Source organism: Ips typographus, linkage group LG5 (genome assembly GCF_016097725.1).
Source record: "Ips typographus isolate SLU linkage group LG5, UJ_Ityp_2.0, whole genome shotgun sequence".
Lineage (NCBI taxonomy): Eukaryota > Metazoa > Arthropoda > Insecta > Coleoptera > Curculionidae > Ips > Ips typographus.
The window spans coordinates 6,066,597-6,179,981 of NC_138426.1; the positions used below are offsets into that span (position 1 = coordinate 6,066,597).

Consider the following 113,385-nt stretch of genomic DNA (forward strand, 5'->3'; position numbering starts at 1 on the left):
CACTGTTTCGGAGTTTCTTTAGTGTTTTGGAAGTTGTTAGACTACGTTTTTTTACTACTACTAGTTAGTTATTGGAAGGTTAGTTTTAAAAATTATTGAAAGCTTTTAAACTGCTCTTTAAGTATACAGAAGCTTTTAGACGGTTTTAAAATATTTTGATGCTAAGCTGCTTCAGGAGCATTTGGAAGCTTCTAGATTCTATTTTAGAGCTTCTAAACCTTTGAAATCTTTTTAGACTGCTTCAAGAGCATTTATAAGATTTTTAGCATCAGCTTAAAAAGCGTATTGAAGGCCTTGGACTGCTTTGACAAAAATACAACTTGGATAACTTTATATGCTGTGATATAGTCAGGGGGTCATCGATTGAAAAGCTAATAATTTTGGTTTTTGGGAGTTGAAAATGTAGTAGTCAAACTTCACAGTTTAGCTGACGTTTTACAAAATTTATTTTTGTATCCTCAGCACCTACGGATTTAAAAACCAAGGTCAAGAGAAAGCATAGCAAAAGCAGCTTCGATTTACGCAAATGCTGCCCATGTTGACTTATCATTATGAGTGTATCACATAAAATTTTTGCCTGATGAGATATTATTTCATTTGGCCACTTTGTAGTTGCCGTCCAAGTTCTGCAAGACAAAACATTGTCTGCGATGTTTTCAAATGGCGCCTAACCATTTATTAGGAAAGGAAGTCATTAAAGTCGCTTTTGGCCAGACTAGAAACCTTATCTGCTTTGAATACCCAAACCAGGCGACATTTCGGTTTAGCAAAGTATACCAGAGTAAAATGGAGCAATAAAAGATATTTTTTTTTGCATGAAGCATTAATTTTTGATAGTTAAATTTACAAACTAAATATAATGGTTTTTAAAAACCACAAATTTATTTCAGACAAGTTACAAAGTGAGCTTCATAATATGGAACTGAACTCGAGCATTCTGTTTCTAACAATTTTATATTAAAATAGTTGCCGACTACACATTACATGACTTAAGTATAAACATTGGGTATTCCTAATTAAAGGGTTAGGTATCATGCAACTTGACTAAAACCCCTAATTTTTGGCTATCATTAAGGAAATGATAGTCAAAACCTTGTAAATAGACTTGATAACTTATTTGCAAGTTTCTGAGTCAATTTTTATTATTTAATGTCCGACAAGGTTATTGTTTCATCAATAATGACACCTATTAAGGTCAATTATCTAAGAAATAATGCCTAGGGCGTTATTTTTCATAATGCTCTCTCACTCTTTATTTAAAGTTAAATTCTTCTACAATTTTTTTAAAAAATTCCTACATGAAACATATCCAAAAAGTTTTTTCACCCAAACAAAATTACAAAAAGCATTTTTACATAGTTCATGAAAAGTTATGATATTAACTATTCATTTATGTAGTTTTTAGTTTAATATTGATTGTATAGATTTTCGAATGTAAACATTTTCATTCATTTTTTTATTTTTGGTTGCTATTTTGTCGAAAACGGGGCACGCTACATTATGTCATTTATTTATTAAATCTTTTTTATAATCAATAGAACTATCCAAGAATTCAAAATTATTGGTACCTCCGACGATAAAAGGGATCATCTGGAATTTTTACTTTCGTGCAGACACAATTAAATCGGTAACTCCGAGAGTTTGTGCTCCGGTTGTAAATCAAGATAACGGAAATTGAAGGGGTCCCGACCCACGGAGGTATAGGGAAGACAAGACAAGAAGTACGGTCCTTAAGGACATCGGTAAAGCAAAACATCTTATGAGAGATTTAATCCATTTTATGACAATTTTTAACCCAAATTAAAGAAAAACTAAGCTAGAGATTGATATTTTCTAAAAAGGATATGAAAGAAGGCACTTGCTAGAATGTGCGAAAGTCATATAATTTTAATAGTATGACAATTAAAAATTTTGTAAACATCTTAAAAAAATTATATAATTAGTATAATTTTGAAGCCACTATTTTTCCTACCTGCAAAACTTTTTTGGTGACAAAAATATCTTTCAAACAAGCCCTAAACCATGCTTGGAAGACGTCGAGCCTTCCAACCAAATTATATAAATAATTTGGCATGCCCAACATTTACATAATTTTATGGTGTCTTCCTTTTATTAAGTACATTAACTCAAATCGTGGAGATAGTTTACTACTATTGACAAAGCCTCTTCAAAGAATAAAAAATAGCCTTTAAAAAGAAGTAAAATAAACTTCAAAACGTCGGCAAATTTTTTTGTCCCTTATCCGATACACTTCGCTCCACTCAATTAAAAACAGTAGAGACGTACGACTTATCATTATTAAAATTATTATTAATTTAAAACTTTGTCATCAATCAGTAAAGCTTACTTACTGTAATATATGTGTTTAGTGCAGAATACATTCCTAGTCTGTCATAAAAATGACAGTCACGACAAGAGACAGTTCGGCTTGTCAGACTCATGAATTAATTAAAGTTTGTTTTTGTTAATAATTATATTGTTTATTTCCTTTGCCTAATAACATTACATGGCGCAGTCGATGTGGTTCTAGAAGTTCCTACCTTGTGGAAATAATTACATTGTTGTGGTTAAAGTTAAAAAAAAAAAAACAATTATGGATGTGAGGTTACCAGAGCCAGATTTTCCGGAAACGTGGCGGAGAATTTCCGTAGGTTTAAACAGAGCTTTGAAACCTATATGGTGGCTAGTGGAAAATGCGAAAAAGAAGATAAAATAAAAATAGCTCTTTTATTGAACCTGTTGGGTGAAGAAGGTTTGGAGGTTTTTAATATATTAAAACTAACTGAAGTACAAAAAAGCAATTATGATAATGTGTTAATTATCAGAACTGGAACAGTATTTAACACCAAAACTAATGTTAATAGTAATGTTGTGTATGAGCGTTTTTTATTTTATAAGAGAAAACAAGAAGAGGGAGAGTCGTTTGATCACTTCTTAACAGATTTAAAGAAATTATCTCAAAGTTGTGAGTTTGGAGCTGCCTCAAATGATTCTATGATTCGAGATCGAATTGTCCTCGGAATAAATAGTAAAGAGCTACAAGAAAAGCTTCTACATATGGAGGATTTAAACTTAAATAGAGCCATTAGAATCTGTAGGGCCAATGAATTGGCCAAAGTGCAGCTAAGAGAAGTTCAGGAACAATGTTCGGCCGAAGCAGTAAAGGTGGATCAACTGAATAAAGGAAGCAAAACAGGCTTTCAAAGAGCAAAGGTACCTGCAGCAGAGGGTGGATATCAAAGGGACAATAGAGGTGATGAGCTGTATCAATGTGGAAGAAAACACGGCCCCAGGCAATGTCAAGCATATGGGCGGAGATGTCAGAAGTGTGCACAGTATGGCCACTTTGCCAGGTTCTGTAAAAGTACTCGAGGCAATGTCAGGCTGGTGAAGGAAGTTCAGGAGCAGGAGCCGAATACTGACACTGAAGATGAGAAGGACCAGGCATTCTTGGTATGTACTATAAAGGTTAGTGAAGTTAAAAGTAACCATGAGTAGATGGAGAAATTAGTGTTAAATGGTGTTTGCCCAATTCAGTTTAAAATAGATACTGGGTCGCAGGTAAATATTATATCTATAAATTTGTAGTAGTAGTCCATGTTCTCTGAGTGGAGGTAAATGAATACAAAAGGGGGTGAGGAACACTCAGCCTTCTCCACAATAAACTTTATTGAACCTCAATTAAAGAGGGTACGCTTACTAGTTTCGAGTACATAAATACTCATCTTCAGGAGCTTAAGATGTAAAATTTGTGCCGGCTGTCTTTTTTAAAAAAGGGTGAGACAGCGATACCCAAGGTAAATTAAAGATAAAAGCATAGAAACATCGCTCGATGTGTCCAATAAAGGGTTAAATAAAACTTGTGATGGAGAAAAAGGGAAAAAGTTGACAAAATTCTAATACATACTAATACAAATGTTTCAAAATTTGTACAGGGTGTTCAATTACAAAAGGGGTGTTTTTAAAAGTACCAGTGGACCAAGCTTCTACTGGCTGGGATTACTCTGTATAATTATGTTTATATAATATTATATTGTTACGGTTTGGGCCTACTACGCTCTATACTTCTGAACGAGCACTCGATTCGGGATGGAATCGATGCGCCGCAATATCTGGCCGGGCGCGTGTTAAAGTAGGCCACCGTTAGATAGCGATACACCGAGAAGCATCTTCGATGTTCGACGCAAATCGCGAAGCGTTTCAGAGTGGTTCTAGAACGTGGTTTACCGAATATAAAAGAAGTGGTCTCGACGGTGGACGAGTAGTGGATTTGGGAACGCGAGTTTAAATAGTAGATGTTAAGTCGTGAAGCTAATTGGACTGCACTTCTTTTGGGGTTATGCACAACAAATAAAACCGAAGGACCATTTACCAATATTATTGGTTTATTGTGTAACTTAACAAATAACTTAGATTAGTTTACGGGTTAAAAAGTCGCGATAACAATTAATATTTTAATTAATTGACAAATAAACGTGCAAAAGTACGAGCAACAACAAAAAACGTGTACAAATTCGACTTCTTAACACACCGTTCTTCCGTCGCGATCTATCGCTGTCTCTCTCTTTCAGTTTCCGCGGCTATCACGTTGTTAATCGTCGCGGCAGGGTTGTCACGTTGAGCTTTATTTACTTAGAGACGTAACAGTAGAATAATTGTGGAATTGTAGTAGTGTTTTTGGGAGCCGAATTAATTATTGTACAGAGTGTTTTGAAGTGTAAATAAATTTATTTCTTGTTGAGTTAAATTGACTTTGTGTAAACCCACGGGAAAATCGTAACAATATTGTGGAATTTATATTTTTATTAGGAGGAAACATGACACGTGTGAAACGTCGTGAAAAATATAGAGCGTCCTTGAAGACCTGTAAAAAATACCGCTTTCCAAATTTCAGCGTGTTTTGTCATAATTCTGGGATCGTTGAAGCAATTTTGATAAAATTTGGTACAAGTACTTTCGAAATAGATACTCATTACTTGACGAAAGTAACTTTTGTCTAAACTGTCTAGTGACGAATAGTTACAAGAGACTTGGTTTTTTGTATTTTAAAAGGCTGTATTTGTCTTGTGATGAGTTATTATACAAACTGGCAACATGCATCTCAACTTATTTTTTGAAGTACAACGACTTCTTGCAGCACTATTATTAAAAAATAAAATATTACAATTTTTGGCAGCTCTAATGTCTCGCTTTTTTTTAAAACGGGTCTTAAAACGTAATAACTAGGTTATCTCGCAAAAAAAACTTCAAAACAAAATTTTTCAAAAGATATTTCTCCAAATTGAACAAGGAAATTAAAAAATTGTATTTTTTTAATAATATTCAGTGAGCGCAGAAAATAGAACGGACAAATAAAAACCATCTTCTTGAAACCAACTGAAATTTGGAGGACTGTATCTTTCTTAGGAAGCGCTTTTCAGGAAAATGACATAACGTCATGTCAACTTATTTTTTAAGGAACTGAACATAAAAAATAAATAAAATGACATGAGCAAAACAGTGGTTTTTATTGTTTATTATATGAGCAGAATTACTATTTTATGGAACTAAATTTAAATCTATGTTACATAGGGCAATTGCAAAATTATACATAAAAATCCCATGTTAGGAGAGCTGTTGCCAATAATGCAAATCCGTGGTCTTGACAATGATGGAGATGAACTTTGTAAATGACATTGCGTCAGTGTACCAAAACGCTTGCGACGTCATTCCACATGACCATCGATATGGTTGATAACGTCAGGAAGTCTGATTAAAATCTCCGTTTGGCACTTTTGGTAAGTTTCTGTAAAATTATAATTATAGGATTAGGATAAGGTTGCGTTACCAAATAGTTTCTCTGCATTTTGCAAAATTAACATTGTAACCCATTAAGTAAAAGTCAAAAACATAAAAAACTTACCTTGTAACCACATACTGGAAAACTGATTTTATCTCTAAGAAAACTGTCAAAATGATTCCACTCTTTTCTGTCTCTAGTGTTTTCCTCCTCATCACTTTCAAAATCTACAAGACAACATCATGAAAACAGTTTGGAAACACAAATTGACTCTCTTAACTTACCAAAATTTTCGGAAGTTCTTTTAAACTTCTCGAAAGATATCGACACTTTAGAGTCACCATTATACTTTTGTTGTGTTCTCATCAGCATCTTGTCATACTCTTTATCAAATTTCAGCTGCAGGATTGTGGCAACTAGGGCATCACTGTCCATGGTATCATTTGATATAGCCCTCAGCACCTCCTCAGGGATATCCTCAGATGTTAAGGTAGCATTGGAAGAAGTGTGAGCATCTGTGGTGATAATAGCAATAATGAAATGTTGTGCAACTCATTGGTCGTTGTAAAAATGGTTGTAATTGGGAGCTGAATTGCTCTCGCTACATAGTTTTTATGTATAATGTGAATGAACTTACCTGTTATAGAAATTTTCTGGCCCAACTTTCGATTTTCTCTTGCCTCTTTGGACATGATTTCGCTCAAATTTACAGCTTCTGGTTTTTTAACGTTGGCCCAACGACAAGCCATTTTAAACTTATGTGGATATAAAATGCCTTTTTAGAAAAATAACAAGTACTTAAAACAGAGCGTAAAGTTTCACTTCTGTTTGCTTCGACAGTTTCAACGGAAATGAATGAAATTAGATGGATGCTAGATGCTACGACTACGGCCGCTACGGGTCTAAAACCCAAGTGGGTGTGGCCTATTGTGCATTGGGTAGGGGTAGACTATCAAAGCCATTGGGTAAAATTTAGCGTCCGAATACGACGTTACGTAAATTAATTGACCTAAATAAGCCTCATTAAAATGTTATTGACGTATTCACATGCAGGAACTTGAGTCAAAGATCATTGGGCAGCCTAACCTAAGCCAATTTAATGCGGATAACTTTTTTGTAAATAGTTTTGACCATTAACAACTATTACATTAATACGATTTGGGTTACTCACTGGTTATGCTATCTGTTGCACGTGAACAATAACCTTTACAATAACCAGCAATAACTATAGTTTTAACTACCATGGATTGGTTATTCGCATTAAAATGGCTCTAAAGTTTACTATTAGGGTACGTCAATTATGATCAATGTTTATAGACTAGAATAGAATGTTTATAGGGTTTCATTTTTTCATGGCAATATGCATTGCAGATATTTATTTTCTGAAAAAAATGATGGATGACTGCATCTATCAAACAACATTAATGATTTCTCAAGACTCCGGGCAGTACTTATGTAAGTTAACTTAGTGAATAATTGTAGCAACAAACTAAATTTATTATTATGTAGTAGCTTTTTCTTTTTTGGGAGTTGGATCGGGTTTACGTAGAATCAATATACAACAGTATAGCCAACGTTTCGCATATTTGTTTTTGCATCTTCAGGGCACGCTGTTCTTATGATTCCGTGTCATTGTTTTTTATGCACGCATTTGGAGGCATTCACGGGGATATCACATTTAAATAAAACGTTTTAAAAGTTACATATAACATTTAAACCACACACAAATTAAAACGTTTAAAAACTAACTAAACTAACTTTAACACTTTGCGTTGTTGCCAGATCAGTGGGAAAGAACAGCAACTTTTGATTTTCAAATGGAACATCCTGTTTCTAATCTCATTTTTGAATTCCCCGCATAAAGGCTAGTAATTAATGAATACTCCCCTATACCTATCTTGCACCATTTCTTAGATATTTCATAAAAATAGTTAATTTGTCAGCAAAACGGTAGTCTAAACAGGAGAAGGAGGTGGGACCCTGTGGGAGGTGAGTGTCACAATCAGGAGGAGGTGGGACCCTAATCTATACAAAAAGTAACTGTGTCAGAAAAAATTTGAACAACTTGTCTATTGATAAACATTGTGAAATCACAGGTGTTGAAGTTATAAATGTAAATATTGTCATTGTATGCATCTATAGATCGCCAAGTGGCCAACTAGATCTTTTCTTCCAAACTTTGTTACAATCTTTTTACTTATTGCTAATAAAATTAAAACTTATCTCGGGCGTGGATAATTGAGCATGAGATAGCCCTGCTAAGCAACACTTTTGGGTTTTAAGGTAGTCGAAAACATACACTGAACTAGGTGAAATGTACAATCTATATTTACAAATTTACAGTTTACAAAGAATAAAAACAGTTAAGGCTGAAGGCTTAAAATTTACTCAGGAAATTACTCGAACACAGTTCTAGGGCTGTTGCTAACTCTTAACTTAAAACATACCGCCCTTACTGCCAGATTTACTGGAGCCGGGGACGAATCGGGATGCAGCGCTACAGCACGATCCTTTAGGCCAATGTTGTTGTTGTAGAATACCTAGGCAGAAATCAAGAACAGCAAACAGCATCCAAAACAATAAGCTAACTGACTTTGACTTGGTTAATCTGTTAAGTGGCAATAAGCCAGAATAAAGGTCCACTTCCAGTGGTTACTACAAGGGTTAACCGAGCCAAGGTCAATACTTAAAAAGTCAAAACAGTAACTATTACTCTAAATGCTATCAAGTTCAGTTCCAGTTGCTTTGTGAATCACAATAAAACTATAACCCACTAACCAGGCGAAATGCTCCCTCCAAAACAGTCACCACAGTCTTGGTGGTTTAGCACGTGGCTATCCGCTGGCCAGTCATCCAGCAGGAAAATAAAATGGTGCCTGAATCTTTGTTCCCTTCCAATCCACCAATCCACGAACTCTTAGCTCCCTGTAGCTACCGCGTGGTTCTGTCCACGGCAAATCAACCAAGTACCACTCCCTGCTTGTTTCCAACAAGATACCCTGCTCTGACTCCAGGAGACAGGCTTTGACTACAACCAGGAGGGGCCCTTCAGATAAATCTAACCTTACATACCCAGGTTAACACATGTCAAGAAAATTACCTTTTTATTTCTAAAAAAGGACGAAAAAGCAAAACGGCCCGCTTCCAACCACTGGAATACGGCCACCCTCAAATAAAACCAACATTAAAACCTGGGTTGCTTCTAGCAAATTAAGGCAACTTACCAAAATGGCGGAAATAACCTCACACACACGCGTGTCACAAAATCGAACACCAAATTCGTGGATCTCGCTCGATAGTCAGCGTAAAAAAGAACTGGCCAGATGACAAATTGGCCTTTTATAGACTTGCACAATTCTAGAATCTCAGCGAACAAACTTTTCAACTTGGTGATGCATCATTTTCCTTGAACTCTATTGACACTATTGACATAGACTGACCGGCACGACAAGAATGACAACCAACTGTCACGACCATGGAAGTATACAGATGTTAAAGACGATTCAGCCGATGTTAACTCTGAATGACGGACAAACAAGTTACGGGCAAGGTTAAAACTTACCGTAACACTTTAAGTTTTTCATATAAATTAAGCAATTGAAATTAATATGTTGTCATAATGAGTAGATAATTTAGTTTGATATAATTTAATAATTAGTAGTAAATATGCCTTACCTTGGAGATATGGTTTTAAAAAAAATGGATAAGCAGTTATAAATAACACCTTTTATTAACATCATACGATACAAAACAAATTGAACATCTATGGTGTAGTTATATGGCCGTTTCTGATCATCTAATATTAAATAGACATCCTTAGAATAGCTTTGTTAATTCAGCATTTATTTTCTTATTTATACAGCAGCGTTTGTACATTAAGATAACTCGCTTGGTTAACCTTCAATGTAATTTCGTTTGTTTTTATGAAATAAAAGATTTTTAAAAACAGAAGTTGCATTAATAAGAACAAAATTGGCGCAGTCGGTAGAATCCTTTCGGAGTGCGAATTCAAATTCAGATTTAGTGAAAAGTTCGGAGTTCGTGAAAGTTTGAAGTTCGTGAAGGTTACATCACTGGATTAAGTAGCACCCTCTGTGCCAACAGTTAAGGAAGGATTCTGAAGAACGGACCAACGCAACGCATCTTGTGACTCCTGGCAGACATCGCTTTCTGGTTCGCCACAACGAGAGAAGCCAGAAGTTACATATTAGCCGTACTTAGCGACGTACCGCTTGATACAGGACGAAATACTGGAAGACAAACTGTGAGTCAGTAATTTCCTATAGTTCCTATAGTTGGTGTACCTGTTAGTTAGGGATGAAAAGTAAATGAAGAAATTTACTCAAAAAGATAAAGTATTAGAGGATATATCGTATCCAAAACGGAAATTAATTTAGATAAGATTCATGAAGACTTAGAAAAAGCAAAACAACTAACTGTACATCATCTAACGAAATTCGATGTTGTTACCTCTAGCGTATCAATTACATTAATATTGTCACGTTGGGGGGTAGCTCAGAAGAAGGAAACCACAGGTGTACAGGTAATCCGCTTTTATTCAAGATAAAACTACAATGGTCTTACCCCCAGATTGCCAAGAAGGCGAGGATCATGATGTACGGTGTATCAGCAGGAATGGTTACTGAGGTTCGCGGAGGGCACACGCTTACCGGGGGTGAATAGAACCCTAGACTAGTGTCCCAGGGCATGCACCACGCCGAATAAGACGCTATAGTACTGCTAAAGGAAGATAAGCCGGTACGGCAACTAATGCTGCTCGCCCGTGCTATTTCCTTTAACAGGCTGATTCCCGGGTGCTTGCACTTGGTTACCACCTGCTCCACTAAAAGCTACACAGATGGTGAACACAGACTATCCCAGAGATCAGTGAGTGACCTCCCTCTGGGAGAGACCCCAGAGTTCGGTGATTAGTACGTGCTTTGAAGCTGTATTTATACCCACATCATGACCCCAATTCGCTGATCTTGTTTACATAAGTCTGTTATTGGGGGAGACCGAAGCAAATGCAGATACGTAACATAGTGTAATTACTATGTTACAATATTAATTATTATTTTTATCATTGTTGGTATTGTAATTTACTATTACTATAGAAATAATAAAGGCAATGTAAAAGTGGATATAAAACTAGAAACCTTCGAAAATCCACCTCAATTTTCTCAGCCTTAGTGAGGGAGGAGTTATATGGCCATTTCTGATGATCTAATATTAAATAGACATCCTTAGAATAGCTTTGTTAATTCAGCATTTATTTTCCTATTTATACAGCAGCGTTTGTGATGTAATTAGTCATTAAGATAACTCGCTTGGTTAACGTTCAATGTAATTTCGTTCGTTTTTATGAAATAAAAGTTTTTTAAAAACAGAAGTTGCATTAATAAGAACAAAATTGTGTGTTGAACGTACAACACAACAAAACAGAAGCATACAATAAAACTAGCAGTCACATAGGTCACTAATTTACCCACTCCGAAAAAATGTTACCCTTTTTTGTGGTTGTCGCTGTAACATGTTCGGTGAAGAACACAGGGTGGTTCAGTAGGTAAACAGTAGCATACGCTTTTTACTGAACCACCCTGCGCTGTAACATGTTCAAAATAATTTTAAAAACCCATATACTACTTCCAATCAAACGTGTTCTTTCGTGTCGAATAAAGTGAATAACCCTGTATTATAGTGTTATGTGTTTTTCACAAGAACGATGCTAAACTGTCTAAAAATTTCTCCTTTAAAAAACAACTGATTAGGAAACATGGAAGTATCAACATTGCATGATGACCCGTTTTAATTGGAACGCAAAGTATGTAAAATTCAAAACTGTTTTTATGATAGGTTAAACGTCGAAATACAAACACCTAAAATAAAAGTTAAAGTAAATATTGTCTGACCATACTGACTTTTTTGCTTTGTGCATTCTACCACTTGGGCATCAGATATGAACTTAATTTAGTTTATTTAGTGTCAACTGATAAAACACCTGATGTTTTTCGGACAAATATAGTGTTTAACGTGTTTATGTGTTGTATTATGTTAATTACAGTGTTGTTGGAGTTTACGTAACGTATGTGTGTATTGCTTGTTGCAAGGAGCGACATTTTAGACTTGGATTTTGCAAGGTAAATTAGTTAAGAGATTTAAGATACATTTTAAAATAAAACACATACTTTTATATTCCATCGACCGTATTTAACCGCTTTAGGGTACAAACATAGTAAAGCGACGAGCAAAGCAGAGAGCAAAGCGACGAAGTAGTTAATTACCTAACAAGTGTGGAAAGTGGTACTTTCCCGCACGAGACGCAGTTAAAGGCCGGGAAAGACGCTTTTCGCATGTGATAGGTACAACATTTTTCCTACCAGTATCATTTTTCATGAAATTGAACGAAAATGTATAGTAAAAATTACTAAAGTGAAAGACTCTGTTTGCAAAGATGATTAAAAGTGTAGTCTTAATTGAGAAATCATATAAACAGTTATGATTTTTTAATTTAAAATGTTTTTTTTTTTGAAAAATGAAATGAGTGTAAAAAAGTTACTTTTCCGCACTTATTTTTTCTTCACTTGAACATCTCATAAAGTTGGTGCAAATGGGTATTTTCGCTTTACACATATAAACTTCAAAATTGCAGGTTTAATATACATTTACTGTAAATTAATCTTGCAATGCGGAAAAGTAACTTTACTGCACTAGTGTGGAAAAGTACTCATTTGAGTGCGGAAAAGTGCACTTTACCGCATCCGAGTAGGAAATAGTATAGTGTAAAACAAGGGTGAAAAAGATGTCCCTATCGGACGACGGCGATATGGACAATTCGCCCGAGTTTTACAGGCTATTTTTTCTACGACTAATTGGAATTACTTACCAAATTTCACACAAATAAACTCTCAATGTTTGAAACGTTTCCGTGATTACATTATCACTTTTGACGCAGCCAAAGTTTGACCGGTGTCCCGGATTGTCACCGGGTGACAGCTGATTAACTTCGTCTTTTAGGTTGAATGGTTTTGATTCATTGTAAATTGCAAGTTTGTATCATTTGCTTTATCATATAATAAAGTAGATGTTTTTATTCTTTAATTGAACACTAACTGAAACTTGAACGGCTTTTTCATTGCCTCAAAACATAATCCAAAATGCTATGTTTTGATTCCAACTGTCAGTGAGGATGACAATCAGAAGAATTATTTTGTTTACGTTCAAGATTAGCTGTAATTGGTCTATTTCTTTACGCACGCTGAAGATTGTCTAGGATTCTGTATTCGTTCAACCATTGGCAATTGCCTACTTATCCGTTCTCTAAACTGTTAAAGAATGAACCAATATACTATATATATATACTTTTCTACTACTACCCTGTAGAAGTAGAAAAACAAACATACATTATTAAATTCACTGACACATAGTGAAGAGCAAAGCGGAGAGTCAGAATTGTGTTACTTTTTGTCGGTTTGCTCGTCGCTCCACTATGTTTGTACCCTTAGAAGCATATGGGTATACGGAAGTTTTTAGACTGTTTTGAAATCATTTGGAAGCTTCTAGACTGTGTCGAAAGACTTTCGACTGCTCTAGAAACCTTTTGAAGTTCCTGTAGTGTTTCGAATTATTTTTAATTTACTTTAGGAGCATTGAAGGTTCTGAACTGCCTTTAAAACTTTTGAAACCCTGTAGATGGTTCTAGAAACTATTGAAAACTTTTAAACTGCTCTAAAAGCATAAGGAAACTTTTAGGCTTTCTTGAAATATTTTAGAGCTTCTAGATTGTTCTAAAAACTTTTGGAACGCTTTCGACTGCTTTAGGAGCATTTTGGAGTTTCTGTAGTGTTTTGAAATCTTTTTAGACTACTTTAGGAGCATTTGCAAGGATCCTGGAGAGTTTAAAAATTATTCAAGGCTTTGGACTTCTTTTGAAGCATTTGAAAACTTATGGACGGTTCTAGAATCTTATAGAAGCTTTTAAACTGCTTTAGAAGCATACGGAAGCTTTTAGGCTGTCTTGAAAGGTTTTGAAAGCTTCTAGACTAGGTGAAGATTATTTGGAAGCCTTTAGAGTGTTCTAAAACGTTTTTTATAAAATCGTGAAAAAAAGTATACTTTTTACATAGTAGTTTTCCTAATCAATGCGAAAAGTTATGTTTTAAAGCTTATCCGAACTCCGCTTCGCATCGTTTGTCTAACTGCTTTCAAGTGCGGAAAAACTACTTTGCGCACGTGTGAGGAACAATATTTTTTCAACGAATAAAATAACTATAAATTTTGTTTTTTATTTTAAACTTTTATTGACAATTTTCCCGCACTTTCGCAAGGCATTTTAGGGTTTCTATAGTGTTTTGGAAAGTTTTTACGTTTTTTTAGACTACTTTAGGAGCATTTAGAAATTCTTTGGTCAGTTTAAATTTGTAAATTGTTACTACCCATTTTGCAAAAGATAATTGGTACCTATGTTATTTTCTCTCAGAAGCCTTCAATATTTCAATATAGCAAATGTCATTATTGCCACTTAACTTAGGGCCTAGAATGACCCACTGTGCGACGTTACAGAATCAATAAGATTAAGTTAAAACTCATCCGTTTTTTTGTCAAAGGAGTTATCTTACACATATAACCGCGTTTACAATTACCCGTATTTACATTTAATCTCACTTGACCCTAATATTAAGAAACTATTTATACTAATTTATTTAAAAAATTTACAAAGCTTTTTTGTCAAAAGTTAGTTAAACAATTAAAAAAATAGCCACAAATAAGCACAAAAAGAAGAAAAAACATGAAAAAAATCTGTCAAATGGCGTGTTTTTGCATAAATTGTTCACATTACATGTCAAAGGTTGATTGCTTTTATTATTTAAAAAAAACAAAATTTTTAGAAATTCGGACTCTAATTATCACCAATTTAATTTACTATCCGCCATAACCTGTGGAGTATATTGTCTATGTATTACCTATCTGTCACTGTCATTGTCAACCCCACTGCGGTTTGCGGTGTCGCGTTCCTATATTTGTCACATTGACAACTTCAAAATAGACACTAAACTGAGATAGAGTAGCCTGAAGCCAGGCATATAAAGGTTCTTTGAAGAAAAAATGACCGCAAGAGGGCCAGTCAGATTTTACTTGTGTCAATACTGTCATGTCATAAATCAAGATCAACCTGACTAATTTGTTTGTTCTAAATCCTAACCCTATTTCCTATTTCTAACCTGCGTTTCTAAGGAAAACAATTGTTTTGGTTGTTATTTTTTTCTGTTTTGTGAGTGTTTCCTTAATCGGTTATTTTAAAAACATGGGAAAAGCCACCGCCCTCTGTACAAGAAAGCCAAGAGGGTGCATGCCAAAAATTCCAATATGGCCGAAATATGGGATTGACAGTTTGCATTTGTTTGTATTGTGGAAATTGAGTTTTTGGATGATTAAATTAATTTTTAAAGTTTAAAGTCAAGACTTGGGATTACTTGCCAAAGTAATTTTTGTTTGCTATTATATGTTGTTGTTTATATGTTTGTTGTTCTAGTGAAAGTGTAGTTTGTGTTCATTTTATTGTGTTATCACTATTGTTATTGTTCCTTCATTGTTCTATAATTTGTTGTTGGTTTTTTAACTTCTATTGCCTCTACAATATGCCGTCACACTTGTTGTTTGCCAAATTGTAAAAGCAATTTGGAGAAAGGCCCAAAAGTGTCCTTTCCTTTCCAAAAGACCCTGCTCGAACCCAACAGTGGTTGAAAGCTTTGAACTGGAATGATTTTACTCCAACACAATACTCAGTGGTAAGTACAATATGCTTTCTCATTCAGTAAACTTATTGCCTCTTACATACATAAGTGAGTTACATTTTGAGGCCGCCTGCATTTTGAGAGCAACAAAGGTTTACTCTGAAGAAACGGGACAGCTTTTAGAAGTTTCATTGGCACATTTACATTTTAAAAGAAAGGTCTTGGTAATAATATAAAACCCATTTACCAGTTTTGCTTACCTAGATTCAAGGATTTCCAAATTTTCTTTGATTGAGCAGTTTTTACATTAGTTTGTTGTACTTTCCAAGAAAAAGGGTTCTAACCAAACTTGCTTTGGCTGGACTTTATTGGATATAAAAAGCTATATCTATACATATCTGGATCAGGAATGAAGCGTTCTTTGATTTTTCACTCACAACTTCTAATCAACTACACGAAAAATAAAAAAAAACATATTTTTTCGACGACTTACTTTGAAAGTACCTCATGTACGCTTCCATTTAGAAGCAGAAAGGGGTTATTTGCCGCGCGCGAGCAGAAAGAGAGATTTTCTGCTCTAGAGCGTTTTCGCTTTCTACTAACAATCTACTCACCAACTTTTTCGGCGTTTCCATAACAACGCTTGACATACCTGTTTGAAATATACACATTCCGTCAAAGTGATTTATCGGTAACAATGAGTTCGAGCGACGAAAATGATGTGAGTTGTCCTTCTAATCCACCCCACAGCAGTCGTCGAAAAAATATCGTCTATATTTCGAGCCAAAAGTACTTTTGCCGCTTTTACATGATTGCAGCGTTCGGCTTCGCCTCAAGCTGCAAATTTCATGTGCAAGCGGCAAATATATACTTTCCGCTCTTAATATAGAATATACTATTCTACTGCATCTCCATAGGTTTGTGTACAAAAAAAATCCGATAACGCCGCCATTAAAAGTAACATTCTAGGCTTTCTTGTAAAGAAGGCGGTGGAAAAGCTGGTTCTGTGATTCCTGGTTGGAAACCAGACAGTGGTGGTAGCCGCTTTACGTTTCCCAACCCTTCTAAAAACCCTCTCCACTTTGGTTTGTGCGCAAATTAAGGTATTTTCTCAATATTTATATAGCATACCTAATTTAGGTGTTACTAAGATTTTTTTAATTAAAACAAGAATGTTAATCAAGATGTCAATATTATGTTGCAGTATCCTCTGCTATCTTTATTTATTTTCTGTTATTTTACCAAATAAATTTATATCTATCATTAGTTGCTACATATGTGACAGAAAATGCAGTCAATGTCTCTGAAAGTATGATTTTGTAACTTTTATACGTCGATGCTATAGATCTGTGTTGATTTACCTTATATTTATTTAACGCTAAGATCGACATCGACGTAAGAAAGTCGCAAAATCATACCATAAATTTAACGTCATAAATTATAAAGAGAACCGTTTAAATTTCCCGCCACATTATAAATCCCTTACCAGCCAGTAGATGGCTCTTCAATCAATATGGGTGGTGCTGGAGCCATCTAGCGGCGATAAATTCTTTAAAGAACTGGCAAAACAGTGACACCGCTTAGTATTGCAGATTTAGTTCTATTTACGTTAGGTTTTCTATGATTTGTCAGGATTATAAACATTTCTTATGGAGTACAATCGAAGTAAAATGTGGCAATCAACTCACATATTAATGAGCGATTTATAATTCTGAGTTCTTTTTCGATTATTAATCGCTTTCATTAAAACACTCGTTAGTTAAATAACTATTTCAGTGCTTGAAGAAGCCAGAATTAAATTAATTTAATTAATAGAGGTATTTATTTTAAATAACTCACATAAATCAATCACACAGTATTTCAAAAATCACGTTTCTATTATCTCAGAAATTACGACATAATTTTTAATGGGTCCAACACGATAAAACTTTTTATTTACTAACTGACATACAACTGACAAAATTACTCCACACCACACCACACATTTTTCTACCTCAAAGGTCTCCCTTGCTGGCATAATCCAACAATTTTGAATTGACTTGTTCAGATATCGTTCGCGATGGATGTTATTTTGTTTGTTAAATTTAGAATTTGATTTTTTTGTGCCTGTACGGTTAATTTAATTGTAAAACTTTCTTAATAAATATCAATACTGTCGGTTTAGCCGTTTAGACGCAAAACTCCTCTAAAATCCCGAATATTTTAATCTCTCGCCGCACGGTAACAATGGCCGGTAATCATAGCAAAGAAATGTTATTTCATCTCTTTGCCAAACTTGTTAATTTAGCAATAATTTTGAACTATTACTCACATAAAGCAAATAAGATGAAACCGAAAAATGATAAAGATACTTTTGTAGACGCTAGTGCGGATAAATCTCCAAAATTCGTCGCACCATAACCTCAAATCAGTACCTCGTCTCAACACGAATTTGCGTTCCAGCTAAGATTTTCAAACAAACGTGGTTTCTAACATGAGTGTTGTTGATAAAAACCACCAAATAATCATCTTCAGGCCTCTAAGTAGAACTTGAACAAAATTGGAGTGTTGATAACTGAAAAATCATGGAACTCATATGAAATATGAATCACTCATGAATCATTGTTTTTTTCAATAAAGTGAGAAGTAGCTATAAGCCATAAACTAACTATTAAATCCAGCTAACTTCTTCACTTCTCTCTTCTCAGGTTTGTAAACAATAGAGTGGACTGTGGCCTGATTAGGAATGGACAAAATGTGCTTCTTTTTTAGTTATACTCACTCTTCTACATACCCAATGATTTTAAATAAAAACGATGTTTGCATTTATTGATTCACACAACTATTTCCTTAATTACTTTCTGATTGGATAAGTGATGTTTCAAATCAGGTATGTAAACAATAATGAGCTAACAGTATGAGGCTTTATTTGTAAGAGCAAAATAAACTCAAATTCAATTGGCAAATTCAAAGTGGCTCAACATTTAAATAATTCATGGCTACTTTTCATTTCAGCCACTTGAAACAGGTGACGAAAGAAACTTGGTTTAAGCAGGTAACCATTAAACACCTAGCTGAACATAACAGAGCACCTAGTGATTCGTTACACTTAGCTATAAGGCCATCTTCAAGTTTGGCTCAAAACATTCACTAATAATTAATTATAAGCTGTCTGCTTAGGGTACCCATTCTCACTACTGTTATAGGAAGATTTCTTGTAGGTAAAGAGAAAAGCAACAAAATCATCAATACTACCCGTTCACGAGCCACCATCATACCATGTGACCTCTTAAGAAACCTATCCTTGTAAATCTGAGTGGGCTTTCACACCTGAAAGCAGGAAGCATGCTACTTCTTTTAAAACCTGTATTAATTAATAGTCGGTTTCATACGGGAAAGCATCGCAAAAATGCGACGTAGCAACATGCGACGTGCTACTCGAATGTAAAGCAAGTTCTATAATTTGCGGCATCCCAATTGATTATTCCAATGTATATGATAGAGCATCACAGGCTTTAAAAGTGAGTACTGCTACCCTAAGCCGAATGAAAAAGGCTGGAATTCAAGCTGACGACTCCTATTTCACCAACATTTCTAAGAAAATGTCGGTCAGTAAAACCAAAATAACCGCTTTTATGAAAAACAAAGAAGCATTTTAACGCTTCTATTTTTATTTTGCGAAGATGGTGTGAAAACATTGGTTTTAAATGGAAAAAGACTAGTAACCGCCAATATTTGATGAAACTTCCAGACATCCAAATGAAGCGAATGAAATTTTTGAGGGAGTATACAAAAAACCAGGAAGCGTCGAATGGATTAACACCTGTTTTTTTGGATGAATCGTGGATTTATAGCAAAGGTTCCTTTCGATGTAGCTGGCAAAATGACACGATGTTTACAAGTTCTACTATACTCAAGGTAATTTAATAAAGTAAGATTCCACATCAATACAATGAACTTACTTCTACTACTATTTCAGGTGATCATTAAGTAATTCACGCAGGAAATGAAAATGGGTTCATTAATGGTGCGAGTTTGGTTTTTAAAAGCGGGTCGAAAAAAGCGACTAATGACAACATGAATCAAAAAAAGTTGAAAATTGGTTAAAAAATCAACTTATCCCAAATTTATCGGAAAAATCATTTATAATAATGGACAATAGTAGTTACCATTCTGGACTATTAGAAGAAATTTCTGAGAAATCTTGGACAAAACACAAAATTAATTATCTGGTTAAGGAAACAAAATTACGATTATGAAGAAAACGAGATGAAAGATGAAATTTGGACTTTAGTTTGTTCAAAATTGATTCCATAAAAAAAATTTTACCTGGATGAATATGTAAAATCTTTTACCCACAAAATTTTAAGATGACCACCATATCATTGCCAATACAATCCTATAGAGTTGGTCTGGTCCGAATGCAAGAAAAAATATGATAAACATATGATAAGTTTACAAAGGACAGCAGTAGAAGTATTGACAACTTGGGAAAGGATTTTAAAAGGAATACCAGCAGATTGGAACATTGGAAGAACTACATTCAACATGTCAACAAGCTAATAAACCATTCGTGGAACACCATAAAATACCGTTATGTTTCAGACATTGAACCAACTCATTATCACTGAAGCCAATAATGATCCAGATTCTCATTAAGTGACTCCGAGAATGAAGATAATCCCATTTAGCAACCCACTCATGTATCTTCTTAATTCTTTATTTTAGTAACAATAATTTGCCATATTTTAATAGACCAAATATTTCCGGTTACTAGTCTTTTTCTATTTAAAACCAGTGTTTTTACACCATGTTAGCAATGAGTTAATTGTTTTCGCAAATTTGCAATTATTACATATTCTTTTTTAGCATACATTGAATAGAGTTGATCTCTTATTTTGTCTTTCATAATTGCAGTTAATTTGGTTTTACTGAGCAACATTCCCGCCGTTTTAATTCAGCACTGGTAGGATTAATTACTTTCAAAGTTCTGATGTGCTGGAGTATTCAATCGGGATGCCACTTGATACATCTTGATCTACATTCTTTTTGTTCTCGAAAAAACACACATTTAGAATTAGTACTAGTTTGTAAATTTTGTGGTTTATTTTGTAATTTTACTAGTTTAGCACATTGAATTTTGCCGTTGTGTATTAAATAAGCATATGTATGCATATAGTAAATTTCTTTATCTACTCCTAGCATGGTAATCATCCATTACATAGCTCATTTTGAGTTACGTAATGAGCGATTTTACCGCACTAGTGCGATAATAATCGATTTTATCGCACTAGTGCGATAAAACAACTTTAAATGAAAATTTCTGCTGTAATTGTTTATTGAATTTAAACATAACTTTGATACATTTTTTCATATTTCTCCTTTGACTTGGCAGGCAACAAGCCAGATACCACGTTTGCGGCAGCTTCTTCAATATCTGACGGAAGTTCTTCAGACATGTTCATAACGAAATGCACTTTTAAAAATTTGTGACTGACACTGTTAAATTGTCGCTTAAGTGATATGTGGAAACAAATGGCCACCATAGCAACAACACCAAAACAGTACAGCGTAAATGACAAGATTTAAGGGTAACAAATAACTACCCGTAGCAAGCATATACGAGACGTTCCTAAATAGTTCACATTGCACAAAATATGAATTTTCTTCTTACTTTACGCTGCTTCTGATGGTCGTAGATAAAATGTTGTACATCACCCGTGGGGTATGGCAAATTAACGTACTCGTGTGATCACCACAACTCGGTCTACGACCTCGTCGTGGCAACACTCCCACTCGTGACTATAAAAATGCTCATACCCCATTAGTAATGTAAATAACTATTACATGTATGCATTCTTTTTCCTAAGATTAAGTTGGTAATGTTGGTATGTCAAATTACAATTTTAGCTTTATTGTGCAAAGCACAATAACACAGCACAAAATCAATGTACATTAATAATATATTATGTTATTAGGAGTAGAAGAGATCTTTAAGTGAGTGCAAGCACGCCTATTCGCTGAATGAATGATGATTAAACTGAAACTCCCATGATCATGTGATTTTCAAGGCACTTCATATCATCAGTCACTTCCGAACGCACTAATTTTTCAAAGCATTGGTAGGTTAAAATTTGTGATCTAATTCCAGACATGCGTGTGTTTTTTCACCTGCTTGACGTCATTCTCGATGGGTAAAATTTTGACTTTAGCTGTTGAGATACAATAAGGGTACAACAATAAGTAGCAACGGCCAGGTCGCTGCAACCAAATATCATTATTGGTCGCAGTCGGTAATACGTGTTGCTATAATGATATTTATGGTCGCAACGACCTGGCTGTTGCGACCTAGTCGCTCAGTGCGTTTACGCCCTAAACGTGTATTCTTTCTACGACATAGTAAGATATTCTATTTAGTATCATTTCTCAACAGATGCTTGGTCATAAATGAAGACGCGCTTTGGTGCTATGCTACTTTGGTAGGAAAGTAAATCGGAAAAATGCAGTTTACGACCTGCTTCCTGCTTCCAGGCAGCAAGTCGCAGGTCGCATGCTACTTAGGTGTGAAAGCTACTTTTTTGTTCCAAAAAATCCTTTTTATTTACATACAACATATGTACAACAAACTAAACCTTTATATTGTGTTGAACTTAAAACACACTGTAAACAAGAACAAAAAAAACACAACACAATAAAACTTAAGGGGATCGGTAAAGACTTTACGTTTTTCGATCGCAATGCCTGGCCTACGTGTAGAGTAGTTATTTTCCTAACAAGTGAGGAAAGCAATACTTTTCCGAACTTGTAGTTCCGCTCCGCTACGCGTTGGTCGGCGGCAGCAACGAATTTTTGTTCGACAACCCTAGTAACTAATGCTATTTTTTGATTCTGTTGCTTAATCTGGTGAGTTTTTGTTCTAATCAGTATCTCTCTAAATATTGCAGTTTTCGTTCCAATCTTACTTTCTTGAGAACTATCTAACGATGAAATTTTAAAAATTTTCAACAAATATAAAGTTTGGGTATTTTTTTGAAAATTTTGAATATACCATTATAAGTTAAAACTCAAAAAAATAAGATAAGAACACGTAAACCGTTTTGCTCTATCTTCAACCTGATACAGCCTTCCAAATAGTAAAAATACCAATCTTGGGAATATCTCGAAAACGACAACATTTAGAAAAAAAATTATTAGAACAAAAACTGTTAGTTGTGTTAGATTAACCAACAGAATCATGAAATAGCATCAGTTACTAGGGTTGTCGAACAAAAATCCGTTTAAGGCCAAAAATATGCAACTTTCTTCCCATTTAACCAAATCTGAAGGGGTACTATGTAACTTAATAGGGATAGAAATACAGATTTAAACAAGACAGACTTTTAGTAAAATATGCAAGTCAACGTGTGATAAAGAAAGAAATTACTTTTCTATTCCCTTACATAGTTCTACTGCTGTATCTCTAACCATTTTCAAGATTTCCATAGTAGCCCTCCTTATCCTACGTATACTCTAACTAATATTGTGCGTGCTCCGCTTTGTAAGTTAAATGTAACTAAAAAATCACCCGGTTTACTTAAAGTATACCTCTGTTTTTAATGAGCTATTTTTCCAAATCCGATCCGATCAAAATCTTCAGAGCTCAGCACAATAATCGCCTCTTTCTACTCCTACTAACATAATACTTATACTATTTTTATTCTGCTTTTTATTTCAGGAACAATTTGTAATTTCCACCAACACCAACAAACCTACAGGTATTCCTACGAACGGTGTTTCCGGCAACTTGACACTAAACTAGTAATTGCAATCCATGTCATTGAACACAATGAACGATGAACCAAAACCCGAATACAAGTGCGCAGAGGAGCACCAAAAAAGTCCTCAAAGAGAAATCGTCGTATCCCCTCAATTACCAGACGCCACTTGCAAGACGGATAGTCGTCAGACTGGAAGAAAATATTATTGCAAGTACTGTAATGAACATTTTCGTTCCCAATCTGACATCAACGATCATTTAAAAACTGCTATAGAATGTGAATACAGTTGCCATCGATGTGGAAAAGTTTTCTCACGTAAACTTTTTCTTATACATCATATTACAGGTGGGCATAATTCTTCTCAACATTGTAAATGCAGAATATGTAATACACTTTTTTTAACAAAAAGTAATTGCAATACGCAAGCCAGAACTCACATTGGTAAGGATCTATTGGAATGGATCTATTGTAACAAATGTTTCACGCAATTTGTTATAATTCAGACTGGTGCTGAAAAACCATTTAAATGCAAAATTTGTAGCAGAAGTTTTGCGAGAACATCTGTTTTAACTGAATGTATCAGATATCACACTGGAGAAAAACCATTTAGATGCAGATTTTGTAGTAAAAGTTTTGCAAGAAAAATTGCTTTAACTGAATGTATCAGGAGCCACACTGGAGAAAAACCATATAAATGTCCCGTGTGTGACAAAAGTTTCTCGGTAAGACCATCGCTACTTGAACATATCGCGAGTCACCACGAAGAAAAACCATATAAATGCAACTTTTGCAAAGAAGGTTTCCAGTCAAAATCTGATTTAAGTGGACATAAAAAAAGTCACACCGGTAAAAAACCACTTAAATGCAACTTTTGTGACAAGATTTTGGCGGGAAGACTTGCATTATCTGAACATAAAAGGAGTCACATCGGTGAAAAACCATATAAATGCAAAATTTGTTATAAAAGTTTCTTGCACAAATGTGATTTAACTAGACATATGAGGACTCACACCGGAGAAAAACCATATAAGTGCGACGTTTGTGACAAAAGTTTCTCGCAAAAATCTGGATTAAATAAACATATCAGTATTCACATCGGAGAAGAACCATATAAGTGCAACGGTTGTGACAAAAGTTTTCCAAATAAATACGTTTTAAATAAACATATTAAAAAGACTCACACCGGAAAAAAACCATATAAGTGCGAATTTTGTGACAAAAGTTTCTCGTACAAAAGAGTTTTAAAAGAACATATGAGGACTCACACTGGAGAAAAGCCATATAAGTGTGAAACATGTGACAAAAGTTTCTCGTATAAAAAAGTTTTAATTGAACATATCAGGACTCACACTGGAGAAAAGCCATATAAGTGCGAAACTTGTGACAAAAGTTTCTCGTACAAAAAAGTTTTAAATGCACATATCAGGACTCACACTGGAGAAAAACCATATAAGTGCGAAACTTGTGACAAAAGTTTCTCGTATAGAAAAGTTTTAAATGAACATATCAGGACTCACACTGGAGAAAAACCATATAAGTGTGAAAGTTGTGACCAAAGTTTCTCAAAAAGATATAGTTTAAATAGACATATCAGGATTCACACCCGAGAAAAACCATATAAATGCAAAGTTTGTTATAAAAGTTTCTTGAACAAATGTGATTTAACTAGTCATATGAGATCTCACACCGGAGAAAAACCATATAAGTGCGAAGTTTGTGACAAAAGTTTCTCGATAAAATCTAATTTAACTAGACATATCAGCACTCACACTGGAGAAAAACTATATAAGTGCGAAACTTGTGACAAAAGTTTTTCGCAAAAATCTCATTTAACTAGACATATGAGGACTCACACCAAAGAAAAACCATAAAATTGTAATGTTTGTGTGTGCAAAAGTTTTTCGAAAAGTTTAGTTTCAATTGAACATATCAGGACTCACACTGTTTGAAAGCAATTTAAATGCAGCAATTGTGACAATGTTTTGAGCCAAGTTTTATTTAAAAGGTTTTACACTAAAAATTATTTAAGCGGAAATACTGTGACGAAGCATCTGAGCAAAAATAAAGAACTTTGCTCAAATGCAGACTTATGTGTAAGTATGGTAATATCGAAAACGGTAAGAGATATAGAGATTGTATAAATATGGCAAAATTAAGCATTTTCGAATTTCACACACATTTGGAACTTTCTGGAGATATCTGAAAAAACAAAATTTTGAACTATTTAAAACGAAATTAGTAATTATTTTATCAGACTATGAAGGCTTTCACAGTCGGTCAAAAAAGAAAGTTATCCGGGCTTATAAGCCGTGGTCCAATGCAATTTCTACCTTACGAAGAAATTCAATTCACAATTCACACACCACGGTTTATAAGCCCGGATACCTTACATATTTCAGTAATTATTTTATTCTTTAATTTATTTGATAAAATTACTGAAAATTAACGACGCTTTACCATTACCACATTTTTTCTCTACAATGTGGTTTTATGACTGCAAAATTGCAATACATATGGTAAATCTATCATATCATCTGGTAAATCTTCGTAATCAGAAAATAAATTGACTTTGCAAGTGTAAAAATTTAATATGGCGCTTATAAGAAATATGAATGGTAACCAAAAACCGAAACATTTGATCTCAAATAATACCTATTGCCACGTTGTAGCGAAGAAATTCATCAATTCATATAACATGTTGTAGAAGCGGAAATGTGGCGATGGTAAAGCGTCATTTAGTATTAGTTATGCCATTAACAAATAAATCAACAAAAAATAAAAACTAATTTATAATATTTCGGTTTTGTTTTTGGAAGTATAATATTTCCAGAAGTAATAAGGATTTTGCGCAATTTTGCCATAATTTAACCACCTCCTACCCTCTTACCGTTTATGAGATCGGCACACTCATGCAAGAATTTGGGGCACCCTGTATAACTTACGTAAGCATGCCATGTTGGTAATAAAACTACTTACACTACTATAAAACCTAAAATTGACAGTTGTGAAAAAGGGATATGTTTATCCGAACTTTGTCATATAATACACGGTGTTACAAATTCGAGGCATTAGCATTGCCATTTCAGATACTATAATTTATATGGCGTTAGTTAAATGAAGGCAAAGTTGCGCATTTTATTGCTAAATAATTTGATAAAAAAAAATGAAAATTTTTAATTACATTCGGAGATATCCGATAAAAACCGAAATAGTCAAATTTCTATTTTATTTTTTTGCCACTTTATTATTAATTATTTTGGAAAAAAATGGCACCTTTTGGAGGCACTTTTTTATGCTCTTCAAGAAAATAGTTTTAGTTTTCAGCTCCGACGTTTTGTTTTTTAGATACCATCATCAACTTTAAATTTTTAAGGGCCAGGGCCAGGCCTCCCAAAACTAATGATGTGCCACACTACACTTTACTAGTGTACTTAGGAATTTTTTTTTAATATGCAGTTGGAATTTTTTTTTGTTGTCATAATGAGTAGATAATTTAGTTTTATATGATTTAATAATTTAATAACACTACACATAAAGTTTAAGTTCTTTCATCAAAACTCAACCTGGAATTCAAACATGTGAGTATCTAAAAAAATAATTAATTAACTAAACATATTTTTTTTCAAATGAATGAATACCATAAAGCAACTCTTTCTCTCTTTTTCGAAGGAGCTATGAGCCTGATTATTAAATTATATCAAACTAAATTTGCTTTAACTTTTTTTTTCTTTAAAAAACTTAAACTACGTAATACACTAAGTATATTTTTTTGACATCATTAGTTTCGGAATGTCTGTAGCTACTAAAAAACGAAAAAAAAAAGTTCTGGTTTGTATTGGAAAAAATTAAGTTAATGATTTAAAAAATGTTTGAAATTAAGTTGAGCTGAAAACTGAAACTATTTTCTTGAAGAGCATAAAAAAGTGTCTCCAGAAGGTGCCATTGATTTTCCAAAACAATCATTAATAAAGTGTCGGATTTTTGTCGGATATATCCCGATGTAATGAACATTTTTTGAATTTTTTTTTAACAAATTGTTTAGCAATAAAATGCGCAACATTGCCTCTATTTAACTAAAGCTCTATCAAATATAGTTTCTGAGATAGAAATTCGAGTGGGTGCCTTGAAAGTACTTTTTACACGAATACCATACAATCTCTTTCAACCAAAGGCATTTACGAAAATTATACCTACTAATTCCACCGTTTACCACAATCGGTGTAACTTTTAAGAATCTGGTTCATTACGGTGGAAAGAATTTTAGAACGCGATTGGTATTCCTGTTCCTGATATGTCTTTGACATCTGGCATCCAGATGTTTATTGTTGAAATGTTTTATAATATCCGCATACTCTCCCTCCATCTCGCAAACAGAACAATTCCAATATCCATTTTAATTAACAGGTCATCCTCATAAGCTAGCTAAACTGTGGAACAAACCGCCAAACCATCAACCATAAACTAATTTTTGAGGTTATGATTCTAAATTTTAAGGGAAAACTTGTCAAAAGTCACTTTTTTCTTAATTTACCGACGGAACTTCTCGATCCATAAATCATAAACCGGGTACATTTATTCGGTATATGGGTAAAATTTCAGAACGGCAATGGTAGTTACAAAAAACAATATTCGAACGCTATAGGTTAAACAGGGATCTACCGGTAGAATATTCGTAAATGCCTCAAATGTCTTTCATGTTTGTGAGATTAAAGACATTTTGCTAAAATAGGTTATTTGTCAAATGACAGTATTCGAGCTGGTTTAACAAATTTTTATCAGGTATTTCGTTTATTAGCTAGTTAAGGACTACCTTAGTTTAGTCATAAGTTTAGAAAAGATGCCCCTTTGTACATACGAGTACTTGTTTCATTTATTTTTATAAAATATATCCTAAATTACAGTAAGTATCGAGTTGATCAGCATTAGTGAATGGCTTGGTCTCTACAAGTGCGTTCGCTCCTCTCTCCTCCATTAAATTGTGCTGACAGGACGTAAACAGATCTTGGACAAACAAAAACTTGAAACTTGTATAATTTTATTAAGCTTGCACCCAGTAGAGTACTATAGAAATAATACTGTTTAATAATAGGATAAACCAAATGCCATTTATTTAATAAAGTGAATTATAATTCACTTCATAGTTTCAATGAGTAGACTTTCTGTTATACGGACATATTATACGGTCAAAGTAATTTGTTTCGTGTTAATAAAATGCGAGAGAAAAAGCTCATGTGAACCTGTGCTAATCTAGTGGCGGTATACATAGAGTAATCAAAAACATGGTGGTGTGGCATTGGTTATTTTTTAAATATGATAATAATACTAATAATAATAATGATAATAAATTGCCATAAAAATGATACCCAGATCACAAAGCAACGTCACAGGTTGGTATTTGAAACACTTAAAGTAAGAATAAAATGAGCACACAGATTGATGTACAAATGACGGTACATATTTTATGTTTCACCTATACGTTATAAATACATAATACCTTGAAAACGGTGTAGGTTATAGTGTTCATACCGCTCTGAAACCTTTTATTCTTTGATTCCATTAAAACTACGTATTTCCTATCTCCTAGGTTGCTCTTGACTTTTGAGGTAATAAACTTTCATTAGCTTTAGCTGCATTCTCTTTTATATTTCATAAAATTTCGTCCAACTTTTGCCATTTTGACAGACTGACATCACAGTCACATCATTCAGGTAAAATAAACAGTAAACAACATACCGGTAAAGGTATACCTTAATTTTCAATGCCAGGAACGGTAAATAATTGCTGAATTATGTTTTCAGATCTATGTTTACAACATATAATGAAATAAGGTCAACGTAGCCCAAAGGCGGGCATATGTCAAGATCTTACTACCTACCTACCGGCTAGTGTAGTATTCTTATAGCTTATAAATAGATTTCTTTACCTGGTTAAGGTTGGACATACTACTAGAATTGTGCAATTTTATGCATGTATAAAAGGGACTTTGTTCATAAAGCGAAAGTCTGTGTTTTGGCGTACTATAGTCTAATGTTCTGGTACCAGATCTACTGGAAGGTGCATAATCACTAAACACTGATCAATGCTGCTTCCGACAGCTATCTCTGGCATGCGTACCCAAAATTATTTTGACTACTCTCTTTTGGACAGAGAAGATTTTAGCGTAACTAGCACTATGTCCGAAAGGAATTACTCCATATCTCAAGTGAGATTCAAAGTTACCATGGTATATCATTTTTTTGGTATGCATGCTGATGTATTTGCTGAGAATTCTAAAACTATAACATATTTTATTAAGCTTGGCTGAGACATTTTCAATATGAGGGTGAGGCAACTAGATTGCTCTGCAACGTAACGCCCAAGATCTTAACAGTAATCTTTACTTCTAGGTTTTGATCCGCTTTGCACACAAGTTTGAATTCTCAACATTAACCTTCGATCTACTTGTATAAAAGATCAGTGCATTTGTTTTTTTGGTATTAACTGCTAGCTTCTTCTTAGCAAACCACCTGTTGGCGCGCTGGTCCAAACTCGCTGCATTGTTCTTAAAAGTATTTAGGCATTTTTTCATCAAAAACCTGGTGTCATCAACATATTCAATAAAACTAGCATTCACGTAGGTCACTAAATCACATCACTTTTGAAGGAAGTATTTGGCCTCTTTGTGGTTGTCCCTGTACATTAAGGAAACTTATCTTCAAAGATTTGACAGGCCTTCGTTGTCCACTGTTTCCATCGGCTTAAGATAGGTGATTTGGTCGTCCCCATTAAATATTTGCGAGCAAAACCATTGTATTTTTAAAGAACTTTAAAGGGGCTGTGGTAACTGATAAAGTATCTTTACCACGATTTCTTTTTATCTTCTATGTATTCTGTCGGTAGTAACTCAAAATTATTACTAAATAAACTTGTTTTGAATGTTTTGATTACAGAATGAGGGACGGCGATTTGTTATGATTTTGAAAGATTGGTAGCACTGCCGGATGTGCATTTTTTTTAACGACCGCTTGGCGCAAAGTTTTAAATTTCCGAATTTTAGTGCCGTTTTGCGTCTTAATGGTCAAACCTACGGTATTTAAAATACAAGTTGATAGTGGAACAAATCTGATACCGGGACAAATTGTTGGATTGTACTTAAAGCACTGAAGTGAGAGTTGAACAATTCAGATATTCTTCCAGGGTCTGATATTACGCTGGTATTGTCAACGAGAGTCAACTCGCGCTGTTGCTTAACTTTATTAGGAAGTTTATTAAAAATATTCCAAGCTGATTTACTCTAGTACTACTCGAGTTTGATACTTTTGACTGCTTAATCCACCTCGATCTTCTCTCAAAGCTTGAGAGGTACGGAGTAAGAGGACTTGCTTTGTCGTGGGTGGACTCGTATCTTCAAGAACGGCCACAGTGCGTTAGGCTCCGGGGCTGTAAATATTCCAAGTTGATTATTTGGGCGTTCTTCAAGGTAGCGTATTGTATATTGATTATCTACTTAAATGTTGCCTAAAAAATTACCAACATGACACTAATCTTGTAATAAGTAGTGGAAGCTTGGCAGAACTTGTATCGCTGAAGATTATTACTATTCTTTAAAATCATGGTTTTCCAGAAATAAGGTAATTCTAAACGCTGAAAAAATCTCTTTGTATTGTGTATAGAACCCAACAAATTTAAATGCACGTTTCCTCTGAGGTGAGGTTCGGTGACGATTTATTGGCTGTGGTTGAGGAGGCCAGACTTCCTGGTGTCCAGATAGATTCCTCACTTAAAAGTTGAACACTGCATATTAAGCTCTGATAACTGTGGTCTTGACTATGAAGCATCGGTAGTAGTATACTATATAGCAATTTCATTTTGATGCTTCGATATGGAATTGCGTTTTGGGGTAATGCCAGCAATTTGGAGCAACCTTTTGTTATCCAAAAGAAAGCTTTAAGAGTAATTTTAAATCTGTCATTTAGACAGTCATGTAGGGGAGTTTTTCGTCAGCATGGGTTTTTGACTGTTCCAGCCATATATGTGCTCGAGTGTCTAATGTTCCTGAAGAAACATCCTAGAAATTTTTCTTTATCCGCCATTACACATAATCACGGTGCTCGCAATAAATACCGCTTGTACAATTGTCCTACGCATCGATTGACATTGACTGATACAAACTGCATGAACTCAATGATAACCATATAAAATAAACTGCCTGCAAGGATAAAGGAAATTATTGATTGATTGATCAAAAGTTACTAAAAATCGGTGCGAGTTCGAGAAATGTTGACTTCCAAGAAAACGCGAAAAGTTAGCCATAGGAAACCTCAATAATTTTCGATAGATAATTGAATTTGGTATCTACTTTAACCAATGAGTAAAAAGAACAAGTATCAGGAGGTAACAATAATACAAATTATAACCCGTTTGTGCATTAAGCGAGGGGGACGGAAGTCCACCATCTTTGATTGCGCATTCGCCTACTGCGCAGTTGAATTGACGCAAAGTCATTGAAAGTTTGGAGTTTCAAACCCGCAAAAATTTGTTGTTTGTATTTGTTGTAGTATAGTGTTAGTTTGTTTTGTTTGTTTGTGATTCTTTAACAGTTGAGTTTTTGCAAATTTAAATTAAGTTGTACAGTGGACAAGATTAAATTTAGATTTTCGTACGCGTAGCGACCAAGAACGGCCGCCATATTACTCCCCCCCCTCCCCGTTGTTTCTGTCACCCACTTTGTTTGCTATTGCTCCTTCCTGCTATGTTTACATTTTTTTTATTCATTGACTTTAACCATAAAATAGGTGTTGTTCAATTTGATTTTGACAAGTTATTAATGTTTAAAGGTTGCAATTATTAGGTGAAAATTTTGAGACATCCTGTATGAGCTAGACAATTTCTCACCCATGAAGCTTGATCATTTAGCAGTTCTTGAGCCCATTTTGATTAATAAAAATCAAACATAGGTTGAGTGATTAAATCTTAAAATTTGTTCTAAATTTTTACAAAATAACGAATATCTGAGAAACTGTAAAATTTAGACGTATCAAACCTCAATATGTAAATATTGTTACGGTTTGGGCCTACTATGCTCGATACTTCTGAACGAGCGCTCGCTTCGGGATGAAACCGATGCGCCGCAATATCTGGCCGGGCGCGTGTTAAAGTAGGCCACAGTTACGAAGCGCCACACCTGGAAGAATCTTTGATATTCGAGGCAAATCGCGAAGCGTTTCGCGGTCATTCTAGAACGTGGTTTGCGAATATAAAAGAAGCGGTGTCGACCGCGGGAGTAGTGAATTTGGGAACGCGGTAAGGTTTAAATAGCGGAATAGTTGTAGAATTGTAGTAGTGTTTTTAATAGCTGACTGATGAGTTAATTATTGTACGGAGTGTTTTGAAGTGTAAATAAATTTATTAATTGTTGAGTTAAACTGACTTTGTGTGAACCCACGGGAAAATCGTAACAATTGGTGTCAGAAGTGTGATCAGACTTTAGTGCGACGTGAATTGGAACTAAACTTCGGGTTAGAGACTTGTGTTGTGTGTTCAGAACCGGACTAGAGATTTTCGGAACAGTGGTGTGTTAAATTTATTTTATGCCAATAACAAGACGTCAAAGTGCAAACATGGAGGCCCAACTTGCAGCCATTATGGCAATGCTTGAAAAACAAGAAGAGATTCGACAACGAGACAAATAAGAACAAGAAAGAATTCGACAACAAGGCAAGGAAGAACAAGAAAGAATTCGACAACAAGACAAAGAAGAACAAGAAAGAATGAGACAACAACAGACAGAGAGCGGCAAGAAAAGCGTAACGTAGAAATATTGGACGTTCTAGCGGGGACCAAGACAGAAATCCAAGAGTCTGTAACCCATAGTCTCAAAAAGATGGAGTATGATATTCAGGTAAAATTTAATGATGTTCGGGAGGACATTAATAAAATTCAGAATGATGTTCGGGAGGACATTAATGATGTTCGGGAGGACATTAATAAAATTCAGAATGATGTCGAGATAAAGCCACGCGACTTAGAGCGGAAAATCGACAGCAGAGGAGTCAGCTCTACAGTGATCACCGGAAACGGGCTCAACAAGATCAAGCCTCCCACATACGACGGTCAAACTTCATGGGCAACGTACCAACTCCAATTTGAGGCCGCTGCAAATGCAAATCGATGGAGTAACGAGGAAATGGCTGTAGCACTGGTGGTGGCATTACGAGGACCTGCATTGGAGCTGTTACAGACTCTGCCTATCGCCCAACAAAGCAACTATGAAGCATTAGTAGCTGCATTAGAACGACGTTATGGGGATCAGCATAGAAAAGGAGTGTATCAAACACAACTAAAGGCAAGACAGCAGAAAATTGGTGAAAATCTACAGGAGTTTGAAGCCGAAATTCGTCGCCTTGTGCATGTGGCTTACCCAGCCGTCCCGGATGAAATCCAAGAAGAATTTGTGGCACAGTATTTTGTAGAAGGGATTCGAGATCCGGAGGTAAAGAAAATGCTGAAGATGTTCAAAGGGACCAACAGCAGCGAATGACTGGTTCGAGCGCTGGAAGTTGAAGCTGCGTGCAACGACTTAAAGCCAAAAATCAGGGCCGTGACTATTCAAGAGGAGAGAGAACCGCCAGCCGATCATGTTGCTACCTCAATAAATGAAATTAAATCAATGGTCGGCCAATTAGTGCAACAAATGACAGAATCAGCAAATGGTCAGTCCACACAGTTAGAACGGTCACGCCCGATCACTAGAGTGGAGACATTACGGGGCGAATGTTGACTAGCGAAGACAAAGCCCCCAGAATTATCTCCATCAGAAGCCTGGGTAGATCAATGGGAAGCCTGAACGTAGATGGAAAGGTGGATGCGATGAACGTTACTTTTACTTTGGACACCGGTGCGGCAGTATCTTTGATCCGGTCAAACCTTGTGGATAAAAGTCAAATTAAGCCTTTACGAAGAAGTATTCTCCTGCGCACTGTGACTGGAGAATCGGCTAAAGTTTTAGGAGAAATAACAGTCAAGATTTGCCTTGGAAGGATTACGTTTTACCACACCGTGTTAGTAGCAGATATTGAAGATGAATTTATTCTGGGAATGGATCTGATTCGTCAACATGGATTTTCTTTTGATCCCGAGCAAAATATCCTAAGGTTTGGAAGTTCATCCTGTCAACCAATCACCGCTATGAGTCACCCATTAATATTTTGGCATCTCAGACAGTAAAAATAAGCGGCAATTCCGAGCAAATAATCATTGGACAATTGGAGCAGAATTCTGGGAGCTGTGTTGGACTTGTACGAAACCCGGACCGACCAGGAAGATGCCTCATTGGGAAATCACTAAAATGGAGGAAGTGAAGTCCCAATAAGAGTTGCAAACATTTTTCCAGACGACGTCAAAATCAACAAAGGCAAAATTATTGCGGTATTTGAGCCTGTAGTCAAAGTAACCAATTGCTATGGGTTACCAGAACAGGAGGAGCAGTTGGGGGAAAACAAGCTCTTAAATGAACTTGAAAAGACCTGGAAACATCTGTCAACACCACAACTGAAGAAGGCTCGGAAACTGATTTTGGACCATGCTAGCATATTTGGAACACCGAACAATATGGGAAAAACTACCATTGTAACACCGAATTAATACCGGCAATGCACAACCGATTCGACAACCACCTAGGAGACTACCAATAGCCAAACAACAGGAAGTGCAGGAATTAGTGGACAGGATGTTTGACGACGGAGTTGTAGAAGAATCCTGCAGCCCTTGGTCATCACCTGTTGTTCGGGTCACTAAGAAAGATGGATCAAGCAGATTTTGTGTAGGTTACCGAAAACTGAATGACGTGACCAAAAAGGACAGCTATCCACTTCCCCGTATCGACGACACACTGACGACTTTGGCAGGATCTTGTTGGTTTTCTACTTTAGATTTGAAGAGTGGGTACTGGCAAGTTGGCATTGAGGAGCAAGATAAGGAGAAGACTGCTTTTTCTGCTGGAAATGGGCTGTACCAATTCAATGTGATGCCCTTCGGACTTTGTAATGCTCCTGCTACGTTTGAAAGACTAATGGAAATTGTGCTTCGTGGCCTTAACTGGAAGACTTTCTTGGTTTATCTGGACGATATCATGGTGATGGGAAAAATTTTTGAAGAACATCTGAACAACTTGCAAGAAGTATTTGCTAGAATAGGTGGTGGCCATCTTCGATTGAACGGCAAAAAGTGTTGGTTCTTCTAAAAGCAAGTCGAATTTCTTGGGCATGTGGTGTCGGTCGACGGAATTCAGACGGACGACAACAAGATCCAAGCAATTAGAGAATGGCCAGTACCAAAGGATAAACACGAACTCAGAAGCTTTGTAGGACTTGCCACCTACTACAGACGGTTTGTGGAAGGATTTGCCAACATCGCAGCTACGCTACATCAACTTACTGAGGACAAAACACCCTACTGTTGGAATACCCAATGTGATCAGGCGTTCAGAAGGTTAAAGGCATCACTTTGCTCCAGTCCCATCCTCAGTTATCCACAACCTAAAGGAAAGTTCATTTTAGACACAGATGCCAGTAATTCTGGTATTGGAGCTGTATTGTCTCAAATCCAAAACGGAGAAGAACATGTTATAGAATACTTCAGTAGGAAACTTACCAAAGCAGAACGGAACTACTGTGTAACGAGAAAAGAGCTACTGGCAATAGTAAAATCAGTCGATCACTTTTACAAGTACTTGTACGGACAGGAATTTTTGATAAGGACTGACCATGCGGCACTCAAGTGGCTCCTCGGAATTAAACAACCGGAAGGGCAAGTAGCAAGATGGCTTGAAAAACTCCAGCAGTATAATTTCAACATCAAGCATCGACCCGGAAAGCTGCATAATAACGCAGATGCTCTATCAAGAAGACCTTGCGCCGAAGAATCCAAACATTGCCAGAAAGCGGAACAACGTGAAGCAGTTGTGTCCATCAGAATGGTTCAGCTGAAGACCGATGATGAATGGAATCCCGATGAGATTAGGAAGGATCAACTAGAAGACAGCGACATAGGCCCATTGTTGTTGAGAAAGGAACAAAGCAAGCCAAGACCAACATGGCAGGAAATCTCTAGCAAAGGCCTGACGTTCAAAGCACTTTGGGCTCAGTGGGACTGACTCGCTTGTGGTTGAAGGCGGCTTGCTAAAAAGAGCTTGGGAGAGTGCCGATGGAAAAGAGATAAGGAAGCAGCTGGTAGTTCCCAGAGGAAGGGTCGACAACGTACTGGAGGAAATGCACAATGGAAAGACTGGTGCTCATTTGGGAGTAAATAAGACCGGCAACGCTTTTACTGGGTGAACTACTGCCAAGACGTGAAATCATGGTGTCGACAATGTTCCATTTGTGCAGCTAGCCACGGACCGCAGACGAGATCCCGGGGACCTATGAAACAGTACAACGTAGGATTGCCATTCGAACGTTTGGCCATAGACGTCGCTGGGCCTTTTCCTGAGACCAACCGAGGCAACTAGTACATTCTTGTTGCTATGGATTACTTTAGCAAATGGCCTGAGGTGTTTGCGATTCCAAATCAAGAAGCCAGCACAGTCGCTGATATTCTCGTCGAAAATGTCTTCAGTAGATTTGGTGTGCCGTTGGAGTTACACTCTGATCAGGGACGAAAATTTGAGTCCAAGCTCTTTCAGAGGCTCTGTGACCTGCTAGGCATTAGGAAGACCCGAACAACGCCGCTTCATCCTCAGTCGGATGGAATGGTCGAAAGATTTAATAAGACCATAGAGAAACATCTCTCAAAGGTTGTTGAACAGCATCAGAAAGATTGGGACCAGCATATTCCGCTCTTCTTGATGGCTTATAGAGCAGCAGTCCACAACTCAACGGGACAGTCACCATCTAAAGTTCTGTTTGGTCGAGAACTTCGACTTCCATGTGATGTGGTGTTCGGATCTCCAACAGGCCAAAGCACGGTCATTGAGAACTACGTTGACGAGTTGCAAGACAGATTACTAAACATCCATGATCTGGTCAGGGAAAGTTTGAATCTAGCTAGCGATAAGATGAAAGCTCGTTATGATCTGAGGGCCAATTCGGGAGGGTTCCAGAAGGATGATAAAGTTTGGTTGTTTAACCCTCAGAGGAAGAAAGGCAAATCACCGAAATTAACACCTGTTTGGGAGGGACCTTACAATGTGGTAAAAAGGTTAAACGACGTCGTGTACAGAGTCCAACGCAGCCCCAAAGGCAAGATGAAAATTGTCCATCTGGACAGACTCAAGAAATACCAGGGATTAGATGAAGCGGATCGGGACGAACAGCTTTAAGAGGGGGGCAGTGTTACGGTTTATGCCTACTATGCTCGATACTTCTGAACGAGCGCTCGCTTCGGGATGAAACCGATGCGCCGCAATATCTGGCCGGGCGCGTGTTAAAGTAGGCCAGGGTTAGGAACACGCACGCGCCACACCTGGAAGAATCTTTGATATTCGAGGCAAATCGCGAAGCGTTTCGCGGTCATTCTAGAACGTGGTTTGCGAATATAAAAGAAGCGGTGTCGACCGCGGGAGTAGTGAACTTGGGAACGCGGTAAAGTTTAAATAGTGGAATAGTTGTGGAATTGTAGTAGTGTTTTTAATAGCTGAGTTAATTATTGTACGGAGTGTTTTGAAGTGTAAATAAATTTATTAATTGTTGAGTTAAACTGACTGTGTGAACCCACGGGAAAATCGTAACAATATGTAATTACCTTTTATTTTCAATGTAGATTCTGAAAATCAAATAAAATACTAGGTACTCCATTTGAAAAAATATAACTTTGATACTTTTTCTGCATTTGGGACAACCGGTACATCTTGAAAATATTTTTAAAAGATACCTCCAATAGGTCTATCTATCCCAGAGTCAAAACTTTGTTTTAAGTGAATACTTTAGTCACAATTTTCCGTGCCGAATAACGTTAATAACCCTGTATATGTCCAAAATTTCAGATTTTTATCTGATCAAACTGTGGGGTGTGTTTTACAGGCGATTTTGTCCCTGATTGTCCTTTCAAACTCTTGTTGCTGACAGTTCAAACTTTGACACCGCTTCTCTCCCTGACTACCAAATTTTTTAATGTTTTTTTCCTGTTATTGGATAGGAAATTTAGTTGGGATTCCAAAAATGTGCGTAAAACAATCATTTTCTCACTGCAAGTGGGTTTTACAGGCGATTTTGTCCCCGACTGTCTTTTCAAACTAATGTTTCTGGCAGTTAAAATTTTGACACAGCTTCTCTCCCTGACTACCAAATTTTTTAATGTTTTTTTCCTGTTATTGGATAGGAAATTTAGTTGGGATTCCAAAAATGTGCTTAAAACAGTCATTTTCTCACTCCAAGTGGGTTTTACAGGCGATTTTCTCCCTGACTGTTCTTTCAAACTGTCTTTCTGGGAGTTCAAATTTTGACACCGCATTTCTCCTTGACTCTATCGCATTTTGCAATGTTTTTGTATGTTTTTGGATAGGAAATTTAATGATGATTCCAAAAATCTGCTTAAAACAGTAATTTTCTCACTCCAAGTGGGTTTTACAGACAATTTTGTCCCTGACTGACCTTTAAATCGTGTTCATATTTTAGATAACCATTTCACTGATTTGAAAATTTGTTGCGCTAACCCAGTTTTCAACACTTAAACTAACTCAACAAAGTTAACTCACAAAATTTACTAAACGAATGAAAAGTTATTATAATAATTAAATTAGTGTGCTCGCTTTTATAATATTTTGTTAATTTAGCTGGTTGTTTCCATCGGTTATTTCAATAGCTTTATGCACTCATATTGTGTAAAGTACATGGCATGTACAGGGTGATTGATTGCATTTTGACCACCCCCTTAACTTCCTTGATTTTGATTTTAGCCTAAACCGTTAAATACAAAACTAGTAGATATTTAGGTCTACTTTATTCTTAGCTAAACAGTTATTATACAGGGTGTCCCAAATTTGAGTAACGAACCAAACTTATGTTTTTTTAAATGCAATGACCAACTTTTTATTCGATATTTTAATTCTACGTCAAATTCTAGGCCTAATTGATGTAAAATGTCTGTATCGATATTCAACTATTTCCGCAGCAGCGTCCTTGATTGATTGAATTTTAACCATCCCCTTAACTTCTGTATTTTTGCTTGTAGTTAAAACATTAGTTGTAGCAACTTAGTTATAGATATTTCGGTTTACTTTTACTCTTAGATAAACAGTTATTATACAGGGTGTCCCAAATTTTAGTAACTAAATTAACCCTTAATCACATAGTCGAGGAAACATTGTTAAAGTAACAGATGCTGCTGCGGAACCAGTTGAATATGGATACAGACATTTTACATCAATTAGGCCTAAAATTTGACGTAGAATGCAAATATCGGATAAAAAGTTGGTCATTGTTTTAAAAAAACATGTTTGGTTTGTTACTCAAATTTGGGACACCCTCTATAATAACTGTTTATCTAAAAATAAAGTAGACCTAAATATCTACTAGTTTTGTTTTTAACGTTTTTTGCTAAAATCAAAATTAAGAGAGTTAAGGGGGTGGTCAAAATTCAATCAATCACCCTGTACATACATGCATGCCAAATTTTATTTGAGTAACTTTTTTCGTTCTGGATAATTGCTCCATGAAGGGTGCAGAAGCCATATTCCTCTAGTTAGATTGAGGGGATTCAGGAAGGAAAGAAGAAACTTTTTTCATTTAGGAGTAAGTAAAAATAAAAAAATGGTTTTAATGGCCCACCTTTATAGTGCGCTAACCCTTCTAGGGGGAGCGAGCGGAGTTTGCATGAGCTTTAAGTGCGGGAAAACTACTTTACGCGCGGTTTAGAAACAATATTTTTTTACGAATGAAATAACTAACTATACGTTTTGTTTTTAATTTTAAATTTGCATTGACAATTCTTCCGCATAGTTTAAGGGAAAACGCTATTTTCCATTCTTGACAACGCACAAATGTGTAAAAGTGTGCGCAAAGTAGCTTCTTTGAGGTCATTTGTAGAAAAAATACTATATGACGTCAAGGTACATGCAGGAGCGGAATTTTAAATGTTTATTAACAGGCTACTTTTAATTTTAGAGTAAAAATACTTGGGATTCACCTTTTCTAGAACCTGCTTTATCATATTTTTGGATAAAAAAATAAAAAATACCTATTTTTCCGCATTTTTTACATACTGTCTCAAAAATTGTTTTCTATTCTTCATTTCACTTATTTTCAGGAACAGTTTGCGACCTACAATTTCTCCGTGATTGATTATGAGGCAAAAATAGAACATTACAAAAGTTTGACGTGAGTAATTTCCTTTGACAATTATAACGAGGAAAAATTCCATCAAAACCAACAAACCTACAAGTATCCCTGTGAATGGTGGCCGACAACTTGACACTTAACTAGCAATTGCAATCCACGTCATTGAACACAATGGACGATGAACCAAAACCCAAAAACCAGTGCGCAGAGGAGCACCAAAAAAGTTCTGACAGAGAAATCCTCGTGTCTCCTCAATTACCAGACGCCAATTGTGAGACGGATAGTCGTCAGACTGGAAGAAAATATTATTGCAAGTACTGTAATGAACATTTTCGTTCGCAATCTGACATCAGCGATCATTTGAAAACTGCTGTGGAAGGTGAACAATACGGTTGCCATCAATGTGGAAAAGTTTTCTCTTTTAAAGTTTTTCTTATACATCACATCACAGGTGAGCATAATTCTCGTCAAAATTTAAAATGCAAAATATGTCATACACTTTTTTTAATAAAAAGTGACGTCAATACGCATGGCAGAACTCACACCGTTAAGGGCCTATTGAAAAGGAGCTATTGTAACAAATGTTTCACGCAATTTGTTATAATTCAGACTGGTCGTAAAAATCCATTTAAATGCAAAGTTTGTGGCACAAGTTTTACAAAAACATCTGCTTTAATTGAATGTATCAGATGTCACACCGGAGAAAAACCATTTAAATGCAAATTTTGTCGCAAAAGTTTTGCAAGAAGATCTGCTTTAACGGAATGTATCAGGAGTCACACTGGAGAAAAACCATATAAATGTCACGTTTGTGACAAAAGTTTCTCGTTGAGACCTTCGCTACTTGAACATATCGCGAGTCACCCCGGAGAAAAACCATACAAATGCAACGTTTGCAAAGAAGGTTTCTCGGCAAAATCTGATTTACCAGAACATAAAAGAAGTCACATCAGTACAAAACCACATAAATGCAACTTTTGTGACAAGATTTTGGCGGGAAGAGTTGCATTATCTGAACATAAAAAGAGTCACATCGGTGAAAAACCATATAAATGCAAAGTGTGTCATAAAAGTTTCTCGCAAAAAAATGTTTTAATTAGACATATGAGGACTCACACCGGAGAAAAACCATATAAATGCAACGTTTGTGTCAAAAGTTTCTCGCAAACATCTAGTTTAAATAAACATATGAGGATTCACACCGGAGAAAAACCATATAAGTGCGACGTTTGTGACAAAAGTTTCTCAAGCAAATATGTTTTAAATGAACATATTATGACGACTCACACCGGAATAAGACCATATAAGTGCGAAACTTGCGACAAAAGTTTCTCGTACAAAAAAGTGTTAAATGAACATATCAGGACTCACACTGGAGAAAAGCCATATAAGTGCGAAACTTGTGACAAAAGTTTCTCGCAAAGATGTAATTTAAATAAACATATCAGAATTCACACCGGAGAAAAACCATACAAGTGCGACGTTTGTGACAAAAGTTTCACGCAAAAAACTAATTTAAATAAACATATCAGAATTCACACCAGAGAAAACCCATAAAATTGCAATGTTTGTGTGTGCAAAAGTTTCTCGAAAAGTTTTGTTTTAATTGAACATATCAGGCAGGACTCACCTCACCATAAAAACTATATAAGTGCATCGTTTGCGACAAAAGGTTCCCGGTATAATAACATTTTCTAAACATATCAGGAATCACTCCGGAGAAAAACCAAAGTGTTACGTTTGTGACAAAAGTTTCTCGAATTAAATGAGAAGTCAGACGGAGTAACTTTTAAAAAAGACTTTATTTGTTGAAATAGGACGTTTACTAAACTAAAAACTAAAATTTATGGTGAACAATTAAGCCGAACAGCCTGAAGCTTTGACACGGTCTTAATGATTACGGTTGCAGCGTTACAATCGCCTTTATAAAACTTAATACTAGCGTCAGCAGAAATATTGGGTGCATCAGCATACATACTAGGTGCATACCATATATGGTTTAGGGATATATCTCCTCCACCCTAAGTTAATTCAACGTCCTCGTTGATAATATTTTGAAGCGTTTTTAAGGGAATAACTTTAAAATGTTTTTTCCATGGGTAAAATATTACACAAAAAGCACAAATTAAAACTATAATACAAATACTAGTAATAATAACTAAAGTTAAGTGCGAGTTATTCTGCAAAAGTAATTCTTCAAATTTAATAGGTTCTAAAAGATCGTCCTGAACCTGACCTGGATTATCTGAGTGTTTAATTTTAAGATTTAGAGAAAAGTTGGTAATTTGTAAACTTGTTACATCTGGTAAAAGTGTGGTTACATTATTAATAGCTAGTGAATACTTTTGCTTATCAATAATTACATCACATTTACTTTGTAAAAGTGTACAGCCATCTATTAACACTTTTTCAAATCTAAAACAATCTTCATAAATTATTTCTGATGTTTTTGTACAGAACAATAAAGCATGTACATGTGTTAATGTGTGAACTTTAGAATTATTGTGAACTAAAGCATATTGACAATTTTTGGATAAAATACAGCTATCAATAAGTGGGTTCGAACATATCCACTTGTCACTTATTTCGTTACAAACTTTATACCAAAGTTCATTACAATAGAACTTGCTAGGTGTAATCACAATTTGCGACTCGTTGTTGGGTACGGGGTAAACAAATTTTAAATCACAAGCACTCACTTCAAACACTGGTATTTTGATTGCAAGAATGACCATATCGTCCATTATTAATAGACCAGTTTTACAGATTAGGGTTAATTCTGTGATATGTTGTATAATTCATAGAGTTTTTTTAGGATAATGAATTTTTAGATATTTCCAAATTTCATTTATTTCGCTTGGAGACAAAATTTCCAAATCTAGTGTTTCTAAGTGTGCAAAAGATATCATCCTTAATAATTTTTCCAATAGTTGATTTAGATCATTTATTTGGATGTATTGATCTTGTAAACACAAGTTTAATGTTAATTCATTCGATAACCCGTTTCGTTCCACGTCGTTCGTCGTTTTGAAAAACCCATTTTAATGGTGTTTGAATTTTTATTGATGATATCTAAAGTATCCTTGAATTTATTCATTATATTACCTGCAAAGGAACTAAGTTTGTTGATCTTATGCATCGAATTTAGTTGATTTCGCTTTAGTATATCAAAGTTCTGAGTACCTAATTGTATCCAGGTCTTTATCGTCTAGGTTGCCCGTGATAAATTTAATACCACTTCCAAGAAAGTTTATTAGTCCTCGCTTCCTGCGATTTTTGCTTTGCATTAACTTTAGTTTCTCATAATTGCTATATGTATGGTTAATAAGCTTGTATGTATGAAAATATAAAGTGGTTACTGCTTTGTTATTTTGTTCATCTACTAAAGGTTTTAAGACTACAATGTTAGTTAAGAACTGAGATAAAGTAAACTTAATACTAGATATGTTAAATGGTATATACGTAGTATGATAATGGTTAGTAATAAGATACATTTTCCATGTAGTACCCTGTATTAGGTAGTCGGTGTACTTGAAGGGCCTGCGTCTGAAGGATCAGGATCGGGAGGCTGAAAAGAAGTAGGATTTTTGTAGTCTTTTGATTTTTCTTAAATGAACGTTTACAGGTCTTGTTTTAGAAATACCTGTAATTTTATTTCTGTTAGTCTCCGTAACTCTCGTGCGAATGTACTGAGGGTTCATTTTGTTACGAAGCGGGTTTTTTCTGTACACAGTATCATCCGTTTGAATGTTAGGTGTTTGTTCAGTTTAGGGTTTTGTTTTGTTTTTGGGTGTTTTGGGATTGTTTTGTATGTGCTGTCTTATAAACATGCTCGTAAAAGGGTAAAAGTTCTTTCTTTCTTTTGTCGTTATACTGCTCATAAATAGTTAAATCATTATTTAAACTAGGTTCAGTGAAATACGGACCGTACACGATTGAAAAAGGTGAATGTCCAGTTGTTGAATGAATGTTTTGATTGTAAATTAAGATTGCCGATGTCATGAGATTTTGAGGTGTTTCATCTGGATTTTGCATTTTTAGTATTCTTAATTTCTCAAGTATTGTTGAATGCAATCTTTCTATTGGACTGTTTGATGATGAATTTCCTGGTGTAGTGTAATGAATTTCTATATTAAATAATTGACAAAATTCTTTGAAGGTGTTATTCTGAAATTCTTTACCTTGATCCGAAACTATTTTTTGAGGAGTGTTATGATGAGCAAAGTAATGTCTAAGTTTATTCAAAATTGTTACAGCGTTTTTGTCTGTAATGTAATATGCTTGGGCGTTATTTGAAAAGGAATCAATGATGGTTAGGAATTGACAGTTCGAAAATTGGAAAATGTCTATGTGAAGAGTTTTAAAAGGTTTATCTGATAGTAGTGGACCTTCGAATGCAATTCTATACGGGTGTCTTTCGTATTTATTTTGTAAACATATTTCACATTTATTTATCCTGTAGTAGTAGTCCATGTTCTCAGAGTGGAGGTAAATGAATACAAAAGGGGGTGAGGAACACTCAGCCTTCTCCACAACAAACTTTATTAAACCTCAATTAAAGAGGGTGACGCTTACTAGTTTCGAGTACATAAATACTCATCTTCAGGAGCCAAAAGATATACAATCTACAAAATGATCTTAATAACTAGAGAAACATACCTTAAGATGTAAAATTTGTGCCGGCTGTCTTTATTCTTGTTTCTCTCTTGTATCAACCCACACACGCAACAACACTCCTTACACTTTAAATACATCTGGTTTTATTAGATAATTAACATTAACTTCTTTCTTTATTTGTTTATTTATTTGATTTTGTCTCCTCCCACATCTGACATGATCGACGGTTGACAACTGGCGTCGTCGCTTGTCGGTTGTTCACTTTACATTGTCGCCGTTGTCACCTCCATTGCGACGTTGTCTTGATGGAACGTTCGTGTAGCGCCACCTACGCGTCTTAATTTAATTGATCGAAGCTTGACGGAATGTACCCCCGCTTTGAAATAACGACGTCATTGCGGCCATTTTGTCTATTCTAGAACTTTATCGCTAACTTTGTTCTCGGCAGTCCTGCAGTTAGAAATTCCTGATAATGTCGACCGTAAAATTTAAAAGTCACCCCAACAATAAAAATTTATGTTTTGGTAATGTGTAACTAACTTTTAAACATTTGTATTAGTATGTAGTGAATTTTGGCAATTTTTCCTTTTTTCTCCATCACAAGGTAACTATAATTTAAAATACACAATCACATGTAGGTCTAACATTGTTAACTTAATTACAGTTTTATTTAACCCTTTATCGGACACATCGAGCGATGTTTCTATGCTTTTGTCTTTAATTTACCTTGGGTCTCGCTGTCTCACCCTTTTTTAAAAAAGACAGCCGGCACAAATTTTACATCTTAAGGTATGTTTCTCTAGTCATTAAGATCATTTTGTAGATTGTATATCTTTTAGCTCCTGAAGATGAGTATTTATGTACTCGAAACTAGTAAGCGTCACCCTCTTTAATTGAGGTTTAATAAAGTTTGTTGTGGAGAAGGCTGAGTGTTCCTCACCCCCTTTTGTATACATTTATTTATGTAATTGGTTATTGATTCTCTTAATTTTGGCCAGTAATATTTTTGTTTAAGGTGGTTATAGGTCTCAGTTATACCATTATGATTGTGTTGATGGTATTGGGAAATTATTTCTATCTGCTGTTCTGTATTCGTTACATCGGTTAAGTATATGTTTGATAACACAAGTTTAGCGGTGGTATTTAAATTTGCAGCGATTAATCTTTGAAATTCAATCCGTAACTCTGTATTTGGAATATGAATATAAAAGTCACGTCTGGTTTAATTATTTCTTTTAGGATTTTCAAAATATGTTCCTGTCTGTCTTCTTGAGAAATGCGAACAAAGTGATGATTTTTATTGAAAGGTCTTGTGAATTTGTGTTCGAAATTTTTGCCGTAATCGATAATTAATCGATTAGAAGCGTGATTTACTGGTAATTCGGAAATAGGAAGGTATTTTCCTTCGGGGTCATTATTTGAGTGAACAGTGGTATCAGTCAAAGTTTCATTTCCTTTCCTTTGTTTATCAGTGGTAGACTGTGGTGTTGTGTTTGGATCATTTTCATTAAGGTATCCTTGATTTAACACATAGTCAGCTAAGTCAAAGTCTGCAAGATTTGCAACTGTCTCGTCGGTGTTAGGTACAATCGACTGCAACTCGTTATCAACGCAAGATCGAGTTTCTTTCGTATTAATGTCTATCCGAGACAATGCGTCGGCAATGACATTTTCTTTTCCTTTTTTGTACTTCATTTCAAAATTGAATTCTTCTAGTTTTAATTTCCAACGTATTAATCTTGAGTTTGGTTCTTTAATCTTTGAAAGCCAAACAAGAGGATTGTGGTCAGTTTCAATTACAAATTTAACACCATAGAGATAGCAACGAAAATGTTTAGTTGACTCTACGATTGAAAGAAGTTCTTTTTCTATAGTAGAGTAATTTTTCTCAGCAGAATTGAGAGTTCCAGAGTAAAAAGCTATAGGATGGTCGTTTTGAGATAAAACACTACCTATTGCTACATTGGATGCATCAGTTGTCAATTTGAAAGGTTTGTTAAAATCTGGATATTGAAGAACAGGTGAATTACTAATAAGTTCCTTACATTTCTGAAAAGCTTCTTTAAATTCTTGATTTCTGATATTATTTTCACGTCCTTTACGAAGGCATTTTGTCATTGCAAAAGTAATTTTAGAAAAGTTTTTAATAAACCTGCGATAATAACCAACTAGTCCTAAGAAAGCCTTTATCTCTTTTTGAGTTTTAGGAATTGGATATCGGTGCATTGCTTCGATTTTTAAAGGGTTTGGTTTAATACCTTCGGACGTTATAAGATGTCCAAGAAAAGCAACTTCTTTACGCAGAAATTCGGATTTTTTTAATTGAATTTTGAGATTTACTTCTTTAAACTTTTTGAATATAATTCTGATGTGATCAATATGTTCTGATAGAGATTTCGAAAATATTACTACATCATCCATATACACAAAACAAAATCGGTAGAGATAATCACGTAAAATTTCATCTATCATCCTTTGAAAGGTCGCTGGCGCGTTTTTTAAGCCAAATGGCATGCGCAGATACTCATAATGGCCATTATTTACTGAAAAAGCTGTTTTTTCAATAGATGAAGGATCCATTTAAATTTGATGAAAACCTTGAGCTAAGTCAAGTGTAGTAAAATAAGTACATTTACCAAGATTATTTAAAATTTCTTCTATTCTGGGTAATGGGTATTTTTCTTCAACAGTAACGTCGTTTAGTCTTCGATAATCGATAACCATGCGAAATTTCCGTTTTCCAGATGCGTCTTGTTTTTTAGGAACTATCCAAACAGGGGCAGAATATGGTGATATTGAGGGTCGAATAATTTTGTTGTCAAGCAGTTTTTGAATCTGAGATTGAATTTCTTGATTCAAGCTTGGGAGGTGTCTAAAGGATTTTACATAGACTGGTCTATCGTCTGTAGTTCGTATGAAGTGTTTTGTTTGACTTGTAAATGTCAAATCACAATCTTCATTGTACATTATATTTTTAAATTCATGACATAGTGGTAAAATTTTTGATTTTTCTAGATGGGTTAAATGATCAAGTCGTAATTGGTGTTCAGGGTTAAATTTTATATTACTTGTCGGTGGGTCAAGTAAATCGAATTGGTCTTGAGGGATTACTTTTATTCTTTGATGGAAATTAACTTGTACATTTGGTGTTGGATTAGGAACTTTACATAAACCATTATTTACTTCGACTAGTGAGTCTGGTATAATATGTTCATTTATGTTAAAAGATGGTAAAATTGCTGTACCTTTTTCATAGTTTACTGGTATGACTAAAAAGTTGTTGTTTAAATTTTTCTATTGGTCTAGTTAGAGGTTTGTTGTATGCAAGAGAAAAGGGGATTTTTATGCCATTAAGGGTTAGAGTTTTAGTTTTATAGCATAAATTAGCATTTAAGTCCTTCAAATCTCGCGTGCCTATAAGAGCATCAAAATCATTATGCCAATTTAAAACACGAAGCTTAAATGTGTAGTTAATACCTAATTCTTCTAGCAAATTTAATTTTAAATTCCTATTTTCTTGATGGATTTGTTTACAAGAAATTATTTCGAAAGGTTCAATGTACATATTATTTGAAAATAATTCTGCAAATTTTGGTGAAATTATAGAATCGGATGCTCCGGAATCTATAAGAATCGTCATTTGTTTTCGGGGTAGTTGGAAGTAAGGCAACTGAATCATTTGAGCGATATTATTTAAGTCAAGGGTATTTCCGAAGCTACTTTCTGAAAATTTTCATTATTTATTAGGAAAAACGTCGTTTTGCTGTTGAAGGTAATTTTCATCAGATTGATTATACATAAAGGAGTCATCATATAGGGGAGTATGTGAGTTAACTTCAACGTTGGTAAGTTCTTGAGATGTAAAGTTACGTGGTCCTGTAGGAATAAACGTATTATGTCTCATTAGGGGTTGTCTTTGTTGACGTAAGAAACGAGAAGGACCGGCAGTTGAAATAGACATAGGTGTAGGTGTATCTTGTCTCGGTCTATTTTGTTGAGGTATTTGTCTTGACTTGCCAAAAACTTGTGAGTTTGTGGGATAATGTCTCGAAACAAATCTAGGCTGAACATTTATAGGTTGACTTGGAAAAGGTTGAGGTCAAATTTGGTTAGTATTATGTTGATTAGTATGAGGGTCAATAAAATTATTATTAAAACCTCTGTTATTGTGATTTAATGATTGGTGTGGTTTTTCCATATGATTTCGCATAGGAGAATGGTTGTTAGTAAAATTTACTTGAGATTCAATCATATTATAGTTAATGACATGTTGAAGAGCAGTCTCGGCAGTGTCTAATGTGTTAGGTCTTTGTATCATTAACATGGTTTTTAAAGTTTGTGGTGAATTTGCAGTTAGTAATAAAACAGATGTATTTTCTACTTGAGAAAGTAAAGTTTTCTTTAAAGTGACATCGGTAACTTTGCATTGAATTTTAGCAATAATTCGTTGCACAAAGGTTTTTAATCGGTCAACAAATTCTAACATTGATTCATTTCTATCAATTTTAATGTATTGCATTTGTTGCATTAAAACAAGATAAGTCACTGGATCGCCAAACTTTTGTCTAAGTGCTGCTCTAATAGCAAGCCAATCATTTAAATCTGGTCTAGAAAGATAGAAATTTCTAGCATCATCAACTAACTTTGATTTAATTGCGGCTGTTACGAGCTGTTTTTGGGCTTCACTATTGCCGTAATATAATGCATAAAATTCGTCGATAGCTAGAATAAAGCTTTCAAGGTGTTCTTGTTTGCCAGAGAAAGTGGGCAAAAGAGAGGTATGGAATCTAATATTTTCCATTTTAAAGTTAATATTATTACTACTTTGTACCTCCTTACTTGTATGACTAGAGTTCTCTAAAATTAAGTTGTCAAATAAATCTACTAATTCCTTTTGTTGGGATTTGAATCGTATCTTGTTTTCTCTTCGCTATCTGAGCTTTCGTTCTCTTACTAAACCTAAACGAGCCCTATTTCTATACAAAATTTCTTTTAGTCGTTTTGACGCTTGAGACATGAAAAACAATGGTCATTCAGCAAAAACTTACAGTAGAGTCAAAGAAGAATCCATAAAGCCTGTACTGCAGCGGTTCACAACAATAGGAGTCCTATAAATGCGTGGCTGATGTCCTGGGGTTTTTTTGTTTGTCTTGGATCGTGAATCTTCGTCTTTTCGGGGTGACTTCTTGGTACTCTTCTTACTTGGAATAATACGACGTCGCGACGAATACCGTTTGGTGTAGCACGTTACACGTACAAACAAAATGTCCCGAAAAATTGGATACAGATAGTGCGCTAAGATTTAAAAACCACTTTCGCACAACGGAATCCGATAAAGGGCGAAACTGCACTATCCTATCGGCTGCGCCAATTAAATGAGAAGTCAGACGGAGTAACCTTTAAAAAAGACTTTATTTGTTGAAATAGGACGTTTACTAAACTAAAAACTTAAAATTATGGTGAACAATTAAGCCGAACAGCCTGAAGCTTTGACACGGTCTTAATGATTACGGTTGCAGCGTTACAATCGCCTTTATAAAACTTAATACTAGCGTCAGCAGAAATATTGGGTGCATCAGCATACATACTAGGTGCATATATGGTTTAGGGATATATCTCTCGAAAAGATCTGCTTTAACTAAACATATCAGAACTTACACTGTTCAACTGCCATTTAAATGCAGCAATAGTGACAATGTTTTGAACCAAGCTTTGTTAAAAAGTATTAGGGAAAAACAGGGTGGAAGCGGGGAAAAAGTAACGTGATTGTCTGGTCTGTCTTGTTATGCATAGTGGATTTACAATTGTGCAGTTGTTTGGGTTATTTTCCCACTTGGTTTGTAGTTGTACGAGTCTGTCAGTTATTTTAGTCATGTTCGTACGTTCGTAGAGAAGTTGGTTGGATGGGTTGTGTAGTGGGTTTGCAGGATGTCCTATTTTTGTTATTAGTCTTAGAGCTATCTGTTCAGTAATTTGTGTATATTTTTTCTGCGGTTATGTTTGGTGAGTCGTTTTTTATTTGATGGTTCAGTAATAAAAGCTGGTTTTAAATTGCGTTGGGCGTTAGTCTCCATCTGTAGAACCATATCATGGTGTCGTCAGTAAGTGATTGTAGTTTTGAAACTACTTTTTGTTGTAGATTTGTCGTGAACAATAAGTGCAGTGTTGTCCGCGTATTGTAATATGTATGCTGTTTCGTCAATATGATTTTTGTCTTGCTTGTTATGGTTGTATATGTCATGGCAGTACAGATTATAAAGTAAAGGTGAGAGAGGTGAACCTTGCGGTAGTCCCTGCTCAGGGCTGAAAGAAAAGGAGAGTGTGTTGTTTATGCGATCGTGCAGTTGTCTGTCTTCCAGTAAGTTTCTGATAGTGTAAAGTAAGTATTTTGATGTGTTAAGTCTATGTAGTTTGTGGAGTAGTCCCTTATGCCAAACACTGTCGGAAGCTTTGTTTACTCCTAAGTATTTTACGTCATTTGTGGGTTCAGTTCTGTGACTGTCCGCTGTAATAGTTGGAGAGAAGATATTGGGTTTAATACTAAAAATTATTTAAGTGGAAATACTGTGACGAAGCACCTGCGCAAAAAGACAGGGCTTTGCTCAAATGCAAACTTATGTGTGAGTATGGAAAGCTCAAAAACGGTAACAGATACAGAGTTTGTATAAACATGGCAAAATTGAGCTATTCGAATTTCATAATATGCAGTCTTAAAATTTGAAACACGTCTATCACTATTGGAACTCGTTCTGGAGAGATCCGTAAAAACCGAAGTTTTGAAAATCAGCATTTATTTGATCAAATAACGAAAAATTAACAACCATTACCATTGCCAATTTGTTTAAATAAATCTCCGTTATCAGTGAAAAAGTTGACTTTGCAAATATAAAAATGTAATATGACGCTCATAAAAAATATGAAACGGGATGATGGTAACCAAAAACCGAAACGTCCAATCTCAAATATGATATTGCCACGTTGTAGAAGAGGAAAAGTGGCAATGGTAAAGTAATATTCAAATTTTGTTATCTCATTAACAAATAAGTCAAAAAATAAAATAAAAACTAATTTCCAATAATTAGTTTTTTGTAGGATATTTCCGAAAGTAATCCCGGATACCGAAAATACTAGGAATTTTGGAACCGGAGACATGTTAGCAACGACTTTGTCACAAGTACGACTGGAGATGACCATGTCCTGCTAGATTCTTCAATGATCCCGTTATCAAGCATGTCCTTTATCATGGAGTCTATTTCTTTCTGTCGCATAAAAGGAAGTCGTCTGGGTCGTTGTCGAATGGGTTGTTCTAATCCGGTATTGATGCGATGTTGTACAAGGCTTGATCGTCCTTCAATTTTCTCCCATGCAAAGACGTCTGCTTTAGAATAAATAAATTCAACAGCCTTTGCCATTTGATGTTGGTCCAGATGCGTCCAGGTCTTCTTGAAGGTTGACAGTTCCTCTGTGGTAGGATGACGTGATGCTGTCTTTTGAACATCCTCGCTGCAGCGTTCCACACGTACAATTGGTTCACAGGTGACTTTTCCTTGCTTTAAAGTAATCCGGTTGTCCTTGAAGTTGGCTCCTACTGGAATAGTATGTGAATCATCGCTCGAATCCACTAAGCATCTTGCTGTTAAAAGATCCTCCATTTCATGTTCAAGGGGTTTTACGATGACCAAACACAAGTCTGTCTCTCTTTCCAAGTGGGCTTTTACAATAATCTCCGAATTCGCTGGAATAGCTGTATCTTGGTCCAAAATCGGTGTTTCTTCACCCGAGAAAACTATTTCTTCATTTTCAATCTTTAAAAGCTTGTTCTTAAAGTCAATTTTCACGTCCAGTTCGTCGATTAGGTCTAGTCCCAAAATGAATGTGTCCACAATATCAGCTACAAGGACTTTGGCTTGATGTTTAAAGCTGCCAATTGTTATCTGTACCACTGTTTCGCCATGCACAACTATTCGATCGCCGTTCGCTGTCTCCAAAATAGGCGTTTGTCGAAGTTTCTGCATCGGCGTAGATGTTATCAGGTCAAACCTCACAATGGATCTTGTTGCCCCAGTGTCAATGGTAAACTCACATTCTTTGTTGTTCAATAGTCCTTGAGCGATTAAACTACCATTAACTACCAACAACCAAAGAAATCCTTGATTGGGGGGCTGAAGGGTTACTTGCTAGGAGTCGCCCCCTTACTCCGGCAACCTCGAGTTTTCCTGGTCCTGGTTACTTCGGTACTGTGGATTTGTGAACGAGACCGCTGCCTGCAATTCCTACTGTAGGGTCCTTTGCGTCCACAGTTGTAACATTTTACATCTTATCTAGATAAAGAGTGGCTTATTCTCTTATTGTCGCCTTTTTGCAGAATTTGATCCAGCTTTTTAACAATCAAATTTAAAGTAGAATCTGTTCGGTCTTGGTCATCCGAAAATTTTAGTTCCCGCACTGTTTCCTTTTTGTAGAAGATATTCTTTGCGGCTTCAAACTCTAAGCTGTAGACTACGGCAGTAGTCAAGTTCCTAAAATGGCCAAGGCAAAGCGCCTGCTGTAGATCTGCTCCTCTGACACCATCGGTAAAATAATGAACAGCAATCTGGTTCAGAAACTCCGGTGCGTGTGGATAGGCCAATCGGATTAATCGCTCAATCTCAGCTCCAAATTCTTGCAGAGTCTCTGATGACCCTTGGGCTCTACTCTTCCATTGGCTCTGGTATATCTGGGTCAAGTATTTATTCCCGTATCTTAGTTACACCTTTTTTACTTTACCATCTGTAGTTGTTCATTGATATAGGCTTGCAACTCCGATCGATTTGTCTCCAGAGCTTGAAGTATAGTTTTTTCTGTTCTTTTTGTCTGCGTTCTTCCTCCTCTTGCTTTTCTTTCTGTCAGCGTTCATCGTCCGCTTGTTTTTTGTGTTGTCGTCGTTCCTCTTCCTGTTGGTAGCGTCTCTCTTGCTCCTCTTTTTCAAATAGTCGTCGTTCTTCATCCTGTTGGTAGCGTTTCTCTTGTACCTGTTTTTCAGCATCCATCTTTTGTAGTGTTGTCGCCAGTTGTTCCTCCATTTTTGCTGTTTGTTGTCTTTTATTCACCATTCACGTTGTTACGTACGAAATAGAGTTTTCGTCCGTACCTCGTTTGGTTTGTGTTTTTAATGTCCGTTACACTAGTAGACCAATTCCGATCGCTTAAATCCTCCAATTGCACTTTGTGCACATTTTGTTCTAAATATCGGTCTCTTTACCACTACAGCACCCGAACTGCCGACATCTGACTTTTTTTTCTGAGCGGTGTGGCGCGTGTGTGACTTTGAATTTTTGATCCGTGATCATCTGGCCGAATTACAGCATTGTGTTCGGTCCAACCGGAGATTCAGAGACCTTTCCAACCGGAGATTCAGAGACTTTTCCAACCGGAGATTCAGAGACTTTTCCAACCGGAGATTCAGAGACTTTTCCAACCGGAGATTCAGAGACTTTTCCAACCGGAGATTCAAGACTTTTCCAACCGGAATTTCAAGGGCTTTCCGACCAGAGATCCAAGGGTTTTCTGACCAGAGATCTAAGGGTTTTCCCGACCAAAGAACATTTCAATCGGGGATTGAATCAGCCTGACCGGGACTGCTTTGTCCAGAGTTTTCCGGACCAACCCACGTGTTGGAAGAGCCGATCACCGGCCACAGAGTTTCAGGTCAGAGTCGAACCACCACCATTCCTCACTTGATTTAGTTTTATTTAATTTAATTTTATTTTTATTTTTTAGTTTATATTAGTTTGCTCTAAACAACTTCAACACTTGTCATCACCTCTGGTCACCTTTTTGGTTGCCGGAACAAGTGTTGAAGCTGTTTGTTCGTTTTCCCTGGTGTTCTGCTATTTTCTGCCTTAGGTACCTGTCACCAGTCTCTGGACCCCATTTCCTACCTGGGAATCAGCGGTGGCCACTACTGACTACTGGGAAGAGGATACTGGAGGTTCCAAAACCCAAACATCGTCTTAAGAACTGGTAAGGGCAGTTAGAGACGGCTTGGCACTGGGAAAACTTTTCCTGTTTTTTTTTAACTTCAAATTTAACTTTCTTTTTGTTTTCAACCTTTTTCTTTTGTGGCAACTTTTGTAAATTTTGTAATTTCTGTAAGTTGTAAATATTGTAGTTTTGTTTTTTTAATCTGTAATATACACGTGTACATATACAGCTAACGGTTTGTTTGATTTCCTGCAGAATATCCAAGTGTGTTCATTTACAGATACTTATGAACTCATGCAATTAATCCACGACCTTGAGCTGTCTAATTAAAAAAATGTTGAAATCTCATTAACGTGAGGTTTCATCATAACAACGTACAGCACAACTCTTCACTCACTTATCCCACTTCTGACACCAAATGGTACACTTTACTGGGTTCTTTTTGATAAGTGAGACTTTGAATATACTCAACAAACTTTATTTACTAAATACACAACAATTTACAGCTCTAGAGATCACTTGTTAAACCACTAAAGTCACTTTTACCACTTCACTACTTCGTTCTTTGCTTTATCGCGCCACTGTTATTTCACAACTGACTGTCCGTCGGCTCGGTCGGTTTATATACCAGGTGTCCAAGAGCACCCTGGACATAGGAGATTAAATAAAAAAATAATATTATTAATTTTTTATTCATGGGAAAATGGTTTTTATTTTTTTGCGCCTGTACGGTTCATTTAATGGAAAAACGCTTTAGATAAAAGTTGTAGAGCACATTTTCGGCTATCAACTTATAATTTTTTCAATACCGTAAATTTGACCATTAAGACGAAAAACGGATCTAAAATTCGGAAATTTTAAATCTCGCGCCAAGCGGTCGTCAAGGAAAGTTTATATCCGGCCGTGCTACCAACCTTTCAAAATCATAACAAATCGCTGTCAGTCATTCTGTAATCAAAACATTCAAAACAAGTTTATTTAGTAATAATTTTGAGTTACTACCCACATAATGCAAAGGAAATACAAATAAATCGTGATAAAAATACTTTATCAGTAGCCACATCCCAAAAATCTGGTAAGTTGTGTTCATAACCTCATTCAATGTCTCTACTAAACTTATTTACTTTGTAGCAAAATTCTTTAAGAAAACACTGGTTTTGCTTGTAAATATTTAATGAGGATGACGGAATCACCTATCTCAAGCCTCTTCATAACACTTCCAAACGATTTAAAGTGATAAAAACACTGGACTAGGAAGGCCTGCAGATGTTTGAAGTTGCTTTACTATACAGGGACCACAAAAGAGTGCAAATACTTCCCTCAAAAGTGATGCAATTTATTGACCTATGTGACTGCTAGTTTTATTGTATCCTTCTGTTTTGTAGTGTTATCAACACACCATAGTGTTTAAGTGGTTTTATATTGTATGATGTTAATAAAAAGGCATTTTTTATAACTGATTATCAATGTTTTTTCCCTAGTTCTACAGGGTAAGGTAAGTACTGCTATTTAATTAGCTCTATTAGTTAACTTGAACATCATTCACCTACAAGGATACTTGTAAAATGTCTACTAACCAAAAATAGTTTATTTGCAAGTAATGTGTAACTCGAGTTCACATTTGATTAGTAAATGTATGTCCTGTGAAATGGTATATTGAATTAGAAGCAAGTTGTTTCTCTTTAGGGACTTTCAATCACTACATTTCACCTACCTTTGCTAATTTGGAACTCCACTATTATCCAAACAAACATTAGGTTAGTAAGACAAAGTTGTTTTTAGCATGTATGGTAAAAGGTACACCCACTCACACTCAATCTATGGAAGGATCACTGTTTATGTGGTAAGACCAGTTTTCTTGGCCAACTTATTATACCTACGCTTTTCACTTGAAGAAAATGTATAGGTACTACCTTACCTACCGTACCTTGAACTGTGAATAAATAATTAATACAAACGTTCAGTGTACAAAGTTTTATTTGGAACAATTGAGTGTGTGGAAAAAAGAACACAATTATAATGTTAATACCTAAACCTAGAATAGAACAGCTCATGTAGATAGCTCAATTGAAAAGTTGGTTTTTCGACAATACCTACCCATATACAAAAACTTTTGTCACCTGACTGATAATTTGACTGTGTAAATCCATATTTTGTTCTCAGAGGTTTTATAGCCAGTTTAAGATTATTCACAGTCACATCAAATTTTGAGATTTAAGTCAGATATCATCACTGAATCATTTTAAGTTTTAGTTGCAACACTGATGAAGACCCTCGCTGATTATAGTCCATGAAGTTAAGCACATCGAAGCTAAATCACACCACTTTTGAAGGAAGTATTTGGCCCCTTTGTTGTTGTCTCTGTACAAGCTGGTGGCCCTCAAAAAAGGAAGGATCTGATGAAATATTACCCCCACTGGTACCTCTGACCTCTGACTTCAAGTACAGAAAATTAGTTCTGAGAAAAGTACAACAGATGCACCTCCAAGAAAAATATATTCGAACTACTGGTGGAAAACCCAGAAGAGTTGTTAACATGAATCGAATGCATGCAGATCTTATGGAAAAATTGAGCAGTATTGATAAAAATGTGGGTACAATGGCAAGTGCCTTAGTACAAATGAGCAAAGCGGTAACAGCCTATTTTCAATATAAAATGAAAGATTATTAGGTTACTACTTAGTTATGTTTAAGTACAGCCCTAATATTTCTGATCTTTTTTGTGATTTTAGGTTTTTCCTTTTTTATTTTTTTAAGAAGATTATTGCCTTAAAATTGGACTGAAATCTTTATTAAGACTGAAATTGCTGTGATATATTACTTAGATGTACTTTTAGTTCGTGAATAGAACCACTTAAGTGATGTTCCTGTTCCTGTTCCTGTGATGAGTTTAATGTTTTATATTTTTAAAGGATTTTTTGTCTACAGACTAGCACATACTTGTAAAAAAAGTTAATTTAATTAAATTTCGTTTTGCTGTTAGTCAATTATTCAACGCTTAGCAACGATTTAAAATTTTTTTTTTTCTACAAACATTCAATAATGATGCATTTTTCGCTTTCAAATCTCAACGAAAAGTTATCCTTTACTGAGGAGTTTACTTTACCGCGCGTTGCCAAGGGTAGCGAGCGATAATAGTATATTCTATATTAAGAGCGGAAAGTACACATTTGCCGCTTGCACACGAAATTTGCAGCTTGAGGCGAAGCCAAACGCTGCAATCATGTAAAAGCGGCAAAAGTACTTTCGGCTCGAAATATAGACGATATTTTTTCGACGACTGCTGTGGAGTGGAGTAGAAGGACAACTCACATCATTTTCGTCGCTCGAACACATTGTCACCGATAAATCACTTTGACGGAATGTGTTTATTTCAAACAGGTTTGTCAAGCGTAGTTATGAAAACGCCGAAAAAGTTGGTGAGTAGATTGTTAGTAGAAAGCAAAAACGCTCTAAAGCAGAAAATGATACACTTTCTGCTCTCGCGCGGCGAATAACCACTTTCTGCTTTTAAATGGAAGCGTACATTAGTACTTTCAGTCGTCGAAAAATTTTTTTTTTGCTTGCGGTCCAGAAGGCGAACTCCGTAACGATGTAGGAAATAGAAAACGCATAGAAATAGACAAGAAAGAAAATTTCTTTCTATTAACTGTTGGTACTCTCTAAGCTGTTTTCTATCACATTCGGCCGACACCGTCAACAGAAAACGGGAACTTATCGGTCCTAAAAACATTGACTAATTTCTAGTAATAAATTTAGGGATTTTACTTGTTTCGTCGTATTCAGGGTTAATGACAAGTATCAATGACACTAATTTGAATAATTCTACGTTTTTTACTTTCTTTTTCAGTAATTAATCATATATTTCAAAGTTTACATTCTAAAATAATCCGTTTTGTTGCCATTTTTGTTGTTGGTTTTATTTATTGTAGTTCTGTCTCTTCAGTTTCTTATTTTCTTGTAAGACCATTAATATTTTTCAGTTGCTTGTAAACATGCTACCAATTTTTATGCATTTTGTGAAGAAAGTAGGATGGGACTTTAGGATGTGTTGATGGAACCCATATAGCCATAACACAACCATTCCATCATGAACAGCTTACACCTCAAAAACAATAATTAATAGATGCAATAACACTTTAACTAAAAACTCAAAAACAAAGAAAGGGGGGTGCAAACACAATCAATTGGTCCCCAACACAACCTTATTGACACAATGTTGACACTGACGGGCATAAAGGTTAAAAAACAAAACATTTGAATTTTAGAAGACGATGGAAGAAAGAAGATTGACAAATACAAAATTTCATAGCCGCAAGAGAGATAAAATCATAGCAAGACCTCATTTGGTCTTTCTATTTTACACAACCCGAATAGCTACGTTGAGTGCCGATCTTCGCCAATTGTAACGTAGAGAGTACCATATATTACGATAGAGAAGGGTTTTCTATGATAGCAAAGAAATTTCCTTGCTATTCGTTAGAGAGTTCGCCTTCTGAGCAACGGCCACAATGTATGCCATTATTGGAAATGTCAGTGTCACCCAGTTTGGTGTCAGTATTCAATTGTGTATAGTTTTGATCCTGTTTTTGAGTATCTACGTAGTAAGTTTGGTGGTATTAAATTATTTAGCATTGTTTACAGAAAAAATATTGTATGTATTACGCGCACAATGTGACTTTAATGCGCTCATTCTCAGCGCACTAAAGGCATACTTTTTGCGCTTAATACATAAATAACTATTTTACTTAGAGATTTAAAACATTTTTAGATCACCCTAAATAACATTCGCTTATTTAGATATGTAAACAAACAAACATCAATGTCACATCTGTAATAATACGACTTGTATCTCAGGGAGTTTATTACAAACTCACTGATACATTTTTTATATAACATGAACTCCTAAACTAAACTTGCTTATTCTAGATCACAACATGTCAACAACCTAACCCCATTCTTCTACCTCTTTCTAGTTATGTCCGTACTAGAGCTGAGCTAGCTTCCACCATTACTACACCTGCCCCTTAAAGAATAAACAGTATTTAACTGAAAAACTAATGACAAAAATATGACGTGCTTTAATACTAATACCGAAACGAATACATAACATAATCAGAAAGCTGTGATGGATTTTTACATCCCTTGCCACCCTACAACTTCTACCTGTACTACAGTTTCACTTTGTCCCTCATTCTTAAAATGAAGTAACTCAACACTTGCACAACGGAGATCTGCCCTATTATCATTACAATCGTCACCAAGAACTATCACTTTATCGCCGCTTGACATAGGCATAGGAGGGTCACACTCAATTTCCTCACCATCGCCCATTTTTAACAAATGTTTAGCCTTAGATGCTCTTAAGTGATTACTATTACGACGGATGACGTTTTTACCAGTATCAACTAAATATGATCTAGGAGAATTATGTTTTGCAGTGACAACCCTAGGCTGCCAATAACGACCATTTTTATATACCACCTTGTCTCCCTGATTAAAGTCTGTCCTTTCTCTAGTATGTTGGTTATAGTATAATTTGTACAACTCATTTCGCTTTTGTAATAAATCATGGTGCTCCCTAAAATCTCTATTTTGTTCAACCATAACCGGCAACTTAGTTTTTCATTTTCGTCCAAACATCAACTCAGCTGGAGACATTTTTAAACCTGTTATGGGAGTATTTCTATATTCCATAAGTGCTGCCCACATAGCATTAGATTTAAGAAGAATATTCTTAGCTGTTTGTGCAAATCTCTCTGCCAATTCATTAGAACGTGGGTACCTTGGACTACTTGTATTAAAGTGAAACTCAATCCACAGTCAAATTTCCATCCACTTAGTTAAATAATCTACTACTACTAGAATTTTTTTCCACTGTACTCCATTATATCACAGCCTATCTTTTGAAACGGTAATTGTGGTACTTCATGAGGTATCAATGGTTCCTTGACATTAGCATATCTATATTTTTCACAAATTGAGCACTTTCTTATTTCATTTTCAATGTCCCTACACATTCTTGGCCAATATAATACACTACGCGCTTTGTCTCTAGTTCTGTTAATACCAAAATGACCCTCATGCAATACCTTCAACATCTCCTTTTGGAAGCTTTTAGGTACGACCACTCTATCATCAAAAAACAATAGACCCTCTGCCACTGACAGATTGGTCCTAATGTTATAATACATTTTTAGATCACCCTCCCATAACTTACCTTTCCAGCCATTTCAATAAAAATCTATTACTTTACTTAATACTTTATCTTTTTTGGTTTCTTCCCTAAACTCATTTTTTCTGGTTTCACTCATTCTTAAATATTTCTCAACAAGATGAACTACATCTTTCATTTCCTCATCATCTACTATTTTCTCATTGCTAATATTTCTGGATAAATAATCAGCAACATGAAAACACTTACCTGGTTGATATTGAATTTGAATATCATATTTTAACAGCTTTAATCTCAGTCTCTGTAACCTTGATGAGTTAATTGAATTTATTTGTTTAGCCACTACACTGACATTTGGCTTATGATCAGTTATAACTTTTATAGCACGCCCACATAAATATAACTATGAAATTTTTTCACATGCATATACTACACCCAATAATTCTTTCTCTATAACTGCATAATTTCTTTGAGCATCTGATAAGCCTCTGGATGCATAAGCCACAGGCTTTCCTTCTTGCATCAAACAACATCCAAGGTCATTACCTGATGCATCAGTTTGAATAGTTACGTCACTTTTGGAATCAAATTTTTTTAAATTATGTTTTTTGTCAACTCAAATGTAATTTTATCTAATGCCATATTGTGAATTTCCAGCCACTGAAATTCCACATCCTTTTTAAGTAACTGACAAAGAGTGTGTGAATGTGCAATTTCACCTAATTTTGGTATGTATTTTCTAACATAATTTACTGAACCTAACAACTTTTGTAATTCCTTTTTACAGGTGGGAGGTTTTAGGTCACTAATGGCTTTAATCTTATCATTATCAATTTTTACACCTTCACTGTTAAAAACATGACCTAGATATTTAACTTCTTGTTGCCTAAACTGAAGTTTTTCCTCATTAAATTTAACCCCTTTTAAAGTATTATCATGTTCTTCTATGGTCTCACAAGCAATCAACAAATCATCAAAGTATATTATGACATTTTGTATATCACCGAAATTTTTCTCATTCATTTTCTGAAAATATTCTGGTGCAAGGTTCAAACCAAATGGCAGCCTGAGGAACTTGTAACAGCCAAATGGCGTAGCAAATGTTGTTAGATCACTAGATTTCTCATTAAGTTTAATCTGGTAAAACCCGTCTTTGAAATCCATAACAGTATAATACTTTTTCCCTGCCAGTTTAGATCTAATATCATTTATACTAGGTATTTCATAAAATTCTCTTTAGATACACTTGTTCAGTTCTTGTGGATCAAGGCATAATCGTAATGACTTATTAGGTTTTTCAATAATAACCAAATTGTTAACCCACTCATTTGCCCTAGTTACTTTAGCTATTATTTTTTGCATTTCAAGTTTATCTAATTTTTCTTTAAGTCTATCCCTTATAGCTAAAGGCACACGCCTAGCTGGCTTAGCAATAGGAATACTATTCTTTTTTAATTGAATGTCAAGTATTTCAGGAAATAACCCTACACTTTCAAATATGTCTCGATTCTCACTTATTTTGAAACTTGGTTGAACTTAGTTTCATCTACCTCTAAACTTTCAGATCTTTTAATATAACCTAAAGTATAACAAGCAGGCAACCCAATTATAGGTTTAACATTTAAATCAACAATTGCAGTTGCACTGCAACAGCACTGCAGATGCACTTTTCCACAGGGTTTCAACCTGGCACCACCATATGCCTCCAACACTACACTGGTTTCCTTCAACTTAGGACCCTTTATGTCTGCACCTCTGCCTGCATGCAACTTCTGCCAGAGCCATTTAGGAATAATATTTACCTCAGAACCTGTCAATTTTGAAGTTATTGGTTCTATTATACACCTTAATATTTTCAGTCCACATTTTTGCACCACTGTCTTTAATTTCCCCTATCTCCCTCAGGGAATGCACAAACAAATCTTCTTCACCATCACAACTATATTCACTGCTCTTTTTAGTGATTTCTCTAACTTTTTCAACTACTCCTTGACTTTCATTAAAGCAAACATTACTAAAGTGATTGGGTTTTCCACATTCCCAGTTTTCCATGTCATTCTGACACAAGGCCGGCGCCTCCACCAAATGTCACGTTTAAATTGAAAAGCCCTTTTGGCCCAACAAGTTAAACGAGACGTGCGTTTATTACTTTAATAAACGCCTTTACCGAGATCTTGTTTCAGAGGTAGAATCAAACCACTTGGTAGAAAAATATAATTTAATAACTAAATAATAGTTAAAACTAATTGACAAAATGGTTGGTTTATCAACTTGGTGAATCGGAATAAAACCTTCAACATAATTCCCAAAGTAACACTTTAAACAATACCTTTTACATGCACAAAATATTACAATAACAAATCTGTACTTACATTTGTAAAACAATTATGAGGGCAGCTTCGTGGAGGGTTTGGCACTTACGATTTATTATAGTTTAAGAGATGGTTCACTATTTCATTAATTTGTAAACCCGGTGCGGGTTGCAGAATTCAGGACGACTACATTCTGTGGCGTGAGCGGAGTCTTCTGGCTAGGTACTGCTTTCTCCGACGTGGTGCACAGCAAAACTGGATTGATTGGAATGAACTGATTGAATTGAACTGAACTGAACCCCTCTCTAGGGTGCAACCTCTTTTTTATAGCATTCCAGACACTGATTCCACCAATCAAAACTCCCAGACCTGGCCTCGTCTAGCCGACAACTCGTGACGACCTTCGACCATCGGTACTTGGAAAACATTCCACATTATTTCGCAATTTCAGCAAATGCATCTTAATTGCAGTTGCACTCCGACCGCATTCCACAATTTTAATGTTTCCGCTCAAGTAATATAAACATTTTTTAATGTTTCCGTTCAAGTAATAAATTTGATTTATTATCCTTCGTGACAGTACTTTTAATATATTATATATCTCAATCCCTACTAAGTTTAAGGGCCTATTAAGTTTAACAATAAAGCAATTTTTACTTTATCAGGCTTGGTGTCTTTTTCTGTAGCTATTAAGTAAGTCTCAAAGGATTGAAAAAATTTATTGAAATTCTCATTCAAGTTTCCATCACCAACCATTGGATCGGGTAATCTGCCCTCCATTTTCTAAAGTTTAGTATTCCAGCTTCTGACACTTTTCACGCGTTTTGCGATTTTAGGTTCAACTTCTCGACTGCGCCATGTAATAATACGACTTGTATCTCAGGGAGTGCCTTTATTACAAACTTACTCTGATACCTTTTTTATATAACATGAACTCCTAAACTAAACTTGCTTATTCTATGATGACAACATGTCAACAACCTCAACAACCTAACCCCATTCTTCTACCTCTTTCTAGTTATGTCCGTACTAGAGCTGAGCTAACATCGACCATTACTACAATAAAAACAATTAAATCTTTTAAATTAAACTAAAGTGTGATTCAGTTAAAATGTTAGTTGGATCTTTTCTCAAACCCGCACTCAAATCCAGCTATGGCTACTGATAAAGTATCTTTATCACGTTTTCGTTTTATTTTCTTTATTATGAGGGTAGTAGCCCAAAATGATTACTAAATAAACTTGTTTTGAATGTTTTGATTAGAGAATGACGGACCGCGAATTGTTATGATTATTAAAAAGGTTGGTGGCACTGCCGGAATTGCATTTTCCTTAAGGACCGCTTGGCGAGAGATATTAAATTTCCGAATTTTCGATCCGTTTTGCGTCTTAATGGTCAAACCTACGGTATTGAAACAATTACAAGTTGATAGCCGAAAATGTTCTCTACAACTTTTATCTAAAGCGTTTTTCCATTAAATGAACCGTACAGGCGCAAAAAATAATCACTGATTTTCCTTGTTAATCTCTCCTATGTTCAGGGTTCTCCTGGACAGGCTGTATTCCTGACATCAAACTAATACGAATATGATGTAGCTCTAGTCTCATTACTTATGGTCCAGTCTGTATCTATGTATTTTGCTTTTTTTAATACTTACACCTATTTTGATACATGATATAAAACATCTGGAAGAACAGTATTTATGATAATTAAATTTCACTTCACTGATAAAAGAATAGCACGCCACTGACTGGCTGCAACAACTTGGAAAGTAACGAGAGCAGCAATATAATTAAAGCGAGACGTACAGAGATCGTGACATCATCGTTTGATGACGCCTGTGGCCTTTTCTTAGCCAATTCTAGCTCTACTATGTAAGAAAAAAGTTGAAAATATTATTAGCTAAGTGACTGTAATTTAATACTTTTCTTTTTTTGCACTACCAAACAAAAATAAATCTGTTACACAAAAATTATGTAACATATAATACTGGATCTACACTCAACTAAAATGACACATAAAAGTCTGCTGCCATATTGTCACACCCGTGTTAGTAGTTACGGTGCACACCCAGTAACCAGCACCAGTCAGCAAGGTTAGCATAATGAGGTCGCTGACGAATATGAAAGATGCACCGTAGCTCGACTAAATCACCGAACTCTGGGGTCTTCCCCAGAGGCAGGTCACTGACCTATGATTTCTCATCTCTGAGTTAGTCTGGGTACGCCTATTGTGCAACGCAACGTGGAGCAGTAGGTGACCAAGTGCCACACCCGAGTATCAGCCCTAGCAAAGGAAATAATGTGAGCGTGCAGCAAGAGCTGCCGCACCTACTTATCTCCTTTTGCTAGGTACATAACGTCTTTACCGGTCCGGTAAATGCCCTCGGACACGAGTCTAGGGTTCATTAATCCCCGCTAAAGCGTCGCCTGTTAAAAGACTACTTAGTTACTAAAGCAATTCTGATACCTTAACTCAATATAATGCTAGTAAATGGCGTTAGCTACACTATTGCATGAATAAATTTTTGTAGCTTAGAAGTAAGAAAGTAAAAAAGTGGGCTCATGGCCGAAAATGTTTAATTGTTTTTTTTATTAAAGTTCTCTTAAAATACAGTTAATTGCTTTATGGAGTTTAAAGTTAATCTCTCAGGCTTCCACTACGCATAAAAGTCCATAGGTTATGAGCTCAGAACACAATCTGAGGGATTGAAAAGTCTTGTGGAATTTGTCATTGTTGTATTGTCTGAAGTGTTGCAAGGTTTGTGACCAGGAAAAAGTGGCTTGTACAATCAACCACTGAATTAAGGAGAGTACCTAGAAAGGCAATGCTATGCCTTTTCCATATTTTTCTTTATAAATCAGTGATTTTCAGTATTCAGCGCCATCTATACGTGGCTGCTTGAACTTGTATAATCATCCACTGAATTAAGGAGAGTACCTAGAACGGCAATGCTATGCCCTTTCCATTTTTCCTTTACAAATCAATAACGGAGTTATGCAATCTTTTCGTTTTTAAAAACAGTTTTGGAGGAATATCTCCCTCAAATGACCTTTTAGGGCAAAAGTGCCCTGAAGCAATCTTGTGGATAATTTAATTCGCAACAACTCTCCTTATTACACTTTTTTGCCATTTTGTACAAATAACGGAATTATGCACTCGTTTTCTTTTTTAAAATCGTTTTGGAGGAACATATCCCTCAAATGACCTTTTCGGGCAAAAGTGCCCTGACGCGACCTTTTTAGAGAATTTAGTTCGCTACAACTCTGCTTATTACACTTTTTTGCTATTTTGTTCAAATAACGGAGTTATGCACTCGCTTCGTTTTTTAAAATGGTTTTGGAGGAATATATCCCTCAAATGACCTTTTAGGCCAAAAGTGCCCTGAAGCTATCTTGTAGAGAATTTAGTTTGCTATGACTCTTCTTATTACGCTTTTTTGCTATTTTGTTCAAATAATGGAGTTATGCACTCGGTTTTTTTTTTTAAATGGTTTTGGAGGAATATCTCCCTCAAATGGCCTTTTAGTACAAAAGTGCCCTGAAGCGATCTTATAGGGAATTTAGTTAGATTCAACTCAACTTAGTACACTTTTTTGCTATTTTGAACAAATAACGGAATTATGCACTAGTTTTCTTTTTTAAAATCGTTTGGAGGAATATCTCCCTCAAATGACCGTTGAGGGCAAAAGTGCCCTGAAGCGATCTTGTAGGGAATTTAGTTACCTACAACTCTACTTATTACACTTTTTTGCTATTTTGTTCAAATAACGGAGTTACGCACGCGTTTTGTTTTTTAAAATCGTTTTGGAGGAATATCTCCCTCAAATGACCTTTTAGGGCAAAAGTGCCCTGAAGCGATCTTGTAGGGAATTTAGTTATCTACAACTCTACTTATTACACTTTTTTGCTATTTTGTTCAAATAACGGAGTTACGCACGCGTTTTGTTTTTTAAAATCGTTTTGGAGGAATATCTCCCTCAAATGACCTTTTAGGGCAAAAGTGTCCTAATGCTATCTTGTAGAGAATTTAGTTAGCTACAACTCTATGGTCGAGGGCACTAATGGGAGCGATGCACGTCATCAGTGAGTTTGACGTTTTGAAAATGCATTCGTATTTCTTAGCGATTAGTTGCGACCTGTAGCGCTCTCTTTCTAACACGCGGTTATTAAATGAACGCAATTCTGATACAAACCTGACTTTCTCGATCTCGGCGTTTAACGATTTGTGTGCGTTGTTGCCAGATTGCTGTTTTTGTTTTTGTTGTTGATGACTTGCACAAATGATTTGACTAAAAACTGCTTACAGAGAGACAACTAATTTTAGCAACTTGAGAATTTTGTGGATATATCTCATATTATTCAAGTGTTTTTACGGTTAATTGACATTATTTATTGCAGTAGTTAATAGTGATTTAGTTCGTTGGTGTGTGTCTGTGTACATATTAATATTACTTATTATTTTGGTGTTTAAGAGTGAGTGTTGTATGTTAATAAACATGGCTTTAAATAAACAGAGCCAGCAGCTTGTCGCTGCTTTATTATCATTTTTCGAACGTGAACGAGATCACGGAGGTTCTTTTATCCCTTTGGCTGCTGTGCGAGAAGTAAAACTAAAATTATTGCAATAGAGTATTTTTGTTTACCAACAGTATTTTTAGCGTGTAGCTGAAGCACTTGGGCTTGGTGTTTCTACAGTAAGTGCTATATCACAGAAAGTCAAGCAAGGCATTCCGTTAAGTTCACCAAAGAAAAGTCCAGGTAGGCCAAAGTCTATTACGGACATTGCCAATATTGATGTTGCAGCTATTCGCAACTCCATATATGAGAGGTATGAACAAAGTAAGTTGTTTTGTTTATTTTATGTCCTGTTCATTAATGTTTTGGTAACACTTTTTTGTAGAAGAACACATAACCAGGGAAAGTATTTATGAAAATTTAAGGAGTAAAGAAATTTTTGTTGGCGGATTAAAATCATTGTGTAAAATGCTTCATAAAATTGGGTTTAAGTGGTTAAGAGATTGCCCCCGAAGAGGATTAATGGAACTTCCTGATATAGCTTTTAAAAGAATTCAATTCTTACGCAGGTATGTAGAAATAAAGCAACAAAATCTCTATCAATTTGTTTTTACAGATGAGACATGGATATTCCAAAATGGGACCCCAGGCCATTCCTGGCAGGATGAAAGCAAACATAGTGTGAAGAGCACCAGGGTAGATGGCAAAAGGTGAGCTACAAGCAAAACTCTTTAAGTCAAAATTTAACTATATTTTTTTAGAAAATGCTTATCTTTTTGTTTTTAATTTTGCATGATACTAATCTTATTGCTTTTTGTCAGAATCCCATTTGGAAATTATGAGTTATGTATTAGATGTTGAAACTAATGCTACTGGAACATTTAGATTCATTATTCTTCATGCGGGTAATTAAAATGGATTTATTCCGGGTGCTGAGCTCATATTTGCTTCAAAGAGCCAGTCTGGGGATTATCATGGTGAGCTGAACCAGGAAAATTTAATTTTAATTTTTTTTTTAATTTTATATATATATTTTTTTTATTTATAATATGCATATTGGCAGGGTTGGCAGGTAAAATTTGTCTAGTCTCTATGACTAGTTTTACCAGCTATGATGTTTCAGATCTATTGATAACTCTCTTAATATTGTAACGAAGTTACTAATCCTTTTGTTGATATGTAGAATTAGTTTAAAGAAAACAATGCGCAGCCTCACACGCTTAAGGTACAATGCGTCTTCGCGACAGAATGGTGAACGCACCGCTGCGATCGATAAAAGTTCAGCGCGCAGCCGCGGTAGCGTAAACGAAGCAACATCGCGCCGTCGCGACTCGCGAGCTGGTAAACAGGTAATGCGCCGCGCGCTACACAGTGAGTTCTTCCCGGACCACCGAACTGACCGACGCTTCAGCCAGCTGGAATCGTTTCCTTCGGACCGCCAGTACAGGATGTTATAACATAACACAGCTGGTTAACTTCGAGGGCCACGACTCCGAAAACCTCTCGGTGATTTGAGTTGTTTTCTCTGTACTGCCAGTACCCAGTACCGGATGTTATAACACTGCTGGTCAACTCCGGAGGCTACAATCTCATTATTGCCTAGGTATTTCCGATCTGTTTCCTTCGGACCGCCGGTACTGGATGTTATAACACTGCCGGTTAACTTCGAAGGCCACGGCTCCGAAATCCTGTAACCAAACCTGATCTCACCCATGTCTTTCCGAACTGATTTCTTAGGACTGTCAGCTCCGGCCGTTTTAACCCCCAACTAGTCAACTCCGATGGCCGACCTTTTGAAAGCTGATACCGATTCTTTGACCCCGTCTGTACCCCCAGAGCACAGTTTTCGTACCGTCCGAATCTGTCATTTATACCGTAACCGTCTGTTTAATCTGGCTGAAAAAAAAAACCGTTTCGAAACCGTCTTAGTTCTCCGTACCGTTCCCCGTTCTGAACATTAGGTTGTGTTGTCCGTTTGTTTTCCGTTTCAAAGTTACCGTATTAATTTAGTTGAGATCTCCAGGTCCGACTGTACCGTTTATTAATTTGAACACGAGGCTGTGTTGTTCTCTGTTTGTTCATTTGTGCTAGAGTTTTTAAGTAAGGATAGGAATGATTGTTACCCGTTATTTTTCCTAGTTAACACGACTTGTTTAGTTTTGCTGACCACCCTGTGTTTCCTTATTTTTGTCCCACTCCCTTCATCCATTAACAGATAAACGTGAACTCTGTCTTCGACTGTGTAAAAGCTCCCCAGGTATACGAAGCGAGTTCCTTAGTTACGCCTCTCCAAATAAAACTAAGGTGGCGCCCGAGTTTCGAAGCACCTACCCCTAGGTGTGACAAAAACCGTACCAGGACCGGTACGTAAAGGCGTTACAAATTGGCGCCCAAGAGCAGGGACCGTTTTTCTGATGTTAGTGTCAGACAGTTTTTCTGATTTTAGTGACAGACCGTTTTTCTGATTTGAGTGAGGGACCGTTTTTCTGAATTTTCCGTTTTTCCGTTTTTACCGAAAGCCGATCTCTGTCTACGATGAATACCGAACAGGAATTGCCGACAACCCCTTCTCTTACGCTTCCTCCTACCACAACCGTGACATTTACAACCTCTTGTGGTATACCGTCAATTTGGTCCTATTTACCGAACCTATCCGTTAACCCTTCCGCTAAGGCTGCTTTCCAAACTACATTGCAACCCTCTGCTATTCAAACCGCATTCTATCCTGAAGTAAATCACACCGAAGTACCGAGGTATTCACCGCTACCGTTTCCAAATTGCAAATCAGCCGTAGAACCGACGTCAACACTCGTATATCCCGGTATATTTAAAAGTCGAGGACTGGCAAATTTTCTTTAGTGAACAAGATGACCCGGTTGCCTTCCTGGAACGACTTTTAGAGATATGTGATTCCCGAGGAATTAATCCTGATCTACTGTTGCCTCAACTGCCGATTTTATTACGAGGTAAACCTGCACTTTGGTTTCGTAACAACCGTCACCGTTGGAGTACATGGAAACAATTTGCAATTTTCGCTCATTTTATTTTCCGTTGCATTATATCGACGACTTGGAAGCCCAGATTAGTCGCCGTTTGCATCGTTCTGATGAAACCGTTAATGATTACATCACAGAACTTCAGACTTTGATCCGACGCCATGGAGACGTAAGTTCAGAGCAAGAAGTCAGATGGTTATACTGAAATCTGTTACCGCAGTTCCGACAAATGATCCGACGTACAGATTTTTATGATGTTTTCACGTTGTCTCAACAAGCTCGAGAGACTGAAAGTTTATTGAACGAATTACAACATACTCAAGCTTGTAGTGTTCCGCCCCGTTCATCATTTTTGCAAAGAGAAGCCGAAACAGAGAGACCGATCAGACCGTTACCGCGACAACATCACCGAGAGTCCCGAGAACAAAGACTCTCAATGACCGAAAGAAATAACCGTCAAGCAACAACCGAACAAACCAGAAATTTTCCCGTTGAGAAACGTGTCACTACCTGTTGGCGCTGTGGAGAAATAGGTCATTACTGCACGGAATGTAAACGACCACCTAGGTTATTCTGCTCCAGATGTGGGCGACAAGGTGTACAGACACGACAATGTACTTGTCACCAACAGGGATAGGCGTCGTTTTACCCCGAGGAGTAGACGACGAACCGACCAGCAATCCTCGAAGGTGACTACCGAAAGTTTACCGACCGTTTCTGTACCGTCTGTTACCGTACCATCCGTTTCCGTCCCTATTGTCACTGAAAATTCAACGTCCGTTTCTGTCCCGTCCTTTACCGACTATTACTGAAATCCCAGAGATTGCACTTACGAATGCAGACAACCGTCCACGCTTACCGGTTTATGTTTGTGGTTTCCAGTTTTCCGCTTTAGTGGACACAGGCGCATCAAGCTCTTACATTGGAGACATAGTAAAGAGATGGTGTGATGCAAACGAGGTGGAAACAAGAAAACCGACTTTGACGAGTGCAAGGGTAGCTGATGGTAAACTAATTGAAATCCAACAGGCTTATAAACTAAGAATGGAGTTTGAAAACTTAGTGATCACCGAGGAGATGCGTTATTTACCGCAATTAACTGTTGATATTGTTTTGGGAATGGATATTTTAAGTCGTTACCCGTTTACTATAGACCTGCAAAATGAAATGGTTACTTTAAAGGCAGAAGCTGTTCCTGCCATGGTTGCGTGTAGCAGTATCAACCAAATCAACACATCACTGCCTTTGCAGTTGACTACAGAAGAAAATAACCGACTACGGAATTTCTTAGATACCGAATTACCTAAATTTAAGCAGATAAAAGGAGTAACACCTTTGATAAAGCACACCGTTCACTTACTGCAGTCAGAACCCATAAAACAACGATATCAGCCACGCAATCCTCACATGCAAGAAATAATTAGAACCGAAGTTGAACAAATGCTGCAGGATGGAATAATTGAACCGTCAGATAGCCTTTGGAGCTCACCTGTGGTCATTGTTCGGAAAAAGGATGGCAAACACCGTTTCTGCATTGATTTTCAGAAAGTCAATGAGCGGGTCACCTCAAAGACGCTTATCCATTACCGTTTATAAACGCCATTCTGGATAAACTGCGAAGAGCCCGCTATATTTCAAGTATAGATTTGAAGCAAGGATATTGGCAGGTAGCACTTGATGACCAGAGCAAACCGATAACCGCTTTTACCGTTCCTGGGATGGGTTTATTTCAATTTAATGTTATGCCTTTTGGTTTGCATTCAGCCCCCGCCGACCTTTTGAAAGCTGATACCGATTCTTTGACCCCGTCTGTACCCCCAGAGCACAGTTTTCGTACCGTCCGAATCTGTCATTTATACCGTAACCGTCTGTTTAATCTGGCTGAAAAAAAAAAAAACCGTTTCGAAACCGTCTTAGTTCTCCGTACCGTTCCCCGTTCTGAACACTAGGTTGTGTTGTCCGTTTGTTTTCCGTTTCAAAGTTACCGTATTAATTTAGTTGAGATCTCCAGGTCCGACTGTACCGTTTATTAATTTGAACACGAGGCTGTGTTGTTCTCTGTTTGTTCATTTGTGCTAGAGTTTTTAAGTAAGAATAGGAATGATTGTTAACTGTTATTTTTCCTAGTTAACACGACTTGTTTAGTTTTCCTGACCACCCTGTGTTTCCTTATTTTTGTCCCACTCCCTTCATCCATTAACAGATAAACGTGAACTATGTCTTCGACTGTGTAAAAGCTCCCCAGGTATACGAAGCGAGTTCCTTAGTTACGCTTCTCCAAATAAAACTAAGGTGGCGCCCGACTTTTGAAGCACCTACCCCTAGGTGTGGCAAAAACCGTACCAGGACCGGTACGTAAAGGCGTTACAGTATGTGGAAGGAAGCTTTAACAACCGTGACACCAGCCGTATGAAAAAATAGTATTCGTCATGCAGAGGAAGAAATTATGAAATGGTACAATAGAGAGCAGGTTATGGAGCGAGAAGAAATACAACCACTGATTATATGTGTAGGCGACCAACAGGATGATTCAAGCAGTGAGGATAATTTTTCAAATAAATGTAACATTTCTATTTTTAGGTTATTAAGTAAAGTGCACATGTATTTTAAAAATGTAAGAGTTAAAAATGCGGAAGTAAAAAAGAACAGATTTTTTGTTACTTACATCTACATAACTTTTATTGTTTAAAAATGGACCTGAGACACTGCTTTGACCTATTTCAAGGAAGGAAAACCATAAACGGATTTTTTTTGGGATGACACTGATTCAATAAAGAGAGACGCACTTTAAACTAAAATAATTAGATATTAGATCTGCTTGTTAACATTGCTATATAGCACATTCAAGTTAAAATATTTATGTAATTATTACTTATTTGCAATTATGCAGATTTTTAAACTAATTATAAGAAAATGTTAGCAATTTTCAAAAGGATTAGGAAATAAACCTGAATATTGACTAATAATGTTATTCAAAATTATCTGTTAAAAAACTGCCTCAACTTCTATATATGAAGTAAATAAAAACAAAATTTATGTAAAGTTCAGGTTTTAATGAAGAAACTAAACATCTGGCAACGTGGCGCGTTAAACGTCAATGACGTGCATCGCTCCCATTAGTGCGGCAAATTTATTGGATAGAATTGTTCAAAAATCGCTCAAACCCGTCGGTTTTTGTTTTTAGTTGCTCATTTTTGGAACCAATTTTTATTTATACAGGGTGGCCCATAAAAAAGTTATGAGATCACAGCCAACTTTTTAAATGGTAATGGTAATAGTAATGGTAGGTGTGGATGGTGACAGATGTACTGCGACCTGATTAGATCTATTGTACCCCATCTTCTTCTGCTATCTCAAGGTTTTCTTGTTCATATCAGCCCCTCAAGATTTAGTTCCTTTAGGAATTTCAGAATCTTGAGTGGGTCTGTTCGAGGTATTTCTTCCACAGCTAGCTGGTGTAATCCCAGTGTGTTTAATCTTCTGTGGCATACAGCATAACAATCCAGCAAGATGTGGTGGGGTGTTTATGGTTCTTCTCCGCCAAACCTGCAGGTACTGTCCTGTTCTAGGCCTAGCTTCCTTAGGTGTTCTCTGAGTCGACAATGACCCGTTAGAAACCCAGTGTCTTCGATCTTACTCGGTTAAAATTGCCAAGGAGATCTTTGGCCTGCCTCAGTCCTGGAAGTCTTTGCCAGTGCGTTGCTCTCAGTTCTTCTTCAGCTTTATTAAGTACTTCCTAGACATATGCTTTTCCAAGGCCGCAGAATGGTTCTGGCCCGATCAGTGGCGCTGATGCTCCTTTTCGTGCCAGAGTATTAACTTTTTTAAATAGAAAACCCTTTTTTTGTAATTTTAGTAATTCTTCTCTTCTAGTTCTTTACAAACTAATAATTTTTTATGTAACATGCACTATACATATCAGTAATTAGTAAACGTAATTCTGTTTCGTTTCAAATATTTTTTTGTTTGTATTTTTTAGTTTATGGATGTAATCCTGCACAAACTAACATCTTATAGAAAAAACCTGGTATATTATACCTACCCTATTTAAAAAAAATACCAGGTGTCCAAGAGCACCCTGGACATAGGAGATTAACATGGGAAAATGCGCCTGTACGGTTCATTTAATGGAAAAACGCTTTAGATAAAAGTTGTAGAGCACATTTTCGGCTATCAACTCGTAATTTTTTCAATATCGTAGATTTGACCATTAAGACGAAAAACGGATCTAAAATTCGGAAATTTTAAATCTCCCGCCAAGCGGTCGTTAAGGAAAGTTTATATCCGGTCGTGCTACCAACCTTTCAAAATCATAACAAATCGTTGTCAGTCATTCTGTGATCAAAACATTCAAAACAAGCTTATTTAGTAATAATTTTGAGTTACTACCCACATACTGCGAAGAAAATACAAATAAATCATGATAAAAACACTTTATCAGGAGCCACAGTCCAAAAATCTGGTAAGTTGCGTTCATAACCTCATTCAATGTCTCTACTAAACTTATTTACTTTGTAGCAAAATTCTTTAAGAAAACACTGGTTTTGCTTGCAAATATTTAATGAGGATGACCGAATGACCTATCACAAGCCTCTTCATAACACTACCAAACGATTTAAACTGATAAAAACAATGGACTAGGAAGGCCTGCAGATGTTTGAAGATAAGTTGCTTTACTAAACAGGGACCACAAAAGAGGGTAAATACTTCCCTCAAAAGTGGTGCAATTTAGTGACCTATGTGACTGATTGTATTTACATTGTATGATGTTAATAAAAAGGCATTTTTTATAACTGATTGTCAATGTTTTTTTCCATCTCTACAGGGTAAGGTAAGTACTGATATTTAATTAGCTCCATTAGTTAACTTGAACATCATTCACCTACAAGGATACTTGTAAAATGTCTACTAACCAAAAATAGTTTATTTGCAAGTAATGTGTAACTCGAGTTCACATTTGATTAGTAAAGAAAGGTATGTCCTGTGAAATGGTGTATTGAATTAGAAGCAAATTGTTTCTCTTTAGAAACTTTCAATCACTACATTTCACCTACCTTTGCTAATTTGGAACTCCACTATTATCCAAACAAACATTAGGTTAGAAAGACAAAGTTGTTTTTAGCATAGCTTGTATGGTGACAGGTTCACACACTCACACTCAATCTGTGGAACAATCACTGTTTATGTGGTAAGACCAGTTTTCTTTGCCACCTATTGTACCTAAGCTTTTCACTTGAAGAAAATGTATACTGTACCTTGAACTGTGAATAAATAATTAATACAAACGTTCAGTGTACAAAGTTTTATTTGGAACAATTGAGTGTGTGGAAAAAAGAACACAATTATAATGTTAATACCTAAATCTAGAATAGAACAGCTCATGTAGATAGCTCAATTGAAAAGTTGGTTTTTCGACAATACCTACCCATATACAAAAACTTTTGTCACTTGACTGATAATTTGACTGTGTAAGTCCATATTCACTTCTTAGAAGGGGTTTCTCAGAGGTTTTATAGCCAGTTTAAGATTATTCACATTTCTATCACAGGCACATCAAATTTTGAGATTTAAGTCAGATATCAACACTGAATCATTTTAAGTTTTAGTTGCAACACTGGTGAAGACCCTCGCTGATGATAGTCCATGAAGTTAAGCACATTGAAACTAAATCACACCACTTTTGAAGGAAGTATTTGGCCCCTTTGTTGTTGTCCCTGTACAGTAGGAAACTTATCTTCAAAGATCTGGCTTCATTGTCCACTGTTTTCATCACTTTAAATCGTTTGGTAGTGTTATGAAGAGGCTTGAGATAGGTGATTCGGTCATCCTCATTAAATATTTGCAAGCAAAACCAGTGTTTTCTTTAAGAATTTTGCTACAAAGTAAATAAGTTTAGTAGAGACTTTGTTATTATTGAATGAGGTTATAAATGCAACTTACTAGATTTTTGGACTGTGGCTCCTGAATGAGACAGAATGACTGACAACGATTTGTTATGACTTTGAAAGGTTGGTAGCACGACCGGATATAAACTCTCCTTAACGACCGCTTGGCGGGAGGTTTAAAATTTCCGAATTTTTGATCCGTTTTTCGTCTTAATGATCAAATCTACGGTATTGAAAAAATTACAAGTTGATAGCCGAAAATGTGCACTACAACTTTTATCTAAAGCGTTTTTCCATTAAATGAACCGTACAGGCGCAAAAAATTCAAAACCGTTTTCCCATGTTAATCTCCTATGTCCAGGGTGCTCTTGGACACCTGGTATATTAATCTTATTATTCATTGCTAATTTTCTTCCTAAAAGTGGCTTATGATCAATTCGAATTATTACTTTCTTATACCTACGATTATCGCTAATGCTTGTTTATCTAATTGAGCAAAATTTCTTTCTGTTGGACAGAGTCCTACTATGATAGGCTATTGGCCTCCCCAGTCCCTGGTCATTAGGTTGGCTCAAAATACATCCCACTCCATAAGAGCACGAGTCGCATGTCAAGATTATAGCGTCTTTGACTCATCATATTGGCCCAGCACAGGTTCACTGGCTAGAATGTCTTTAATTTGCTTAAAGGCAATATTTTCCTCAAAACCCCACTTGAACTGCATGCCTTTATGCGAGTCTATGGAGCAGCTCAGGAAAAGTAGCTTTATCCTTTTATAAAAGTTCCTTTATCAAGTTCTGTTTTGTTCCTTGGAGGAGGCGCCCTTAAAATAGCCGCCACTTTCTTTTATTTGAGCTAATGTCTGCAGCACGGATTTCAAAACCTAAAAAATTTATTCGTGGGGTTTGAAATTTACATTTATCTTTGCGGAGGTAAATTCCACATTATTTAACACGGGAGAGAACCGCACGCAATTTCCAATCTAAGTCGCTGGCTGAATGACCCACTATACGAATGTCATCATAATATGGAAGGACACGCTGAATTCCTAAAGCTGTAAGTCCATAAACATTTGGAAAATTTGAGGTGCTATTGAAACACCAAATTGTAGCCGTTTGCACCGGAAAGCACCGCTTATAATTGTTTGAGCATTTGCTGCCTCCTGGTCCACATTCAACTGAAGATAAGCTTGAGCCATGTCAAACTTGGCAAAGACTGTTCCTGCAGCCAAAGCACGATTAATTATGCTTCTGTAATCTCCACAAAGACGTACTTGACCATCACTTTTTACTACTACCACGAACGGAGTGACCACTTTGGGTAAGCTACAGGTTCCAAAGCTCCTTCTTCAAAAAGTCTGTCAAGTTCCTTGTCTATTTTATCCTTTAATGCAAAAGGACCCTTCCTGGCCTTCAAAGCAATTGGCTTCACCCCCGGATCCAAGTCAAAGGAAACCGGTGGACCCTTGTATGAACCCAAGTTGGATTGGAGTACTTCTAGAAACTCGTTAATGTAATCAACTGTATTTTAAATTTGATGCAAACCTGCTATAGAAAGGAAACCAATTTTGTCCAACCAAGCTACTTCGGTCATCTTCCAGAATCACCAGTGGCAAAAGAGCATGCTTGGAGCCGAACTGTACTGAAACCATGCACCCCAATGGTTGCTATTAGAGCATTCTGATAGTCTTTAAGTGTGTCCTTAGTGGGCTTAATAACCGATGCCTGTCCCGAATATAGCCTTTGGAAATCAAATTGTCCAATGACACTGAATGCTGCACCTGAATCCACTTCCATGGTATGCGGTTTATTGTTCAACTTTACAGTGACTGTAAATTTTCCTGTAGCATTATGAGTTTGAAGATTCTTTATAAATAGTTCATAGTATAGCTGCTCTTGACTTTCATGGTCTAAGGTCATGCCAGAATTGGAACTTGCATTGTCCTCACACACCTCAACAATTTTCACTGATCTTCTGATTACCAGTTGTTTCATTTTCTTTAAGCAAGCACGTTCTATGTGCAAATGCACGTTCCTTTTCACAATAACGACACTTGGCTGTTTTGGACACGCACGTTTCAGCTGCATGTTCATTCTCACACCGATGGGTCTCTGGTATTGAAATGTTCAATATTTCCCATAGTAGTCATGGTGATCGTCCGATTAGGTCTTCTATAAGCACGTTCTGTTTTATTTCACTACGACAGAGCAACCGGGAGTCCGCAAACTGGACACCGGACAGTCTGAACGCGTGTTAAGCGGTTTCGTACTGCTAAACTCCCTGAGTATCACAATCAGAAAATCCCATTCTCGTCGCCAAAAATGTTATGACCTGAACTGGGATGACTGAATAAAACCACTGAGATCGGAAGAAATAAGTTTTTAATGCCAACCTTAGGAAACCGCGTCATCCTGATCATGACATGACAAAAAGTAACTTAACCTACAAAAACGCATAACAATAAATAGCACTGTCGACGCAGTGTTGCCACGAGTACACAACATTTATTTAGACAGTCAAATAATGTTTACAACTTTAGAACAAGTCTTTTATCGACTTTTCATTTATATCTTGTGTTACTGAAGAAATACTGCAGTTTTCACACCACGATAGTTAAGCAGAATCTTTAAAGAATAGATAATAAAAAGCTATATTATTGCATTTCATTTTTTCGAGATATTTAGGATAAAACTGTAAATTTTGAAAAAACCGAAAACTAAACGAAATATTGTTGATCTACAACAGTTATATCATATCATCACTTCCGGCTATTTTCAGTGTCATTTTTTGTTAGAATTTTTTACCGTACTAGTGCGTTAATAATCGGTGAAAAGTTAAAAGAACAATTATTGGTAACGTTCAAACACTTAGGGATGTTAAGTTTGAAACGACATTGATAGCTTCGTTTTCAAATTTTCAGTTTTTTAAATTGTGTGTTTTTATTTTTCAACAAAACTTTGCCAATGGTTGACAAATAACTTATTAAATTAAATTCTTAGATGACAAATATGTGTTCTAGTCTGATGATGGCTTAGGCCGAAACAGGTCACCTAAGTCAATTATTGCACCGACTTGGAGTTTCCTTGTGTGTTGGAAACATGGGCAACTTTGTGCATTTTAAATTAGTTTGAATATGTTTTGAACAAGTGTTCTCTAAATAAAATAAATTCTTTTGAAATATTTGATAACTTTCAGGGTCCTTCACTCCACTCATCACTAATCTTATTGACGCAATAACATAAAATAGTTACAGTTACCACTAGAGAAAGGTAATAAGAACACATATACGAACATTTTTGGAAAGTTTGCCCGAATGCAAGTTAAGTTGAAAAAGAGCACGAATGCACGTTTTCCGATAATTGCTCAAGAGCAAATTATTTTTCTTATAATTTGCCTGTAATTGGTAGAGACTAGAAAATATCAAGTTTGGCAGATTATTGAAATTCTCAGAAAAATTTTATATCTCAATGTAATATACATAAATCACTCTGTATGTAATTATCCAAAATCAATTTTCCAAAACTACACACTTTTGCAAAACAAATACTTAAACTATTAATTATATTATTAATAATATTTACTAACACTTAAAACTCTATAAGTGCTATCGACAACAATTGTACCAACTACATCTAGATACTTATTAATAATTTTTATTTATTATTTTTCCCACCTTCTACTTACGTTGTTTATATGCTGAAGCACCATGTATAAATATAAATCCATTGAAGGAAATTTAAACATCAGTTCAATTAACTACTGATACAAATCACAAAATTGATTAAACAATGAAGTTGTGTATGATTTTATGTATTGTTGGACTAGCATCCATTGCAGCAAAAAAATACCATGTGTCCCGATCTACAGTGCGTTTTTTACTATAATTTAAGGTAATTTAACCGAAAAAATTATATTTCAGTCAACTTTTCTTCAAGCCTACGTAGCTTGTAAACGTTACGGTTTCACTCTAGCTACAGAAGAGTCGGCAATAGATACTGAGAACATCAAAAACGCCATTATAGAAGCTACTCATACCACAGACAGTAGGTTAGGCCAAATATTTTCAGTTAATTGCTAATTTGTGGTACTTTTAGCGCATTACATTGGAGGTTATAGACAGAATACTGGTGATTTTGTTGCTGAATGGATTTGGTTGGAAGGTGGAAAACCACTGAACTATACTAACTGGTATAAGGATTCGGACAGTCATGAGTGTTTAATTAAAATCGGTGATTATGTTGACGACAGTGACGATGGCAACTTTGAGAATGCTGCTACCGACAATCCACTATTATACACCGGAAAATGGACATCTGACTGCGATAAATCTTACTATTTTATCTGCCAATCGGAATAGTTTTGATTTTCTTTGTTTGATATGGAAAAACATTGTGTTTTATAGTAATTATCATCAATAACATTCAGTATAAAGCATAAAATTGGTTTTGATTTCTTTTTTAATTCAACTGAAATGGATTAGGTATCTTCACCAAGGTTTATGTGTCATAGGCCTCAAATCATATTTAAGTTTTAATGGCATTGAATAGTCTTTTCAATAAAGCTCAGAACCATGTCAAGATGATTTTTGGAGTTTTATTTCATTTTAAAGTTGTATACCTTTAAAAGTACAACCCTTTACCCATTAATTGCATTTCATTATTTTCGATATTTATATGCTTACAAATTTTTAGGCAAAAAAGTATACCGGTAAAAGTCGGTGTGTGTATACAAGGGTGTCCCATAAGTAATGGTAAATAATTTAATGGTGTATTTATGGGTCAAAATAATACGATTTAGCAGAACTATTTTTTACTTATTTTTTATTTTTTATTAAATAACTTATTTTTTAGCTAATTTCCATATACAATATACACAATCTTTATTTTTTCCATACGAAAAAAAAAGGCTATCGACCACACGTGGTCTTTCTGCCTATGTTTACAGATTTTTAGTTATAGAGTTATTTACAATCTTATTTCTAATCAATATTTACAAATTATAGAAAAAAAAGTGCTCCAACAGGGTAGATGCGGGAAAGAGGTAACGGGATTGTCTAGTTGGTCTTGTTAAGCACAGTGGAGTAATTATAGTCCAGTTTTGTGGATTGTTTTTCCATTTGTTTTGGAGTTGTACGAGTCTGTCAGTTATTTTGGTCATGTTTGTACGTTCATAGAGAAGTTGGTTGGATGGGTTGTGGAGTGGGTTTTCTGGGTGTCTTATTTTGGTTATTAGTCTTAGAGCAATCTGTTCCGTTGTTTGTAAGTGTTGTTTAGTTTTCGGAGTTGAGTTTGCCATTAGCATGTTTCCATAGTCTAGAAGTGGTCTGCAGATGGATTTGTAAATTTGTGTTGCAGTTTTGGTACTGATACCTTTATTTTTGTAAGTTAGTGATCTAAAATGTTTTGTTCTTTTAATGAGTTCAGTTCTTGTATTTTGTTTAGTGAATTTCAGTGTGTTTCTTATGTTTAGTGAATTTCATTTTGTTGTCTATAGTCGTTCCTAAATATTTAATGTAATTTTTAGGGGTAGTTCTTTGACCATCTGCTGAAACAGTTGGTGAGTCTGGTGTAATTTTATGGTTGGAAAGTAGGAGTTGATTTTTAGTAGCGTTAGGTGTTAGTCTCCATTTGTAAAACCACGTCATTGTGCGATCCGTCATTGTCTGGAGTCGTTCTACTGCTTTTTTAGTAGTTTTATCATGTGTAACGAGTGCCGTGTCGTCCGCGTACTGTAAAATATAAGCTGTATCGTTTATGTGTTTTTTATTTTGAAATCGGTGGTTGTATATGTCATGGCAGTAGATATTATATAAGAAAGGCGAAAGTGGTGAACCTTGCGGAAGCCCTTGTTCAGGACAAAATGGGAATGCAAATGGGTTTTTTTTTAAATGCATTTTTTTAAATAACACGCAATCCAATTGGAGTTTTTTGCTAAAACTAGGTATTCGATGGTGTCAAACTTGATTATCTAGTCAGCTTTAAGCCAGCTTATAGAAAGCGCCGTGTACAACAAATCATTTACTTTAAATTCGCTCTAACTATTTTCTGGTAAAGCCAAGTGAATGAGTATCGGTTATCCAATATTTTCTTAACAATATAGTATACTTAGTTGGTATCCCTAAGATCAATGATTTTTGAGATATTTGCAATTAAATTATTCGATGCCAAACATGATGGCAATTTGTTCATCTTCCATCTTCTTGGAGGATGGAGCTTTACCTCATTTCTCATTGCAAGTTGCTTAATGGTGTTGAATGTAATTTGCAGCATGACAGGATTTGTTCCTAAAAATAGCATTAAGAACACTGGCGATTTGATGGATAGACTGGGGAAGTTTACGATGTCCAATGGCAAAACTATGGTGTTTTTTGACGTTACTAACCTCTTCACCTCAATCCCGGTTGATGAGTCGGTTTTGTTTGTCAGAAACTTGCGCGAGTCCAGGAAGGCGGTCCACTCTAAGATTTTAGACATTGTTCTCTAGTCCGCATTTGTTTGAAACAAAAGTTTTTCCAATTCCACGGTCAATTTTACGAACAGGAAGACGGCTTGGCGATTGGCGATGGGGAGCTGCTTGTCCCCATTTCTGGCTGAAGTTTTTATGGACCATATAGAGAACAACTTCATTCTGACCGACAGAAACAAAGAAATTCTCTTCTGAACACGTTACGTAGACGATTGTTTCTGCATCCTGAACACGGACGCAAAGGGTGCTGAATTTCTGCTAGAAAAAATCAATCACGTTCACCCTAAAATTAGGTTCACACTGAAGAGAGACTGAAGTGGACAAAAAACTCAATTTTATAGATCTGACTATATTTAATAAATCATCAATCATGCCATTCCTGAAGACTCCAATCACCATCCTCAGCATAAGATGGCGGCCTTCAGGTGCGAAAGCATACGATACGAAGCAACCTATGTACGTAACATAGGTTGCTTCGTACACCATTATCAGATGGTAACTACAGGCTTGAGCTCAACACTATCAAGCAGAGAGCTTTGAATAACGGCTACGATCCGGATTGCATCGACAAACTAATCGATAAGTTCCGCAGGTCTGAAATAACTAACCTAACCTAACCTAACCTAGACTTGTTTCATCTCCAGAAGAGTCAGGTAATAAGTCCCTGACTCTAGGATTGTGCACAAAAACAGTTCTTCCCTTAAGTCCTTCCTCGTCAACTCTAATGACAAACTTACCCAAGTGCACAAAAGCGGAATATACAAACTGGAGTGTAATGAATGTGACGTCACCTACTTCGGGCGCACAATCAGAGCCTTGCAAACCAGAGTCGGTGAACATCTCAGTAGGACTAGCAGTTCTGCCTTTAAAATCCTGTACAACTGGTCAACCCGCAACTTCAGCAGGTTAGACTTTCTGGAGAATGTGGAGATATCGTCGAGATGGTAACGATTTAGATGGCTCTCAATCCACGGTATGTTAACACACAAGTTAATCTCAACAGTAGTTACGACCCTCTACACAGGATACTGCTGAACTAATACCCACTGAGGTCACTAATCAATAAACAAATCCAAAACCATCATCTCCGTTTTATTAAGATTGATCAATAAAAACGACTTCTGTCGACCGAGTAGGCGGTACTGCTGCTATGACGGGAGGTTTTCTCCCTGCTTCTTTCTCCATTTAAGTCCGGGATTGGCGGCAGATGTTACCTCAGCCTCTGGGTTGTCGATGTGTTGAGTGTTGCGCCCCCACAATTCTTGTGGACTTCTTAAATTCTGTCCTACAACCCAGACATGTGGTCTGTGGCTGATTGCGTGGTGGTATCCGGTGAATCGGGCTCTTAAATACTTATTAACTTCTTTCTTCAATTTTTCAACACATTCTTTGTTTCTCTCTTGGTCCTCTCAGGGCCGAAACCGGTTCACAAAGAATCTAATAAACTATTGCACGTAGTATACACTTTTCGCTGAACTACCCTGTGCTCTTGACCGTGCACATTCGGCTTTACCCGTTAATTACATTATTTACTATGACTTATGGGACACTATGTAACCTACATATATGTATATAATACGCCCGATTCGTAACCAAAGGTATACTAAAAAGAACTTAACATAAACGTTAAAAAATCAAAAAAAATTTATTGAAAATTTTTTGCGTTTTTTTCGGGTTCTCGTTCAGAACTGCTAAATTCGGTTTTTTGCGTCACTCTCTTCCCTCGCCAGAACATTCTGTTGCTGCTGCGCGGTGAGGGTCGTCTGGATTAAAACATACAATTTTTTTTCTAGAATCAATGCTTAACAATTTAGTACAACTAAATTTACTGCGTAGATACTAAAAAATAGGATCAAAACTATACACATTTAAATACTGACATTAAACTGGTGACACTGAGTTTTTAACAAATGAATTGCATAGTCGTCGTTAGTAGAAAGCAGTAACGATGTAGGAAATAGAAAACGCATAGAGATAGACAAGGAAAGCCTTTTTTTTCTTGGTTTATTGGGTCTTCTGTCTCACACAAAAAAAGGTTTGTTGGGAAAATGGAATTTCGCACTATTTTCAACTAAGTTGAAAATAACATTAACCTAGTCGTCCCAACACAAGACCACTGACTTAGGCTCGGTCTTGTTACCTAAAAACGCTGACGTTTCGGTGGAAAATCTACCACCGTCTTCAGAGAATCTAAAAAAGAAAAAACACAACGGCAGAACACAGAAAACAACAACTTAATAAATATTAAACCTGATAATGTTCAATATGGAACTCTGAGAAGGGTTTTGTCAATAAAAATTGACATAAATTTTGACTTTTGTCATTCCAATAGGAAAAAAAAAAAAAAAAAAAAAAAAACAAAAAAAAACTTTTTTTGTGTGAGACAGAAGACCCAATAAACCAAGAAAAAAATGAGTAATTCGTCTCAACAAACATATAGAACATATCTCCAACAAAGGTATGGGCCTCATATTTGTTCTATATTTCGAAATTTAGAACACAAATTTATACAACTTACACATTCTGAGAACGGTTTAACATTTTTATGTAAATGCAGAAACAATGATATCATTCCAAAAGGTCTAAGACTCAGAGCACCTTATTACAATAACAGAATAATACGTATTCTAGAAAGAACGAGCAAATCTTTAATAAGAGACAGAATACAATTCCACAGACATCATATATTTGTTTTAAAAAATGATATTAACTTTATTAAGAATGACCTTCAGTCAAAAGTCTCTTTTAATGATTTTAATCATATGTGGCAATGTATTCTGAATAGCTATCATATAAATTGTAATAAGCAAAAACAAATTCATATCAATAAATTTAATAATTTAATGGAAGAAAAAATACATATACAACTTGTAAATAGTCACAATCAGGTCAATAATCTTCAACAAAGAACTGTAATAAATGTTTCTAGCAAAAATTTATCTGATAGCGAAAAACTTGTTCTTTCAAAAGGTTTAAACTTTGCCATTACACCACAACACATTCCCAAACTTGATATTATTTCTGCAATTGAAGAGACAACTCAAAATTTACCAGAAGAACATCAACAAGAATTTAAAATAAGATCAAAACTTATCTTAGAAAAACAACACAAAATCAAACAAAACCTATCCAAACCTGAACAACAAGCATTATACTCTCTCAAAAAAGACAACAACATAAAAATACTTCCAGCAGACAAAGGTAACGCTACAGTCATAATGGACTCTATTACATACCACAACAAAGTCATGACTCTTTTAAATGAAAACAATTACACAAAACTAAATAAAAACCCAACAGAAAAAATTGAAAGGCAAATTTACACTACTTTAAAAAAACATCAAGATCAATTTTCTGATCTTGAAAGGCGTAATCTTACGCCACATAATAGCAAAACACCACATTTTTATGGTGTTCCTAAAATTCATAAAAATAACATGCCATTAAGGCCAATTGTGAGTAGTATAAATTCGCCTACTCACTCATTAGCTCGCTTCTTGCTAAACATTTTAAATCCTTTAGTAGGTAACACAGATTCTTACATAAAAAACTCTCCTCACTTTCTTGAAAAACTCAAACATATCGACATTAATCCAAATCATATTCTGGTAAGTTTTGATGTTGTAAGTTTATTCACAAACGTCCCAGTTGACAAAACTCTTTCAATTGTTAGATCTAAATTGCAAAATGATTCAAGTCTTGGGGAACGTACAAGCTTAAGCATAAACACTATTTTAGAACTTTTAACAATTTGTGTTAAAACAACATTCTTCCAATATGGAGATGATTATTACCAACAAAATTCTGGAATGGCAATGGGTTCTCCATTGTCTCCAATATTAAGTAATATTTTTATGGAACATTTCGAAGAAAATAACATTAATAATTTTAATTATAAACCAACAATCTGGTGGAGATATATTGATGATGTTTTCACAATATATCCATTTGGTAATGATCATCTCCAACAATTTCTTACTCACATAAACTCAATAGAACCCACAATCAAATTTACAACAGAAACTGAACAAAATAACGAACTTCCATTCTTAGACATTCTAATCAAAAAAGACATAAACAAATTTGAAACAAAAGTATACAGAAAACCAACCCACACAAATAGATATTTAAACTACAAATCCAATCATCCAATAATGGTAAAAAAAGGTATTGTAAAAAGTTTATTTGATAGAGCCAAAATTATTTGCAATAATGAACAATTTAATAAAGAAAAATTATTCATTAAAAATGTTCTAAAAGAAAATGACTATCCTGAAACATTTATTAATAAATGTTTTAGGGATTTAGAACATCCAAAACAATCTGGAAATCAAAATCAAATTTTACCTTTTACTAACCTTTTTATTCCTTACATTCCAGGTATTTCTGACAAAATCAAACGAATAGCTAAAAAATATAACATCAGAACAATATTTAGAACTCAAAACACATTAAGATCACACTTAACTAAAACAAAACCTTACAATGAAAATGAATCTACAAGAAACGTGATATATAAAATTCCTTGCGAATGCAATCAATTTTATATTGGTGAAACCTCCAGACCTTTAAAAAAACGTATTAAAGAACACCAAAATTATTTAAGAACTGGAGACTTTCACAAATCTAATATATGCCAACACGCGTTTGATAATGATCATAGAGTCAAATGGAATGAATGTAGTATCATAGACAAAGAAACTTTTTCAAAAAGACGTAAAATAAAAGAAAGTGCATATATTAGATTAAACCATGACTCCTGTGTTGCTACATCCTCTATTAATATTGACCAAACTTGGTTAAATATTCTAGAGGAGGAGATAACACTTGGTCATATCAAACGTAACTGAAATTTCTTGTAATTTTGTTTTCATTATAAAACCCACCTTTCACTACAACAATAGATAACCTTTCCTATTGGAATGACAAAAGTCAAAATTTATGTCAATTTTTATTGACAAAACCCTTCTCAGAGTTCCATATTGAACATTATCAGGTTTAATATTTATTAAGTTGTTGTTTTCTGTGTTCTGCCGTTGTGTTTTTTCTTTTTTAGATTCTCTGAAGACGGTGGTAGATTTTCCACCGAAACGTCAGCGTTTTTAGGTAACAAGACCGAGCCTAAGTCAGTGGTCTTGTGTTGGGACGACTAGGTTAATGTTATTTTCAACTTAGTTGAAAATAGTGCGAAATTCCATTTTCCCAACAAACCTTTTTTTGTGTGAGACAGAAGACCCAATAAACAAAGAAAAAAATGGATTCTCTAACTTTTCAGGTTACCGAGATATTGAATTTCAAAAAGGATTAAAAAAGGACCCCTGATACCCCCCCATTCTTTAAATTTTTTTGAAAAATGAAAAATTTGTAAGTGCTTTTTTTGTACTTATTTCACCTAATTTAAGGTCGTTTGGTATAAATATGCCCTTTGCTGTGCATTGGAACCCTCCTGGAGCAAAATAAAAAATTGCCAAAATTGCACTTTTTGCAAAAATAATTTTTTTTTCAAATTTTGAATGATTGTAACTTCTTTATTTGAACTCTGATAGATTTCGCTAGAACGCCATTAGAAAGAGGATAAAAAATACTACAAAATGAGCCAAAACTGGACTCTCTAGCTTTTCAGGTTACCGAGATATTGAATTTAAAATGTAGTAAAAAAAAGACCCCTAATACCCCCCATCCTTTCAATTTTTTTGAAAAATGAAAAATTTCAAAGTGCTTTTTTTGTACTTATTTCACCTAATTTAAGGTCGTTTGGTATAAATATGCCCTTTGCTGTGCATTGGAACCCTCCTGGAGCAAAATAAAAAATTGACAAAATTGCACTTTTTGCAAAAATGAAATTTTTTCAATTTTTGAATGATTGTAACTTTTTTATTTAAACTCTTATAGATTTCGCTAGAACGCCATTTGAAAGAGGATAAAAAATACTACAAAATGAGCCAAAGCTGGACTCTCTAGCTCTTCAGGTTACCGAGATATTCGAGATATTGAATTTCAAAAAGTAGTAAAAAAATACCCCTAATACCCCTCCATTCTTTCAATTTTTTTGATAAATGAAAAATTTTTAAGTGTTATTTTTGTACTTATTTCACCTAATTTAAGGTCGTTTGGTATAAATATGCCCTTTGCTGTGCATTGGAACCCTCCTGAAGCGAAATAAAATATTGCCAAAATTACACTTTTTGCAAAAATGAAATTTTTCCAAATTTTGAATGATTGTAACTTTTTTATTTAAACTCTTATAGATTTCGCTAGAACGCCATTTGAAAGAGGATAAAAAATACTACAAAATGAGCCAAAACTGGACTCTCTAGCTTTTCAGGTTACCGAGATTGAATTTTTTAAAAGTAGTAAAAAAAGACCCCTAATACCCCCATTCTTTTAATTTTTTTGAAAAATGAAAAATTTGTAAGTGCTTTTTTTGTATTTATTTCACCTAATTTAAGTTCGTTTGGTATAAATATGCCGTTTGCTGTGGTTCATTTTTATCATTGTAGTATTTTTTATCCTCTTTCTAATGGCGTTTTAGCGAAATCTATAAGAGTTCAAATAAGAAAGTTACAATCATTCAAAAATTGATAAAATTTTATTTTTGCAAAAAGTGCAATTTTGTCAATTTTTTATTTTGCTCTAGGAGGGTTCCAATGCACAGCAAAAGGCATATTTATACCAAACGACCTTATATTAGGTGAAATAAGTACAAAAAAACACTTTGAAATTTTTCATTTTTCAAAAAAATTGAAAGAATGGGGGGGTATTAGGGGTCGTTTTTTACTACTTTTTTTAAATTCAATATCTCGGTAACCTGAAAAGCAAGAGAGTCCAGTTTTGGCTCATTTTGTAGTGTTTTTTATCCTCTTTCTAATGGCGAATTATCAAAATTTATAAGAGTTCAAATAAAAAAGTTACAATCATTCAAAAATTGAAAAAATTTAATTTTTGCAAAAAGTGCAATTTTGGCAATTTTTTATTTTGCTCCAGGAGGGTTCCAATGCACAGCAAAGAGCATATTTACACCAAACGACCTTAAATTAGGTGAAATTATAAAAAAAGCACTTAAAAATTTTTCATTTTTCAAACAAATTGAAAGAATGGGGGGGTATTAGGGGTCCTTTTTTAATACTTTTTGAAATTCAATATCTCGGTAACATGAAAAGCTAGAGAGTCCAGTTTTGGCTCATTTTGTAGTATTTTTTATCCTCTTTCTAATGGCGTTCTAGCGAAAGAATGGGGGGGTATTAGGGGTCGTTTTTTACTACTTTTTTTAAATTCAATATCTCGGTAACCTGAAAAGCTAGAGAGTCCAGTTTTGGCTCATTTTGTAGTGTTTTTTATCCTCTTTCTAATGGCGTTTTATCAAAATGTATAAGAGTTCAAATAAAAAAGTTACAATCATTCAAAAATTGAAAAAATTTCATTTTTGCAAAAAGTGCAATTTTGTCAATTTTTTATTTTGCTCCAGGAGGGTTCCAATGCACAGCAAAGAGCATATTTACACCAAACGACCTTAAATTAGGTGAAATTACTAAAAAAGCACTTTAAAATTTTTCATTTTTCAAAAAAATTGAAAGAATGGGGGGGTATTAGGGGTCCTTTTTTAATACTTTTTGAAATTCAATATCTCGGTAACCTGAAGAGCTAGAGAGTCCAGTTTTGGCTCATTTTGTAGTATTTTTTATCCTCTTTCTAATGGCGTTTTAGCGAAATCTATAAGAGTTCAAATAAAAGAGTTACAATCATTCAAAAATTGATAAAATTTCATTTTTGCAAAAAGTGCAATTTTGTCAATTTTTTATTTTGCTCTAGGAGGGTTCCAATGCACAGCAAAAGGCATATTTATACCAAACGACCTTATATTAGGTGAAATAAGTACAAAAAAACACTTTGAAATTTTTCATTTTTCAAAAAAATTGAAAGAATGGGGGGGTATTAGGGGTCGTTTTTTACTACTTTTTTTAAATTCAATATCTCGGTAACCTGAAAAGCAAGAGAGTCCAGTTTTGGCTCATTTTGTAGTGTTTTTTAACCTCTTTCTAATGGCGTTTTATCAAAATTTATAAGAGTTCAAATAAAAAAGTTACAATCATTCAAAAATTGAAAAAATTTAATTTTTGCAAAAAGTGCAATTTTGGCAATTTTTTATTTTGCTCCAGGAGGGTTCCAATGCACAGCAAAGAGCATATTTACACCAAACGACCTTAAATTAGGTGAAATTATAAAAAAAGCACTTAAAAATTTTTCATTTTTCAAAAAAATTGAAAGAATGGGGGGGTATTAGGGGTACTTTTTTAATACTTTTTGAAATTCAATATCTCGGTAACATGAAAAGCTAGAGAGTCCAGTTTTGGCTCATTTTGTAGTATTTTTTATCCTCTTTCTAATGGCGTTCTAGCGAAAGAATGGGGGGGTATTAGGGGTCGTTTTTTACTACTTTTTTTAAATTCAATATCTCGGTAACCTGAAAAGCTAGAGAGTCCAGTTTTGGCTCGTTTTGTAGTGTTTTTTATCCTCTTTCTAATGGCGTTTTATCAAAATGTATAAGAGTTCAAATAAAAAAGTTACAATCATTCAAAAATTGAAAAAATTTCATTTTTGCAAAAAGTGCAATTTTGTCAATTTTTTATTTTGCTCCAGGAGGGTTCCAATGCACAGCAAAGAGCATATTTACACCAAACGACCTTAAATTAGGTGAAATTACAAAAAAAGCACTTTAAAATTTTTCATTTTTCAAAAAAATTGAAAGAATGGGGGGGTATTAGGGGTCCTTTTTTAATACTTTTTAAAATTCAATATCTCGGTAACCTGAAGAGCTAGAGAGTCCAGTTTTGGCTCATTTTGTAGTATTTTTTATCCTCTTTCTAATGGCGTTTTAGCGAAATCTAGAAGAGTTCAAATAAAAGAGTTACAATCATTCAAAAATTGATAAAATTTCATTTTTGCAAAAAGTGCAATTTTGTCAATTTTTTATTTTGCTCTAGGAGGGTTCCAATGCACAGCAAAAGGCATATTTATACCAAACGACCTTATATTAGGTAAAAAAAGTACAAAAAAAACACTTTGAAATTTTTCATTTTTCAAAAAAATTGAAAGGATGGGGGGTATTTGGGGTCTTTTTTTACTACTTTTTTAAATTCAATATCTCGGGAACCTGAAAAGCTAGAGAGTCCAGTTTTGGCTCATTATTTTGCTCCAGGAGGGTTCCAATGCACAGCAAAGAGCATATTTACACCAAACGACCTTAAATTAGGTAAAATAAGTACAAAAAAAGCACTTTAAAATTTTTAATTTTTCAAAAAAATTGAAATAATGGGGGGGTATTAGGGGTCTTTTTTTACTACTTTTTTAAATTCAATATCTCGGTAACCTGAAAAGCTAGAGAGTCCAGTTTTGGCTCATTTTGTAGTATTTTTTATCCTCTTTCTATTGGCGTTCTAGCGAAATCTATAAGAGTTCAAATAAAAGAGTTACAATCATTCAAAAATTGATAAAATTTCATTTTTGCAAAAAGTGCAATTTTGTCAATTTTTTATTTTGCTCTAGGAGGGTTCCAATGCACAGCAAAAGGCATATTTATACCAAACGACCTTATATTAGGTGAAATAAGTACAAAAAAACACTTTGAAATTTTTCATTTTTCAAAAAAATTGAAAGAATGGGGGGGTATTAGGGGTCGTTTTTTACTACTTTTTTTAAATTCAATATCTCGGTAACCTGAAAAGCAAGAGAGTCCAGTTTTGGCTCATTTTGTAGTGTTTTTTATCCTCTTTCTAATGGCGTTTTATCAAAATGTATAAGAGTTCAAATAAAAAAGTTACAATCATTCAAAAATTGAAAAAATTTAATTTTTGCAAAAAGTGCAATTTTGGCAATTTTTTATTTTGCTCCAGGAGGGTTCCAATGAACAGCAAAGAGCATATTTACACCAAACGACCTTAAATTAGGTGAAATTATAAAAAAAGCACTTAAAAATTTTTCATTTTTCAAAAAAATTGAAAGAATGGGGGGGTATTAGGGGTCCTTTTTTAATACTTTTTGAAATTCAATATCTCGGTAACATGAAAAGCTAGAGAGTCCAGTTTTGGCTCATTTTGTAGTATTTTTTATCCTCTTTCTAATGGCGTTCTAGCGAAAGAATGGGGGGATATTAGGGGTCGTTTTTTACTACTTTTTTTAAATTCAATATCTCGGTAACCTGAAAAGCTAGAGAGTCCAGTTTTGGCTCATTTTGTAGTGTTTTTTATCCTCTTTCTAATGGCGTTTTATCAAAATGTATAAGAGTTCAAATAAAAAAGTTACAATCATTCAAAAATTGAAAAAATTTCATTTTTGCAAAAAGTGCAATTTTGTCAATTTTTTATTTTGCTCCAGGAGGGTTCCAATGCACAGCAAAGAGCATATTTTCACCAAACGACCTTAAATTAGGTGAAATTACAAAAAAAGCACTTTAAAATTTTTCATTTTTCAAAAAAATTGAAAGAATGGGGGGGTATTAGGGGTCCTTTTTTAATACTTTTTGAAATTCAATATCTCGGTAACATGAAAAGCTAGAGAGTCCAGTTTTGGCTCATTTTGTAGTATTTTTTATCCTCTTTCTAATGGCGTTCTAGCGAAAGAATGGGGGGGTATTAGGGGTCGTTTTTTACTACTTTTTTTAAATTCAATATCTCGGTAACCTGAAAAGCTAGAGAGTCCAGTTTTGGCTCATTTTGTAGTGTTTTTTATCCTCTTTCTAATGGCGTTTTATCAAAATGTATAAGAGTTCAAATAAAAAAGTTACAATCATTCAAAAATTGAAAAAATTTCATTTTTGCAAAAAGTGCAATTTTGTCAATTTTTTATTTTGCTCCAGGAGGGTTCCAATGCACAGCAAAGAGCATATTTACACCAAACGACCTTAAATTAGGTGAAATTACAAAAAAAGCACTTTAAAATTTTTCATTTTTCAAAAAAATTGAAAGAATGGGGGGGTATTAGGGGTCCTTTTTTAATACTTTTTGAAATTCAATATCTCGGTAACCTGAAGAGCTAGAGAGTCCAGTTTTGGCTCATTTTGTAGTATTTTTTATCCTCTTTCTAATGGCGTTTTAGCGAAATCTATAAGAGTTCAAATAAAAGAGTTACACTCATTCAAAAATTGATAAAATTTCATTTTTGCAAAAAGTGCAATTTTGGCAATTTTTTATTTTGCTCCAGGAGGGTTCCAATGCACAGCAAAAGGCATATTTATGCCAAACGACCTTATATTAGGTAAAAAAAGTACAAAAAAAACACTTTGAAATTTTTCATTTTTCAAAAAAATTGAAAGGATGGGGGGTATTTGGGGTCTTTTTTTACTACTTTTTTAAATTCAATATCTCGGGAACCTGAAAAGCTAGAGAGTCCAGTTTTGGCTCATTATTTTGCTCCAGGAGGGTTCCAATGCACAGCAAAGAGCATATTTACACCAAACGACCTTAAATTAGGTAAAATAAGTACAAAAAAAGCACTTTAAAATTTTTCATTTTTCAAAAAAATTGAAATAATGGGGGGGTATTAGGGGTCTTTTTTTACTACTTTTTTAAATTCAATATCTCGGTAACCTGAAAAGCTAGAGAGTCCAGTTTTGGCTCATTTTGTAGTGTTTTTTATCCTCTTTCTAATGGCGTTTTATCAAAATGTATAAGAGTTCAAATAAAAAAGTTACAATCATTCAAAAATTGATAAAATTTCATTTTTGCAAAAAGTGCAATTTTGGCAATTTTTTATTTTGCTCCAGGAGGGTTCCAATGCACAGCAAAAGGCATATTTATGCCAAACGACCTTATATTAGGTAAAAAAAGTACAAAAAAAACACTTTGAAATTTTTCATTTTTCAAAAAAATTGAAAGGATGGGGGGTATTTGGGGTCTTTTTTTACTACTTTTTTAAATTCAATATCTCGGGAACCTGAAAAGCTAGAGAGTCCAGTTTTGGCTCATTTTGTAGTATTTTTTATCCTCTTTCTAATGGCGTTTTATCAAAATGTATAAGGGTTCAAATAAAAAAGTTACAATCATTCAAAAATTGAAAAAATTTCATTTTTGCAAAAAGTGCAATTTTGTCAATTTTTTATTTTGCTCCAGGAGGGTTCCAATGCACAGCAAAGAGCATATTTACACCAAACGACCTTAAATTAGGTGAAATTACAAAAAAAGCACTTTAAAATTTTTCATTTTTCAAAAAAATTGAAAGAATGGGGGGGTATTAGGGGTCCTTTTTTAATACTTTTTGAAATTCAATATCTCGGTAATCTGAAGAGCTAGAGAGTCCAGTTTTGGCTCATTTTGTAGTATTTTTTATCCTCTTTCTAATGGCGTTTTAGCGAAATCTATAAGAGTTCAAATAAAAGAGTTACAATCATTCAAAAATTGATAAAATTTCATTTTTGCAAAAAGTGCAATTTTGTCAATTTTTTATTTTGCTCTAGGAGGGTTCCAATGCACAGCAAAAGGCATATTTATACCAAACGACCTTATATTAGGTGAAATGAGTACAAAAAAACACTTTGAAATTTTTTATTTTTCAAAAAAATTGAAAGAATGGGGGGGTATTAGGGGTCGTTTTTTACTACTTTTTTTAAATTCAATATCTCGGTAACCTGAAAAGCAAGAGAGTCCAGTTTTGGCTCATTTTGTAGTGTTTTTTATCCTCTTTCTAATGGCGTTTTATCAAAATTTATAAGAGTTCAAATAAAAAAGTTACAATCATTCAAAAATTGAAAAAATTTAATTTTTGCAAAAAGTGCAATTTTGGCAATTTTTTATTTTGCTCCAGGAGGGTTCCAATGAACAGCAAAGAGCATATTTACACCAAACGACCTTAAATTAGGTGAAATTATAAAAAAAGCACTTAAAAATTTTTCATTTTTCAAAAAAATTGAAAGAATGGGGGGGTATTAGGGGTCCTTTTTTAATACTTTTTGAAATTCAATATCTCGGTAACATGAAAAGCTAGAGAGTCCAGTTTTGGCTCATTTTGTAGTATTTTTTATCCTCTTTCTAATGGCGTTCTAGCGAAAGAATGGGGGGGTATTAGGGGTCGTTTTTTACTACTTTTTTTAAATTCAATATCTCGGTAACCTGAAAAGCTAGAGAGTCCAGTTTTGGCTCATTTTGTAGTGTTTTTTATCCTCTTTCTAATGGCGTTTTATCAAAATGTATAAGAGTTCAAATAAAAAAGTTACAATCATTCAAAAATTGAAAAAATTTCATTTTTGCAAAAAGTGCAATTTTGTCAATTTTTTATTTTGCTTCAGGAGGGTTCCAATGCACAGCAAAGAGCATATTTACACCAAACGACCTTAAATTAGGTGAAATTACAAAAAAAGCACTTTAAAATTTTTCATTTTTCAAAAAAATTGAAAGAATGGGGGGGTATTAGGGGTCCTTTTTTAATACTTTTTGAAATTCAATATCTCGGTAACATGAAAAGCTAGAGAGTCCAGTTTTGGCTCATTTTGTAGTATTTTTTATCCTCTTTCTAATGGCGTTCTAGCGAAAGAATGGGAGGGTATTAGGGGTCGTTTTTTACTACTTTTTTTAAATTCAATATCTCGGTAACCTGAAAAGCTAGAGAGTCCAGTTTTGGCTCATTTTGTAGTGTTTTTTATCCTCTTTCTAATGGCGTTTTATCAAAATGTATAAGAGTTCAAATAAAAAAGTTACAATCATTCAAAAATTGAAAAAATTTCATTTTTGCAAAAAGTGCAATTTTGTCAATTTTTTATTTTGCTCCAGGAGGGTTCCAATGCACAGCAAAAGGCATATTTATGCCAAACGACCTTATATTAGGTAAAAAAAGTACAAAAAAAACACTTTGAAATTTTTCATTTTTCAAAAAAATTGAAAGGATGGGGGGTATTTGGGGTCTTTTTTTACTACTTTTTTAAATTCAATATCTCGGGAACCTGAAAAGCTAGAGAGTCCAGTTTTGGCTCATTATTTTGCTCCAGGAGGGTTCCAATGCACAGCAAAGAGCATATTTACACCAAACGACCTTAAATTAGGTAAAATAAGTACAAAAAAAGCACTTTAAAATTTTTCATTTTTCAAAAAAATTTAAATAATGGGGGGGTATTAGGGGTCTTTTTTTACTACTTTTTTAAATTCAATATCTCGGTAACCTGAAAAGCTAGAGAGTCCAGTTTTGGCTCATTTTGTAGTGTTTTTTATCCTCTTTCTAATGGCGTTTTATCAAAATGTATAAGAGTTCAAATAAAAAAGTTACAATCATTCAAAAATTGATAAAATTTCATTTTTGCAAAAAGTGCAATTTTGGCAATTTTTTATTTTGCTCCAGGAGGGTTCCAATGCACAGCAAAAGGCATATTTATGCCAAACGACCTTATATTAGGTAAAAAAAGTACAAAAAAAACACTTTGAAATTTTTCATTTTTCAAAAAAATTGAAAGGATGGGGGGTATTTGGGGTCTTTTTTTACTACTTTTTTAAATTCAATATCTCGGGAACCTGAAAAGCTAGAGAGTCCAGTTTTGGCTCATTATTTTGCTCCAGGAGGGTTCCAATGCACAGCAAAGAGCATATTTACACCAAACGACCTTAAATTAGGTAAAATAAGTACAAAAAAAGCACTTTAAAATTTTTCATTTTTCAAAAAAATTGAAATAATGGGGGGGTATTAGGGGTCTTTTTTTACTACTTTTTTAAATTCAATATCTCGGTAACCTGAAAAGCTAGAGAGTCCAGTTTTGGCTCATTTTGTAGTATTTTTTATCCTCTTTCTAATGGCGTTCTAGCGAAATCTATAAGAGTTCAAATAAAAGAGTTACAATCATTCAAAAATTGATAAAATTTCATTTTTGCAAAAAGTGCAATTTTGGCAATTTTTTATTTTGCTCCAGGAGGGTTCCAATGAACAGCAAAGAGCATATTTACACCAAACGACCTTAAATTAGGTGAAATTATAAAAAAAGCACTTAAAAATTTTTCATTTTTCAAAAAAATTGAAAGAATGGGGGGGTATTAGGGGTCCTTTTTTAATACTTTTTGAAATTCAATATCTCGGTAACATGAAAAGCTAGAGAGTCCAGTTTTGGCTCATTTTGTAGTATTTTTTATCCTCTTTCTAATGGCGTTCTAGCGAAAGAATGGGGGGGTATTAGGGGTCGTTTTTTACTACTTTTTTTAAATTCAATATCTCGGTAACCTGAAAAGCTAGAGAGTCCAGTTTTGGCTCATTTTGTAGTGTTTTTTATCCTCTTTCTAATGGCGTTTTATCAAAATGTATAAGAGTTCAAATAAAAAAGTTACAATCATTCAAAAATTGAAAAAATTTCATTTTTGCAAAAAGTGCAATTTTGTCAATTTTTTATTTTGCTCCAGGAGGGTTCCAATGCACAGCAAAGAGCATATTTACACCAAACGACCTTAAATTAGGTGAAATTACAAAAAAAGCACTTTAAAATTTTTCATTTTTCAAAAAAATTGAAAGAATGGGGGGGTATTAGGGGTCCTTTTTTAATACTTTTTGAAATTCAATATCTCGGTAACATGAAAAGCTAGAGAGTCCAGTTTTGGCTCATTTTGTAGTATTTTTTATCCTCTTTCTAATGGCGTTCTAGCGAAAGAATGGGGGGGTATTAGGGGTCGTTTTTTACTACTTTTTTTAAATTCAATATCTCGGTAACCTGAAAAGCTAGAGAGTCCAGTTTTGGCTCATTTTGTAGTGTTTTTTATCCTCTTTCTAATGGCGTTTTATCAAAATGTATAAGAGTTCAAATAAAAAAGTTACAATCATTCAAAAATTGAAAAAATTTCATTTTTGCAAAAAGTGCAATTTTGTCAATTTTTTATTTTGCTCCAGGAGGGTTCCAATGCACAGCAAAGAGCATATTTACACCAAACGACCTTAAATTAGGTGAAATTACAAAAAAAGCACTTTAAAATTTTTCATTTTTCAAAAAAATTGAAAGAATGGGGGGGTATTAGGGGTCCTTTTTTAATACTTTTTGAAATTCAATATCTCGGTAACCTGAAGAGCTAGAGAGTCCAGTTTTGGCTCATTTTGTAGTATTTTTTATCCTCTTTCTAATGGCGTTTTAGCGAAATATATAAGAGTTCAAATAAAAGAGTTACACTCATTCAAAAATTGATAAAATTTCATTTTTGCAAAAAGTGCAATTTTGGCAATTTTTTATTTTGCTCCAGGAGGGTTCCAATGCACAGCAAAGAGCATATTTACACCAAACGACCTTAAATTAGGTGAAATTACAAAAAAAGCACTTTAAAATTTTTCATTTTTCAAAAAAATTGAAAGAATGGGGGGGTATTAGGGGTCCTTTTTTAATACTTTTTGAAATTCAATATCTCGGTAACATGAAAAGCTAGAGAGTCCAGTTTTGGCTCATTTTGTAGTATTTTTTATCCTCTTTCTAATGGCGTTCTAGCGAAAGAATGGGGGGGTATTAGGGGTCGTTTTTTACTACTTTTTTTAAATTCAATATCTCGGTAACCTGAAAAGCTAGAGAGTCCAGTTTTGGCTCATTTTGTAGTGTTTTTTATCCTCTTTCTAATGGCGTTTTATCAAAATGTATAAGAGTTCAAATAAAAAAGTTACAATCATTCAAAAATTGAAAAAATTTCATTTTTGCAAAAAGTGCAATTTTGTCAATTTTTTATTTTGCTCCAGGAGGGTTCCAATGCACAGCAAAGAGCATATTTACACCAAACGACCTTAAATTAGGTGAAATTACAAAAAAAGCACTTTAAAATTTTTCATTTTTCAAAAAAATTGAAAGAATGGGGGGGTATTAGGGGTCCTTTTTTAATACTTTTTGAAATTCAATATCTCGGTAACCTGAAGAGCTAGAGAGTCCAGTTTTGGCTCATTTTGTAGTATTTTTTATCCTCTTTCTAATGGCGTTTTAGCGAAATATATAAGAGTTCAAATAAAAGAGTTACACTCATTCAAAAATTGATAAAATTTAATTTTTGCAAAAAGTGCAATTTTGGCAATTTTTTATTTTGCTCCAGGAGGGTTCCAATGCACAGCAAAAGGCATATTTATGCCAAACGACCTTATATTAGGTAAAAAAAGTACAAAAAAAACACTTTGAAATTTTTCATTTTTCAAAAAAATTGAAAGGATGGGGGGTATTTGGGGTCTTTTTTTACTACTTTTTTAAATTCAATATCTCGGGAACCTGAAAAGCTAGAGAGTCCAGTTTTGGCTCATTATTTTGCTCCAGGAGGGTTCCAATGCACAGCAAAGAGCATATTTACACCAAACGACCTTAAATTAGGTAAAATAAGTACAAAAAAAGCACTTTAAAATTTTTCATTTTTCAAAAAAATTTAAATAATGGGGGGGTATTAGGGGTCTTTTTTTACTACTTTTTTAAATTCAATATCTCGGTAACCTGAAAAGCTAGAGAGTCCAGTTTTGGCTCATTTTGTAGTGTTTTTTATCCTCTTTCTAATGGCGTTTTATCAAAATGTATAAGAGTTCAAATAAAAAAGTTACAATCATTCAAAAATTGATAAAATTTCATTTTTGCAAAAAGTGCAATTTTGGCAATTTTTTATTTTGCTCTAGGAGGGTTCCAATGCACAGCAAAAGGCATATTTATGCCAAACGACCTTATATTAGGTAAAAAAAGTACAAAAAAAACACTTTGAAATTTTTCATTTTTCAAAAAAATTGAAAGGATGGGGGGTATTTGGGGTCTTTTTTTACTACTTTTTTAAATTCAATATCTCGGGAACCTGAAAAGCTAGAGAGTCCAGTTTTGGCTCATTATTTTGCTCCAGGAGGGTTCCAATGCACAGCAAAGAGCATATTTACACCAAACGACCTTAAATTAGGTAAAATAAGTACAAAAAAAGCACTTTAAAATTTTTCATTTTTCAAAAAAATTGAAATAATGGGGGGGTATTAGGGGTCTTTTTTTACTACTTTTTTAAATTCAATATCTCGGTAACCTGAAAAGCTAGAGAGTCCAGTTTTGGCTCATTTTGTAGTATTTTTTATCCTCTTTCTAATGGCGTTCTAGCGAAATCTATAAGAGTTCAAATAAAAGAGTTACAATCATTCAAAAATTGATAAAATTTCATTTTTGCAAAAAGTGCAATTTTGGCAATTTTTTATTTTGCTCCAGGAGGGTTCCAATGAACAGCAAAGAGCATATTTACACCAAACGACCTTAAATTAGGTGAAATTATAAAAAAAGCACTTAAAAATTTTTCATTTTTCAAAAAAATTGAAAGAATGGGGGGGTATTAGGGGTCCTTTTTTAATACTTTTTGAAATTCAATATCTCGGTAACATGAAAAGCTAGAGAGTCCAGTTTTGGCTCATTTTGTAGTATTTTTTATCCTCTTTCTAATGGCGTTCTAGCGAAAGAATGGGGGGGTATTAGGGGTCGTTTTTTACTACTTTTTTTAAATTCAATATCTCGGTAACCTGAAAAGCTAGAGAGTCCAGTTTTGGCTCATTTTGTAGTGTTTTTTATCCTCTTTCTAATGGCGTTTTATCAAAATGTATAAGAGTTCAAATAAAAAAGTTACAATCATTCAAAAATTGAAAAAATTTCATTTTTGCAAAAAGTGCAATTTTGTCAATTTTTTATTTTGCTCCAGGAGGGTTCCAATGCACAGCAAAGAGCATATTTACACCAAACGACCTTAAATTAGGTGAAATTACAAAAAAAGCACTTTAAAATTTTTCATTTTTCAAAAAAATTGAAAGAATGGGGGGGTATTAGGGGTCCTTTTTTAATACTTTTTGAAATTCAATATCTCGGTAACATGAAAAGCTAGAGAGTCCAGTTTTGGCTCATTTTGTAGTATTTTTTATCCTCTTTCTAATGGCGTTCTAGCGAAAGAATGGGGGGGTATTAGGGGTCGTTTTTTACTACTTTTTTTAAATTCAATATCTCGGTAACCTGAAAAGCTAGAGAGTCCAGTTTTGGCTCATTTTGTAGTGTTTTTTATCCTCTTTCTAATGGCGTTTTATCAAAATGTATAAGAGTTCAAATAAAAAAGTTACAATCATTCAAAAATTGAAAAAATTTCATTTTTGCAAAAAGTGCAATTTTGTCAATTTTTTATTTTGCTCCAGGAGGGTTCCAATGCACAGCAAAGAGCATATTTACACCAAACGACCTTAAATTAGGTGAAATTACAAAAAAAGCACTTTAAAATTTTTCATTTTTCAAAAAAATTGAAAGAATGGGGGGGTATTAGGGGTCCTTTTTTAATACTTTTTGAAATTCAATATCTCGGTAACCTGAAGAGCTAGAGAGTCCAGTTTTGGCTCATTTTGTAGTATTTTCTATCCTCTTTCTAATGGCGTTTTAGCGAAATATATAAGAGTTCAAATAAAAGAGTTACACTCATTCAAAAATTGATAAAATTTCATTTTTGCAAAAAGTGCAATTTTGGCAATTTTTTATTTTGCTCCAGGAGGGTTCCAATGCACAGCAAAAGGCATATTTATGCCAAACGACCTTATATTAGGTAAAAAAAGTACAAAAAAAACACTTTGAAATTTTTCATTTTTCAAAAAAATTGAAAGGATGGGGGGTATTTGGGGTCTTTTTTTACTACTTTTTTAAATTCAATATCTCGGGAACCTGAAAAGCTAGAGAGTCCAGTTTTGGCTCATTATTTTGCTCCAGGAGGGTTCCAATGCACAGCAAAGAGCATATTTACACCAAACGACCTTAAATTAGGTAAAATAAGTACAAAAAAAGCACTTTAAAATTTTTCATTTTTCAAAAAAATTTAAATAATGGGGGGGTATTAGGGGTCTTTTTTTACTACTTTTTTAAATTCAATATCTCGGTAACCTGAAAAGCTAGAGAGTCCAGTTTTGGCTCATTTTGTAGTATTTTTTATCCTCTTTCTAATGGCGTTCTAGCGAAATCTATAAGAGTTCAAATAAAAGAGTTACAATCATTCAAAAATTGATAAAATTTCATTTTTGCAAAAAGTGCAATTTTGGCAATTTTTTATTTTGCTCCAGGAGGTATTTTTTGTCCTTTTTTAATACTTTTTGAAATTCAATATCTCGGTAACCTGAAAAGCTAGAGAGTCCAGTTTTGGCTCATTTTGTAGTATTTTTTATCCTCTTTCTAATGGCGTTTTAGCGAAATCTATAAGAGTTTAAATAAAAAAGTTACAATCATTCAAAATTTGAAAAAAATTCATTTTTGCAAAAAGTGCAATTTTGGCAATTTTTTATTTTGCTCCAGGAGGGTTCCAATGCACAGCAAAGGGCATATTTATACCAAACAACCTTAAATTAGGGAAATAAGTACAAAAAAAACACTTTAAAATTTTTCATTTTTCAAAAAAATTGAAAGAATGGGGGGGTATTAGGGGTCGTTTTTTACTACTTTTTTTAAATTCAATATCTCGGTAACCTGAAAAGCTAGAGAGTCCAGTTTTGGCTCACTTTGTAGTGTTTTTTATCCTCTTTCTAATGGCGTTTTATCAAAATGTATAAGAGTTCAAATAAAAAAGTTACAATCATTCAAAAATTGAAAAAATTTAATTTTTGCAAAAAGAGCAATTTTGTCAATTTTTTATTTTGCTCCAGGAGGGTTCCAATGCACAGCAAAGAGCATATTTACACCAAACGACCTTAAATTAAGTTAAATTACAAAAAAAGCACTTTAAAATTTTTCATTTTTCAAAAAAATTATTAGGGGTCCTTTTTTAATACTTTTTGAAATTCAATATCTCGGTAACCTGAAGAGCTAGAGAGTCCAGTTTTGGCTCATTTTGTAGTATTTTTTATCCTCTTTCTAATGGCGTTTTAGCGAAATCTATAAGAGTTCAAATAAAAGAGTTACACTCATTCAAAAATTGATAAAATTTCATTTTTGCAAAAAGTGCAATTTTGGCAATTTTTTATTTTGCTCCAGGAGGGTTCCAATGCACAGCAAAGAGCATATTTACACCAAACGACCTTAAATTAGGTGAAATAAGTACAAAAAAAGCACTTTAAAATTTTTCATTTTTCAAAAAAATTGAAAGGATGGGGGGGTATTAGGGGTCTTTTTTTACTGCTTTTTAAAATTCAATATCTCGGTAACCTGAAAAGCTAGAGTGTCCAGTTTTGGCTCATTTTGTAGTGTTTTTTATCCTCTTTCTAATGTCGTTTTATCAAAATGTATAAGAGTTTAAATGAAAAAGTTACAATCATTCAAAAATTGAAAAAATTTCATTTTTGCAAAAAGTGCAATTTTGTCAATTTTTTATTTTGCTCCAGGAGGGTTCCAATGCACAGCAAAGAGCATATTTATACCAAACGGCCTTAAATTAGGTGAAATAAGTAAAAAAAAAGCACTTACAAATTTTTAATTTTTCAAAAAAATTGAAAGAATGGGGGGGTATTAGAGGTCCTTTTTTAATACTTTTTGAAATTCAATATCTCGGTAACCTAAAGAGCTAGAGAGTCCAGTTTTGGCTCATTTTGTAGTATTTTTTATCCTCTTTCTAATGGCGTTTTAGCGAAATCTATAAGAGTTCAAATAAAGAAGTTACTATTATTCAAAAATTGAAAAAAAAATTTTTTGCAAACAGTGCAATTTTGTCAATTTTTTATTTTGCTCCAGGAGGGTTCCAATGCACAGCAAAGAGCATATTTATACCAAACGGCCTTAAATTAGGTGAAATAAGTAAAAAAAAAGCACTTACAAATTTTTAATTTTTCAAAAAAATTGAAAGAATGGGGGGGTATTAGAGGTCCTTTTTTAATACTTTTTGAAATTCAATATCTCGGTAACCTGAAGAGCTAGAGAGTCCAGTTTTGGCTCATTTTGTAGTATTTTTTTACCTCTTTCTAATGGCGTTTTAGCGAAATCTATAAGAGTTCAAATAAAAGAGTTACACTCATTCAAAAATTGATAAAATTTCATTTTTGCAAAAAGTGCAATTTTGGCAATTTTTTATTTTGCTCCAGGAGGTATTAATGGTCCTTTTTTAATACTTTTTGAAATTCAATATCTCGGTAACCTGAAAAGCTAGAGAGTCCAGTTTTGGCTCATTTTGTAGTATTTTTTATCCTCTTTCTAATGGCGTTTTAGCGAAATCTATAAGAGTTCAAATAAAGAAGTTACAATTATTCAAAAATTGAAAAAAAATTTTTTTGCAAACAGTGCAATTTTGGCAGTTTTTTTTATTTTGCTTCAGGAGGGTTCCAATGCACAGCAAAGGGCATATTTATACCAAACGACCTTAAATTAGGTGAAATAAGTACAAAAAAAACACTTAAAAATTTTTCATTTATCAAAAAAATTTTAAGAATGGGGGGGTATTAGGGGTCCTTTTTTAATACTTTTTGAAATTCAATATCTCTGTAACCTGAAAAAAAAGCACTTACAAATTTTTAATTTTTCAAAAAAATTTAAAGAATGGGGGGGTATTAGGGGTCTTTTTTTACTACTTTTTTAAATTCAATATCTCGGTAACCAGCAAACGGCATACTTATACCAAACGAACTTAAATTAGGTGAAATAAGTACAAAGAAAGCACTTACAAATTTTTCATTTTTCAAAAAAATTTAAAGAATGGGGGGGTATTAGGGGTTTTTTTACTACTTTTTTAAATTCAATATCTCGGGAACCTGAAAAGCTAGAGAGTCCAGTTTTGGCTCATTTTGTAGTGTTTTTTATCCTCTTTCTAATGGCGTTTTATCAAAATGTATAAGAGTTCAAATAAAAAAGTTACAATCATTCAAAAATTGAAAAAATTTCATTTTTGCAAAAAGTGCAATTTTGTCAATTTTTTATTTTGCGCCAGGAGGTGTTAGGGGTCCTTTTTTAATACTTTTTGAAATTCAATATCTCGGTAACCTGAAAAGCTAGAGAGTCCAGTTTTGGCTCATTTTGTAGTATTTTTTATCCTCTTTCTAATGGCGTTCTAGCGAAATCTATAGTTCAAATAAAAAAGTTACAATCATTCAAAAATTGAAAAAATTTCTTTTTGCAAAAAGTGCAATTTTGGCAATTTTTTATTTTGCTCCAGGAGGGTTCCAATGCACAGCAAAGAGCATATTTATACCAAACGGCCTTAAATTAGGTGAAATAAGTAAAAAAAAGCACTTACAAATTTTTAATTTTTCAAAAAAATTGAAAGAATGGGGGGGTATTAGGGGTCCTTTTTTACTACTTTTTTAAATTCAATATCTCGGGAACCTGAAAAGCTAGAGAGTCCAGTTTTGGCTCATTTTGTAGTATTTTTTATCCTCTTTCTAATGGCGTTTTAGCGAAATCTATAAAAGTTCAAATAAAGAAGTTACAATTATTCAAAAATTGAAAAAAAAATTTTTTGCAAACAGTGCAATTTTGGCAATTTTTTATTTTGCTCCAGGAGGTATTAATGGTCTTTTTTAATACTTTTTGAAATTCAATATCTCGGTAACCTGAAAAGCTAGAGAGTCCAGTTTTGGCTCATTTTGTAGTATTTTTTATCCTCTCTCTAATGGCGTTCTAGCGAAATCTATAAGAGTTCAAATAAAAGAGTTACAATCATTCAAAAATTGATAAAATTTCATTTTTGCAAAAAGTGCAATTTTGTTAATTTTTTATTTTGCTCTAGGAGAGTTCCAATGCACAGCAAAAGGCATATTTATACCAAACGACCTTATATTAGGTGAAATTAGTACAAAAAAAAACACTTTGAAATTTTTCATTTTTCAAAAAAATTGAAAGGATGGAGGGGTATTAGGGGTCTTTTTTTACTACTTTTTTAAATTCAATATCTCGGGAACCTGAAAAGCTAGAGAGTCCAGTTTTGGCTCATTTTGTAGTATTTTTTATCCTATTTCTAATGGCGTTCTAGCGAAATCTATAAGAGTTCAAATAAAAGAGTTACAATCATTCAAAAATTGATAAAATTTCATTTTTGCAAAAAGTGCAATTTTGTTAATTTTTTATTTTGCTCTAGGAGAGTTCCAATGCACAGCAAAAGGCATATTTATACCAAACGACCTTATATTAGGTGAAATTAGTACAAAAAAAAACACTTTGAAATTTTTCATTTTTCAAAAAAATTGAAAGGATGGAGGGGTATTAGGGGTCTTTTTTTACTGCTTTTTAAAATTCAATATCTCGGTAACCTGAAAAGCTTGAGTGTCCAGTTTTGGCTCATTTTGTAGTGTTTTTTATCCTCTTTCTAATGGCGTTCTAGCGAAATCTATAAGAGTTCAAATAAAAGAGTTACAATCATTCAAAAATTGATAAAATTTCATTTTTGCAAAAAGTGCAATTTTGTCAATTTTTTATTTTGCTCCAGGAGGGTTCCAATGCACAGCAAAGGGCATATTTATACCAAACAACCTTAAATTAGGGAAATAAGTACAAAAAAAACACTTTAAAATTTTTCATTTTTCAAAAAAATTGAAAGAATGGGGGGGTATTAGGGGTCGTTTTTTACTACTTATTTTAAATTCAATATCTCGGTAACCTGAAAAGCTAGAGAGTCCAGTTTTGGCTCACTTTGTAGTGTTTTTTATCCTCTTTCTAATGGCGTTTTATCAAAATGTATAAGAGTTCAAATAAAAAAGTTACAATCATTCAAAAATTGAAAAAATTTAATTTTTGCAAAAAGAGCAATTTTGTCAATTTTTTATTTTGCTCCAGGAGGGTTCCAATGCACAGCAAAGAGCATATTTATACCAAACGACCTTATATTAGGTGAAATTAGTACAAAAAAAACACTTTGAAATTTTTCATTTTTCAAAAAAATTGAAAGGATGGGGGCGTATTAGGGGTCTTTTTTTACTACTTTTTTAAATTCAATATCTCGGGAACCTGAAAAGCTAGAGAGTCCAGTTTTGGCTCATTTTGTAGTATTTTTTATCCTATTTCTAATGGCGTTCTAGCGAAATCTATAAGAGTTTAAATAAAAAAGTTACAATCATTCAAAATTTGAAAAAAAATTCATTTTTGCAAAAAGTGCAATTTTGGCAATTTTTTATTTTGCTCTAGGAGGATTCCAATGCACAGCAAAGAGCATATTTACACCAAACGACCTTAAATTAGGTGAAATAAGTACAAAAAAAGCACTTTAAAATTTTTCATTTTTCAAAAAAATTTAAAGAATGGGGGGGTATTAGGGGTCCTTTTTTAATACTTTTTGAAATTCAATATCTCGGTAACCTGAAAAGCTAGAGAGTCCAGTTTTGGCTCATTTTGTAGTATTTTTTATCCTCTTTCTAATGGCGTTCTAGCGAAATCTATAAGTGTTCAAATAAAAGAGTTACAATCATTCAAAAATTGATAAAATTTCATTTTTGCAAAAAGTGCAATTTTGTCAATTTTTTATTTTGCTCTAGGAGGGTTCCAATGCACAGCAAAAGGCATATTTATGCCAAACGACCTTATATTAGGTGAAATAAGTACAAAAAAAACACTTTGAAATTTTTCATTTTTCAAAAAAATTTAAAGAATGGGGGGGTATTAGGGGTCTTTTTTTACTACTTTTTTAAATTCAATATCTCGGTAACCTAAAAAGCTAGAGAGTCCAGTTTTGGCTCATTTTGTAGTGTTTTTTATCCTCTTTCTAATGGCGTTCTAGCGAAATCTATAGGAGTTCAAATAAAAGAGTTACACTCATTCAAAAATTGATAAAATTTCATTTTTGCAAAAAGTGCAATTTTGGCAATTTTTTATTTTGCTCCAGGAGGGTTCCAATGCACAGCAAAGAGCATATTTACACCAAACGACCTTAAATTAGGTGAAATAAGTACAAAAAAAGCACTTTAAAAAATTTTTCATTTTTCAAAAAAATTGAAAGAATGGGGGGGTATTAGGGGTCTTTTTTCACTACTTTTTTAAATTCAATATCTCGGTAACCTGAAAAGCTAGAGAGTCCAGTTTTGGCTCATTTTGTAGTGTTTTTTATCCTCTTTCTAATGGCGTTCTAGCGAAATCTATAAGAGTTCAAATAAAAGAGTTACAATCATTCAAAAATTGATAAAATTTCATTTTTGCAAAAAGTGCAATTTTGTCAATTTTTTATTTTGCTCTAGGAGGGTTCCAATGCACAGCAAAAGGCATATTTATGCCAAACGACCTTATATTAGGTGAAATAAGTACAAAAAAAGCACTTTAAAATTTTTCATTTTTCAAAAAAATTGAAAGAATGGGGGGGTATTAGGGGTCCTTTTTTAATACTTTTTGAAATTCAATATCTCGGTAACCTGAAAAGCTAGAGAGTCCAGTTTTGGCTCATTTTGTAGTATTTTTTATCCTCTTTCTAATGGCGTTCTAGCGAAATCTATAAGAGTTCAAATAAAAGAGTTACAATCATTCAAAAATTGATAAAATTTCATTTTTGCAAAAAGTGCAATTTTGTCAATTTTTTATTTTGCTCTAGGAGGGTTCCAATGCACAGCAAAAGGCATATTTATGCCAAACGACCTTATATTAGGTGAAATAAGTACAAAAAAAACACTTTGAAATTTTTCATTTTTCAAAAAAATTGAAAGGATGGGGTATTAGGGGTCTTTTTTTACTACTTTTTTAAATTCAATATCTCGGTAACCTAAAAAGCTAGAGAGTCCAGTTTTGGTTCATTTTGTAGTGTTTTTTATCCTCTTTCTAATGGCGTTCTAGCGAAATCTATAAGAGTTCAAATAAAAGAGTTACACTCATTAAAAAATTGATAAAATTTCATTTTTGCAAAAAGTGCAATTTTGGCAATTTTTTATTTTGCTCCAGGAGGGTTCCAATGCACAGCAAAGAGCATATTTACACCAAACGACCTTAAATTAGGTGAAATAAGTACAAAAAAAGCACTTTAAAATTTTTCATTTTTCAAAAAAATTGAAAGAATGGGGGGTATTAGGGGTCTTTTTTTACTACTTTTTTAAATTCAATATCTCGGTAACCTGCAAAGCTAGAGAGTCCAGTTTTGGCTCATTTTGTAGTGTTTTTTATCCTCTTTCCAATGGCGTTTTATCAAAATGTATAAGAGTTCAAATAAAAGAGTTACAATCATTCAAAAATTGATAAAATTTCATTTTTGCAAAAAGTGCAATTTTGTCAATTTTTTATTTTGCTCTAGGAGGGTTCCAATGCACAGCAAAGGGCATATTTATACCAAACGACCTTATATCAGGTGAAATAAGTACAAAAAAAGCACTTTAAAATTTTTCATTTTTCAAAAAAATTGAAAGAATGGGGGGTATTAGGGGTCTTTTTTTACTACTTTTTTAAATTCAATATCTCGGTAACCTGCAAAGCTAGAGAGTCCAGTTTTGGCTCATTTTGTAGTGTTTTTTATCCTCTTTCCAATGGCGTTTTATCAAAATGTATAAGAGTTCAAATAAAAGAGTTACAATCATTCAAAAATTGATAAAATTTCATTTTTGCAAAAAGTGCAATTTTGTCAATTTTTTATTTTGCTCTAGGAGGGTTCCAATGCACAGCAAAGGGCATATTTATACCAAACGACCTTATATTAGGTGAAATAAGTACAAAAAAAACACTTTGAAATTTTTCATTTTTCAAAAAAATTGAAAGAATGGGAGGGTATTAGGGGTCGTTTTTTACTACTTTTTTTAAATTCAATATCTCGGTAACCTGAAAAGCTAGAGAGTCCAGTTTTGGCTCATTTTGTAGTGTTTTTTATCCTCTTTCTAATGGCGTTCTAGCGAAATCTATAAGAGTTCAAATAAAAGAGTTACAATCATTCAAAATTGATAAAATTTCATTTTTGCAAAAAGTGCAATTTTGTCAATTTTTTATTTTGCTCTAGGAGGGTTCCAATGCACAGCAAAAGGCATATTTATGCCAAACGACCTTATATTAGGTGAAATAAGTACAAAAAAAACACTTTGAAATTTTTCATTTTTCAAAAAAATTGAAAGGATGGGGTATAAGGGGTCTTTTTTTACTACTTTTTTAAATTCAATATCTCGGTAACCTAAAAAGCTAGAGAGTCCAGTTTTGGCTCATTTTGTAGTATTTTTTATCCTCTTTCTAATGGCGTTCTAGCGAAATCTATAAGTGTTCAAATAAAAGAGTTACAATCATTCAAAAATTGATAAAATTTCATTTTTGCAAAAAGTGCAATTTTGTCAATTTTTTATTTTGCTCTAGGAGAGTTCCAATGCACAGCAAAAGGCATATTTATACCAAACGACCTTATATTAGGTGAAATAAGTACAAAAAAAACACTATGAAATTTTTCATTTTTCAAAAAAATTGAAAGGATGGGGGGGTATTAGGGGTCTTTTTTTACTACTTTTTTAAATTCAATATCTCGGTAACCTGAAAAGCTAGAGAGTCCAGTTTTGGCTCATTTTGTAGTGTTTTTATCCTCTTTCTAATGGCGTTTTATCAAAATGTATAAGAGTTCAAATAAAAAGTTACAATCATTCAAAAATTGAAAAAATTTCATTTTTGCAAAAAGTGCAATTTTGGCAATTTTTTATTTTGCTCTAGGAGGGTTCCAATGCACAGCAAAGAGCATATTTACACCAAACGACCTTAAATTAGGTGAAATAAGTACAAAAAAAGCACTTTAAAATTTTTCATTTTTCAAAAAAATTGAAAGAATGGGGGGGTATTAGGGGTCCTTTTTTAATACTTTTTGAAATTCAATATCTCGGTAACCTGAAAAGCTAGAGAGTCCAGTTTTGGCTCATTTTGTAGTATTTTTTATCCTCTTTCTAATGGCGTTCTAGCGAAATCTATAAGAGTTCAAATAAAAGAGTTACAATCATTCAAAAATTGATAAAATTTCATTTTTGCAAAAAGTGCAATTTTGTCAATTTTTTATTTTGCTCTAGGAGGGTTCCAATGCACAGCAAAAGGCATATTTATGCCAAACGACCTTATATTAGGTGAAATAAGTACAAAAAAAACACTTTGAAATTTTTCATTTTTCAAAAAAATTGAAAGGATGGGGGTATTAGGGGTCTTTTTTTACTACTTTTTTAAATTCAATATCTCGGTAACCTAAAAAGCTAGAGAGTCCAGTTTTGGTTCATTTTGTAGTGTTTTTTATCCTCTTTCTAATGGCGTTCTAGCGAAATCTATAAGAGTTCAAATAAAAGAGTTACACTCATTAAAAAATTGATAAAATTTCATTTTTGCAAAAAGTGCAATTTTGGCAATTTTTTATTTTGCTCCAGGAGGGTTCCAATGCACAGCAAAGAGCATATTTACACCAAACGACCTTAAATTAGGTGAAATAAGTACAAAAAAAGCACTTTAAAATTTTTCATTTTTCAAAAAAATTGAAAGAATGGGGGGTATTAGGGGTCTTTTTTTACTACTTTTTTAAATTCAATATCTCGGTAACCTGCAAAGCTAGAGAGTCCAGTTTTGGCTCATTTTGTAGTGTTTTTTATCCTCTTTCCAATGGCGTTTTATCAAAATGTATAAGAGTTCAAATAAAAGAGTTACAATCATTCAAAAATTGATAAAATTCCATTTTTGCAAAAAGTGCAATTTTGTCAATTTTTTATTTTGCTCTAGGAGGGTTCCAATGCACAGCAAAGGGCATATTTATACCAAACGACCTTATATTAGGTGAAATAAGTACAAAAAAAGCACTTTAAAATTTTTCATTTTTCAAAAAAATTGAAAGAATGGGGGGTATTAGGGGTCTTTTTTTACTACTTTTTTAAATTCAATATCTCGGTAACCTGCAAAGCTAGAGAGTCCAGTTTTGGCTCATTTTGTAGTGTTTTTTATCCTCTTTCCAATGGCGTTTTATCAAAATGTATAAGAGTTCAAATAAAAGAGTTACAATCATTCAAAAATTGATAAAATTTCATTTTTGCAAAAAGTGCAATTTTGTCAATTTTTTATTTTGCTCTAGGAGGGTTCCAATGCACAGCAAAGGGCATATTTATACCAAACGACCTTATATTAGGTGAAATAAGTACAAAAAAAACACTTTGAAATTTTTCATTTTTCAAAAAAATTGAAAGAATGGGAGGGTATTAGGGGTCGT

At 34.5% G+C, this 113,385-nt stretch overlaps 5 protein-coding genes, 3 long non-coding RNA genes and 1 pseudogene across 14 annotated transcripts; 5 read left to right on the forward strand and 4 right to left on the reverse strand.

Annotated features, from left to right (window-relative positions):
• Nucleotides 1–5,483: 5,483 nt before the first annotated feature.
• On the reverse strand, nucleotides 5,484–6,666 carry LOC145729642 (serine/threonine-protein kinase RIO3-like). The gene is made up of 4 exons (XM_081980486.1): nucleotides 6,417–6,666; nucleotides 6,064–6,294; nucleotides 5,903–6,006; nucleotides 5,484–5,785 (listed from the first exon to the last, which is right to left on the reverse strand). The coding sequence occupies exons 1-4, from the start codon at nucleotides 6,526–6,528 to the stop codon at nucleotides 5,753–5,755; spliced, it is 480 nt and encodes a 159-aa protein (XP_081836612.1). The 5' UTR covers nucleotides 6,529–6,666; the 3' UTR covers nucleotides 5,484–5,752.
• A 1,419-nt stretch (nucleotides 6,667–8,085) lies between these two features.
• Nucleotides 8,086–9,359, reverse strand: LOC145729219 (uncharacterized). Its single transcript, XR_014178304.1, has 3 exons — nucleotides 9,004–9,359; nucleotides 8,880–8,946; nucleotides 8,086–8,825 (listed from the first exon to the last, which is right to left on the reverse strand). It is a non-coding gene; the product is annotated as an uncharacterized LOC145729219 (long non-coding RNA).
• A 2,250-nt stretch (nucleotides 9,360–11,609) lies between these two features.
• On the forward strand, nucleotides 11,610–42,302 carry LOC145728887 (uncharacterized). Of its 3 annotated transcripts, XM_081979407.1 has the most exons (3): nucleotides 11,627–11,916; nucleotides 40,467–40,949; nucleotides 41,014–41,144. In XM_081979407.1, the coding sequence occupies exons 2-3, from the start codon at nucleotides 40,670–40,672 to the stop codon at nucleotides 41,058–41,060; spliced, it is 327 nt and encodes a 108-aa protein (XP_081835533.1). In that variant the 5' UTR covers nucleotides 11,627–11,916; nucleotides 40,467–40,669; the 3' UTR covers nucleotides 41,061–41,144. The 3 variants fall into 3 exon arrangements, with proteins under 3 accessions (XP_081835530.1, XP_081835533.1, XP_081835531.1); XM_081979404.1 differs by lacking the exons at nucleotides 40,467–40,949; nucleotides 41,014–41,144 and adding an exon at nucleotides 23,204–28,379 and having other exon boundaries at nucleotides 11,610–11,916; XM_081979405.1 differs by having other exon boundaries at nucleotides 11,651–11,916; nucleotides 40,467–42,302.
• LOC145729335 (uncharacterized) lies at nucleotides 17,737–20,063 on the forward strand (annotated as a pseudogene).
• A 2,873-nt stretch (nucleotides 42,303–45,175) lies between the features above and the next one.
• On the forward strand, nucleotides 45,176–46,312 carry LOC145728888 (uncharacterized). Its single transcript, XR_014178185.1, has 3 exons — nucleotides 45,176–45,719; nucleotides 45,780–45,904; nucleotides 45,955–46,312. It is a non-coding gene; the product is annotated as an uncharacterized LOC145728888 (long non-coding RNA).
• A 5,930-nt stretch (nucleotides 46,313–52,242) lies between these two features.
• Nucleotides 52,243–53,130, reverse strand: LOC145729336 (uncharacterized). Its single transcript, XM_081980044.1, has one exon. It carries the CDS (start codon nucleotides 53,128–53,130, stop codon nucleotides 52,243–52,245), a length of 888 nt encoding a protein of 295 aa, XP_081836170.1.
• A 14,729-nt stretch (nucleotides 53,131–67,859) lies between these two features.
• On the forward strand, nucleotides 67,860–73,744 carry LOC145729285 (uncharacterized). 4 transcript variants are annotated; one of them, XM_081979972.1, is made up of 5 exons: nucleotides 67,860–68,171; nucleotides 68,226–68,406; nucleotides 68,468–68,651; nucleotides 68,699–68,792; nucleotides 68,904–73,744. In XM_081979972.1, exons 1-4 carry the CDS (start codon nucleotides 68,052–68,054, stop codon nucleotides 68,700–68,702), a joined length of 489 nt encoding a protein of 162 aa, XP_081836098.1. In that variant the 5' UTR covers nucleotides 67,860–68,051; the 3' UTR covers nucleotides 68,703–68,792; nucleotides 68,904–73,744. The 4 variants fall into 4 exon arrangements, with proteins under 4 accessions (XP_081836098.1, XP_081836095.1, XP_081836096.1 ...); XM_081979969.1 differs by having other exon boundaries at nucleotides 67,872–68,171; nucleotides 68,468–68,792; XM_081979970.1 differs by having other exon boundaries at nucleotides 67,873–68,171; nucleotides 68,468–68,792; nucleotides 68,937–73,744.
• A 2,094-nt stretch (nucleotides 73,745–75,838) lies between these two features.
• On the reverse strand, nucleotides 75,839–80,578 carry LOC145729278 (uncharacterized). The gene is made up of 6 exons (XR_014178325.1): nucleotides 78,237–80,578; nucleotides 77,427–78,184; nucleotides 77,238–77,378; nucleotides 77,019–77,186; nucleotides 76,229–76,953; nucleotides 75,839–75,983 (listed from the first exon to the last, which is right to left on the reverse strand). It is a non-coding gene; the product is annotated as an uncharacterized LOC145729278 (long non-coding RNA).
• A 91-nt stretch (nucleotides 80,579–80,669) lies between these two features.
• LOC145729277 (uncharacterized) lies at nucleotides 80,670–81,545 on the forward strand. Of its 2 annotated transcripts, XM_081979960.1 has the most exons (4): nucleotides 80,670–80,829; nucleotides 80,883–81,006; nucleotides 81,058–81,151; nucleotides 81,212–81,545. In XM_081979960.1, exons 1-4 carry the CDS (start codon nucleotides 80,752–80,754, stop codon nucleotides 81,318–81,320), a joined length of 405 nt encoding a protein of 134 aa, XP_081836086.1. In that variant the 5' UTR covers nucleotides 80,670–80,751; the 3' UTR covers nucleotides 81,321–81,545. The 2 variants fall into 2 exon arrangements, with proteins under 2 accessions (XP_081836086.1, XP_081836085.1); XM_081979959.1 differs by having other exon boundaries at nucleotides 81,058–81,545.
• The last annotated feature ends 31,840 nt before the right edge of the window (nucleotides 81,546–113,385 follow it).

Excerpts from the sequence above, each read along its gene's own strand:
- LOC145729336 (XM_081980044.1), bottom strand. The coding sequence starts at position 53,130 with ATGCAGAAACTTCGACAAACGCCTATTTTGGAGACAGCGAACGGCGAT.
- LOC145729642 (XM_081980486.1), bottom strand. The coding sequence starts at position 6,528 with ATGGCTTGTCGTTGGGCCAACGTTAAAAAACCAGAAGCTGTAAATTTG. Across the intron at positions 6,295-6,416 it reads CCAGAAAATTTCTATAACAG|ATGCTCACACTTCTTCCAAT; the intron begins GTAAGTTCATTC and ends TTATCACCACAG. Across the intron at positions 6,007-6,063 it reads AAGAACTTCCGAAAATTTTG|ATTTTGAAAGTGATGAGGAG; the intron begins GTAAGTTAAGAG and ends GTTGTCTTGTAG.
- LOC145729277 (XM_081979959.1), top strand. The coding sequence starts at position 80,752 with ATGAAGTTGTGTATGATTTTATGTATTGTTGGACTAGCATCCATTGCA. Across the intron at positions 80,830-80,882 it reads ACCATGTGTCCCGATCTACA|TCAACTTTTCTTCAAGCCTA; the intron begins GTGCGTTTTTTA and ends ATTATATTTCAG. Across the intron at positions 81,007-81,057 it reads AGCTACTCATACCACAGACA|CGCATTACATTGGAGGTTAT; the intron begins GTAGGTTAGGCC and ends TGGTACTTTTAG.
- LOC145729285 (XM_081979969.1), top strand. The coding sequence starts at position 68,052 with ATGTTAATAAACATGGCTTTAAATAAACAGAGCCAGCAGCTTGTCGCT. Across the intron at positions 68,172-68,225 it reads CTTTGGCTGCTGTGCGAGAA|CGTGTAGCTGAAGCACTTGG; the intron begins GTAAAACTAAAA and ends CAGTATTTTTAG. Across the intron at positions 68,407-68,467 it reads ATATGAGAGGTATGAACAAA|AAGAACACATAACCAGGGAA; the intron begins GTAAGTTGTTTT and ends ACTTTTTTGTAG.
- LOC145728887 (XM_081979404.1), top strand. The coding sequence starts at position 23,300 with ATGTCATTGAACACAATGAACGATGAACCAAAACCCGAATACAAGTGC.